This window comes from Gopherus evgoodei, chromosome 2 (assembly GCF_007399415.2).
Source record: "Gopherus evgoodei ecotype Sinaloan lineage chromosome 2, rGopEvg1_v1.p, whole genome shotgun sequence".
Taxonomy (NCBI): domain Eukaryota; kingdom Metazoa; phylum Chordata; order Testudines; family Testudinidae; genus Gopherus; species Gopherus evgoodei.
Window position 1 is genome coordinate 194,593,861 of NC_044323.1, and position 112,298 is coordinate 194,706,158.

The 112,298-nt window shown below is 43.8% G+C and overlaps 2 protein-coding genes and 1 long non-coding RNA gene across 5 annotated transcripts; 1 reads left to right on the forward strand and 2 right to left on the reverse strand.

The window, feature by feature from the left end:
* Positions 1-43,578: 43,578 nt before the first annotated feature.
* Positions 43,579-92,570, forward strand: LOC115646615 (lysine--tRNA ligase-like). 3 transcript variants are annotated; one of them, XM_030552642.1, is made up of 15 exons: positions 43,579-43,583; positions 54,183-54,230; positions 58,877-58,952; positions 64,956-65,121; positions 68,461-68,554; positions 71,011-71,197; positions 74,966-75,091; positions 79,254-79,373; positions 80,141-80,303; positions 80,723-80,896; positions 86,424-86,509; positions 87,465-87,550; positions 88,402-88,528; positions 90,021-90,164; positions 91,676-92,570. In XM_030552642.1, exons 2-15 carry the CDS (start codon positions 54,193-54,195, stop codon positions 91,742-91,744), a joined length of 1,656 nt encoding a protein of 551 aa, XP_030408502.1. In that variant the 5' UTR covers positions 43,579-43,583; positions 54,183-54,192; the 3' UTR covers positions 91,745-92,570. The 3 variants fall into 3 exon arrangements, with proteins under 3 accessions (XP_030408502.1, XP_030408501.1, XP_030408503.1); XM_030552641.1 differs by lacking the exon at positions 43,579-43,583 and adding an exon at positions 50,897-51,195; XM_030552643.1 differs by lacking the exon at positions 43,579-43,583 and adding an exon at positions 52,214-52,230.
* Positions 92,571-97,669: 5,099 nt separating this feature from the next.
* TIMM21 (translocase of inner mitochondrial membrane 21) lies at positions 97,670-105,947 on the reverse strand. Its single transcript, XM_030552644.1, has 6 exons — positions 105,359-105,947; positions 102,407-102,469; positions 102,209-102,306; positions 100,906-100,979; positions 98,288-98,393; positions 97,670-98,187 (listed from the first exon to the last, which is right to left on the reverse strand). The coding sequence occupies exons 1-6, from the start codon at positions 105,651-105,653 to the stop codon at positions 98,095-98,097; spliced, it is 729 nt and encodes a 242-aa protein (XP_030408504.1). The 5' UTR covers positions 105,654-105,947; the 3' UTR covers positions 97,670-98,094.
* On the reverse strand, positions 102,657-105,352 carry LOC115646617. The gene is made up of 2 exons (XR_003999077.1): positions 105,229-105,352; positions 102,657-103,664 (listed from the first exon to the last, which is right to left on the reverse strand). It is a non-coding gene; the product is annotated as an uncharacterized LOC115646617 (long non-coding RNA).
* Positions 105,948-112,298: the final 6,351 nt, after the last annotated feature.

A 112,298-nucleotide genomic window follows, 5' to 3' on the forward strand; every position in this document is an offset into this window, starting at 1 on the left:
CTAAATAGATGGAAGTTCAAGTAAGAAAGCATGGGTATGCTGGGATGATTAATGGTTTGCTGCATAATCAGTACTGTTTTAAAAAGATAAACAGGGAGAAATATATATAAGGTTCTTGAAAAATCTTGATTAGGTGACCTTCATAATTCTTCTTTCCAAAGCAAATATGTAAGGTAAGAAAATGAGATATAAATGGAGGTTTCATCCTGCAAAGGGCTGAATACCCTCAATTCTTTTTGGCTTCAGTGGGAATGGAGGGAGCTCAGCACCTCATTAGATTAATCTCTAACTGCTTACTATTCCCCATGACTATGTCCCAGACAGCAGTTGTGTTCACTCTAGTGCCCTGCCTACAAAGCTCTAGCCTGAGTGCTTTTCCAGAAAGCACAAGAGGAAGATGGAGATTAGCAGCAAAGTGGACTAGATCATGCCTCTTTGGATCTGTGCATGGTGATATCTTACACACACAGCTCTCCTTCTCACAAAAGAGGGACTCTGGTGGCATTGATCCCTTCCCAACACTCTGCAAAGTCCTGTCTGTATATGCTGGGATTCATGTGGAGGGGAGGAGGAGGTAAAACAAGTTGTTTTGGCTTTATGCCATCCTAGGATTCCCATACACAAGAGGAAACCTCTGTTCTTTTAGGACAGTTCCTGGCCGCTTTGCACTACCTGAGTGATGCAGAGGGGCCAGACAAGAGGCGATATGTACAAAATCTCCAGATTCATCACTTCAGATTAAAATTGCAAGCAGAGCAAATTGTGAGGAATAATGCACTTGATGAAAAAAATAATAATGGAGCTGTCAGGGCAGCAGGCCATTCCTGTAAACAAATGCAAAAAAAAGTTACCTTTGATTTTTAGCTGTGCACCACTGAAAAGTTCCTGCAAGCAAAAATTAGTACCAACTATTAACATCAAACTGTCAGAAGACTAGGGAAGGGATTTTCAGAAGGGCTTAAAGGGTTCAGATGCTCAACTCTGATTTCCTTTAAAGATCAGCTTCCCTTCATTCTCCTGCACTTTTTTTATGGATAGAATCATAGGACTGGAAGAGACCTTGAGAGGTCATCTAGTCCAGTCTACTGGTGTTTATCTAACCTACTCTTAAAAATCTCCAATGATGGAGATTCCACAACCTCCCTAGGCAATTTATTCCAGTGCTTAACCAGCCTGACAGGAAGTTTTTCCTAATTTCCAACCTAAACTTTGCTGTAATTTAAGCCCATTATTTTTTGTCCTATCCTCAGAGGTTAAGAAAAATGTTTCTCCCTCCTCCTTGTAACAACCTTTTACGTACTTGAAAACTGTTATGTCCTCCCTCAGTCTTCTCTTTTCCAGACTAAACAAACCCAGTTTTTTCAATCTTCCCTCATAGGTCATGTTTTTTAGACTTCTAATCATTTTTGTCACTCTTCTCTGGACTTGCTGCAATTTATCCACATCCTTCCTGAAACGTGGTGCCCGAAATGGACACAATACTCCAATTGAGGCTTAATCAGTGCCGACAGTCTAAAGATACAATAAACACTATCACATTTGCTCTTGATTCCAGACTGAACATGTCCTACTTTATTCACCTGCAATTTTACTTCCTTGGCTATTTCTATGATAGCAGAGTAGTCATTTCTTATCAGGCAGTTTCTAGAAGTCAGAATTTAATTAAGATTACCACTGTTTTTCTTCCATACATACTTTAAATATAGATTAAAAAAGAAAGACAGGTAAAAGTTCTGACACAATCTATACCAGGATACCCCAAAACACTTCTATTATTCTGTTTACTTTTTGCATCTCACCTTGTACAACAAAAAATATCAACTCTGCTTCTATAGAGGGACAATTTATACTCCATACCACAGATGTGGAATTTTCATAGAACAGTGCAAAGAAGAGTTAAAATGCATCAAAACTTAATGTCACCATTTCCATTTGTTCTAAGTTTTCTAAAATATTTAGTTTAGTGTGTGTAAAGTGTGACTTGTTCCCCCTAAATTTGCGCATAGAACTTAGCTCAGACACAGTAAATATTTGAGTCAGTAATATCTGGCACTTAAAAAATGTTGGTTGCCTAATTTCATAGCATTATCCCAATCAAGCTGAACTACCAGGGACACAGACTATAGGCCTAGGCTCCTGCGTATATGCGACAGTAGAGGGCAAGCACTGTAGCCCTTCCCCTGGCACCAATGAAACGGGGTAACTTACAGTAGCAGATCTCCAGATTTTTTTTCCCAAAGCCCTTTCATACAAGTGTCATAAACAGATAGATAAGGGTTGATAGAACAGGAGTGCTTCCTGTCTCTTTTGACTGTAAAGGGTTAACAAGTTCAGTGAGCCTGGCTGTCACCTGACCAGAGGACCAATCAGGGGACAGGATACTTTCAAATCTTGAGGGAGGGAAGGCTTTGTGTGTGCTGTTAGTTTTTGGTTGTTGTTCACTCTGGGGGCTCAGAGGAACCAGACGTGCAACCAGGTTTCTCTCCAATCTCTCTGATACAGGCTCTTATAAGTTCAGAATAGTGAGTACTAGGTAGATAAAGCGAGTTAGGTTATGTTTGTTTTCTTTATTTGCAAATGTGTATTTGGCTGGAAGGAGTTCAAATTTGTATTTTGCTAAAAGGATTTTAATTTGTACTTGTATACTTAGGCTGGGAGGGTATTCCCAGTGTCTATAGCTGAAAGACCCTGTAACATATTCCATCTTAAATTTACAAAGATAATTTTTACTGTTTTTTCTTTCTTTAATTAAAAGCTTTTTTTGTTTAAGAACCTGATTGTTTTCTTTATTCTGGTGAGACCCCAGGGGACTGGGTCTGGATTCACCAGGGAATTGGTGGGGAGGAAGGAGGGAAGGGGGAGAGAGAGGCTAATTTCTCTCTGTGTCAGGATTACTTTCTCTCTCAGGGAGAGTCTGGGAGGGAGGAGGAGGAGGGAAGGTGGATTTTCCTCTCTGTTTAAGATTCAAGGAGTTTGAATCACAGTGATCTTCCAGGGTAATCCAGAGAGGGGAAGCCTGGGAGAGGCAACAGTGAGGGAAAGGGTTTACTTTCCTTGTGTTAAGATCCAGAAGGTCTGGGTCTTGGGGGTCCCTGGGCAAGGTTTTGGGGGGACCAGAATGTACCAAGCACTGGAATTCCTGGTTGGTGGCAGCGCTTCAAGTACTAAGCTGGTAATTAAAGGAATTCATGCTGTGACCCCATCTTTTGGATGCTAAGGCTAAGAGTGGGGAATTATACCACGACAACAGGTTTTTCTGGCTGAGCAGGGGCATGGTGCAGGAATTTAAGTTCGACAGGTTTTGGAGAGGCACATTAAACACACAGATTATACAGGTTAAACCACACACACCCCTCACCATTTCAATGAAAACTCTGTGCACTGTGGAGCCACCTGACTAAATGTATCCACAACTTCTGGGATACATTTGGCAGGGTCACAGAGCTAGGGCCGTGGCAGTGAGAGCTCGATCCTCTGGCCCTAGGGCCACAGAAGTTCTGTGCCCCCACTACAGCCTCACTGTCCCTGCCACTGGGAGCTCACACACTCTATTATCTTTTAAAGACTTACTGTATGCCTACACAGCAACATAAGCCAGGCTCAAGCCTAACCCTTCCTGTGTTCACATACCAATTGTGCTAATTTAGGGCTCAGGCCCCTGCAGGGCTAGAGGGTCTCAACCTGTTAAGCTGTGATCTAGAGTCCAAGCCCTATTGCTTTCTTATATGCATGGTCTTGGCTTGACTTGGGTCCCAAAAATCCTCCTCCTCACTCTGGCACAGAGCTTGCCCAGAGCAGGGAGCAATGCTGACAGGAAGAAAGCAACTCCTGGCTACCAGGCCATTGGGGGTTGGGGGGATCATCCCTGCTCTGGCTGTGCTGAGCTGAGTTCTGTTGCTCCTCTCCTTCCTGCAGGGCAAACGCTTGGTCATGATCCACTCTCTGGCCATTGCTTCCAGGAGCTCATGTGCCTGCACAGCTGGGCAGCGTGGTAGAGGCAGTGTGAACTATCACCAAATAAACTTTTATCCTGAAAACCTAGGTGCCTACAGGGGTACTGTAGGAGATTTCTGGATCGTGGCAAAGCCAAAACTGGGACTTAGGTGCAGGGCCGGCCCTAGACTAAATGGCATCCCAGGCAAGGAGCATCGTCCATTTGTTAAAGTTTTGAATACCATACAGCACCCCAACCTGGGTCGCAGTGGTTAAAGTGCTCTTCTAAGAAGTGGGAGTCCCTGGTACAACTCCTTTCTCCTTCTCCAGCAGACAGAGAGGAATTGACCTGTCCCTGCATAGGTGTCTAAGTAGAGCTAGTTACTCTGTGAGCTTTTTCCACTCAGTTCTGCTAATGCCTCATTCTTGTCTTGCAACGTGCCTGCTATTCCTGTCCTGGGTTGCTCAGACGTAGACGCTGCCAAATATATGACATGGTTTAGTGTTCTTATGATGCTAGTGAATGTCCGTTGGAAACTAGACTGAGGGTTTGTCTACATGGGGTGTTTAAACCAGACTAAACTTAGTTAATACAGTTTGAAATGGTTGTGTACACACAGAACAATTCATTGTAGTGCACTGACTCTGGATCCTGTTTCAAATGAACTAACTTTGTTTTGAAGTAAGATAATCCAGTCTATTCTTCACGTGCATGCAATGCTGCTGAAAACTACTTTGGTACTCTTCCAATGGCTATCCCACAATGCTTTGCAGGCAACTGTTACTGACCTGTCTGTTGACCTGTGTATCCTCTCCTGCTCTGGGATCCAGTTGATGTCTCCTCCCCCATTTATAAAGTAGGTACATAGCCAGATTTTGTCCATATGCTCTTGAACTGCAGTTTATCACAGTAGCTGCAATAATACTGCGAAGTCTTTCAGTGTGCCTTGAGCAGCTGCTTGCAGCTGCTCTGAAACCCTGGAGCTGATCATCATCTGGGATGAAGCATTGGTGCAGTAAGTTTTTGTGGCCAGCCACTGGAATAAAGACCTTTTTGTGGACATTGGTAGGTAGATGTCCACAAGGGGCCATGACTGGGACACCAAATGGTGCTGGAAAAAGAGCAAACAGCTCAGGAGCACCTACATTAAAATGAGGGATAACAGGAAAAAATCTGGCAGGGGACATGTAACCTGCCATTTTTTGAGGATTTGGATAGGATTTTACATAACTACATGGTCGCTCAACCCAGGAAGCTTGTGGAGTCTGCTGGCTGCTCTTTGTTTCCTCTTCCCCCAGCCTCTGCCCAAGGATGACCAGCAAGACTCATTGGAGAAGAAACACAAGGAGGACACTGAAGAGAACTTCCTGGAAAGCCAGGATCTCTTTGGGACTGAGGACCCTGATGACAGCCAGGTAGAAGGCAAGCCTGATTTCTGCTCTGCAGTAACCAATGATGATTCCCAGTCAGCAGCCCAGTCCAGGACTGAGGAGACAGATCTTATGGAGGAAACCTCAGCATGCAAGTCTTTTTAAACATTTAAAAGAATTGAATATTTAAGTTTTAATGAATTGTTACTGTGCTTTACTGCCATGTTTCATGGCTGCAGCCATGGTAGGCAGAGGAAAGCTAGAAGTCCTTCCAAGTCCCAGGTCCCCGCTTCCCTCCCTTGGGTAGCCCATACTGTCCGTTTGGCCCCCTGGTATGCCTTTCCAAAATGGTGGCTGTTCTGGCTAGGCAATCAGCCTCCATCTCAGGCTAAAGCCCTGACTACTGACTGTTTTCAGGCCCATGGTATGGAAGACACATGCCCAAATACCCGTTTCCCTTTCCCCTTCCTTCAGCTATCTTGCCCATGAAGCACTATCCACTCCCCCTTCCCTCCCCAGTCCCCATTCACCACCTCAAAATGGCAGTCACAATTAGGGTTGCTAAGTGTCTGTTTTTTGACCGGAATGCCCAGTTGAAAAGGGACCCTGGCAGCTCTGGTTAGCACTGCTGACTGGGCCAGTAAAATTCCAGTCAGCAGCACAGCAGGGCTAAGGCAGGCTCCCTGCCTGCTGTGGCTCTGCGCAGCTCCTGGAAACAGCAGCATGTTCACCCTCTGGCTCCTACATGTAAGGGCAGCCAGGGGGTTCTGCATGCTGCCTCTGCCCCAAGTGCTGGCTCTGCAGCTCCCATTGGCCAGGAACCATGGCCAATGGGAGCTGCGGGGATGGTGCCTGCAGATGGGGATGTGCACAGAGCCACCTGGCTGCGCCTCCACATAGTAGCCAGAGGGGGACATGTCACTCCTTCCGGGAACTGCTTGAGGTAAGCACAGCCCAGAGCCTGCACCCTGATACCCACCTGTGCCCCAATCCCCTGCCCCAGCCCTGATCCCTATCCTACCCTCCAAACCCCTCAGTCCCAGCCCAGAGCATGCTTCTTCACCCCAAACCCTTCATCCCCACCCACACCCCAGAGCTCACACCCCCAGCCATAGCCCTCACCCCCCCAATGCCTCAACCCTCTTCCCCAGCCTGATCCCCCTCCCACCCTCCAAACTCCTCAGTCCCAGCCTCGAGCACCCTTCTGCACCCCAAACTCCTCATTCCCAGCCCTAGCCCAGAGTTTGCACCCCCAGCTGGAGCCCTCACACACACCCCAAGCCCCAGCCCAGAGCCCACTCTCACACTTTGAACCCATCAGTCCCATCCCAGAGCTCCATCCTGCACACCAAATCCCTCATGCCTGGCCCCACAGCATAGCTTACACCACCAGCATGAGCCGTCACTCCCTCCTGCACCCCAACCCCTTAAGCTAGCCTGGTGAAAATGAGCAAGTGAGTGTGGGGGGAGGAGAGTGAGCGATAGAGGGAAGGGGATGATGGAATGAGTGAGGGGTGGGGCCTTGAAGAAGGGGCAGGGCAGGAGCAGGGCCTTAGAGGGGAAGGAGGTGGGGCAAGGGTGTTCAGTTTTGTGTGAGTGGAAAGTTGGCAACCCTAGTTACAGCCTTTCTCCATCCCCCTTTCCACTGTAGATTTGAATGAAGAAACCATTCTTTTGTGTGAAATGCAATAGTTTATTGAGACTGTGATTACAGGCAGGGCCTGCTCCGAGGTTTTTGCCGCCTCAAGCAGAAAAAAAAAGCCGCAATCAGCTCTACTGCTGCCACTCCGGTCTTCTGTGGCAATTCGGCGGCTGGTCCTTCCCTCCGACAGGGAGTGAGGGACCAGCCACCGAATTGCCACCAAAGAGTCGAATGTGCTGCCTCTCTCCATTGGCTGCCCCAAGAACCTGCTTCCTGGACCGGTGCCTGGAGCCGGCCCTGATTACAGGAAAAGAAGTTTGGTTCGTGTTCTCACTTCATGTGAGGTAGACACATGGGCACTGCATGTCCATAAAGCTACAAAGAGTAAAGTTCCCCTTTAAATGCCCTGTAACATGCATTCTTGCAGGCTGGTAACAGTGAATGCTTCTGGTCATCATTTGAGAGCCATAGTTTTTTTCTGCAAGTGAGATAAAGCAAAAATCTAAGGCTGAGAAATTGATCAGTTTTTGTTTGGAGATTATGAGGAATAGCTTCACAGTCTTCCCCACTGCTATAGCTTGCAACCCCCTTCCACTCCTCAACACTTTTGGCAGAGCTATTTTGGTGAATAACTTCACAGTGTATCTTGCTGGTCTGCCCTTTGTCATTTTAAATAAGGTCATTCTCTGTCTCCTAATCCTCTACCTCATTTTAAGGTCATCCCAAATCAGGACAGCCTAAAAGGGATTACTATACAGTTTGCCTCCACATTCACCCCACTAAACCCTCTGACACCATGTAAGCACCTCCCAGGCACAGCAACACTGCAAAGCCAGACAACCTGGGCCTGAACATCTATGCTGCTATTTTAAGTCCTGCAACGTGAGCCCCACAAACCAGGGGCAGTTGATCTGGACTCTAAGACTTGCTGTCACAGGGATTTTTTTGGCTGAGTAGTCATACTCTAAGCAACTTCCCCAACAAAAGAGAGGAAGTTGGGTCAGAACAGGGAATTGAACCCTCTTTTGAGTCTTAACCTAGTGTCCTAACCACTGAACTATCCTGCCTTTTTAAGGCACCTAACCATTAACCAACAAGAGTGAATCTGACCTTAGGGGAACCCTTACATCACTGACTGCTTTTGTGATCCGTGCCTCTTTATAGCATGTTAGCTGAAATGAAAAATATCAGCCTATGCTAAAACAATAAAAAAACGAGCAATGGAACAAAAGGCAGCTCACCCTCAAGGTTTTAGAAACACATCGGAGATGATTTGTAAATCCAGCTGGTTTGGGAACTCATGACTAAATTGTGTTGTAGCTTTTTAAAAATATAATAAATCCAGAACAAAAAATAGATGAAGACACTGTCAGAAGGTTTTATAGATCCTTTCCCTGCCTTCAATCAGGTCTTTGCCAATAATTTATGCTATTGTGAATGCCATTGATATTATTAATAATACCATCCTCTTGAATAATGTGACTAATTCAGTTCCAGAACTTTTGAAGTCTTTAGCAATACACTGCACTATACATCCTGAATTCCAGGGCACCTATTATTTTGGTATCTAAGTATCAGAATCCATTAAAAAAATGTTACTTTTTTGTTTCCCCAAGTATGTGAGAGCTGTGGTTGATTTCTTTGTGTTTGGTTGATGTCAATTTCTTTAGGCACTGGTTCTCAAAAAGGCTTGTGTTCCACTATGACCGAAACACAGTCAGGCATGGGCTCATGTTGAGCACTCCTGGAAAAGAGTCCCATTGCTAAAGCATTGCCACATACCACATCCTGCCCCCCAGCACCTCAGCATCTAAACCTGGGCCTTTCCAGATGCTTTGTCCCAATATAGTCACAGAATCATAGAAATGTAGGGCTGGACGTGTATGCAATAGGTCATAAAGTCCAGTCCCTTGCACTGAGGCAGGACCAAGTATTATCTACACCATCCCTGATAGGTGTTTGTCTAGCTTGTTCTGAAAAACCTCCAATGACAGAGATTCCACAACCTCCCTAGGTAATTTGTTCCAGTGCTTAACTACCCTGACAGTTAGGAAGTTTTTCCTAATTTCTAACCTAAATCTCCCTTGTTGCAATTTAAGCCCATTGCTTCTTGTCCTGTCCTCAGTGGATAAGGAGAACAATTTATCACCCTTCTCTTTATAACAATCTTTAATGTACTTGAAGACTGTTATCACGTCCCCCCTCAGTCTTCTCCAGACTAAACAAACCAATTTTTTTCAATCTTTGCTCATAGGTCATATTTTCTATACATTTAATCTTTTTTTTTTTTTTGCTTTCCTCTGGACTTTCTCCAATTTATCACCATCTTTCCCAAAGTGTGGTGCCTAGCACTGGACACCGTACTCAAGCTGAGGCCTTATCAGTGCTGAGCAGAGTGGAAGAATTACTTCTCATGTCTTGCTTACAACATGCCTGCTAATATATCCCAGAATAATGTTTGCTTTTTTTTTGCAATAGTATTACATTGTTGACTCGTATTTAGTTTGTGATCTGCTATAACCCACAGTTCTTCTTCGAGTGCTTGCTCATATCCATTCCAATTAGGTGTGTGCGCGCCGCGTGCACGTTCGTTGGAGACTTTTTACCCTAGCAACACTCGGAGGGCCGGCAGGTCGCCCCCCGGAGTGGCGCCAGTATTGTGCCTGATATATATCCCTGCCAGCCCATCCGCTCCTCAGTTCCTTCTTACCGCCCATGTCGGTCGTTGGAACAGTGGAGCGTGGCTTAGCTGTTCTCCACCTCCCTAGTGATTCATTCGTTTGTATAGTATTGTGTATATAGTTCTTTTACTGTAGTTCTAGTTAGTATTTAAATTAATAGTTTTTATAGTTGTGTATATAGTTAAAGAGGATCAGAGGCTCACCCCTTCTCCTCCCCCGGTACTGGGGCCCATGCCCGGTTCACTGGGTTTCAAGCCTTGCGTGGCCTATCATCAGCCAATGCCCACAGGAGATCCGCACGACTCCTGTTTAAAGTGCCTAGGCGAATCCCACCTTGCGCACAAGTGCCACATCTGCAAGGCGTTCAAGCCCCGGACAAAGAGAGAACGGGACATTCGCCTGAAACAGCTTTTGATGGAGGCAGCTTTAACTCCTCCATCCTCGGCACCGACTCTGGCACCGGGACCAAGCGCCTCTTCCGCACCAGACAGCCCGGCACCGATAAAGGCTCCTCGTCCCCACCCTTCACCGGCCCAACCCTCCAGCCGGCACCGCTCCCTCTCCCCTAGGAACAAGAAGCACAAGGCTCCTGCGGCAACTACAGCTACACCGCAGTTGGAGCGTATCTCCAAGACGGACCGCCCGGCACCATCATCTGCCTTGGCACCGCTTGTCTCCGCACCGTCAATTCCGGCTTCACAGGAGCCGTTGAGTCCAGTGCCTACCAGCTCCCCAGCACGCGCTGTGGTTGAGCTCGTCGCGCCCTCCACGCCGGAGACCTCCGCGGCACGGGACCTAATCGCTCTAACAGAGCCCGAATTGCCCCAGCCCTCGGCACCGCCGGTGTGAGTTATTCAGTCGCTGGGCAAGCCCACCATGGTGCGACCACGTTCACCGGGCACCACTGAACACCATCGGTCCTGATCCAGATCCTGAGATCACTCTCTGCCTCGACATCGCTCAAGATCCCAGCGCCGCTCGCAGTCCCAGTACCGTTCTCCACAGAACCGGTCGTACTCGCGGCACCGCTCGAGATCCTGGTCGCCGTCATGGTAGTCTTGGCACCAGTCCAGATCGCGGCACCGACGTACTTATCGCAGCCGATCCTAGCACGACAATATAAGGCACCGGTTGACCTCCCGGCACCGTGCTGGTAGCAGGTCCCGGTCCCACTTCCGATACTGCCACGGTTCCCGGTACCGTTCGCCGGTACCACGCAGAGATGAGCTCTATGGGTGCAGAGACCTGGCCCAATCAACTTCAGCTCCTCCATGGCCACCTGTCCACCTCCTCACACGAGGACGGCGCCTCCTATGGGAGTTCAGATGCGCAGGCCCACCCGGATCATGGACCACCTCAATGGTCCTTTTGGACACCTTGGGCCTATCACCAAGCCCTGGGCGAGCCAATGGGTCCAGCACACTCCAGCCACTTGGAGCACCGTGCACCAGAGGCCACAGTCAGCCGACCTCCCCCCACTGGTACGGAGGAAGACTCTGCACATTCACTTGAGCAGCATGATGTTCCGGAAACGGAGGTCCCCCAGGATGAGGCATCAGTCCAGGACCCACTCATTCCTGGGTTGTCATCCTCCTCCTCCCCTGATGAGACGGTAGTGGGCACATCATCATCGGGGCCCCCGCCAATTGATCTCCGAGCACATCAGGATCTTCTGCTGCATGTTGCCCAGAATATAAATCTTCCCGTAGAGGAAGTTCCTGAGGTTGAGGACCCAGTGGTTAGCATACTATCAGCGGAAGCACTGACCGGGTGGCCCTCCCCTTCATCAAATCGATCCAAGCCAGAGCAGACACCATCTGGCAGTCCCCGGCTTCCATCCCACCCACAGCCAGGGGAGTAGAACAAAAATACATGGTGCCGTCCAAGCGGTATGAGTACCTCTACGTGCACCCCATCCCCTGCTCGTTGGTGGTACAATCAGTCAACGAACGGGAGCGCCACAGCCAACAAGCTCCCGCGCCAAAATCTAGGGAGGCCAGGTGCATGGATTTGCTGGGCCGGAAAATCTACTCTGCTGGAGGCCTTCAGTTCCGGGTGGCAAACCAACAGGCTCTCTTAAGCCAATACAGCTACAACACCTGGGAAGCTGTCGGCAAGTTTACCGAGTTGGTTCCCCAGGACTCCCGTCAGGAGTTTACAGCTCTCCTAGAGGAGGGGAAGAGGGTCGCGAGAACCTCACTACAAGCCTCATTAGATGCCGCCGACTCGGCAGCCAGAACGGTCGCCTCTGGCATAGCTATGTGCCTCATATCTTGGTTGCAAGCGTCCGGCCTACCGCCTGAGCTACAATACACCATTCAAGACTTGCCATTCGACAGACAAGGTCTATTCTCGCAAAAGACAGACCCCAGACTACAGAGTCTGAAGGACAACCGGGTTATTATGCGTTCTCTGGGAATGCATACACCTCAGACTCAGAGACCGTCCTTCCACTCCCAACCTCAGCGTCCTTACCCCCCGCCTCGGCCAAGACAGGATCTTGCCCGAAGACGAGGCTATACTACCCTTAGACGTCAGTCTGGACCTCAAGGGGGCAACAGTTCTGGTCCCACCAAATCACCACCGGGACCCAAAGCAAATTTTTGAGGGTGCGCCCGAGAGCAGTGTACCAATTCCCTCCCTGGATCCTCTTCACTTTTACAACTGCCTCTCCCCGTTCCTTCCGGCATGGTCCCAGCTGACCTCAGATTGTTGGGTCCTACGTACGGTGGAGCTTGGATACCGTCTTCAGTTTATTTCTCCTCCCCACCTCCCCTCCTCGTCCCTCTTCAGGGACCCCTCTCACGAGCAACTTCTCATTCAGGAGGTTTGCAAGCTCCTCTCGATCGGAGCTATAGAGCAGGTACCGGAGGAGTTAAGGGGCAAGGGGTTTTATTCCTGGTATTTCTTAATCCCCAAGTCAAAAGGGGGCCTCCGGCCCATCCTGGACCTGCGAGGACTGAACAAATTCATCAAAAAGTTCAAGTTCCGCATGGTATCCCTAGGAACTATCATTCCTTCCCTGGATCCCGGAGACTGGTACGCCGCTCTCGACATGAAGGACGCATATTTCCACATTGCAATTTATCCCCCGCACAGGAGGTATCTGCGCTTTGTGGTAAATCAGGGTCACTACCAGTTTACTGTCCTTCCCTTTGGTCTTTCCTCGGCCCCTCGGGTCTTCACGAAGTGTATGGCAGTCGTCGCTGCTTCCCTGTGCCGTCGTCGAATACACGTCTTCCCTTACCTCGATGACTGGCTTACCCGAGGGACTTTGGAGGCACAGGTGCTCAGCCATGTCACTATCGTCAGGGAGCTGTTTGTGCGTCTAGGCTTGATCATCAATTTGGACAAGTCCACCCTGGTGCCTACGCAGAGGATAGAATTTATCGGGGCAATGCTGGACTCCAATCTTGCAACGGCCAGTTTGCCCCTGCACCGGTTCCAAGCCATAGTCTCCCTTGTTGAAAGTCTTCAAAGCTTTCCAACCACTTCTGCTCATACTTACCCTGCTCTCCTGGGGCACATGGCTGCATGCACTTTCGTCACAAGGCATGCAAGACTGCGAATGCGCCCTCTGCAAACCTGGCTCGCGTCGGTCTATCGGCCGGGCAGGGACGCCATAGACACAATCCTGACAATTCTGCCGGATATTCTAGGCTCCCTTGACTGGTGGAAGACGTCATCCCAAGTGTGTGCAGGCCTGCCATTTCATCCTCCCCAGCCCTCCATGTCCCTAACAACAGACACGTACTCGCTGGGCTGGGGTGCCCACCTAGGGCTCCTGCGCACCCAAGGCCTTTGGTCACCTCAGGAGCTGACGCTCCGCATCAATGTGCGAGAGCTGAGAGCGGTCCGGCTGGCATGCCAAGCGTTTCAGCACCATCTACACGGCTGTTGTGTTGCGGTGTTCACGGACAACAAAATGGCCATGTATTACATCAACAAGCAGGGCGGGACCCGGTCCTCCCCTCTGTGTGAGGAAGTGATACACCTGTGGGACTTCTGCATAGCCCACTCCATACATCTAGTGGCCTCCTTTCTCCCAGGGGTACGGAACACCCTCGCAGATCACCTGAGCAGGTCCTTCCTATCTCACGAATGGTCCATCCGTCCGGACGTTCTCCATTCGATTTTCCGGAGGTGGGGCTTTCCCCACATAGACCTGTTTGCATCCAGAATGAACAGGAAATGCCAGGTGTTCTGCTCCCTACAGGGTCGCTCCCCGGGCTCCCTGTCGGATGCGTTCCTGATTCCATGGACGGGCCGCCTCTGTTACGCCTTTCCACCGTTCCCTCTTGTCCACCAAGTCCTGCTCAAGCACCGAAGGGACAGAGCTCGCCTCATCCTGATCACTCCGGCTTGGCCGAGGCAGCACTGGTACACCGTGCTGCTCGACCTGTCCCTGGCAGACCCAATTCCCCTGCCGCTCTGGCCGGACCTGATCACACAAGACTTCGGCAGGATGCACCATCCAGACCTGCAGTCCCTTCATCTGACTGCATGGCTCCTGTCTGGTTAAACCAGTCGGAGTTGCGCTGTTCCGCCGCAGTTCAGCAGGTGTTGCTGAGGAGCAGGAAGCCCTCCACGTGCTTGACATATCTCACAAAATGGAAGCGCTTCTGCCACTGGTGTAACCAGCACGGCCATTCTCCGCATTCTGCATTTGTCCCCACTATCCTGGACTACGTGTGGTCTCTCAAACAGCAGGGGTTGGCGAGCTCCTCTCTGTGAATACATCTTGCGGCTATAACCACCTTCCATCCGGGGGAAGCTGGCAGTTCCGTTTTTTCCCACCCTATAGTTTCCAGATTCCTCAAGGGCTTGGAGCGACTATACCCACAGGTCAAATGGCCTACCCCTATCTGGGACCTGAACCTCGTCTTAACCAGGCTCATGATGCCCCCTTTCGAGCCTTTGGCCACATGCTCACTGCTGTACCTGTCCTGGAAAACAGCTTTTCTAGTTGCTATCACCTCAGCTAGATGAGTCTCAGAGCTTCGTGCATTGACTGTGGATCCTCCATATACTGTGTTCCCTAAGGACAAGGTAAAGCTGCGACCGCACCCGGCATTCCTCTCTAAGGTCGTCTCTGCCTTTCACGTTAACCAGGACATCTTCCTGCCAGTCTTTTGTTCAAAGCCGCATTCATTGCGACGAGAGCAACAGCTCCATGCTTTGGATGTCTGAAGGGCTCTCGCCTTCTACATCGAGAGGACCAAGCCCTTCCGGCGCTCACCTCAGCTATTCGTGGCGGTGGCAGAACGTCTGAAGGGCATGGCAATCTCCTCCCAGCGTATTGCATCTTGGGTTACATCATGTATTCGGGCTTGCTATGACTTGGTTCATGCTCAGGCGGGCCATCTCACTGCCCACTCTGCTCGGGCTCAAGCCTAATCTGCCGCGTTCTTGGCCCATGTTCCCATACAGGACATCTGCCGCGCGGCCACCTGGTCTTCCATCCATACGTTTGCATCGCACTGTGCATTGGTCCAACAGTCTACAGATGATGCCGCCTTCGGCTCAGCGGTCTTACGTTCCACAACGTCTCGCTCCAACCCCACCGCCTAGGTAAGGCTTGGGAATCACCTAACTGGAATGGATATGAGCAAGCACTCGAAGAAGAAAAGATGGTTACTCACCTTTGTAACTGTTGTTCTTTGAGATGTGTTGCTCATATCCATTCCACACCCACCCTCCTTCCCCATTGTCGGAGTAGCTGGCAAGAAGGAACTGAGGAGCGGATGGGCCGGCAGGGGTATATTTCAGGCGCCATACCGGCGCCACTCCAGGCGGCGACCTGCCGGCCCACCAAGTGTTGCTAGGGTAAAAAGTCTTCGACGAACATGCAGGCAGCGCGCACACACCTAATTGGAATGGATATGAGCAACACATCTCGAAGAACAACAGTTACAAAGGTGAGTAACCATTTTATCCTTTTCTGCAGTATTCCTTCCTAGGCAGTCATTTCCTGTTTTGTATTTGTGTAAAATGATTGTTCCTTCCTAAGTGTAGTACTTTGCATTTCTCCTTATTGACTTTTATCCTATTTATTTCAGACCATTTCTCCAGTTTGATAAGATCATCTTGAATTCTAATCCTGTTCTCCAGAGAGCTTGCAATCCCTCTCAGGGTGTTATCATCACAAACTCTGTGCCTCTCTATGCCATTATCCAAATCATTTGTTAAGTATCGACCAGAACTGGACTCAGGACGGATCTTTGCAGGACTCCACTCGATATACTCTTCCAGCTTGACTGTGACCCATTGATAGCTATTCTTTGAGTACAGCTTTTCAATCAGTTGTGCACCTACCTTTTAGTAGGTTCATCTAAGCTATATTTCCCTAGTTTGCTCCTGAGACGGTTATGTGAGACAGTAGCAAAAGCCTTACTAAAGATATATCACATTTGTTGCTTCTCCCCAATCCACAAGGCTTGTTACCCTGTCAAAGAAGAATACTGGGTTGGTTTGAATTAATTTTTTTTTTGACAAATTCATGTTGACTATCACTTATCACCGTATCATCTTCTAGGTGCTTACAAATTATTTGATTATTTGTTCCATTATCTTTCCAGGTACTGAAGTTGAGATGAGTAGTCTATAATTCCCTGAGTTACGTTTATTCCCCTTTTTATAGATAGGTACTCTATTTGCCCTTTTCCAGTCCTCTGGGATTTCTCCTGTCCTGTCCTGAAGGATAATTGCTAATGGCTCAGGTCTTTTCAGCTAGTTTCTTAAGTATCTACAGTGTATTTCCATCAGGCCCTATTGACTTGAAAACAGCTAACTTGTTGACTATGTCTGCACTAGAGCGTTTACAGCTGTACTGATGCAGCTGCGCTGCTATAAGTTCATTCATACAGCCACTCTATGCTAACAAGAGAGAGCTCTCCCTTCGACATAATTAAACCACCTCCAATTAGTGGTGGTAGCTATGTCAGCAGGAGAAGCTCTCCCATCAGCATAGCACTGTCCACATCAGTCCTTATTTTGGTGTAACTTATGTTGTTTGGGGTGTGTGTTTTTCACACCCCTGAGCGACATAAGTTACACCGACATAAGTGGTAGTGTAGACATAACCTAAGTCATTCTTAACTTGCTGTTTCCCTATTTTAGACTCAGATCCTACCCCATTTATGCTGATGGTCACTATGTTAGTTATCTGATCACTGCTCACCTTTTTAGTGAAAACTGAAACAAAAAAGGTATATAACACTTTGACCATTGCTGCATTTTCTGTTGTTGTATTTCCCTCTTCATTGAGTAATGGGCCTTCTCTGTCTTTAGTTTTCCTCTTGCTTCTAACGTATTTGTAAAATGTTCTCTAGTTACCCTTTATGTCCCTAGCTATTGGACTTTGGCCTTTCTAGTTTTGTTCCTATATTTTTGTGTTGTGTGTTTTTTATAGTCATCCTTCATAATTTGACGTAGTTTCCACTTTTTGTATGCCTCTTTTTTGAGTTTCAGGTTGTTGAAGATCTCCTGGTTAAGCCAGCATGGTCTCTTGCCATATTTCCTATCTTTCCAACACGTTGGGATAGTTTGTACTTGTGCCCTTAGCAATGTCTCTTAAAAAAACTGCCAACTCTCCTGAATTCTCTTTTCTCCTTACACTTGCTTCCTGTGGAATCTTACCTACCAGTTCTCTGAGTTTGCTTCAGTCAGTATTCTTGAAATGCCTGATGGTGTCAGGACCAGACTTCAAAGAGAAACTGCTGAGCTTCAGTTCATCTGCAAATTTGACACCATCAGCTCAGGATTGAACAAAGACTGTGAATGGCTTGCCAATTACAGAACCAGTTTCTCCTCTCTTGGTTTTCACACCTCAACTGCTAGAACAGGGCCTCATCCTCCCTGATTGAACTGACCTCGTTATCTCTAGCTTGCTTGCTAGCACACATATATATACCTGCCCCTGGATATTTCCATTACATGCATCTGAGGAAGTGGGTATTCACCCACGAAAGCTCATGCTCCAAAACGTCTGTTAGTCTATAAGGTGCCACAGGATTCTTTGCTGCTTTTACAGATCCAGACTAACACAGCTACCCTCTAAATCTAGAACAAGCTGTCTCCTAGTTGCTTTCTCCACCTTCTGTGATAAAAAGTTGTTTCCAATGCATTCCAAGACCTTGTTGGATAATGTCTGCGTAGTTGAAGTCTCCCCACCCCCAAGTCATGTGCTTTGGATAATTTTGTTAGTTGTTTAAAAAAAGCTTCATCCATCTCTCTTTCCTGGGTCAGTGGTCTATATTAGTTTCCCACCACGACATCACCCTTGTTTTTTACCCCTTTCTATCCATATCAGAGACTTCCAACAGGTCTGCCTCTTGCAGCTTTCTTGGCAGTTAAGGCTGTCTCCACAGCAGCTGCATCCTAAAACTGCTAAGGATTTAAGGACAGGGCTTTAAATTCTGTTCTGAAGTTGATGTGATCCACTTTTATTGCTTTTATGCATGCTGTACCATCTGCAGCCTCTGTCATGGTTTCACTCTGCCTGATCTAGTGAGATTTGCAGTAACGTAACCTTGAAGTGATGAAAGAATGGATCCCAATGGCTACATCCATGCCTGAGAAGAGGGGGCGCCGTTTCCTGTAAAAGATATAACAAAGCAATGTATGGTTAATGTGTCAATCCGCATGGCCATGAACTAAGCATGGATGATTCCAGCACAATCTCTATGCTTTGAACCACCTGCTTGAACAAACTGCTGTTCATTCAGCTGCTGAATTGTACCAGGCAGCAAACATTTTAGTGATGGTGTTGCTAGAGAACATCACTCACATACTGACATTCACATATTGATGCCACATGACTGACTCCATGGCATCTCAGGGCCTCTATCTCCCTGAGTGTTCTCATGGAAGCGTCAGAATAGCTCTCACTGAATTTGGTGAATTCCTTTCTCCCTTAATTTTTCTCTCTGTCAGGCTGCCTTTTTCCTATGTGTTCTCTCTTCAGCTTTCCTCTGGTCCTTTCTTTGACTTACCATAACTTTCTAGGACGGAGATTAAGCCCACCGCTCCCTCACAGTTGGCACCAATGACATGATTTATTCTTACCAGTCACTGGTAATTATTAATTAGGCTTTATTATTACTATTATTTGTATTAATGTTGAGTGCCAATGCCCCTATTGTGCTAGGCACTATCCAAACACATAATAAGAGGTAGTTCCAGCCCACAAAGAGTTTGTAGTTTAAAGAGACAAGACAGACCAATGGTGGGAGGTGCAACAGAGGTTCAGAGAAGTGAAGTGACTACCTAACCTAAGGTCACACAGCAAGTTAGTGGAAGAGCTAGGAACATGTCACTTTTCTGTTATCTTTGGGATCTGGAGCTGATAAAAAGGGATTCTTTATACTAATTTAAAAAAATGATTTGAAGTAAACCACTTGTTTTTAAAATCAGTCCAATCACCTTGAATTCCTTATCCCAGTCAGTCACATCTGTTTTTCTCTTCCCATCTGTTAGAAGTGCTAATTATGGATACTGTGAACCAACAGTAACAATGACCTTAAACCCCACAGCAGTCACGGTTGCATGATGACTATAAATTAAGTAGCAAATCAAGGACAATTATCTAGACTAGTACATTACAAGTTGCCTTTCTGCATTCCATGAATCACAAATATTCTCTGTTAAAGAATTTTTTTCCTGAAAAATTCTTCATAATCTTGAATGTTTTCGTGAGTAATTTACTCTTTCAAAGTACTGCACTTTGGCATGGCCTCTAAAACAATTCCTGAACACACTCCAATTCATAACGTGTTGAAATTCCTCTCTCAATTAACATAGGTTTTCCCCCCACTTATTTTTTTAGCCTACTAGGTGCTATAACAGCACAAGAAAATGCTCTTTTTTCACCCTATTTACTAAGGAAATTAGAATTTAAATATAAATCACCTTTCCTCAAAATCCTTTTTTCCAAATTCATCAAAATAGAGCAAAAGTGTATTGTCACTGAAACTTTTAGATAGTTTATGAATACAGTACATCTGATAGCTAAATAGTTGTTAATCAGTACTGGAATATCCTCAAACTGTCAAAGATTCAGTACTTAAAAGGGAACATTAATATCTCTGAAATGTTACTGGATTAAAGCCCATTAAGCCACATTAGGTTGAGAAAATACCACATCAGAAACCTTTGAGGATTTTTGTTTTGTTTTGGTGGGATGTGGGGCGTTCTAGGGCTTTACCTCTTTAATCAATGAGTGTTGTATTGCCTGCTTCTCCACAGGCCCAGTCCAAACTAGTGAAGTCAACTGAAAGGCTTTTTGTGAAGTCAGTTGAATTTGGATCAGACTCAATACACAGAAAGCTTACTCAGCTAATTAGTTGCAAAATAGTGAGATGATGAATGTTGCAGAATACATCACATCTATGGGGAGTAAGTGTCTCCCTGTGATTTATAAACACACCTATAATATTCCCACAGCCAGATGAATGTGTCTTGGCATCCAGGAGCTGCAAAGTTAGGACTAGGAATTACTGTCACTGAGTAGGGTTTTCCTTGCTTGTGGCAGTGTGAGAGAAACTAGCAAACCAAAGCTTGCTAGGAATCCAGGCCTCCATGCTCTGGGCCCCTGGCTTCTTTCTGAAGCATAAGCAGCCATCAGTGCTGGTTCCTCCCTTGGCCTCTCTGGCATATTTCCTGGGCATTCACTCTCCGTTTGCTATCCCTTCTTGGAAATGGGACTTCTCAGTCCACCTGAAGACCACCACTGCTCCTTCAAGGTACCCTAGCTAAACACACCCCTCTCCCAGAACTTCACCCCTGGTTACACTATAACTGTTTCAGGGCACACAGTAGTTGTGAAGCAGTCACAGTATAACACCTTTATGCTCTTTTATATTTAATCATGCACAGGAGAGTACAGATCATGTCCCTGCCTCAGTTTCCTCATCATTCTGGGGTATTCTTTGGGCTGGGATTTGAGTCCCTTGCATTGTCCAGAGTCATTGGGGCCATCTGGCCTAGGAAAGTGAACAGATACCCCCCTTCTCATTAAGCTGTCACATGCTTGGTGACTTCTCCCTGGAACCCCTTATCCAGTTTCTGTGACCCTGCTATTTCCTTCTCCATGCTTCCTCTTCCTGTCTGGTCCTGTTCATCTGTGTTTCTTTAAACTCCACCTGTTCTCTTTTGTTCTCATACCAGTAAGTTTCCACTGCTCCAACCTTCCCCCCTCCCTCCTCAAGAGGAATAATCTAAACTGTTTTTTTCTAACGGTACAGCTGCTTTTTAAAAATGTGAGGGCTAAGTACCGTTATTAATCTTAAGTATTTCCCTTTGTATCAGCTTGTCTCCTTGTACATGTTACAGGCCTGTCAGCAATGGTGGATCCACATATGTATAGGCACTCATAATAGAGCAGTATTTCATAATACAACTTCACAATATCAAATAGAATTCATGAGTTGTACAGATATAGCCCCATTCATCACAAGTAGTAAACCTGATCTAATGTGCAAGATCTCTCTCTCCTCTCAGTCTCTTCCCCCTTCTCTCTCTCTCTCTATTTTTGTTTGAAAAAATGGAGTGCCAAATAGAGAGAGTGTGCACAATTATTAATGATTTGGAATGTGACAGATACCTGATTCAGAATTGTTTTGAACACAGTTCCAGCCTCCTTGATACTTTAAGTTTCTCAAATATTGGCCCTCAAAAAAAGAATTCATAATGAATTAAGTAGATTTAGGTAACTTAATGCAATTTATCTAAAAAATAAATGAAACCTTTTAAAATACAACATCATTAAATATAAACAAAGTAAATATTTACAGTTATTAAAATAAACCAAAAGCTTTCTCCTAAATTCCTTGTGTACTCAAATTTGTAGTGAAATCAGTGTGAGTATTTGGTTCACCGAGAATGCAGGATCTGGATTTTGAAATATGGCTACTGACTTGATACAAAGAAGGAAAGAGCTATTTATGAGACATGTAATAAACAGAAGTCATCACCATTGGTGATTCCTTGATTCAAGGATAATTTCTCCCATGGATTTACATATGGCCTCTGAGATGACTGAGGAGTCTAATCCTGGAACCACAGATCTGCCTGCAGTAGTAGTATTTCAAAATCTTCTAAAATAGTTTTCCATATATCTTTTCTGGTGTGTGGGAGTGTAGTGGGGCGGCTGCCCCACTCCTTGAGAGTGTGGGCTGTGGCAGGCCAGTGGGCCTAGGGCATAGAAAGACTGCTGATCACCCCTGCCCCTGAAGGGGGTGTGGATGGACTAAGGGGCACTGCTGGAGGGCAGTGGTCCAGAAGAGGACGCCATGCGCTGGGAAGTGAAGCGGGCTTAAATGCCAACCAAGGGTGAGACAATGGGTGTGACACCACCAGGAGAGGGTGCTCCACTGGACTAAGCTAATTTCTGGAGACAACCAGGAGGGGGCACTGTGTGGTGAGTCCCAGCCTTGTCACAGAGAGGGCAGGGCTGGTTTGCTGGCAAACACGCAGACGTTTCCTGGTGGCATAGGTGCTGGAACAATTTTTATAGAGGTGGTGCTGAAAGTCATTGAACAAAACTGTAAACAATATACAATAGAAACCAATCTGCTTCAACCCCCATGACCCCTAGATCTATGCCTGGTGGGTCAGCTGCCTGCTGAAAGAAAGTTCTGTCTTTTTCCTTTCTTCTCCCTCTCTTTTCAGCTTTGAGGGCAAGGCGCTTCTCCTCCAAGCAAGCCTGATGGAGGATGTGGCGCCATTGAGGTCGGTTGGTGGCTTGCTCCTCCCAGCTTGTATGTGTCAAGTGACCTATGTGTGCAAAAACAAAATAGGCATGGAGTACATGCATACCTTATGCATTCATATTTACATTAACATAATACAACTTCTGAAAAGTTATTCTAGGAATAACTTTCTGTCCCATCTGGGAATATATTCAGCTGGCTTCCAGTCAAGTATTCCCTGCCCTCTAAAATAGTTTGCAATATATTGTTTCTGGTGGGGGGCAGGGCTGGTTCCACTGTGGCCAGACATGCAGCTGAACCTGACCAGGGACTGCTTGAAATACTAGTGTGGTGGTTACTGTCCGTGCAGTTATGCCACATGGTATAGAGAATGAATTGTTTTGTGCTGAGAGTTCTGGAGTGATAACTTAAGCCCATCTGGATAATCAGAATATCTTTGTATCTCTTGTGGCCATCACACAAATGGTAAGTCCTACCCTCTTCCTGTATAACAGAAAAGCTCTATTCACTGTTTCTCTTTCACCACAGTCACTACTTGAACTGCTCCTAGTCAGTCATTCTCCAATTCATTCTTTACCCTATCCCTGAGTGACATTGGGAGGGGTTTGCACAAACAGTCATTCCCAACATATGAAAAGGAGGGTTAGAATCATAGAATCATAGAATATCAGGGTTGGAAGGGACCTCAGGAGATCATCTAGTCCAACCCCCTGCTCAAAGCAGGACCAATTCCCAAATAAATCATCCCAGCCAGAGCTTTGTCAAGCCTGACCTTAAAAACCTCTAAGGAAGGAGATTCCACCGCCTCCCTAGGTAACCCATTCCAGTACTTCACCACTCTCTGAGTGAAAAAGTTTTTTCCTAAAATCCAACCTAAACCTCCCCCACTGCAACTTGAGACCATTACTCCTTGTTCTGTCATCAGGTATCACTGAGAACAGTCTAGATCTATCCTCTTTGGAACCCCCTTTCAGGTAGCTGAAAGCAGCTATCAAATCCCCCCTCATTCTTCTCTTCTGCAGACTAAAGAATCCCAGTTCCCTCAGCCTCTCCTCATAAGTCATGTGCTCCAGCCTCCTAATCATTTTTCTTGCCTTCCACTGGACTCTCTCCAATTTTTCCACATCTTTCTTGTAGTGTGAGGCCCAAAACTGGACACAGTACTGCAGATGAGACCTTACCAATGTCGAATAGAGGGGAATGATCACATCCCTCAATCTGCTGGCAATGCCCCTATTTATACAGCCCAAGATGCCATTTGCCTTCTTGGCAACAAGGGCACACTGTTGACTCATATCCAGCTTCTTGTCCACTGTAACCCGTAGGTCCTTTTCTGCAGAACTGCTTCTTAGCCATTCGGTCCCTAGTCTGTAGCAGTGAACGGGATTCTTCCATCCTAAGTACAGGACTCTGCACTTGTCCTTGTTGAACCTCATCAGGTTTCTTTTGGCCCAGTCCTCTAATTTGTCTAGGTCTCTGTGTGTACTATCTCTACCTTCCAGCGTATCTACCACTCCTCCCAGTTTAGTGTCATCTGCAAACTTGCTGAGAGTGCAATCCACACCATCCTCCAGATCATTAATGAAGATATTGAACAAAACCGGCCCCAGGACCGACCCTTGGGGCACTCCACTTGAAACCAGCTGCCAACTAGACATGGAGCTGTTGATCACTACCTGCTGAGCCTGATGATCTAGCCAGCTTTCTATCCATCTTATAGTCCATTCATCCAGCCCATACTTCTTTAACTTGCTGGTAAGAATACTGTGGGACCGTATCAAAAGCTTTGCTAAAGTCAAGGAATAACACATTCACTGCTTTCCCCTCATCCACAGAGCCAGTTGTCTCGTCATAGAAGGCAATTAGGTTAGTCAGGCATGACTTGCCCTTGGTGAATCCAAGCACTTTCCTCTCTTCTAAGTGCTTCAGAATTGATTCCTTGAAGACCTGCTCCATGATTTTTCCAGGGTCTGAGCTGAGGCTGACTGGCCTGTAGTTCCCTGGATCCTCCTCCTTCCCTTTTTTAAAAATGGGCACTACAGTAGCCTTGTTCCAGTTATCTGGGACCTCGCCCGTTTGCCATGAGTTTTCACAGATAATGACCAATGGCTCTGCAGTCACATCCGCCAACTCCTTTAGCACCCTTGGATGCAGCGCATCCGGCCCCATGGACTTTTGCTCATCCAGTTTTCTAAATAGTCCCAAACCACTTCTTTCTCCACAGAGGGCTGGTCATCTTCTCCCCATACTGTGCTGCCCAGTGCAGCAGTCTGGAAGCTAACCTTGTTGTGAAGACAGAGACACAAAAATCATTGAGTACATTAGCTTTTCCCACATCCTCTGTCACTAGGTTGCCTCCCTCATTCAGTAAGGGGCCCACACTTTCCTTGACTTTCTTCTTGTTGCTAGCATACCTGCAGAAACCCTTCTTGTTACTCTTAACATCTCTTGCTAGCTGCAACTCCAAGTGTGATTTGGCCTTCCTGATTTTACTCCTGCATGCCAGAGCAATATTTTTATACTCCTCGCTGGTCACTTGTCCAATCTTCCACTTCTTGTAAGCTCTTTTTTGCATTTAAGATCAGCAAGGATTTCACTGTTAAGCCAAGCTGGTCGCCTGCCATATTTACTATTCTTCCTACACATTGGGATGGTTTTTTCTTGCAACCTCAATAAGGATTCTTTAAAATACAGCCAGCTCTCCTGGACTTCTTTCCCCCTCATGATATTTTCCCAGGGTATCTTGCCCATCAGCCCCTGAGGGAGTCAAAGTCTGCTTTTCTGAAATCCAGGGTCCGTATTCTGCTGCTGTCCTTGTGTCAGGATCCTGAACTTGACCATCTCATGGTCACTGCCTCCCAGGTTCCCATCCACTTTTGCTTCCCCTATCAGAGCACATTAACAGATCAGGGTGTCCACACTGGCGCTGTGGCACTCCAGCAGGGGTGCATCAAATGTCATTCCACTTGCTGAGGTTGAGTACCAGGAGCGCTCTAGCCATGGTGTCAGAGTGCTCTATGTGCCTTGTGTCATAAACAGATAGCTAAGGGTTAATGTCTCTTTCACCTGGAAAGGGGTAACAAACAACACCTGACCAGAGGACCAATCAGGAAACAAGACTTTTTCAAATCTGGGTGGAGGGAAGTTTTGGGTGTGAGTCCTTTGTTCTTGGTCTGTTCTCTGTCTCAGCTCTGAGAGTGACCACAGAAATCTCCAGGCTTTCTAATCTTCTGTTTCCAAGTTGTAAGTACAAGGATAGTAAGACAATAGGTTTATATTGTTTTTTTTTTGTATTTACATGTATATAGTTGCTGGAGTGTATTCTTTTTGGATAAGGCTGTTTATTCATTTTTCTTTTAAGCAATTGACCCTGTATATTGTCACCTTGATACAGAGACCCTTTTATGTCCTTTTTCATTCTTTTTATATAAAGCTTTCTTTTTAAGACCTGTTTGAGTGTTTTTCACTGGTTAAGGCTAAGAAACGAAGGGAGGGGGGAAATCTCTTTGTGTTAGATTTACTAAGCCTAACTTTGCATACCCTCTGGGTGAGGGGGGAGAGAGGTTAGATCTCTTGGTGCTTGTGTTTCAAGGACTTGAAACAGGGAGGGTGGAATCCCTTTGTTTAGATTCACGGAGCTTGCTTCTGTATATCTCTCCAGGAACCCAGGGAGGGAACACCTGGAGGGGAGGAGGGGGAAGGGAAATGGTTTATTCCCCTTTGTTGTGAGACTCAAGGAATCTGAGTCTTGGGGTCCCCCAGGGAAGGTTTTGGGGAGACCACAGTGAGCTAGGCACTGTATAATTCCTGGCTGGTGGCAGCAATTACCAGGTCCAAGCTGGTAACTAAACTTGGAGGTTTTCATGCTAACACCCATATTTTGGATGCTAAGGTCCAAATCTGGGAAGAAATGTTATGACACCTTGCCAGTGTGGACATGTCATGAGTTAGAGTGCACTGGGCTGCTTTAATGCTCTCTAACTCGCATGTGTAGCTCTGCCCTAAGACAGCCCTTGGGGGTGGGTGGGTGGGGTGTGTGTGAGATGTTTGACCTTTATCCTGAACTTGAGCCTTGTTTTGGGGATTGTATATATATATATATGCATGCTCTACCCTTCTACCTTCAACAGGGCCAGTTAAGGCAATCCGGAGCACTATGTACACCATGATGCTCTGTCCCTGTAGGCCTGCTTGCATGCTGGAATAAGTTTTAGCTCCATAGGATGAGTCCCACAAGCTTGCATCACTTGATACAGGCTCTGAGACTCTGCTGTGGGTTTTTTATTCCATTGTAGACATCCTTTAGCAAAACCAAACATTTTGTCAATGTATTAAACTTAGCATGGCACAGAGAACCTGGGGTAAGAGTAGAGTAATGGGGACATTACCGTGTGTGGACGTGAGGGTGACAATCCTACCCAAGTCTTCTAAAATGACCATTCGCCATTGGTCAGATTCTCGGCTATATCTGTCTCAGGTCAACGTGTCAGACAGGGTTGAGATGCAGAATATAAAGTTAGCTTAGGGCTTAAAATCCACTGCAACTGAATAGGAGATAAGTAATACACTGAGTTTTCAGCAGAGGGAGCCATTGGCACAATGTATAAACACTGAAATGGGAAATCCACACAGACTATTTGTTTTTTCAGTAGTATGCCATAATCAAGTGCTATTCCCAGTGTGTTCTCTTAGCCACCCACTACTTTTTCCACCCTCTCTTGCTGGGTGTTATGTAAAGCCTCCACTCAATCTACTAGTATGCAATTGTAAGATTTGTAACTTTTCATTCATTGCTAGTATGATCATTAAGTTCTGTAACCTTTTGCAAACTTTTTGTAACTTTAGTTATTGTTAGCATAGCCTTTTAAGTTTTGTAATTTTTGCAAACTTTGTAACCTTTTCAGTTACCACTTGTATAAACCTCCAAGCTTTGCAATATTCCATCACGCAATCAGAGAGAGTATGAACAAAGGAGTGTATGTGGGACTGAGCAGAAAAGAATTGCAAGGAGAATAGAGCCAGGAGCCAGGTGTCTGATGTAATCTGCCTTGAGAAGGCAATCATGGGGTGCTGTAAAGAGAAGAAGAACTTGGTATGCATGAAAGGAATGAGGGCTGGAAATGATTCTCGGTGACGGACACAGAAGGGAAACTCAGTGTACATGACAGGAACTGCCCAGTTCCATAAAAGGAAGAAGGCATGGACACAATCCTGCTGCTTCTTGACCAGCTTGCCAGTCCAGATCTGTGATGGCAGGCAGACACCAGATCTACTATGCTTCAGCTTCCCGGCTTCCTCTCCACCTGTATGAGTGTGTGGGTGCGTGAGGGTATGAATGCGATGAATGTGTGTGTGCGTGAATAAGCCCCATCCCTTTTCTGTTTGATCCAACAGCGGCATTTAATAAAAACAATGTAAGTGTTGGGTTGGTTACTAGGGAAACTGAGGTAACAGATGTGTCTCTGTGTGTTTGAGCTACATTATTCTTGCACAGAAATACACAAAAGTGAAAGACAGACAAATATTTAAAAAGCAAGCAATGCTTTTTTTTAAGAAAAACTCTAGATCCTTTCCAGAGTGCTTGTGAGTGTGATCATTAATCAGTGTTCATACTGAACAACATCAAAACAATGACAATAATATCTTGATAGTACCCCTTGTAACCACCTACACTAATTTCCATATGTTGTACTGCAGTCGTGAGGAAAAAAGAAAAGGTGATAGTTTTCATGTTCATTAAATGTTTGTGAAAATATAACATAATAAATACATCTATTAAAGATGAAAGCATTGAATCCTTGTGAATTTTTAATCTAAAAAATACTGAACATTATTTTAATATCTCATTCCACTACTAAATATTTAAACTCCTCTCTGGTAAATTGTAATTGTATGAAAGTGAATGTAAAAATGGCACCTTCTTACTCAACAAATCTGCTCCCAGGATGTATGCAGAATCAATTCTGCTTACTTTAGCAATCAAAATAGATTCTCACTGCTTTTTATTCCTGTCATAATCACACCACCAATATAACAAAGGTCCCATTTCAGTTAGGGAATCTTAGCAAAATATTCCCTCTGAGATCATTGGTTCAAATACTAACTCCTTCAGCCTTCACATAGAGTGCTTCAGGGCTCCTGCAGCTCATTCAAACACCATGTCACATAAACCTACTCTGAGCTGTTATGGTTAGTGTAACAATGGGTTTGGCTAAAATGCCTAGTGTGGTTACTATCTAAATGAAAGAGAGAACTTAAATTCTTGTTTATGTATTAACAGAATTGAGTGCTGAGGGCTTGACCCTGGACCACTGAAGTCAAGGGGAATTTTTTCCATTGAATTTGATGGGAACAGAATCAAGGCTTTAATTGCAATTATGGCACCAAGGAAATACATCCAAGCAGAGTTATGGTCTTTACTGGCATCAGAGGGCAGAATTTGGAGATAATAGGTTTACACAAATAAAAATTAGGCAATTTGCCCTGCAGAAATTAAGTATTGATGATGCAAGAGAAGGAAAGAACCCGCTATTATTTTCAGCTTCCTGGTTGAGTTGCAGGGCTGACAGTTGGGATAAAATATATTTGACCTTTTAAACTCAACAAATGTGCTAAGGCAATTGAGAGACAATCACAGATTTCCAGTGTAAAGTTCTATGGGTAATCTTGGTTCTCGCCCAAACATCAAGAGATATGGGGTGACCCCTGTAGCATCGTTCTTTGTGGCGTTGTAGGTGTGCACCAGAAATGCAACATGTTGGCTTCAGGTTGCCTTCTGCTCTGGCCGCAAAGTCCCTAACATATCTAATAGGGTTCGGCTGAACCTCTCTGGCTGAGGGTCACCTTGCAGGTGATAAGGCATTGTCCTCGACTTTTTAATTCCTGCTATCCTCAGCACCTCCTTCAGAAGGTGACTCTCAAAGTCTCGCCCCTGATCCGAGTGTATCCGGGCTGGGAATCCATAAACTGAGAAATATTTTTCCCACAGTACTCGAGCAACAGTGGTGGCCCTCTGATTACGTGTGGGATACGCCTGCGCATATCGCGTATAATGGTCAGTCACCACTAGAATGTTCCCAGTATTCCTCTTGTCCACTTCTAAAGATAAGAAATCAGTGCAAACCAGCTCCAGAGGTTTGTTGCTGGTGATGTTCTTCAGATATGCAGCCCTCGTGGGCAGAGTTTTCCTTTGAACACATCGCGCGCAGGTCTCACATTTCCTGTGAACATCTTCAGCCATCCGGGGCCAATAGAATCTACTGCGGATAAGTTCCAGGGTCCTCTCCATCCCTAAATGTCCAAAGTCATCATGCAGGGCCCTCATGGCCAGGGCTCTGTACTCTTTCAGCAGCACTAGTTGATTCCATTGCTTTTGTAGAGGGTCTGTGGTCGTGCAGTGTAGCACTCCCTGAATCAGTTTTAGTTTGGTCCATTCTCTCAATAGTAGTTTGCCTTCTGGGGTAGGTGTGACAACCGTAGCTGGGCCTCACCCCTCCCTTTTGGCAAGTAGTGTATCACGAATGTCAATATCTTGCAGCTGGGCTTCCTGCCAGTCAGCCACATTGAGCATGGGCAAGAGAGATTGGTCCAAAGCAATATAGTTCGCTGAAGCAGAAGGCACGCATTCAGGGGGTAGGCCCAAAGTTTCAGCAACATATCCATGAAGGCTCTCATGGGCCTCCGGCTCTCGGCGACTTACACTGCAAATAACTCTCACTCCATCCGTGGGTATCACAGCAAGTCCTGGTGCCTGTGGACGCCTGGACAATACATCTGCATCTACATTGCTTCTCCCTGATTAGTATTGAATGCTGAAGTTATAGCTAGCCAAAGCGGCCACCCATCTTTGCCCTGTAGCATCCAGTTTAGCACTTGTTAACACATAAGTCAGTGGGTTGTTGTCTGTCCACACCTGGAACTGAGCCCCATACAAGCAGTCTCAAAATTTCTCAGTGATGGCCCATTTCAAGGCCAAGAACTCCAGCTTGTGGGTGGGATAGCGGGTTTCACTATCAGACAGTCCTCGGCTGGCAAAGACTACAGGTTTACGCTTGCCTTCCACCTCCTGGTACAGTACTGTCCCCAGACCCTCCAAACTGGCATCAATATGCAGGATAAATGGCTTGCTTGGGTCAGCAAAGACTAGGACTGGGGCATGAGTTAGGCAAGTAATGATTTCTTGAAAAGCCCTTTCACATTTCTCATCCCACCGTGGCCCAAAGGGTTCGAAGGGGCCATAGTGTCTCTGCACGGAAGGCCCTTTATTCTTGGTCTTAGATTTGTTCTTACTGGACTGATATCCCCTGGTAAGATCATTGAGGGGTTTTACAACTGTATCATAGTTTTTCACAAATCTGCGGTAGTAGCCACTAAACCCAAGGAAGGTCTTGAGTTCTCTGTACTTGCTTGGACGTGGCCATGTAGTGAGTGCTTCTATTTTATCAGGATCAGTACTCACACCCTCTTGAGACACTATGTGCCCCACATACTTCACCGAGGTCCTGCAGAACTGGCATTTGTCAGTTGAAAGCTTCAAACCATAATCCTCCAACCTATCAAGCACTTTGGAGGAGCATGAAGAAAGACTTCTTAAAGTTCTTCCAAACACAATCAGGTCATCCAAATAAACTAACACCTGCAGTAAATTCATGTCTCCCACAACTTTCTCCATGAGACGTTGAAATGTGGCAGGTGCTCCAGAAATCCCTTGGGGCATACGTTCAAACTGATAAAACCCTAATGGACAGATGAAGGCTGTCTTCTCCTTATCTTCTTCACCCAGAGGGATCTGGTAGTATCCACTCTGAAGATCCAACACAGAGAACCACTGGCTTCTCAGCAAACAGTCTAAGGCATCTTGGACTCGAGACGTTGTGTACTGGTCAACCACAGTACGGCAGTTTAGGGTGCAGTAGTCAATACACATCTGAATTTTCCCATTCTTTTTATGGACCACCACAATGGGTGAGGCGTATGAGCTGCGGGACTCTGTAATGATGCCATTTGCATCCAGCTCTTGAAGATGTTGTCGCACATCTTCCATCTCAGAGAGAGCAAGCTTCCTAGATCTCTCTCTGAAAGGTCGAGAGTCATGTAGTCTGATGTTGTGCTCTACTCCTTTTGCACATCCCACATCGCACTCATGCAATGAGAACACCTTGGATCTTTCACAAAGTTTCCTCCTCAGGCGATCTTTCCACTCCTCAGATAATGGTGAATCTCCAAAGTCAAACTTTGCTGGGTCTATTGTCGGCACTTGAGTCTCACACTGGGGTTTTACAATTAATTCAGGCTCGAAGAGGTCTGCTATCTTTCGTCCTTGCCTCACAACAACATTTCTACTTGTTTCATTAGCAATCAGTATAGTCACCTTTTCCTGGGCTTCAGCAGGTAGGGTTATGACCCCACTGGGGACCAGCACTCCTTCCAGGAGCTCTCCTTCAACTGGCTGCTCTATCATTGCTAATGCCCCTTTATTGCCTTTCAGTCTGGTACTCATGACAAGTACCTCTTGCTCTGTCCTTGCAGGCACTACTAAGGGGGTTTTACCCATGTACTTCAGTGCCCCAATTGGTAGCTCAGATGTCTCCTTCTTGGCGCTCTCAATCTTCCTATAGGCTTCAGCACAAAGCATATGGATCATCAGGGTATTCAGGTACTGATCCCCAGCCCGTCATCTGCAGTAATCCGCGAGCACCTTGAAGAGACTGGAGTTGGTCCCTATCAGCACAGACACATCAGAGGTCCCTTTTGGGTCAGGGCATATTAAGGCAGCTGTGTCTACCTCTTGCTTTACCCCAGCAACCTCCTCTGGGAATTCCAGGTGCACTATGACATACCCTTGATAGGGGTATTCATCCATGCTGAGGCCACACAGACCAATGCCAGTCAGTGGCTGTATAGGCAGGTGCCTAAGCATCTGTTGGTAGAATGACTGAAATATAATAGTCACTTGAGATCCAGTGTCAAGCACGGCTTTACACTCCGCCCCTTCAATCCTCACCATGACCTCTGCTCGAGGCCATATCAGTCCTGCAGGGATCCCAGCTGGACGGTCTCTTCTGGGGGAATCTTCAAATCCTGTAGGCCTAGGTGATCTCTGTCCCCAGACCTCCTGGTAGCTACTGGATCTCTCCCAACTGATCCTCAGCTTTTCATGCACTAAGGAGGGGTTCTCTTCCTTATGGCAGTTAGCAGCACTGTGCCCATCCTGACCACACCAGTAGCAAAAGAATTGTCCTTTCCCCCTTCGCTGAGGTGGGACGGTGGCTCTAGATACTGACTTCTCCCTCATCACAGTCTGAGGCTCCTTATTCCTGGAAATCTTAGCTCAGTCAATGATGCTTTGCAGCTCAGCTATCCGTTCCGTCAGGACCTGCATTTGTTGGGCAAGTTCCTCTGTGGTGCTCACCATCAATACACTGGCCATTGGCAGTGGCGTTGTGCTGGCTGGTCCCAATGTTTGGGCTTCCCAACACTCGCTGGCCGCCTGCCTTTCTTCCTCTTCCCTGACCTCCTTTATCAGCTGGAGTAACTTGGGGGATGTTCCTGCCGTTCTCTTAGTCGGAGATGAAGTAGGATTGGGTTCTGATACTGAGTCCCTCTTACAACCTGAGCCAGTCTGGTCTGATCCATCTGCTCAGCAGTCACTGCTCCCCTCATAACAGCTCTCGGAAGCAGTCTCTCCAGCCTCTGTATATAGGCTGAAATTTTCTCACCCCTTTGTTGTCGGGAATTAAGGAATTTACAGTAATTGTCCTCAGGGCCCTCTACACTCCCAAAGGTATTATCAAGGGCCTCTAGGCAGTCCTTCACACTGACCCCAGGGTCAATGAGCTTTAGGGTGCGAATTACGTCTAATGCTGGGCCACTAAGGCTCTCTATTAGACATCGTCGCTTTTCTACATCGGGTACGGCGCACTCCCGCAGCATTTCAGTGGTATGCTCCAACCAGGGTTCAAACTCCTCTTCCCCAGCAAATAACCTTAACTTACGACAAGAGTTTGACGTAGCATAGGCCAACACAATCTTTTCCAATATATGCCCCAGTGCTTTTGCCCAATCATAGGCTGCATCTGCCGCCCCTGAGCTAGAGGCTGCAGGACTAGGGCTCAACAAACCCGACATATTAGCCATTGTACAAACAGTAATTTCCTCAAAATATAAACACAATTATTTCCCAATACAGTGGGACACTCAACAGGTGCTTGCGAGGGGTACTGACCCAGGGATCCCGGATGAGCCCCCCAAAATGTAACCCTTCTGCCCCTCTGGGTTCAGTATCCAGGGGTTCCGTTTTAATAACACAATGCATAACCGGCTCGAACCCCCACCCAGCGACCTGGGACACTTACATACCACACCCTCCTGGGCGCCTCTAGGAGGCAATACTTCCCCTCTCGCAAGCACGGAGTCTGAGTGTAGCAAAATCCTTTTAATACAGGAAGGAAACAATGCGGCATCCAATTGGAGAAACACCACAAACCATAAACAAAACCCACCTCCAAGTACATTTGGCAATGTCCTTTCCCCTTTAGGGTCTTAAGTCCAATTACCCCAAAGTCCAACAACTCAAAAGTCTCTGGTCAGTGCCACCCCAGAATTCAAGAGTTTATCTGCCAAGTTTTAACCCCCCCAGCCTGGGTGGAAAGGGTGTGGGGAGAGTCCACACAGGGTGTTAAGGGGCACCTTACGTGGGCCAGGGCCAACTGCTCCACCTCTCTGTGAAGTTCTGCTGCAGCCTTCACCACGACACGCTCCACCACACCAGCTGTGCCGCTCCTCCAGCTGTCCCTGCAAACCACTTTACTCTGCTTACTGCTCCATGGGCTGCTCCAACCACCTCTGCTCCAACATGCTGCAAACCGCTCTGCTCTGCCAGCCGCTTAACAATAGATCTTCAGGCTCCCCCACAGGTTAACACAGCACTCAGTGATCTCAGCCCAGCCCAGCCCCTTCAGTGATTTCAGCTCTTAGTAGGGGAGCCCTGGTGTTGGTGTACCATTGGCTCAACGTGAATTCAGCTCAGCAGTCTTTAGATGGACTCCTAATGGAATCAAAATTAGCTCTACTCTTTAACAGTGAAGAATGTGCAATTGGTGTTCCAGGCCCTCACAAAGGGCCCATACCATCAGGTACATAGGCCAGTCCCCAACCTCTCTCCCTCATGGGGTTTTGGAACCCATGTCCCATGTTTAGCAAGTACCACCCAACTGAGGTTGAGTCATCTCTATCACAAAGCGGTCCCACAGCTCCCCATTCACACAATCAGGGCGATAAACTTTTTTTTCCTCCTGCCCCAATAACAAAGAAATTGGGGATCCCAGAGCTGTTAAAATAACCATCCCAGTCTGCTGTGGGCTTATGCTAAGTGGGGGGTGGATGCCAATGCAAATCTTTCCCCATTCTTTGAAATTCTTGGAATTCTTTCCACATTCCCTACAATTCACCACCAGATGTCAGGGTAGCACTCATCCTGACTCTGCTAAGTGGGTATTCACCCACGAAAGCTCATGCTCCAAAACGTCTGTTTGGGCTTGTCTACATCACAAAGTTGCAGCGCTGGTGAGGGGGTTACAGCGCTGCAACTTAGGAGATGTACACATCTGCAGGGCATCACCAGCGCTGCAAACAGGGAGTTGCAGCGCTGGCCGTACTCCCGTTTTGTCTCGGGTGTAGAGGATCCAGCGCTGGTAATCAAGTATAGACACTTACCAGCGCTTTTCTTGACCTCCGTGGAATAAGCAGGTATCCCAGCATACCTGAGGAAGCCTCTGGTAATCAAGCTGGTCTCCTTCCCCGGCTTGCTCTTGCGTTCCCCGAACCCCCGAGCAAGCAGGTCTCCTTCCCTGCAGTTTGCAAGGTGGTTCGGGGAATGCGAGAGCAAACCGCAGCGAAGCTGGTCTCCTTTCCTGGTTTGCTCTCTCGTTCCCCGAGCCCCCGAGCAAGCAGGTCTCCTTCCCTGCGGTTTGCAGGGTGGTTCGGGGAACGCGAGAGCAAACCGGGGCGAAGCTGGTCTCCTTTCCCGGTTTGCTCTCGCGTTCCCCGAACCCCCCTTGAAGCCGCCCAACAGCGCTGCAGTGTGGCCACATCTAACACCACTTGCAGCGCTGGTTGCTGTAAGTGTGGCCACTCTGCAGCGCTGGCCCTATATAGCTGTACTAATACAGCTGTAACAACCAGCGCTGCAAAATTTTAGATGTAGACATGGCCTTATAGTCTATAAGGTGCCGCAGGATTCTTTGCTGCTTACACCAGTATATTTATCAAGGTCTCTTTTTAAAGAAGGTTGGCATTTTAACATATTTTCATATTTACATTATATTACAAATATAGTGCATGAGAGAGAGATACACGAACATTTGCAATGCTGTTATGATTTTAAAAAATACAAGAACTGTTCTATCAAAATTTTGCTTTAGGGCACACTCAAGCATTCCTTGCACAGGCAAACTCTCACTGACTTCAAAATCCTCAGTTCCTTCTCAGTTCAACTTTAAACTTTTAGATGCAAGAGGCCAAAGCATCTTTGCTTCTTTTGTCTGCCTATTGCTAGAAAAAAAATTGAACTAAAAATGGACCACAAAAACTTTTAAGTCTTTGTTAAATGGTCTGCCGATGGATAGTTGGTTGTTTAAGGTATCGTAGGGCATGTAAAACTGACTTAAGTAAACAACTCCAAAGATGAATGGGTCCTCCTCACAGCTCATTGCTGCATGTTTCTCTGAAAAGGAAGCAAAATGAAGCAAGGCAGAAAGAGGCAGGATTAATCATGACCAGTCCAACTGAGGAAGAGGATCCAGAAGCCCTGTCTGAACTCATTTCAGATGACAGTCTTGAGAAATATGATAGGCTATCTGACAATCTGACAATCGATCTGACAATCGATCACTGTGGGCCTTAAAGAAAACCAAAGTGGCTATAAACTTTGTGCTAGAAACATACAAAGAAGAGTGTTTCTCTGCCCAGATATATCATGTCAATCAAATGTAAAAAGATACAGCACATTTTTTTTCCATTCAAGATTTATTCTCTTTCCTCTCTGTAGCTGACTGCCTTCCTGAGTCTTGATGGAAGTTAGAAGTACTGGACCAAAGCAACTGCTTAACTCCAAGGGGCATAATGGAGTGAAGATTAAATGTTGCAGATTTTTCTTTGTTGTTTGGCAGCACTTACAACTGCAGTTCAGCTGCAGAGGGGGCCCATTTTTACAGCAGCTGGCCAATAGAAGTTCATGGTGAATTTGAAATAAACTGTTCACTGCACAGGAAAAAACCTCTCTTCCTGCAATTGACAATTATTTGGGGTATCAGAGCTATGAACTCAGTTCAGGGAGTTTGCAGCCAGGAGGCATAATTTCAGCTTCCCAGGAAGCATATTTTTGGTGGAACAGCAGTTGATGTCTATCCTTAGTTGGCATGAACGTTTAGTATGCAAAGTGAGTTTGTTCGCAGCTGAATAGCGCAAATTATACAATGTCTGCTGCAGAGTGTGTATTAGAGTGAGTCCCTCTGAAAAGCACCAAGGGTCCAATACTGCTAAATGCTGAACTCTTCCTTGCAAGGTGCTGAACATGACTTCAGTGGGATCTGAAGGATCTCCTTATACTACCTAATTTAGGCTGCAGCTTCGGACATGCTTATATACAAACCTGTGACTGGCCCATGCCAGCTGCCTCAGGCTCACAGGGCTCAGGTTATGGGGGTGAATTAGGCCAATTAACCTGGAGGAAAGCCAGTAAGTGCTAAGGCCTAATCTATGGATGAAGTCCAGCTGGGGGAAGAGATGGGCTGTGTTTGTAAAGCCAGGAAGCTGGCAAAAGAGGATGGATATAGGCTGTAGTCACTCCCTAGGAGTATGTTTGAGCTGATGGGGTTCAGTAGTTTGCAGTTACTCCCTGTGAGGAGGGAGTTTGAATGGTACATCTGGAGAGGGAGCAGGATAACTAACTATAGGAATGAGTCCAGGAAAGGAACAGTTGCTAGGTACAGAGTCCCTGGACTGGAACCTGGAGTAGTGGGTGGGCTTGGCTCCCTTACCAACTCCTGGGGAAATGCCAGAGAAGACTGCCTGAGACCAATTGTGTGGAAGAACTTTTGTATACCAGAAGAGGGATATGTGCTGAGTCACCTGGCTGAAGAACTGAGTCATGAAGAGGATGTGCTGGTTCCTGGAGCAAGAGAAGGGCCACAGACAGTGAAAGAGACAGTACGGTGGAGTACCCTACCAGCAGGGGGATCAGCTGCACAGAGCTCATCCCCAAACCCCCCAGGAGGGGGTGCTATCTGTGGTGAGTAGAGTGCCGTGTCATAGGGCTGTTTAACTGCAGTGTAGATGTTTGGGTTCAGGCTGCTGCCCAGGCTCTAGGACCCTGCAAAGTGGGAGGGTCCCAGAGCTTGGGCTGCAGCCTGAACATCTACACTTTTAAACACAATTAAACAGTGCCTGAGTTAGCTGACATGGGCCAGCCATGTGTGTCTAATCATAGTGCCTTCTGTTAATATCTGCTATACAGCACTAAGATATGCTAACAGCACCTCATGATCAACTGATAACTTCTGAAATAGCTGAAGTTTAAAAATAAACCTTCCCCTCTTCCCATGAATACAGCTATTTATTTTTCAAAACTGAAAGCAAATCAGCTGTTCAGTTTTATAGCTACTCTGTGCCATGAGTGTGTTTACAGCTGCAACCTTTTCCTATTTAAAGGAGTACAAATTGATTTTAAAGTAGCAGGCCTAGGAGTGGGGCACTTTAAGGTTGCTCTCCTTGCACCAGTTCCTCCCACCTCTGGATTGTCTAATGCTCACAGTCTGTGGTGAGATGTGCAGAGGGTCAGCTCACCACTTAGCAGCATCCTCTTTCTCAGGACAGCACCTGTGGTTTGGTATTTAGCTAAGTCACTTCCCCATATCTCCCCTCATGGCGAAATCCACAAACAAAACATAGGGAAACTAACACAAACTGAGCCTATGGGGGGGGGGGCACCATCTGAGGGTGTATCTGCAGCAGGTCCTCCCTTCCTTACAGAAGGACCTTTGGGTAGCTGTCCTTTAGTCCTTCTTTCCTGCTCTGTCCCCAAGTGGGCTGTTCTGCTCCCTTTTAACTCCTCCTCCAGCTGCTACATCTTTTGCAGGTGTAGCAGGTCATGGCTGGCTGAGTCCAGAGCAGCTTTTTAACCAGTCATTGCCTACTGTGGGGGTTTGTATACCCCATTGCAGCAAGTCACTTACTTCTCAGTGAAGAGGTGGTGAAGTCTTCCCAAAAGTGGGGGCCTGCCCCCTCTACTGCCCCAGGCCCTGCCTTCTCTTCCATCTGAGGCCCCACCTCTAGCCAAGCTAGAGCAGGCCAGGAGCTGCAGACCCTCCATCTTCCCAGGGTCAAGGAGCCAGGAGTAGCCCTGCGGACCCCCACAGCTGCCCATGTGTCTCTTACCTCAACCTGACTCCAGCTGGGAGAGCCACAGCCCAGCCATGGTAAGAACTGCACAGGCAGCTGTGGGGACCTGGTGCGGGAAGCCTGCAGTTGGGATGTGGGTTGCTCTCTCCCAGCCACCCTGGGCAGGTGGAGAGTCCACAGTGTGGTGCCCCACAGCTGCGTGGGCTCCAGCTGCTGACCTGGTCGGGGAAGCAGGGTCTCAGGAGGGAGAGGAGGGGTGAGGCCCCTTGGCAAAAGGTGAATGTGCCAAACCCATCCACTTTCAAAAAGTGGGAGGACCCTGCCTCAGTGCCTGTGTCCACCTACTGTGCTCATCACCATGGTATATGAGTGCCTTGCAAGAAAAGAAAGGAAGAAGTTCATCCTTTGCAATGTGTATTTTCTCATAGCTGCCCTGTGCCCAGCTGTGTTAGCTCTTGTGGGGGTGGTTTTGCTGTTGTTAATCACAGAAGGAAAGGTAGGATATAAAGATGATTCTTGTTCTGAATAGCAAAGCTTATGATCATCCTGCTCTCAGGAAGGAAGTTCCACAGCCATAGGCAGTTGCTGCAAAGCTTTGTGCTTGGCCATCATTAGTCATACTTTATGTGGCTAGCTCCATTGCTGAGGAGCAGAGTTGTTGTGGTTGATCCTGACCTGCTATAAACTAAGGATAATACTTTCTCTCTATATATGGTTTTATAAGGTTTCCCAGCACTGTGATATGAGTGCCTGCCTAATGGGTGTTAGAAAACTCTATAAACATTTGCAAGTACTGATTGAGCTTCATAGGAAAGGCACTGCATATTAATATCATGGGATTTTCAAAAGCCAATGTTGTCTTCAGAGTCCGTGTTAACTTCAGTGGGAGAAGTTAGGTTAATGGTAAATGCTTTTTAAACTCCCACTTGCAATATATTGTATCACTGCAAACCTCACTGAGCATAAATTATATGTTGCTGGTATTTTAACAAAGGCACTCACAAAAATATTACCTGTCCTCTTCTGATAAGCCCTGTGACCAGCAGGACATGTGCTGTAGTCAGGGGTATGAGGGACTTTGTTTCTGGAAAGTACATTGACAATATATATTCAGCCTGAAATGTAGGGGGCTGTAATGGGGCATGCTCTGTCCCCACCTTCTGATGCACAGAAACTTCTTAAACTCTCCAGTGAGTGGTACCCCCATGTTGTTAATTTACATTCCCATCATCAGCACCAATACAGTCTTACGCAGCTAAGTATTTACAATGATTTCTTGCCTTTTCCCATAGGGCTAAAGAAATCTCCCTCCCTTAAGATCTCAGAGCATATTGAGCTCAGCTAACCCAATCCTTTCTCCTTCACTGCCTTCCTATGTCTATTTATAGCCCTCAGCTGATGGCTAATTGATTCATCAGCCCCCAGACTGATCAGCTAATTAGCTGCATATTTCCCTATCAGCCTTCTCTAGGGGAACTAATCAGTGCCTAAGTGAGCAGAAGGTTGGCTTACTAATTAGCCTCCAGCACTCTGTCACAGGGGCTAAAGAATTATATGGGATCCAAGGATACTCCCATTATGTAATTTCAAAGGCAAAATATTTGCTCTTCAGTAGTACCTTTTGATTCCAGGGTTAAGTCCTTTCCAGCAGAGATGATTTAATATAATGCAGTGATAGAGTCAGCTTCTTGGAGGCAGGGAAAACATACCCACCTTCCTGTCACAGAGTAGACTGGACCTTCTAAGCCCTGGTCTACACTATGAGTTTAGGTCAAATTTAGCAGTGTTAGATCGATTTAACCCTGCACCTGTCCACATGATGAAGCCATTGTTGTCGACTTAAAGGGCTCTTAAAATCGATTTCTGTACTCCTCCCCAACAAGGGAATTAGCATTGAAATCAACATTGCCAGGTCAAATTTGGGGTAGTGTGGCTGCAATTCGACAGTATTGGCCTCCAGGAGCTATCCCAGAGTGCTCCATTGTGACTGCTCTGGACAGCACTTTGAACTCAGATGCACTAGCCAGGTACACGGGAAAAGCCCCAGGAATTTTTGAATTTCATTTCCTGTTTGGCCAGCATGGCAAACTCAGTAGCACTCAGCAGCACAGGTGACCATGTAGTCCCCCCAGAATGTTTCTACACTTGCCCTATCATCTTCATCCCTGAGGTTATCGCAGAGTAGAAGGCAAAAAAAAAAAGCACTCGCAATGACATGTTTTCTGAGCTCATGAAGTCCTCCCGCACTGAGAGGGCACAGCATAATGCATAGAGACATTCAGTGGCAGAGGCCAGGAAAGAATTGCTGTGTTGGCTTAACGGCAAAAGTATCATGCTTCGCGAGCGATCCTGCCGAGCCAGATTGCTGTGTCACATGCGCTCCACGCTGTGTCAGCCTTGGGTGGGGGCATGATCACTTTGTGAGCAGGAAGGCCATAGATATAAATATTGCATTAGGTAGCTTCTGTAGTGAGAGAAGACATTCCTGTGCATTCGGTAAAGTCTGGCAAAAAAAAAAAAAAATAAAGCCCTGTAGTGTAGTGGTTATCACGTTCACTTAACATGTCCCTGGTTTGAAACTGGGTGGAAACAGGTCACTGTTCCTTTTTCTGACTTCTCTCCTGCATTTTTAGTCTTAGAACAAACCATGCTGTGAAATTTTACTTTGAATTATATCAATTATGAGTTAAATAACATGGAAGCGTTCTCTAAGATATAGTCCCGAGTTCCTTACCCTTTCAGCTGCTCTGATAAATTAACATTTTTGTTAGGGAGGGGGGGAAATTTTCATGAAAGCATTTAGTCCCTATAAAAGGCATCCAGGACTCTGAAATAATCTTAACGTGGCCCACAGAGTGCAATCTTTCGTTCTGTATTTGTCATTCCAAAAGTTGAACTGCTCTTTACTACTGTCCAGGCTTCATGAGCCATGGGAGCATGGGTCAGGCTGGGGTAGGTGCAACTGTGTGGTGCTGCCAGCTGGGAGAGCAGCCTGAGGCAAAAGCCTCCGGCTCTCGTGATATTCCAGGCAGGACTGAATCTCCATAAGACGAAACTTGAAGAGAATGACCCGGACTCACTCCCATTCGGTGCTCTAAGAGGATGATAGCCGTGTCTGTCCAGGCATCCCTGATCGACTTCACCGAGGTCTACCAGCTGAGCAGGACTGAGTGGGATCCCGGCTGGCAGGAGCTGGCGGACGGAGCCCTAGACTGGCAGTGGACTGAGCCACTCAGCCCGCTGCTGGTCTGGGGCTCTGTCCACCAGCCCCGCTCATCCCACTGCCTGCCTGGGGTTCCAATCATCCAGGGAGGCAGAGGGCTGAGCAGGTCCGGTGGACGAGACCCCAGAAAAATGCGTGAAACGATTGTCTGCCGTTGCTTTCAAAGAAGGAAGGAGGGAGGGGAGCCTGACGACATGTACCCAAAACCACCTATGACAAAGTTTTTGCCCCATCAGGCATTGGGAGCTTAACCCAGAATTCCAATGGGCAACAGAGACTGCGGGGACTGTAGGACAACTACCCACAGTGCACCACTCTGTAAGTCGATGCTAGCCGCAGTAGTGAGGATGCACTCTGCTGATTTAATGTGCTTAGTGTGGACATACGCAATGGACTGTATAAAAAGTCGACTTCTATAAAATGGACTTAATTTCATAGTGTAGACATACTCAGAGAATTGCTCTAGCTTGTCTGTACTTCATTAGCTGCTTTGATGGGTCCTCAAGGGAACAGGTGTTTCTTATCAAGAGCCAGAGGGGAAAAGAAACAGGGAGAAGCTGTGGCTGAGAGGAGATGGGCAGGATTCCCAATCACCTGAAAATACTCTTGTGACTCAACCACCTTTCAGCTCACCTCTCACACAAGGAGAGATGCTGACCATCTTGGTCTTTTATCAATGAAAGAATAGACCCTCAATAGTGTTGCAAAACATCAGATAACCAGGCTCAATCATCTTAACCAAAAATAGAGCAGCATAATACAGAAAACCTTATACTTTGCAAATCTGGAGAACAAGCTTACAGCGATTACATTGTTACTCTGCTCCAAATCATGAGCTCAATTTTTCTCATTTATATTCATCTTGTTCACAACAGATAAACAGTTCTGTAGAACTTACACAGTTTTATTTAGGTTTTGTATGTAGCATTTTAGACGTTAGTAGACCATAGCATACAAGTAGCATTAGACCGTAGTGACATTTCCACTAACTGTATATAACACACAGTTCATATATGGTAAACCTTAACAGAGCACACCTCTTGCTTCTGACAGATTTTGTATGTACAAAGTTTACAACAATTTGACGGCTAGTAAAGTTCCACAATAAACTACAAGGTGTTCTGGGAATACACTTTATTGTTATACAGCTTAGCCTATGTACAAAGCATTCTGGAAAGAAAAACTCTACAGATGACCTTTTGACTGAAAATGGAAAAAGTAGCTTATATTCCATAAAGCCTTTAGAACAAGGCTATGCTTGTATGTTTGGGGAGGGCATTTCCAACTACAGACTGACGATGCTGCGCTAAAGTGGCTTCATACCACCAAGAAAAATAACCAACTTCTTTGTTGGAGTTTAGGTCTCCAAGATTTTGATTTTGAAATACAACACATTTCAGAAGCTTCTAACCAAGTAGCTGATGCACTCTCCCATGAAAGTTTCCCAAAATCAACTGGTTCAAATCGTCCTTGAAATGTGAAAAATATTGTTAGTTTTTACATAATCAGTAGTATATGTAAAGGTGCATGTGTTTTATTAATCTGTTTTTTCTTTTTAGGAAGAAATCACAGCCAGTGTGGTCCAGCACTGTCTATGATTTGGGGTGTGTGTCATAAACAGACAGGTAAGGATTAATTCCTCTTTTACCTCTTAAGGGTTAAGAAGCTCACATAACCTAGCTGACACCTGACCAGAAGGACCAATAAGAAGATAAGATACTTTCAAAGAGGGAGGAGGGAAAAAGTCTTTTTTTGTCTGTTCTGGGTGTGCTTTTGCTGGAGTCAGAGATCCAAAAACCAACCATCTAACCCTTATTTAAATTAGTGAGTATTTAGATAAGAATATGGTAGGTTTCTTTATTTTTCTCTTTGTCATTTCTTTTGCAAACATAGAGGGAGAATCAAATTGGGTTTTTGTGTAACTTTAAGGTTTTGCCCAGAGGGAAATCCTCTGTGTTTTGAATTTGTTGTCTGGGAGATCATCTTGCCTTCTAATCTTAGAGGTATTCCTTTACCCCTTTTTCTTTAATTAAAAGTCTTCTTTTAAGAACCTGATTGATTTTTTTCCTTGTTTTAAGATCCAAAGATTTTGGATCTGGGCTCACCAGGAATTGGTGGAGGGAATTTTCTTGAGTCGACCCAGGAAAAAGGGTATAGAGACTTGGGGGAGGGAAATTAGTCATATCCTGGCCGGAAATGTGGGATAAGGACTGGGGAAAATTGGGGGAAGGCAGAGTTCCCAAATGGCTCTCCCTCAAACGTTTTTTTTAAACATTTGGTGGTGGCAGTGACTGTTTTGCCTAAGCTGGTAAAAAATAAACCTAGGGTTTATTCATTCAGGTCCCTACATCTGTACCCTAAAGTTCATAGTTGGGGGTGAGGGGGGAGAAACATCTTGACATCACCTTTTGAGGTTGCAGAATTCTTTTCTCTTTGGATGCTGACTGTTTGAATAGAAGGTGCAGAATTGGTTCTGAGTAGGCAAAACAATGTTAGTGCTTTTGAGTTTTACTACTTTTAGGGAAAGTGTGACACAATTGATGCAACAGTTTGCAACTCACAGAAAATGAAGTCAAAAGTAAAATTAAAATATATGCATACATTTCATGCTCTGGCTTTTTGAGCTGGCTTTTTGTTGTTTTACAAATACAATGAAAAGGAAAGATATAGTTTTGAAAGGCCTTTAACAATCTCAGCATGTGTTTAAAACTTCCTGAAATAACCCCAGAGGCAAGGACTGGGAACTCTCCTTTGCAACAGCATGTCTGTGCTAACTAAAATAAGTACATGGATTAGTGAGCTGAGACAAAGTCTGAAATAGCTCAAGTAATAGGAGGGAACACCCAGGGAGCCATTAGGAATTAGATTAAACTAGCTAGAGACATAAAAGGTAACAAGAAAACATTCTACAAATACATGAGAAAAGAGGAAGACCAAGGACAGGGTAGGCTTATTGAATGGGTGTGTGGGGGAGCGGGATGGGGAGGGAGAAGTGACAAATGACTTTTTTGTTTCAGCTTTCACCAAAAAGGTTAGTAGCGATTAGACATCTAACATAGTGAACTCTTGTGAAAATGAGGTAGAATCTGAGGCTAAAATAGGAAGAGAACAAATTAAAAATTACTGAGACAGGTTAGATGTCTTCAAGTCACCAGGGCCTGATGAAATACATCTTAGAATACTCAAGGAATAGGGGCCACAGGTTTGTATAACTTTTGGTGGTGCCCAGAACAAGTCCAAGTCATAATGTGAGGGCTTTGGGGTGGGGTTGGTGATTAGGGGTTTGGGGTGTGGGAGGGGCTCAGGCAAAGGGTTGGGATGCAGGGGGGTGGGGTGGGGCGGGGCTGGGGATGAGGGGTTCATGATGCAGGAGGGGGCTCAGGACTGGGGCAGAGGGTTGGGGTGTGAGTGAAAGCTCTGGCTGGTGGTGCAACCTCTGGGGTGGGGCATGGCTGGGGATGAGGAGTTTGGGGTGCAGGCAGGCTGCCCCAGGGCTAGGGCCAAAGAAGATGACTCCCCCCCAGCCCTCTCCCTTACAGCAGCAATGAGCTCTAGGAGAGGGTACCCTCCTCCTCCCTGAATGCACACTCACCTTGCACCACTGTCCCTGCACATGCTCCTAGGGTCCCTCTCAGGTACAGGAAGCCCCCTCACCTCCTTGTGATGAGTGCTAGGGACGGGCTGCCATCACATGTGTACCTCCTCCCCTGCTGCTGCCCCTCACTGTAGCCTCAATGGGGGTTAGAGATGGGACTGCCCTTGCACAGCATGGGGCAGAAGTGGTGACTGGGGGGCCCTGTGATGGTGGAGGGTCCCACCAGAAAAGGGAAGGGCCGAGGCAGAAGGGCAGGGTCAGCCTGCTCTGGCACTAGTGGATGGGGAGCACTAGGACCCTGCGACAGCAGTTGATGCCAGGAGCCAGCAGAGCCAGAAGGATGTTCTGGGGACACTCAGGGGTGGTGCACAGAGGTGGCAGGCAGGGCCAGGGGAGAAACCCAGCCCCCAAACATTGATGGAGCTGGTCCCCTGGGCCCTGAATATTGCTGGAGCCTGGGCACCATGGGCCCATATTGTCATAAACAGATGGCTAAGGGTTAATGTCTCTTTCACCTGGAAAGGAGTAACCTGAAACACCTGACCAGAGGACCAATCAGGAAACAAGACTTTTTCAAATCTGGGTGGAGGGAAGTTTTGGGTGTGAGTTCTTTGTTCTTTGTCTTGGGTCTGTACCCTCTCGGCTCTGAGAGTGATCTTTCTGTCTCCTGGCTTTCTAATCTTCTGTTTCCAAGTTGTAAGTACAAAGATAGTAAGACAATAAGGTTTATATTGTTTTCTTCTGTATTTACATGTGTGTAGTTGCTGGAATGTGTTAAATTGTATTCATTTTGGATAAGGCTGTTTATTCATTTTTTTTTCTTTTAAGCAATTGACCCTGTGTATTTGTCACCTTAATACAGAGAGACCATTTTTATGTCCTTTTTCTCTCTTTTTATATAAAGCTTTCTTTTTAAGACCTGTTGGAGTTTTTCTTTAGTGGGGACTCCAGGGAATTGAGTCTGCAGCTCACCAGGGAATTGGTGGGAGGAAGAAGTCAAGAGGAAAATCTCTTTGTGTTAGATTTACTAAGCCTGACTTTGCATACCCTCTGGGTGAGGGGGGGAAGAGAGATTAGCTCTCTTGGTACTTGTGTTTTCCAGGACTGGAAACAGGGAGGGTGCAGTCCCTCTGTTTAGATTCACGGAGCTTGCTTCTGTATATCTCTCCAGGAACCCAGGGAGGGAACACCTGGAGGGGAGGAGGGGGAAGGGAAATGATTTATTCCCCTTTGTTGTGAGACTCAAGAAATCTGAGTCTTGGGGTCCCCCAGGGAAGGTTTTGGGGAGACCACAGTGAGCTAGGCACTGTGCCACCAGCCAGGGATTTATAGTGTTATCAGGTCCAAGCTGGTAACTAAGCTTGGAGGTTTTCATGCTAACACCCATATTTTGGACGCTAAGGTCCAGATCTGGGAAAAATGTTATGACACATATAACTTGCCGCCCCTGTCAAGGAGCTGATTGAGGAGATCTGAGCCATTGATCTCTTCAAAAACTCATGGAAGATGAGAGAGATTCCAAAGGAATGGAAAAGGGCAAATCTAGTGCCAATCAATAAAAAAGGAGAATAAGGACAACCCAGGGAATTACAGACCAACTCAACTTCAGTACCCCAAAAGATAATGGAGCAAAAAATTAAGCAATCACTTTGCAAACAACTAGAATATAATAAGGTGTAAGTAAGAGTCAGCATGGATTTGTCAAGAGGTTTGTTTGACACAATTTAATAGCTTTCTTTCCCCAGGAAAGAAGGGAAGTGGTAGATGTGGAATATCTTGACTTTAGTAAGGCTTGTGATATCTTGCATGACTTTCTCATGAAGAAACTAGGGAAATGCAGCCTAGATGGAGTTACTGTACTGTGAGTGCATAACTGGCTGGAAAAGCATTCCTAGAGAGTACTTATCAGTGGTTCACAGCCAAGTGGGAAGGGAATATCAAGTGGGGTGCCACAGGGATCAGTTCTGGGTCCAGTTCTGTTCAATATCTTAAATGATTTAGATAATGACAGAGAAAGCACAGTTATACAGTTTGCGGACAATACGAAGCTGAGTAGTTGCGAGTGCTTTGGAGGATCAGTTTAAAGTTCAAAATGATCTGGAGAAATGGTCTGAAGTTAATAGGATGAAATTTAGTAAGGACAAATGCAAAGTACTCCACTTAAGAAGGAATGAGCAGCGCCACCCAGAGAATTATGGGAGCCTGGGGTCTTTGGCAGTGTATCTATTGGGTGTCTGGGAAGTGGGTGGGCAAAACCCGCCCACTGCTAAAGGATCCCCCCCCAGCCTAAGGGGAGGACCCACCGGACCACAGAACCCACTGATTACGGGGGACAACTAATAAAAGAACAGGGACAGGAGTGAGGTTAAAGGGTCATAAGAAGGAAGTCTGATGGGGACACCGAGCAGAGAATCCTGGACAGCGCCCACTGCTCCTCGAAGGTGTCAAGGGAGCCAGTGGATGCTGCCCAGAGGAACTCTGCCCGGATACGTGAACGGACCATGGATCGGAAACAAGCCCCACAGTCACCAGAGTCTCCATCGGCCAACTTCCCCTCCCTGGTTGTGTAGATGGCCTTTTTAGCCAGGGCGAGGAGGAGGTTGACCAGCAGATCCCGGGACTTCATGGGGCCACGGATAGGGAGTGAGTAGAGATCCTTGGCAGTGTAGCAGGGTGGTCATCTGCTCCTGCCTGGGAAGGGTTAAAGCCAGCCCTGCAGAGGGCTGGGGCTGTGGAGGGAAAGAGCTGGGTTGATTGGGGGAAGCAGCTGCAGCTGGCCCACACCCCAATCAGAGCCCAGCTGGCCCTATAAAAAGGCCAGGGAAGCCAGGAGCAAGCAGCCTCCCTCTCCCTGTAGAGGGAGAAGGGCCTGGCTGTAGGGAGTTGGAGAGAGGGTATCTGAGTGGAGTAGGGCTGGGTGAAGGCAGAGGAGCTGGGGAGCTCCAGCCTGGAAAGCCCCAGGCTGCGGCCTAGCAGAAGGCAAACAAGTACTGGGTGTTGCAGGGGGCAGCCAAGGGGCAGGCCAAGGCAGCAGGTCTAAACCCAACCTTGCCAGTGATGAGTAGGCTGATATTGCAGTCTGCTCCAGCGTGTGGGGGCTAGACAATGACTGGCAGTAGCCATATACTGAGGCAAGGTGAGGATAGTGGGTGGGGGTTTCCTGAGGCGGGGAGACCCAAAGAGAAAGGGGTTACTGCCAGGTGGCAGCACCTCAGGTAAAAGGGTCCAGGGAGGGACACAAGGGCCAGAGGACAGGTGGATCACTGGCCTGCAGAGGGCGCTCCAGAGCTGGAAACCGAGCTAATTCCCTGAGAGACCAGCAGGAGGTGCTGCAGTAGGCACTAATAAGATGAATGTATGCCAGGATGGCACCAGAACGCCTGGTACGAACACATCCCACACAGATACCAAGGAACAGGCAGACCGAGCCTAAAGACAATATGATGGCTAGACAGTATGAAAGGACAATACGAGGGATATTCAGTATGATGGATAGACTTGTTGGTTCACACCAACCTGTACCAGGGGAAAGACAACACCATAATGCATAGAGGGGCAGTACCTCAGTGCATTCAATGATGCATAATCTCTTTGTATCTGTGTATAAGAATGCATCCCTGACTGGATGTCTTTGTCTGGCCTAGGGGCCAGTGGCAACTCCCACCACTGACTGAGCCAGTCCATTGTCAGGAAGCACATATTCGTAGTATGTCCTGTAGAGTCTGTGGGGAACTATTACTGTACTTTGTTTGACAATAAACCTGGCTGGGTGCCTTTGTACCTTTATTGGGGTTTGCTGTGTCAGCTATCTGTGCAGATCCAGGGCAGCACACAGAAGGAACACACGCACACAGCTGCCTGTTATCATCATTGAACAGAGCAGAGCATCATATTACAGTCCCATTTCAGGAAAGATGTGAACAAATTAGAGAAAGTCCAGAGAAGAGCAACAAAAATGATTAAAGGTCTAGAAAACATGACCTATTAATGAGGAAGATGGGGAAAAATTGGGTTGGTTTAGTCCAGGGAAGAGAAGACTGGGGGTAGGGGGGAAAATAACAGTTTTCAAGTACATAAAAGGTTGTTACAAGGAGGAGGGAGGGGAAAAATTGTTCTCTTTTAATCCCTGAGGCTAGGACAAGAAGCAGTGGGGCTACAAGAAGTAGGACTGAGTGAACTTGTAGGCTTCAAAGTTTTACATTGTTTTGATTTTGAATGCAGTTATGAAACAAAAAATCTACATTGTAAATTGCACTTTCACGACAAAGAGATTGTGCTACAGTATTTGTATGAGGTTGATTGAAAAACTTTCTTTTATTATTTTTATAGTGCAAATATTAATAAAATTTTGTATTCTGTGTTGTAATTTAAATCAATATATATGAATGTAGAAAAACATCTCAAATATTTAATAAATTTAAATTGGTATTCTATTTAACAGTGTGATTAAAACTGTGATTAATTGTGATTAATTTTTTGAGTTAATTGCATGAATTAACTGATTAATTGACAGCCCTAGTGTAAAGCAATGTAGAGTAGATGTGATGTGTAAATGTATATAAAGGAAGAGGGTTTCTGTGTAACATTGGATCTGTGATGTACTCTGCTTCCACACCTTGTGTTTGAATCTGATCAACTCAGAGTAGCCTTGGTGTATGCCAAATAAAATACATAAGTGACAAAATCTGGAGTCAAACTGAGTGTTTGGGAAGGAATCTCAACACCCTTTAGCACCTCTCCTTTTGAGGTTGATGGATTCTTTTCTTCTTGGACAGGGTGATTGTACTACCACCCAATAGTAGAATTCCTTAAAAGAAGGTTTTATTAAAAGTAGAGGGGAAAAAGGAACCAAGCCCAAAGAAATGGCTACTGTATACTCCTCATAAGCTAAACTAGAGAAGGGACTGTCAGCTCAGTTACAGGAAAGTTTGGGGTCTTAGAAAAGCTAGAACTTGCTCTTTAAATCTCCTGAGGAGAGTTACAACTTCATGCTATGTATGTAAAGAGATCTCTTATCTAATTTCTGCTGCTTGGTCAGCTTCTGCTTTGCACAGGCCCCTTGGTTTGTTTGGGGCAGTTACACAGAGCAGTTGTTTTTAGTAACTTGCACACATTAGAAAAGCCTAGGGACTCCTAGATACCTCTGAGAGTTCCTCTCCCCCTCCCCCTCGTCTTCCTGTCTCCATGTCTAGTATGTCAGAAGCCCTAATGACTTCCAAGTCTTTAGATTAATCACTCCTTTCTTACAGCTAGCTTTGGTGGCATACATCCTGTCCCTCCCCCTATCTTTATTTTATTTCCCTTCCCCTGAAACACATAATATTTGCCTCCTTCACCTTCCTCTCTTATGAATTGAGGACAGTGTTTCTACTTTCTGCAGATCAGAGCCACACTAAGGCATGGGGTAATCAGCCATCCCCCCAGAAGAGGGGAGGGTGGATCAGCTGGCTGCCCTCAGACAAGCTTAGGAAGGGGAAGTGGGGCAGTTGGTTGCTTCTTGAAGATATTGGAAGTAGTGGTAACAGGCAACTTTCCCCTCTGGAAGACACCTAAAGGTCTGTGTGGAGAAGATGGCTGTCCGGAGCACAGTTGGGTGGATTCCCTGGGTAGTCCAAGTTTTCTTCTATCTTGGAGAGTTTTGGGTATGTATCAAAATCTAAAACTGAGTGAATTTTGCCTAGTTTTGAGGCAAAAATATTGGACAGCCCTGAGCATGACACACTAAATTTATTTTTTTTTGGGTATACTTTCCCCCTTTTATGTTTGTTTTTCAGTGAGACATGAAATTTTAAACCTGCCTATTTCTATGATGGAAGGAAAGTTTAGCTGGGTGGAAGGCCCTGAAGGGATATTATTGATTACTGGTTAAATGGGTAGTTACAGATCAATCGCTGGTACAGGAAAGGAAATCTATGCCCAACTGATGATTGATCAGGCCCCACTTCTATTGAAAATTATCTGGAAACATGTCACCTTATTATAGGCAGTTTGTGCAGAAATGAGCCAACTCTTAAACTATAATGAATAATACCCCCAGCCCTTATCACCTTTGAGCACACAACCATGAACCTACATATAGGGGAGGGGGTCATTCAAAATGTATCTATATCTTGCCAGGAAATGTCATGGCTGGGCCCTGAGAAATTTAAATGGAAGCACTAGTATATGCTCTCACACTTCAGGCCTGGTTTTCAGCTCCTAGCAGAGAGGGGGATTAGAAATGGTATGATTCTTTCAACCACTTTACTAACTGTATTTACGAGTTTTCCTCTTGTACTTATAGCAACTTCAATAATTTGAAAATCTTTGACCAGCTGAGTTATTGATCAAGTGAACCTAGGTAGCCATTTTATACATATATTCCTATTATATGTGTAAGGGGACTGTTGCCCCCTTACTAACATTCAGGGGGTGTTTTGATTGGCTAGCTCCCAGCACTAAAAGATTGGGGAGAGGTCAGTACTCCAGGTCAGCCTCAGCCTCTGAGCCTGATTGACAGGGCAGGCAGGCTAATCAGGGAGTCAGGAGGCCAGGGATGTCCCATCCTCCATCTGAGCTGGAATTGCCTGAGTCAGACAGAGTGGGGCCGAGCTAAGGAGAAAGCAGGGGCCCAAGCTGAGCTGGAGAGCAGAGCCATGCCAGATCCAGAGGGGCCAGAAAAGCAGCTCACAAAGCAGGTCAGAGTTGGGAGCAGAGCCAGAGACAGCCCAGGGAGAGAGCAGATCCTGTGCTGGGAGCAGAGCTGCAGCCACCAAGCCAGGTGTGGTGAGCAACTGGGGGGACCTTGGGCAAAGGGCCCAGCACAGAAAGACACCACCAGCAAGGATCCTTGCAGGCCAGACTGGGAGGGGGATCTTAACCCGATGGGGGGCTAATGCTGGGAAGTAGGGTCCCACCACCCAAAGCCTGGAGGTGTGTGGTCACCACCATTGCAAGTGTCCAATCTGTAGTATCCCTGCAGCACAGCCAGAGCCTGAGAAGGAGACCTGGGACCCAGGACCAGCGCGAGTATTTTTAGCCTCCTAGGCGCATGGCCATTTCGCCGCCCCGCGTGCTGGTCCCGCAGCTCCAGTGGAGCTGCCACAGTCGTGCCTGCGGGAGGTCCACCGGAGCCGCGGGACCAGCTGACCGTCCGCAGGCACAACTGCGGCAGGTCAACCGGAGCTGCCTGCCGCCACCCCCCCGGCAAAATGCCGCCCCCCAATAATCCTGGCACCCTAGGCAATTGCCTAGGCCACCTAAATGGAAGCGCTATCCCTGCTGGCACCTACAAGGAACAGACTGTGAAGTGCCCTGATGTCCAGAGACACTGTTTGTAATGTTCCCTCCCACAGAGCCGAGTGATGTTTTCCTTTAACCTTTCTCATTTTTCCTTATTCTTTTTTTAAATTAATTGTTAATTAAACAACTTGTATTTGCTTTAAATTGTATGAAATGATCAGTGGGTCAGGGAGGTGCCCAGTGCAGAGAGAGTGCCCTGGAGTGGGGACACCCTAGCCCCTGTCCTAGGCAACCACAGCAGGATTGGGAGTTGAGCCCCCTAGGAATCCTGGGCCCAGCCTTGTTGGGGTTACGAGGACTTTGCCAGACAGGAGAGTGGAAGGGGAGCCCTCAAGGGCAGGGAGGCATCTAGGTAAAGGAAGTGGGAACGAGGACTCAGATCCTTTCACTAGCCCACTTCACCGGGGTAGTGCAGAAGCCAGGAAAGTCCCCCATAATAGTGAAACCATACCCCTGCCTATATATGTCTTTCTTTAACATTCTCTGTTGTATGATTTGCTCTGCACGTTGCTTGTGAATACTATAACTTAAGTACTCCGATATTTTAGTCTCAGATGCTTTCCTGGAGATGTTACCCTTAAGTAAAACAATTGCTCATGGGGAAGATCTTTCTGATCCCCTTGACTTGGATAGAATCGAGTCTGTTTGACCATGCTGGTTTAATGTGTTTCAGTGGATTTATGCTGACTTATGCCAGCTGAGGATCTTCACTCCTTCTCCTCCCCGCCCACCCCAGGGTATTGTGATGTGAATACTTGTCTAATTCCAGAACAAGCTGGGGAAACTGCTTGAAGAGTGCAATGCACAGGGGTGCACCTCTAAGAGTCAGAGTAAAACATAATTCCTGTAAGCATTTAACAATGGGAAGTACTGTATGTTTCTTCCTGGTCCTCTGGGCTGAATACATGAAGAAACTGGCACTGTGACACCACATTGTATTGAATTAAAGGAATAAGACTCTTTTCCAGTAAATGGGTGGTGACTCCAAGTCTGTAGATAATGGTGTTTATATTTTGATAGGGAAAGTGAAAGAGGAGATGTCTTTAATCTTTAACCATTTGGACCCCAGTTAAAATCCCCATATGTTATATGTGTTATCCCCTCATTTTCAATTTCTTAATCTTTATAGGTGCCCATAAAAATAAGAGAAGTCACACATTTCAGCATCTAAACTTTTGGCTTTGGTTTATATATCACTCTTTAGGGCAGAGCATGAAGTTTAACTTTCACTTTTTAAATCTCTGTGATACTCACATGACTGCCTCCAAGTGTTCATATAAAGCAAAGTGGGGGGATAGATCAAGCATTCTAGGCAGAATTCTTATGCTGTAACTTCATCTATTCTCAGCTTTGCAAAGATGACAGATAAAGGAAAGACTTCAGCTGCCTCTTCAGGGTAAGTTATTGTTGTCAGATATGCCATCATTATGTGAAGTGTTGTAAAAAAAATTGAAATTCAGCTTTTTTTCAAATTTTGATTTTTTTTTTTAGTGAAAATATTCCAGTTCTAATTTATTTGTTGTTTTGAAACTAATTATTAAATGTCAGTTCATTAACATATAAAGCACTCTAATAAATGCTAGGTGCTATTATGATTACAACCAGGGCTGGCTCTACCATTTTTGCTGCCCCAACAAAGGGGGAAAAAAAAAAGTCGCTCGTACTCCCAACCTAACTGGCGAAGCAAAAGTCACCCGGACTATGCCGCCCCAAGAATGGATGGAATGCCACCCCTTAGCATGTACCGCTCCAGGCACGTGCTTCCTCTGCTATGGACTTGCAAACTGGAAAATAGAAAATCTACTTTCTCTTTAATTTTGGTAGTAGAAAATCTAGTAAATATGCTTTTCACACTTTGATATTTTCAACTACTCTGGACAGAAAATACATGTTTTGAGACTAATGGGCTGTTTCTTCTTTAGTGGGTGGGATAGATATGATTCAGCTCTACTTACTATATTTCTATGATTCGTGGCCACCTCTTTGTGATGCAGCACATTAATTGCTATGGTTGTGTCTCTATTTCTACTTTTAAATGTCTTCTTTCTCTTGAGATAAGAATAGAGTCTGTCTACTGACTTTCAGGGATGAATTACAGGCAATTCTGCAATTTTACATAATATCATGGAATGAGTCACCCAACTGCAGACCGAGGTGAAAGTCACTCACTGAAGGCACTGGAAGTTTTTTCCATTATGGGGCCAGGACACTATAATAATCAAAGTAGTGATGACTCCAAAGAATCCATCCCAGGTTTTACACAGGACCCAGTTCTTGAAGGAATAGACCAATATGGGAAATAGTTTCAAGCTGGTTCCTAACAATGTCAGGTGTATCCAGTGAAGCAGCTTCTTCTTTCCCCTGATAGTACATCTTAGAGTATTAAAAGGTCCTTTTAGATACACCAGTAAAAATATCAATGGTTTGCCCAAATCAGCTGCTTTGATTGTCATACTTCCATACTTATGATAGTAATCAATCTTAGACGGAACCCATTTTCCCGGTTTTATACGTCGCTATAGTCAATAAGAAAAACTGTATATGATGATGGAAGAACTATAATTTTGTTATAACACTTTTTTTGTAAAGATTAGCTGGGCTACAAGTAGTTAACTTTTGGATTGAAGATGTTTCTGGTTTAGGAAGACTGAGAAAACAAATCCACGGATATCTTTCATCTGTTTTTCCTTTGCCATAATTTTGGGATAAAGTGCCTATGTGTGCAATACTGTAACATAGTGTGAAGACACTAGACAGTTAGAAAACAATTTCAGGGGCCAAAGGAGCAAATCACAATGTAGTGATGCATTTTTGAAGAGAGTGGAGCAACATCAGATTTCAAGTGTTAGGTTTTATGGTTGTGAATGGCAATGGACACACATACTTCAAGCAGTTTTGGATTGTTTTTTTACAATATTTGATTTCTGGAAGAATCATCAAAGAGGAGGAAAGTTTCCTTTCCTAGTGAAGGAATGAATTTAGAACAGTGTCCAAGATTATCTCTTGGCAGATAAGAATGTGTCCATTCCTTACATGTAACCTGTTGGTTCTGGGCAGCAGTGCATAGGTGCAGGATGTTGTGTACATTCAGTGGATTGTGAGGAAATCATAGTTTTATATGATTGCTTTGTTAAGAAATTTCTTCCCCATGTATCTGATTTCTAGTTATGGGTCTCTATTGTGGCAGTTAAGAATTCACAGGGCCAGATCTTCATCTGATGTCAATCAACATAACGCCATCAAAATAGATGGAGATACACTGATTTATACCAGCTGAATATCTAACCAGCATAGCTTTTTTTAGCTGATCTTCAGAAGCTGAGGATCTGGTCCCTATATACCAGTGGTTAATCATAGGTCATTGCTCCAAAACCACATCCAAGACTTGTTGTTGTCACTTATCACAAATAGTTCCTCAGGGTATAGGATGTTGTTGGGGGCAGTGAACAAGTGTTTCACTAGCCTCTCTGCATTCCTGTTCGGACGTGTTCCTCATCTTCCACCTGATCATGTTGTCATAGGTCTTTGCCACCCCAGCTCTCCCTCGATTTAGAATACACCAGTGTTTTTTTCCTTTGAGGTCAGTGCCTGGAGGGAGTTGTCCTGAATGAAGCAGATTCTCTGGGATCACTGGCATTTCTTGTAACTCTGTAGCCTTCCATGATGGTATTTTGGGGTAAGGATTTTCAGAGGCAAAGCTCTTTCTGGACTTCTGCCTCTTGGGTGGTAGAATGTATCCATGCAATGGATGTCTTAGATCATGCACCTGTTTTTTGTGTCGTTTTTTATTGATGGTATGCTGTCTCACTAATGGTGATACAATCCCTGTGAGGCAGTCCACTGACAGTGTGGGAGTCCGTTTCAAAGTCCCTGTGATGATCCTACAGGATTGAGTTTAATATCAATGTTGTCTGCATGGCTCCGTTAAGCAGAAAACTGGAGAGTAAATCCGCTTTAGATTCAGATGCAAAGAATACTCCAACATAATAGCACCATCTAGCTGTTATATAGTGCTATTATGTTGGAGTATTCTTTGCATCTGAAACTAAAGTGGATTTACCCTCCAGTTTTCTATTCACAGTCAAACTGATTCAAGGATCCTTAGGATCAAGGATCAGATAAGGCTGCTGATGTGAAGACTCTATCTGTGGTTGAGACACTGCAAAGTTCTGAGCCAATGTCAGTGCCATAGGTAGCTGATTTATTGTCAGTACAGGCAGAAATCTGCAGCTGATACTGATGGAAATTCTGCTTTGAGTCCTGCAGGACAAGGAAGGTACCCCTGGCAATAGTGGCTGGCAATCAATTGGGGATGAATCCTCCAGAAAACTCAACACTTAAAACATTTTAGGCAATCAGCCCACTTGTTGATCGTTAGTGAACAGTACTGGATGTTGCAACCTGAAGTCACTAGCCCCGCACAGGGCCAGATCCATCCCTGCACAGGCACAGTGCAATCAACAGTGCTACTGTAACTTGCACCCCTTTTGCAAAGGCCCTTGTGAGGCTTTGCAGGGACATAGAATTGCCAGTGGACTACATCTTCTCCAGCAACACCTTCCCACCCCCAATCTGCCTCTTCCACCTGTACCCTACACCAACTGGGCCCAGGTTTGGAATAGAGATGACACAGCATTAGTAGAGCTTTTCTGCGCCAGGAGTATTGCCCAAAGGTGGGGGCCTTGCACCTGCCCTAGGTTTCCTTTTTGCTAGCCTCGCTGGAGTAAAAGGGCTGCAGGGCAATAATAAATCAGGGCCCATTTTGTATTAATAATTTTTTAAACATTAAGGGGCCTGAATCCTGAGATTTGATAAGAGCAACCCAGCTCCCACTGACTCCTGGCTCTCAGGATCAGGCCCATTGTTACTAAACATAATCATGATGACTGATCTTTCTGAAGGCAGCCATTATACAGTGAACAACAACATTTAAAACAATCCCTGTTTCCTCCCACTCTCAGGAATAAAGCAACCAACAGTTCAGGACATAAATGCCTGGCCAGGAAAAATAACTTTTTTCCACTTAAAACTTCAGGGGAAATTTAGGTTAATGGAATGTAACTATCTGATCTGAATTTGGCCAGAACCCTGTAGTTAACACCTGAATTTCTATAGCAGTTGTCATGGGATCTTTAAAGATCACAAATGGCAGGACCTCAGATTTATGTCTGAAATATATCACCTCTAGAGGCATACTAGGGCATTGGTTCACTTGCTATGTAGTCTTTGTGTAGCCTCTCAGATACATAGCATGATCAATAACAAATTTGATTAAATTCCCTCAATATGACTAAAAACAAAAGCTTGATTTTAAGTCACACTATTACATTAAGATTTCATATATAAAAAGCCTCACTTGTTACTAATAACTAGATATTTAAAATGTTTTCATCTTAATATAATGAATATACTAGTCCCTACCTCAACTTTTTGGTTCACTTCTTGCATTTCATTAGGCTTGGTCAATGGTAATTTACTTTTGTTTATAGTTCTATTCTTTTCAGTTTCACTTCGATCCTCATGGGTTTGGAACAATGCTGCTGCGTTTGACCCTAAATAAAAGACACTTATTTTTCTCACTGTTGCCAGCTCTCATGATTTTTATCATGAGGCTTTATTCTTCATAAAGCCTCAGCTTCTGGAGTCAGGGGATTATCTAAGAATCTCAGCTTTGATTTAAACAAAAACAAATTTCTAACCCTCGCTGCTGTGGAGGAAAGTTTGCAAGCATGAAACATAAATGCTCAAAACCAAGAAGGCAAATAAAAAAAATCCTAAATGTATTATTTTTTAAATCTTATGAGTTTTGGGAGCTTGAATCATGATTTTTGAAAGCTTAGAGTTGGCATTGCTGTTTCATTGACAAAAAGAAATTGTGTGTGTGTGGGGGAAATCATTCATATTAGGGTTTATAACCAACCCCCTTAAAAATATATTTAACTTTTTTGGGGTGTGTGTGTGTGCAGAATACTGGACTACAAGAACTGGCAGTGCCCTCTGAAAGTTCAATGTGAATTCACTGTGGAGATTCTTCTTTTGCAGGGATTTTCAAACAACTAAGCCCAAGACTGTGTCTGACCAGGGAAAAGAAGAACCTGAAGAGGAATATGGGCCCCAGGTGGGTATTCCCTGCTGAACTATAACTGAGTATAAGGAGAACCAGACTTAAAACTGTTTTGAATCTTTCAAGATGTGCTGCTAATGGCCCCTCAAAGAAGATTTTGTCTATTGCTCCTGGGCAAATTGTGCCACTGCATAATGCAGAATTAATGTTCTGCACCGAGTTTAATTTTTCCCGCAGAATTGGCTCTGCAGAGCTGCTGGCTGCTGCTAGGGGGCTGCTGGACCTAGCAGAGGACAGCCCCACGTGGTCACACATGCGACCAGGCCAGAGCCAGTGAGCTGTGTCCCACAGGAAGAGGCAGCAAAACCTGGAAGCAGAAGGGAGAGGGCTGCTGCTTTCTGGGATGGGAGACAGGGTAAGGGCGGGGAGGACAGCTGGGAGGGCGAGGCATGATTCAAGCTATTCTGCAGGTGGGCTTTCAACAGGTATAGGTCATCTCTGGCCAGCAGGGCAATACTGTTTACATTTTTTTTTGTTTTTGTTTTTTGTTTTTAAACTTAATTCAGTAAGAAATTGACTTAAAATTTCTTAAAGATTGTAGCAGTAATTTTGTTCCTCCTGCATGCTGGGAGTTCCAGGAAGAAGTCTGTCTCAGGAAATAGCTCCTGAAGCTGTGCAATATTGTGTACAATTTTTTCAATCTAACCCTAACACTATAAGCTCTTTAGGGTAGGATCTGTTTCTTTTTTTCTTTAGGTCTGTAAAGTGACAGGTAAATTATGGTACCGTATACAAACTTATTTCACAATATGATGCAGAGGCAACTTTTGATTATTCATTTATGATATTAATTGTTTTTTAATTGAATCCCACAAGATGTTTATCTCTATCTCCAGTATATTAACATCAGAATTGGTCAAAATCACCACAGCACCAACTCTGACTCCTGTTCCTATTACTTTGTTCTGCTGTCCTGGTACAAAGCAGGAAGAAAGCTGGCTATCCTGAGACCACTAATAATTTATTTCAAATAGATTCTGTAGTACACTACCAATTCACCTGACCCATATTTGAAAATGTTGGCCAACATTTTATATAGTAAAATTGATTGTATGTAACCCACAGACCTTCTGGGTGTGATGTTCTGTCCCATCTAGTGGCACCGAGACCACTTAGAGAGTTAAATGAGTCTGCTCTACAGTCTTCACGAACAACTAGTTGGCTTCTACCACATGAGCTTCTACCACATGAGCTAAGCTCCAAAGGTGCCCGATATGATCCCAGCCGCCAACAACTGGGGTCTGTTGGCATTACATTTACACATTATTATAAGCTGCTATACAAATTGTAGCATAGCAAGGCAGCAGCGGCAGGATTACTGAGACATACAGCTTCACTTTCCTAATGATGAGACTCCACATCAGTGAAGAGAACAAGTCCTGAATACTCTGCTCCTTATTTAGCCTCCAATAGTATTAAATGTAACCTTGAATACATCACTTTCAGTTTAGCTGTTTGGGTTGCAGGAGGGAGCTGAGAAGGGAGGAGCAGCCAGTTTTTCCACGCCAGCACATGGGTGTGTGTGAAGGAGGTGATAGTATAAATGATTACTCTGTATTTACATTGGAAAAAAATGCCCTTGGTTCATTCAGTAAAGCCAATTGCCTTGCAGAGGTGAAGGAATTAGTAACGTCACAAGGTAGAATATTGCTGCTCGTGAGCAATATGTGTAGATAAGGAGCAGATATGTATGTAGTAAAATATTTTCTTTGTTCCTCTTTTCCTCCTCACTTGATTATATATTGGCTTCAAAAGGACACAGTGTTTGATGGGATATCAAGTTTGGAATGTCAGCTCAGAGTTCTTATTCATATGTTACAGAAGGTATTTGTGTCCCATTGTGATTTACTCTGCTATGGTGACCATCCTATTCTGATGTTTGCCTTTTAGCTCTTCAACACTTCAGCTGTTTGGAACAGATGATAGAACAAAGATTTATGTTCAAATGAAATTTTTCTTCCATTGGTCTAGAATAGACATCCACCTCCAAATATTTCAGACTTCCCCGTGTATGCTTGTGAATCATCTGGAATTCATGCCAGTTAGTGCTCAGGCTAGTTAGAACTCTACTAGAAGGTGAATACAGCCCAATGTAAAATAACAGTGAGGGATATAATTTCAGGAAGATTTGTACCTGAATTACATAAACAAAATGTACTGTTGCGTGGTGAGTGGTTTTTTTGGTTGAAGAACAAGGGATACAGCTGTGTTAGAAGAAATCTGTAAGAATCTGCTCAGCAACTGAGGCCCATTGCTCAAGCTCGATATTATAGCTCCACTTTAAGCCAAAATGGCATCTGTGTGGCCTCACAGATGTATGTAACCTCTTCCTATGGTGGTGTGAGTCCTTACCCCCAAGAGCAACATATGGCTCTTCAGTTTTATAGAGGCTAGCCTGGAACAAAGCAGTGGTTTTTTGGTTTGGTTTGGTTTGGTTATTTTTTTTTACCATCAATGTTTTCTCTGAGGCTGAGGCTGGATTTTATAGTAACATAACTGAAGTTAATGGCAAAAGCTGATTTATTGTGGTCAGTTGCTCAGCTGACTTCACAGTTTGAACATCGTGGGTGTGTTGATTTTTGGATTGCAGAAGAGTTTAGAATCATGAACGGGAGTTAAATTAAAATCTTAACAACCATTACATTAAAGCACTGTAAAGAGCAGCTACTCTCCATTATCTTTTTTTGGACTGACTTCTGTTGGTGAGAGAGAGAAGCTTTTCAGCTACACAGAGAGGAGCTCAGTGTAAAAGCTCAAAACCTTTTGTCTCACAAACAGTAGTCCAAGAAAATATTAACTCACCCACCTAGTCTGTCTAATAGCCTGGGACCAACACAGTTACAGCAACATTGCATACCTATGTTGTTTTTTCAACTGGTTTTTAGGAAAGGCATGGAGTTTCAATGGTAAAACCTTCAAAAGGGTTCTTATCCTTTCCTCTGAATCACACTGCCGTTTAATAAATTGTCCAGTGTTACTTACTGCCAAACAGATGGTTGATGTTACCTAACGGTTGCTGCTTAAATGTCTCCTGTGACATCAAACAGTAGGCCAGCTGAATGATTGCAATTATCCTAGTATTTTGACTTTAATATGTGAACTCCCTTTTTGCAGAGGCCTTAATAATAAAGGCTTTTACTTCCATTTCCACTGCTGTAGATTCTTAGCAATCGATTGTATAAGCTGTAATGTTGTGATTCCACATATAATTTATAGCTGGGAATCAAGTCAATAGCCATCAAAGGGGAAAAGTTTAATCCAGCCTATAAATCAATACCAAAGTCCTCTATTGAAGTAAAACTGCCTGTGCTTTATTCTGATGAATTGAAACTGCTGGAAACAGCTCAGTGTGTCAGAGAAAATAGTTTCTGGCGTATGCTAGCTCAGGTATATTACAGGAATGGGAAGCCTGGCAACTGTTGCAAATATGAAAAAACAGCATATTGCAAGTGTAATCCTGTGTATTTCTAAACTCAAAATGGTATGCTCAGTTATGTGTATATAAAGCACAGACATCTGAGCTACCTCTCTTAAACCAGATCCTTGACAGATTTAAATCAGTGTTGCTCCATTGATTTACACCTGCTGAGGAGTTGGCCCTTTATTATTAAAATAAGTAAGAAGCAGGAATAGGCTATAATATACATGTTTAATGATGATGATCAAAGGATAAATACCTATCAGAGGAAAGTGATTCTATGATACAGCTTGCTTAAGAGACCAGTAGATGGCAATCTCTCGTCTTTACCAGAATTAAGAATACCTTGAAATCAGTATATGCCAAGGAGTTTCTCAGTGGTATGGAGACCCTATTATCTAGCAAACTGTGCCTCAAAATATTGTCTCACTTCAAATTCCAGTTAGCATGAGGCTAGAGAAGCAGGGTGGCTAGATCTAGACAGAATGTCAAGATAAATGATTCAATTGCTCCCAAACTGAAACTACCATTTGAGAAACTATGAGCCAGATTCTCAGCTGGTGTAAATTGACATAGCTCAGTTGAGGTCAATGGACTGTCAGTTTACACCTGCTGAGGATTTGGCTCAATGTTGGGTGCATGTACTAGAACAAATGCCTAGCAGCACCCCCTAGTGTTAAGTTTGCCAAGATTAGCTCCTTATGGCTTCTGAAATGTTTGCAGTTTGTCACATGAGAAGTGGTTGTTTTTAGGACCCAGATTTATCTCTGATTGTGCTGCTTTGGAAACCGCTGTGTGAACTGGGACTGGTCATGGAATCGTCTAGTGTAAACACCTGTATCAGAAAGATGTGGAGTTAACACGTTGCTATCATTCTTCTTGTTTGGTATTAGATCAAGGAGGGTGAGGATGATGGTTGAAAGCTCCTGTTTTTGGTAGCATATGCAGGAGGAATGCATGTGGTGACCAGTTCTCCTTGTTGCCATATAATTCTCAATTTCCTATAACAGGTTTTATTATTGTTTTTGTCTTACAGTAGCACTGACCGACCTCAGTCAGGGATTGGAGCCCCATTGTTTTGGGCCCTGTACCCACACACACACGATAAAATGCCATCCTGCCCTGAAGAGCTTACCTTTCTCTTCACGTGTCAAGCTTTAGTTGACCCGCCAAAAATTTTTTTGCTCCTTGTTGTTTAGCTGCTTTTTGTTGGGTAGGGTCTCTTAAGAATTTCTGATTTAGAGAAAGTTTGGCTTAAGTGATTCACCCAGCATCACACAGGTACTTTGTGGCAGAGGCAGGGATAGAATCCAGTCTTCCAGGGCAGCATTCAGCTGCCTTAACCATGAGACTGTCCTTTCTCTTCCTGAAGTCTCCTGCCTCATTCACTAAACACCTTCCAATGTCCGCAACAAATGAGGCACGGATCCTATAGCCAGCCTTCTTCACTATCCATTCTTGATTTCATTTCCTGATTCAACCAGGCCCAGTTCTCCCTGTCTGCTCTGGCTCCTCATCAGTTCTGTCTTCTCTCACCTCTTTCCCACTGGTTCTGAGTCTCTGGCCTAGTCTATACTAGGTAAGTAAGTTGGCATAACTACCTCGCTCAGGGGTGTGAAAAATCCATAGCCCTGAATGGCAAAATTAAGCTAACTAAGTGTATAGACAGTGCTAGGTTGATGGAAGAATCCTCCCATCAGCATAGATAGTGTTTAAACTGAAGTGCTGTGTGGCATTTTAAGTGTAGACAAGCCCTCAGTCTACTTACACAGCTAATCCCAATCTCTCCTCCCTGCCATCCCACTCTGCACTTCCCTCTACTCCCTGCAGGTTCAGCTTTTCTCCTCTGTGTATTCAACTCTGATGGCTTCCTCCGCTATGCTGCCTGGGCCATGCAGGGGGGTCACTGAGAGCACAGGAGAGACAGGTTCCTTGTTCTCAGTTCAGGTGTCTGGAACTAGAAATGCAGCACAGTCCACGGCAGCCTAGAGAAAGTCCTGCTCAGTGCCAGGCTGCAGCATGCCAAGCGTAGACAGCATCTGCAGGGAATTTTAGCTGCAAAAATCTAAGAAGCATGCACAAATACAATAGTTTTCAAGGGCTTATAAATTGATCACACTTTGGCAGATTTTTGTGGGGATGGCAAATAGCATATACCTACCACAAAAGCCTCCCCCTGCCAGATTTCTAGTTCCCTGCTCCCAAGCATGGGGGCATTATGGCTTTTCAAAGAAAAGGTCATCCAAATTTTTTAACGTGTTTTCGCAAAACAACATTTAGTCTTGTTCTCAGAAACAGCCAAACTGTTTTGTCTGAAAATTTTTAAAACAAGTCAGCCTGAGGCAGACACTTGGCGTGGGAAAACTGCAGCCACCGTTAACGTGTGGCAAAGTTATAAGTAACTGAAAACCTAGTCTTATAAAGAGAAGTATCATGGAACTTTAATAATAGGAGGTGCTACCAGCCCCACTCATAATAATAGTTCATATTGCAGCACATAATATAAAATAATAATACTATAGACACTGGACTATGTATCATTTGTAAGTCCTTCACTCTGCTCCAAATCTTCATTACAGCAATACCATCTGATTCGAAGTGATTTTGTCCAGAAGCTGAAAGAAAAAGAGGAACAGCCCTACCCACACAAATTCCATACAAATACTACACTTGTTGAATTCCTTGCCAAATTCAGCTACCTTAGAAATGAAGAGCAACTTCCTGACAAACAGTTATCTCTGGCAGGTTAGTACATGACAGGGTAGTAATTTCTAATTGCTCCCAAAGCCTCCATCTTATTTATTAGTTATTCATATGGAAGGGTGGGTTGCAGTAGAGCATACATTTGAGTGAGATCCAGTTACCCTGTCATATTGTGTCTCTTTTCAGATTATGTACTACTATACAACAAAAGTAAAACAAAATGTCATCTGTTCTGATTTCAGAGAGGACCACCTGCTTTTTACTCTTATTTCTCTAATGCTAATGTCCATTAAGCTATCTGGCTCTGGGCATCAAGTAGTCTCTAAGATAGCCTGGACTTAGCCTGTAAAAAGCCGCATCTGAAAACATCTGCAAATGGATAGAGGGCCAGTGAACAACATAAACTTGACATAGTGTTCCTTCCTTTTAAATAGAAGTTCAATTTACTCAAAGTCTTTCATCCTTAGAGACCCACTGTTACTGTTGCGTGTGACATCACATATATTCAGAAGGACTCTCTTTCTGTATTATTAATGTTCTCCTGCACTATTTAGGTGATACTGCAAACTGCAGATAAAGTAAAATCCTATTTGAATTTGACAAGAGGTCTCTGGCTTATGCTACAACAGGTTTTTGTCAAAATACATTTAAATGAGCCTTTGTACATTGGATAAAGCTGAGTAAAAGGTGTTCTTTGACAATGTCTGCAGAAATTTTAAACTAGGGTTGCCAACTTCCTTCTTGCACAAAATTGAACAGCCCTGCCCTGCCCCTTCTCCGAGTCCCTGCCCATGCTTACTCCATCCCCCCCCGCCATTGCTCGCACTCCCCACCTTCCCTCACTCACTCATTTTCACAATGCTGGGGCAGGGGGTTGGGGTATGGGGGGTTGAGGGTTCTGGCTGGGGGGTACGGGCTCTGGGGTGGGGTCAGGGATGAGGGTCTTGAGGTACAGGAGGGGGCTCCAGGCTGGGGGGTGGAGCTGATGGGTTCAAAATATGGGAGGGGGTTCAAGGCTGAGCAAGAGATTGGGGTGTGGAGGAAGTACAGGCTCTGGGTGGGGGGTATGGGTTCCAGGGTGGGGCCAGAAATGAGGGGTTCAGGGTACGGGAGGGGATCCTGGACTGGGGAAGGGGGTTAGAGTGTGAGGTGAAGTGAGGGCTCTGGCTGAAGGTGCAGGCTCTGGTGTGGAGCTGGGGATGAGGGATTTGGAGTGCGAGTATGGGCTCTGGGCTGGGGCAGGGGGTTAGGGTGCGGAGAGGGGTATTAGGGCAGGGGTAGCTCTATGTTTTTTGCTGCCCCAAACACGGCAGTCAGGCGGTCTTCGGTGGCACGCCTGCAGGTGGTCTGCTGGTCATGCAGATTTGGCGGTGTTTCTGCTGGTCATGTGCTGGTTCTGCGCCTTCAGCATACCCACTGCCGAATTGCTGCCGAAGCCACAGGACCGGTGGACTTCCTGCAGGCATGCTGCCAAAGGCTGCCTGAATGCCACTCCCACAGCGACCGGCAGGCCACCCCCCGCAGCTTGCCGCCCCAGGCACCTGCTTGCTGCACTGGTACCTGGAGCCGCTCCTGGTTTCCAGCTGGAGGTATGGGCTCCGGGGTGGAGCTGGGGATGAGGGGTGTGGGGTGCAGGAGAGGGCACCAGGATGGGGGAGGTGGGACTGAGGGATTCAGAGTGTGGGAGGGGGCTGCAGGTTGGGGTGCAGGAGGAGGTATGGGCTCTGGGGTGGAGGTGTGGGCTCTGGGGTGGGGCCAGGGATGAGGGATTCAGGGTGTGGGAGGGGGTGCTGGGCTGGGGCAGGGAGTTGAGCTTTGGAGGGGGGTGAGGTATCCAGCTGGGGTTCAGGCCCTGGCCTGGAGATGAGGGGTTTGGGTGCAGGAAGAGGCTCTGGATTTGGGGGGGCTCAGGGCTGGGGCAGGGGCTCAGTGTTGGGGCACAGTCTTACCTCAGGCCACTCCTGGTCAGCAGTGCAGTGGGGCCAAGGCAGGCTCCCTACCTCTCCTGGCACCATGCTGCACCCCGGAAGCAGCCAGCAGCAGGTCCAGCTCCTAGGCAGGGGGCCAGGGGCTCCATGTGGTGCTCTCACCCACAGGCATCGCCCCCCAGCTCCCATTGGCTGTGGTTCCCAGCCAGTGGGAGTGCAGAGCCTGTGCTCGGGGCAGGGGCAACTCACAGAACCCCATGCTTCCCCCGCACCTAGGAGCCGGATCTGCTGGCCGCTTCCAGGGCACAGCCGAGTGCCAGGATAGTAACAGCTGCTTCACAGGAAGGTGCAAAAAATGGTAGCGAAAATGGTTACAGAATAATTCACCACAGGGAAAGTTCCTTCATGGTCAACTTTAGTTAGGGCTTGCCTTATGTCCCGAGGCAGGAGGATTTATAACTCCTTTCAAACTTGGGCTTCCAAGTTGAAGCTGAGGTGTGAGTCATACCTAGTAACCTGATCCCCTCCCTGGATTTATGGGCCCAGATTCTGAACTGTGACTGAGGAGTGCTCAGCATAGCAGTGGCAAGGGTGTGCCAAAGTGAGTTTAAACCACCTTTGTCCTCCACTCAATCCCTGGTAGTGTTATGCTGACTGGTCCCTCCCTGCAACTGACAGCAGCCTGCAGGAAGTGCAGGGGTACAAAAAAGAAAGATAATTCATTAAACAAATAAGACCCACCCCAAAACAAAGCAAAACAAAAACTTGTCTTCAGTTTTGTTTGAAGGTTTGGGTTAGTCGTTGTATCTGAAGCAGATCAGTTATTCCTGCATTCATCACCTGCACCAATTCTAGTATCGCCTCCTTTGTATTGTGCGGAACAGTGTATTTGTTCTAAATCATGAGCCTCCCAGTGTGTCACTGATATCAATAATCTTCATTTTTTGAGAAATCTCTGAAACTCTCTATCAGCATGCAGGTGTCCTCTCATAGAAGGCTGCTAACCACTGTAATTGTCTCTTGCTTTGAAGTTATCAGAAAAAGAGATCAAGCCCTATATTATAACAGAGAATTTCAAAATTCTGCACCTCGATTGGAAAGTGCACTTAGTCTGCTCTGTGATTATAAATAATCCTAATGTCTAATAGAATGTGGCACTAGAGATGCACTTCTCTTGATTATTTTCGGGCTTTGCAACTCTACATCATAGGTTCTCATAGGTTTATCGCCAGTGCTCAGCAGAGCCCTTCCTAGTGGTCCAAACTGAGGTTCTGGGAGGAAAGGTGGGTCAATGAGATGGTCTCTCTCTTATTAAGTAGTCCAAAGAAAGAAAAGGCTGGATAACTCCAGCTCATCCATACAGCAGTCAGGTTAGTCACTAGACATGGAATTCTCCCCCCATGTTGTTTTCTTGTCATCTATCTACAAACAACCTCCCCTTTTTTTTTCCCAGGACGAATTCATGCCAAGAGATCTGCTGGTGCGAAGCTCTACTTCTATGATCTCCGGGGAAATGGACTTAAATTACAAGTTATGGCCAATGCTAAGTGAGTAAACTTTACTTCTGAATAATGTGGAGCCCCCCCCCACTCACACTCTCTCTCTCTTTCTCTCTCTCTGCTTCTTTAAATTTGTTGCAGGGAGCCTGGGAAGGCTGCTGGCAGAAGCTGTGCAGTGAAACAGAAAGAGAGATGGAGTACCTTTAGGAATAAAGCCGTTTACCTAATGGAGTTCCTTGTTCAGTGTTAGAAGGAAGCAAACCTTTCTGTGGTCCAAACCTAAAATTCAGATCCAGATCCAAACTGCTCTAAACTTTGTGGTTTTAACCCCTTATTGATGGTGCTCTTCCAAACAGCTGCTCAATAGCTCCGGAAGCTTAATTAGTTAATATTTGCACAATGCTCTGAACCGAATAAAGCTCTATAGGGGTGACCCAAAGCCCATTGATGAGATGAGTCTCCCCACTCACTTCAGTGGGGTTCTAACCATCACCTAATTAAAGGCTAAGTGTTTTTTACTTTTTGGCTGGGCAAACTATTTGTTGTTAATAATTGTTAGTCAGATTTGGCTGTGTTCTGCTCATGAATTATACTGCAACAGATTCGCTTCTATACCTTTGTTCACATTTAGAAATTATTTGCTGAATGTTTGCATGCTAACGGATTTCAACTTGTTTATTGTTCTTGAACTGTTTGCTGTGGTGTTCTATTTTGATGGGACACATAGAGAAGAGGTAGCACTCCTTAGCTGGAGTAAATCAGCCCTTGGATGTCAAAGGAGCTATGCTGGTTTACCCCAGCTGAGGATGTTTCCTGAATGTGTGAGTGTGACTCTTATGAAATCCAGTTTTCTGGTGTGTGCTTGAGAATAGGAATTTGAAATTTGCTTTCTGCAATATTCACTTAAAATGTGCTATTTGGGCAAATATTCCTGCTAGTAAATATGTTAAACTATTGGCAGAAAGCAAATACAAAAGGGATGTGAACATAGTCAAAGTGAATGCGTGTGAAAATCTGAAAGAATCTTTGTGTCTATTTGCTGTATTTATCTATTTATTTTTGAGGATTGCATACATTCCGAAAATGAAGAGATTTTAATTTCTATTAACCAATCCAGTGGTTTAGTGGAGAAAGTCTTTTTTGAATAGTTATAATATCAAGGTGCAAAAAATGGAATATAACTTGAATTTGGGTAGTGTAGTTAAAGTTGACCGATCTTTTCAATCACATGTATGCAGTTAGTTACTAATGTAAATTCATAGTGCTTTTCATTTAGGTTAATTTTAATTTAAATTATTATTTGTAATCTATTATATTCTACCCACAATAACCATAAATAACTATATTTCAATCAAGAAAGAAATATCTTAGGATAATTCTTTACAAGGATGGTTTTAGTTTAACTGTGCTAAAAGTTATTTTCTACCTGTCATAAACAGATAAGTAAGAGTTAATAGAATAGAAGTACTTCATATCTCTTTTGCCTATAAAGGCTTAACAAGATCAGTGAGCCTGGCTGTCACCTGACCAGAGGACCAATCAGGGGACAGGATACTTTCAAATTTTGAGGGAGGGAAGTTTTTTGTGTGTGCTGTTAGATTTTGGTTGTTGTTCTCTCTGGGTTCTGAGAGCGACCAGACGTGCAACCAGGTTTCTCTCCAATTTCCCTGATACAGGTTCTTATAGATTCAAAATAGTAAGTACTAGGTGATAAGGCGAGTTAGGCTTATGTTTGTTTTCTTTATTTGCAAATGTGTATTTGGCTAGAAGGAGTTCAAATTTGTATTTTGCTGAAAGGATTTTAATTTGTACTTGTATACTTAGGCTGGGAGGGTATTCCCAGTGTCTATAGCTGAAAGACCCTGTAACATATTTCATCTCAAATTTACAAAGATAATTTTTACTGTTTTTTTCTTTCTTTAATTAAAAGCTTTTCTTGTTTAAGAACCTGATTGTTTTTTTATTCTGGTGAGACCCCAGGGGACTAGGTCTGGATCCACCAGGGAATTGGTCGGGAGAAAAAGGGAAGGGGGAGAGAGAGGTTAATTTTCTTTCTGTGTCAGGATTACTTTCTCTCTCAGGGAGAGTCTGGGAGGGGGAGAGAGAAGGAGGGGGGAAGGTGAATTTTCCTCTCTGTTTTAAGATTCAAGGAGTTTGAATCACAGTGATCTTCCAGGGTAACCCAGGGAGGGGAAGCCTGGGAGAGGCAATGGTGAGGGAAAAGGTTTACTTTCCTTGTGTTAAGATCCAGAGGGACTGGGTCTTGGGGGTCCCCAGGCAAGGTTTTGGGGGAACCAGAATGTACCAGGCACTGGGATTCCTGGTTGGTGGCAGTGCTACAGGTACTAATCTGGTAATTGAGCTTAGAGGAATTCATGCTGGTACCCCATCTTTTGGACGCTAAGATTCAGAGTGGGGAATTATACCATGACACTACCTTTGACAGAAAGAGAATGGTTGGGAAAGGAATCTGCATTTCTAAGTCAGCTGCTTCTTTTTGTCAGATTTTTTAAGTCTGAAGACCTTTTCACCAAGACCATAGATAAGCTGCGGCGAGGAGACATCATAGGAGTTTTGGGATATCCTGGAAGAACCAAGCATGGAGAACTTAGCATCATAGCTACAGAAATAACTCTGCTGTCACCATGCTTGCATATGCTGCCTCATCTTCATTATGGATTCAAAGATCAGGTAACTTCAATCAGGGACAATGGTTGGGGAGCCCATCGCTGGCTGCCTAGAAGCAATTGTTCTATGGGATTTACTTTTGATTTTTTTATACAAGTAAATTCATGTTGGCCTTTTTTTGTCTGTACAGTTTGAACACAAAGCTATAGATCTCATATAATATCTTGAATTAATATAACACTTTTCAGCTCAAACTGCCACAAAGTGCTTTATGAAGAATATGCATGCAAACACCATTACTGAATTTCAGCCACTGCCGGGGTGTGGGAGGGCCGAAGTCAGCTTGCACAGAGAGGGATGGGGAAATTTTGTACTAGGTTATTCGGGCAGTGATTTCCAAACAAAGCTGATAGAGAGAGAGAGAGTGTGAGTGTGTGTTTGTGCGTAAGGGTGGGGCAGGGGGCAGCCTGAAGGAAGGCAGGCAGACTGTATCCACTGAGGCAGAGCAATCGACAGAGGTAGGACCAAACTGTGAGTGAGACTTGGCTGGAAGCCTAACACCCACTTCCCACCTTTCCCACCCTTTCCTTGACTAGGGGCAACAACTGGACTCTGAGTGAGTTGGGAAGCCCCCATCTCCCACCAGCTGAGGCTCTGAATTCCTGAGACTTTGTTTTCCCTTCAGTTTGGGGCATGGCCCCAGCTTTTTGCTTGTAGAGAAGGTAGAAAGCAGCCCAGGGGAGGCAAATCTGGAGTGGTAGCCAGAAGTGACAGAGCCACCCCATCCTCTCTCCCCTTGAGCCCCCAGAGGGGACCTGGTGGAGAACGAGGGCCTAGGTCCTCCTATGCTTCCTTTCCGGGCTGGCTCTAGGTTTTTTGCCGCCCTAAGCAAAAAAATTTTGGTGCCCTGCTGCCCCAGCGCTGGGCTCCCTCCTTTCCTCCCCACCAGTGCCCTCCCCCCACCCACACTCCCCTGTCGCCCCAGCCCTGGGCTCTCCCACCAACCTGCAGACTCCTGCTGTCCCAGCCCTGGGTCACTGTTAACTCGCTCCCAAGGCGGGTCATTCAGCAGGAATTTTGGATGTGCACAGAACACAGACAGGATTGGTTCCCATATGGTTAGAGAATGGCAGTAAAGTGGAACAATTTTCAGCTTGTGTGATTGGTGGATATCTGGATGCATATTATAAGACTGTCCTACATAAATGAGGAAAAGTTGAGATGCCTTTATTATTCTTTTGTTCCACTCTTTGTTTCTATGGGGAATTTGCCAATGCAATATCACTGTCTTCCTTTTAAACAAATAAAACTTAAAAATAAAAAAAAAGGCAATAGCTGTTGATAATAGCAATTCCAGTCCTAAAAACCACTGGGAAGCATTTCTTGCTTCTTCATTTCTTATCCAACTTTTTCTACAGCAAGTTACAGTGGATCAGTATATTTGATTTGGGAGAAATGAAGTAACAGTTGCCCAAATTGAGCTTGAGCACTCCTGAATTTTGAGGTGTTCAAATCTGGAAGGCAGGTGCTAGATTCCCTTTCTGAATATTAGCTAAATCTGGAAAGGAAAAGTCAATTTCCGCTTCCATGGCTCAGACATGCAAATTCTCCTACGTGCCTGGTACAGTATCTATAGCTGCCGAAGTCCCCTAGCAGAGCCTCCCCTCCCTTACTTTTCATTTTAAATTCTAGTGGGATCCACGTACCTCCCTTGCTAGGCTTCAGATGGAGAGGGGCACTGTCCATTTAGTCCACCCAATTCCTTCTTTGTGGGCTGCAAGGTGAGGTCACACCAGTATCCATAATACAGTCTGGGGAAGTCTTCTGAAGGGGACATCTGGGGCAAACCCTTCTACTACTTGGGCACACTTATTTCCCATTCGCAGTGCCACCTCTTTCGACTCACAGCATGGCTCAGCTACCTCACTCCCTACCCCTCCCTTTCCTGTTGATAGTGGCCAAGAGATTGCTGGGAAATGTAGTTCTTTCCCTGCTCCAGGGCTGGCTCTATAGGCAGGGAGCTAGGAAAGGAACTACAGCTCCCAGGGTCCCATGGGTTCTCTGCTCCCATTGTGGATCCCCAGCTGCTCCATGGCTCCACTTCTGCAGGGTTGTGAGAGGGGAGGAAGTGAGTTTAAAAAAAAAAAAAGGATGACCAAAATGATGCCACCTGGAAATGTGCTGCCCCAAGTACCTGCTTGTTTTGCTTGTGCCTAGAGCCAGCCCTGCTTCCCTTCTTCCCCAGCCACCTGAGAGGTCGCAGAGGACTTCAGGGGACAACGAACTGTGACTTGGCTGCTGGGCCCTCTGGACTGCCCAGAAGAGCAGTCCCAAAACCAGAGAGAGAGAGTTTGGCCATGGCCTGACCACTAGGCCTGATGGCCCCTGTCATAACATTTTTCCCAGATCTGGACCTTAGTGTCCAAAATATGGGTGTTAGCATGAAAACCTCCAAGCTTAGTTACCAGCTTGGACCTGGTAAAGCTGCCATCAGCCAGGAATTATACAGTGCCTAGCTCACTGTGGTCTCCTCAAAACCTTCCCTGGGGGACCCCCAGACTCAGATGCCTTGAGTCCTACAAAAAAGGGAAATAAACCATCTCCCTTCCCCCTCCTCCCCCCTCCAGGTGTTCCCTCCCTGGGTTCCTGGAGAGATATACAGAAGCAAGCTCCCTGAATCTAAACAGAGGGACTCCACCCTCCCTGTTTCCAGTCCTGGAAAACACAAGTACCGAGAGAGCTAATCTCTCCTCCTCCTCCCCCCCTCACCCAGAGGGTATGCAAAGTCAGGCTTAGTAAATCTAACACAAAGAGATTTTCCCCCTGACTTCTTCCTCCCACCAATTCCCTGGTGAGCTGCAGACTCAATTCCCTGGAGTCCCTGCTAAAGAAAAACTCCAACAGGTCTTAAAAAGAAAGCTTTATAAAAAGAAAGAAAAGTACATTAAAAATAGTCTCTGTATAAGGTGACAATCTACAGGGTCAATTGCTTAAGAAAAAAAAGTGAATAAACGCCTTATTCGAAAAGAATACAATTTAACACATTCCAGCAGCTACACACATGTAAATACAAAAGAAAACAATATAAACCTTATTGTCTTACTATCTTTCTACTTATAACTTGGAAACAGGAGATTAGAAATCCAGGAGATAGAAAATCACTCTTATAGCTGAGAGGGCACAGACACAAGACAAAGAACAAAGAACTCACACACCAAAACTTCCCTCCACCCAGATTTGAAAAAGTCTTGTTTCTTGATTGGTCCTCTGGTCAGAGGTTTCAGGTTACTCCTTTCCAGGTGAAAGAGACATTAACCCTTAGCTATCTGTTTATGACAGCCCCCAAATGAAGCCTGCTACAGTACCCTACAAAAGACCCCATCTCAGAGTTCTTCATGGCACTCAATATACTTACTGTGAAGACTGAGTAGGACTTGCTTAATTTGAATTCAGTTCAAGGGAGTCTACGTATTCCAAGGCTGATGCTTAGAGCACAGATACATCCCTGTGTTGTTTTTTAACACTTGGATAATGTTATGTTTCAAAAGGAAGGAATTTGGGACAGTTAAACTGAAACATAAACTTAATTTTTAAAAAATGGTGGGGTTTTATTTTTTAATTTGGATTTCTGTTTGGCAGGTCATAACATATCTGTTTTCTTGCTTCTTTCTGGAATAGGAATGCAGGTTATTCTTCCTATTGAGGGAAATATCTGAGTCAAAAGAAATTACATACTTGAGTAGTAACTCGATTAATTTTGAATGTTGATTTAATAGCTGGATATTGTGCTTCATCAGTATCTATATTATCATTTTTTGTGATTCTTTGTAGGAAACCAGATATCGTCAACGTTACCTAGATTTGATCATGAATGAGAATGTGAGGCAGAAGTTTATTACGAGGAGTAAAATTATCACTTTCTTACGAAACTTCCTGGATAACCTTGGATTTCTTGAGGTATGGCCTGAGAAGATGATTGACATGATGGTTGCATTATGTCACGACATACTTCGTAATCATTCAGATACATAATATTTTAATGGCCAAGACTTTCAAAAGTAACACACAATTTTGAGTGCCCACCCAACCTGAGACAAGTTTACAGGGTCAAGTTTTCAGCTGAAGGATGGTCAATACTTTCTGAAAATCAATCTCTCTTAAGGTGTGTCAAGTTGGGCACCAAAAATCATTAGTTGCTTTTGAAGACTTTGGCATATGTGTTCAAAGCACTGTAGAGACATTAATTCTCACAACACTCCTCAGAGGTAGGTGGGTAACTATTCTCCATGCTTTAGCGGGTGAAACTGAGAGAAAATGGTTAAATGACTCGCCTAAGGCCAGTATCTCCTGACTCCATTTCTGTCCTCATTCCTCTAGATCACACCATCTTACATGGTATAAAAAGTATCCTGTTCATTACTGGAAAAGGCTTGATTTGCACTGATCAGAATAACTGAAAGAAATTCACATGCTGGATTAATCTAAGTATGTTTCATTGGTAATTCATAGTCAATTATAGCCTCCATAAAGATACATGTTATTCCTGGTGTTTAAAATTCTAAGGCAGGTTATACAGTATCATATACAGCAAGGATGCCTAAAGTGTGGCCTGAAGGCTATGCGTGGCCTGCAGAGTTCTAAAATGCAGCCTGCAGCTGCCCTCCAACTCGCTATGTCTTGCGCATAGAAGAGAGGTCCATGAAAAGGAATGATTCCCCAGCCAGATGCAAATTCCTTTCAAATAGTTCTGCTTTCTTTGGTGGCGAAACAAAAAAGACTAATAAACAATATCTAACCATATGTCAAGGAAGATTGAAGTGCAAGTTACTGTTATGATAATGTAGGTATGTTTGGTTTCTAAAGTATTGATATGTAATTCATGTCCTTTACCAGGCAAAGCTCACATTGAAATCAATAAAGACGGCAGGGGCAGGCCTGGATGTAGTCTTCAGCCTGCCATCAAATTGCCAGTGTGGCCCTCGGGGTTTAGGGCCCCTCAACTGACTGTGTGTGCGCGTGCGTGGGTGCGTGCATCCATGTTTAAAAACTCAACACACACTTAGCTAAGAAGTCACAACAAGTACCTCCATTGTGTATATGATTACATACTCAAACAATACGGACATGGAGTCTTGTCAGTGTTGTCTTGCAGCATTCTCATTCAAATGAACATACCACAATAGAATATACAGAGATATTAGTTGCTGGAAAGTTATTGTACATGTTACTTTATGCTGAATTCACATCTAGTTACTGTGCCAATTCTGAGGTCTTCTGTAATCTGTGCTAGTGGGAGTCAGAAGAAGGACCTGTTTCAATGTGATATGTTGGAGTCCTTCAGCAAACTGGGTGTCAAAAGACCCAGGGGCCACTTGGGTCATCTGAATGTTTAGTGTTTCCAATGCAGTGGCTGATTATTTTATGAGACTGGGTACTGGGATACTCTCTGTGGGTGGAGCCCACTTCACAGGCAGTGTTTCAAACATTCTGGCACCTGCTGAGTGCACTAGTCTTAGTTTGATTTTTGCTTTTTTAAGAGGTCTTTATGTAGCTTTTGTATCTCCTAGTTGACAGTATTCTAGGAGAAGCTGGTCGTGACCTCTCTGCTTGGGTTGCCCAACACTTTTCTATGGTAAAGGATACTTGTGACTTTTTTGAGATAGTCTAAGATCTCCATTGTTTGCAGCAGGCCTTTGAAATTCACCAGGTAGAAACCCCTTAGGTTAGAAAAGTGCCTTTTTTTGCCCCATAAAATTCTGTTAAGGTTTGCTGAGATTGCAAGTATTAAATCACAACTACCCTTTCATGCCTCGGGAAAATTGTGGCACCAGGCCCTATGTACACAGCGGCAGCACATGGTGCATTGGGAATGCCTGGGAGCTGCTGCAGAGGCCGGTTAGGAAGAAGAGAACTGGGCTGGGCTTCCTCCCATTCCAGAAGATGGTCACAGTTCTGACAGAACCCTTGGTACCATTGCTGCTTCATCAAAATCAAACTTTCTCTGTTAAATCTTTTCATTTTGATGAATCTACATTCTCCAATTGCAACAATGTTCTGTTAGAAACTTTCCAACGTGCTCTACTCCTAACTCAGCTAGCATATGTCTACACTGGAGCTGGGAGGTGTGATTCCTAGTGTAAAAGTCACACTAGTTTGGTTCAAGCTAGCACACTAAAAATAGGAGTGTGGAAGTTGCGGCATGGACTTGGGCTAGACACCTGAGTCCAAGCCTTCCCAACCCCTGGCCTAAGCTTGGCTAGCTAACACACGTCACTGCCTGTGCTGCAACATCCACATTGCCATTTTTGGGGCTCTAGTGTGAGTCTGTCTACTCGTGCTAGGAATCACGCCTCCCAGATGCAATGTAGACATATCTTTAAGCACTTCTGAAAATGTTACCCCAAGACAAGTTTGTATCTTTTTCTAGCTTTAATCACCAAGATCAGGGGTGGGCAAACTACAGCTCGGGGGCCACATCCAGCCCTCCAGACATTTTAATCTGGCCCTCGAGCTGCTGCAGGGGAATGGGGTCTGGGGCTTCCTCTGCTCCGGCACTCCAGACAGGGAGCAGGATCAGGGGCTTGCCCCACTCCCTGAAGCTCCTGGAAGCAGCAGCACATCCTCCCTCTGGCTCCGATATGTAGGGGCAGCCAGGGGGTTTGCACGCTGCCCCCTCCCAAAGCACCTGCAGACAGGGCAGTGTGCAGAGCCGCCTGGCTGCGTCTTCACATAGGAGCCAGAGAGGGGACATGCCGCTGCTTCTAGGAGCTGCTTGAGGTAAGCACTGCCCAGAGCCTGCACTCCTGATCCCTCTCCTGCATCCCAACCCCCTGCCCCAGCCTAGAGCATCCTCCCACTCTCCGAACTCCTCGGTCCCAGCCCGGAGCAACCTCCTGCACCCCCAACCCCTTATCCCCAGCCCAACCCCAGAGCCTGCACCCCCAGCTGGAGCCCGCGCCCCCTTGCACCCCAACCTGGAGCCCCCTCACACATCCTTGCCCCAGCCTGGAGCCCCCTCACACACCCTGAACTCCTAATTTCTGTCCCCACCCCACAGCCTGCGCGCCCAGCCGGAGCCCACTCCCCAACCCCTAATTTCATGAGCATTCATGGCCCACCATACAATTTCTATACCTAGATGTGGCCCTCGGCCAAAAAGTTTGCCCACTCCTGACCAAGAGGATAGTTCTGAGTGTGCCACTGAATTTTCTTCCATTCTGATTCTTTTTGGTTTGTTATAACAAAAAAGATGCATCTTATAGTGCCACCTGAATATAGGGCCTTATCCAGCAAAGACTTAAGCACATGTGTAAGTTCGAACTTGTGAGTAGTCCCTCTGAAGCCAATACTTCTACTTGAGTGCTTAGTTACACACGCACTTAAGAATGTACTGGATCAGAGCAAGAGTGAAGTTGGGACTTGTCTGTCCTCTTCTGTGACAGTGTTCTAGAATATTGAGCTTGCAACTGAAAAGTCTCTACCTCCCGCCCCCTTACATCTTGGCCTCCAACATCATTTTTTTAGTGCAAAATTCAAAAATGTGTATTTGTGCTGTCAGAAACGTGACACATTTACAGAAAAAACACAAACAGTTTCTTTCTGCAGGTGAGAAACTCACCTTTTAGTTTTGTGAATAAAAAAGTCATGATTAGGACAAATAATTATTTTGGGGGAGGGTTGCTTTTTATTGCAAACTAGGAACAATATTGGTGAGAATCTTTTTGTACAGCTGATGTTACTGAACTTTTTCTCCCTTTACAGAGTATGGTTTAGAAGTGTTTATCTATTTCTTGACTATAATAGGCTGAACTCATCCTTTACTCAAATTCTCATTAAAGCATCCATGTGGAAAAACGTAATGTGTTTCCAGTCTAAATGGCTGTCTGTGTCTAGCTCATCCTTCTGCTTCTTATCTGCCAAACTTGGTTTGTTGTAGGGGAATTGCTCTTTCATAGGTCTTTAAGGCGAGAAGGGACCATTATGGTCATTTAGTGCGACTCCCTGAATATATCACAGACCATAGAACATCACCCAATATTTCCTGCATCAAGCCAGTAACTTCTGTTTGAGCTACAGAATATCTTTTAGAAAGACATCCAAGCTCTTTCTTCTTTTAAAGGTGGAGACTCCCATGATGAACATGATAGCAGGTGGTGCAGCAGCCAAACCTTTTATCACACATCACAATGACCTCAACATGGACTTGTACATGAGGATAGCTCCTGAACTATACCACAAGGTGCAGCTTACATGCCTAACAATGATATGCAATGCTCTCACTTTCCCACAGAACAAGATTGTGCATATATTTTTGCATTATAGTGTTGTCCGTATAATACTATAAACAGGTTAAGCCCAAAAACTTGGACTCTGCTATATGAATTAAAAATTGTACTGCTGGCAATGACTAATTGTTTTGGAAATGTTCTGTGGTGACTAAGTATATCTATTTGACTTAGGAATCAGTGTCATTCCTCTGTGGACAGGTAGGAGTTATTGAATCACATCTCTCACACTGGTGCTGCAGCATGATTTAAAGCTACCTAAGTCTTCACGGATCTACCGTTAACATGTGCAGTTCATTTACACTTAGGAAAAGCAAATACCTGCCAATTGTAAAACATCTCTTTAAAAAAGTGGCTTTAGACTTTGTGTTTTATATATTGGTTCTCAGTCCCAAATACTAAGGACTCCCCTTCTGTAAGTCGCCTCCCACAGCAAACCAGCCATTGGAAAGCAACAGGCAGTCACTGGGAGTTGTATATACAGAGGGCTTACAAGACTGGATTCTAATTTTAGACTGGCTCTTATTATTTCAATGAAGGGCTGCCATACAGAATTGGCAGGAAAAACTGGCAAAGATCACATACCCTTATATACTGCTTCACCTAACATATGGTGAATAGTATGGCTAATCATCCTTAGACAGACACTTGTAATATAGAATTATTCTATAGAATAGAATAGAAGAAAGTCACTAGGGAATAATCTGGATCTTCTTCCCAGATGCTAGTAGTTGGAGGTCTGGAGAGGGTGTATGAAGTTGGACGTCAGTTCAGAAATGAAGGAATTGATCAAACCCACAATCCAGAATTTACTACGTGTGAGTTCTACATGGCTTATGCAGATTACAATGATCTCATGGACATCACTGAACAGCTGCTATCAGGTATGTCCTTAGGTGATGATTGTATACATTCATTAATGAGTAACTTCAGTGGTTTGGGTTGGGTGAGAGTCACTCAAAGACCATAAAGTTGTGGAAATAGGTTCATAACTTATATTTCCCAAATAAAAATGCAACCAATTAAGAAATATAAAGGGGAGGAAGGGGGATAATACTTTCTTGCTTGGATAATATTGAATAATTAGATCCAGGGAACAAGATATGAGGGGACAGGAGAGAAATTTCCCTGACTTCCCTCTTGCAAATAAATTGCTGTATATGATTATCAGGTAATGTTTGGTATCTCTTGATCAGAACAGACAATATGTTGCAAGTTATACTGCAGCTGCTTATATAAAAGTCCAGGAATTCAGTCAGGTTAAGATGACTTCTCTGACACCTCACATTTTACTTACCCTAAGGCATGGTGAAGCATGTGACAGGTGGCTACAAGATCACTTACCATCCAGATGGCCCTGAGGGAAAGGCAGTAGAAATTGACTTCACTCCTCCTTTTAAACGAGTCAGAATGATGGAAGAATTGGAGAAAGTCACGGGAGAAAAAATGCCAGCACCAGAAAGTCTGGAAACTGAGGGTACATTAAACCTGTTAGGGCTTGTCTCTGGGTTTTGAATGGTGTAAAGAATTAAATAGTAAGACATTTTTATTTTAAAGTTATTTGACATTTCAATGATCACTAAAGAAATGTTTGTCTCACAGGATTGCAACTGCATGATAGTCTCTCGCTTCTTGTAACAGTGTGTTTCACACCGTGGTTAAGTTTCACCTCTTTGGTGAGGGAAGAAGTCTGTGTGTGTCTCTACCATAATATCAATATTTATCATAAAGTGTATGGTTATCCATTTAGTCACTTTCCCCCACTTATTTATGCCTTTCTCTTGAATATTCCTTTGAGACAGAAATGTTCTATTCTCTGCTTTCAGCCCAGAGGTGATTTCTTTCTTTCTTTCTTTCTTTTATTTTTTAAAGTTCAGGAAAAATTGGGTCCACTGTGTTTGAATGATGGAAATCTGAGAAGACACTTTTGTATTGCAGTGAAAAATTACTGACTACAAAAATGCTAGGCCTGGCATATGAATAGGTCTCAGTGAGGGATGAGTTGCTATTCTGGTGTTAAAGAAAAGTGATTTAGTAATGTAAAAAGGGTTTTATATGGTTGCACAAATGCACAAGTTTAATTTGCATGATTGTATTAGCATGAATTACTTCCTACCCAGGTCCAGGGTGTAGCATCAGGAATACATACCAGTGTATGTTATGTGAAGTAACCTATATCTATGTGAGGACTCAGATTAGGGGGCTCTTTATTCCAGCCCTGTGGAAGAGGAACCTCAAGGCTGGAATGAAGTAGCTGGCTTCCTGCCAGGGAAGCCCAATTCCTGGGTAGGAGTGAGGTAGACTCATATACTTTAAGGTCAGAAGGGACCATTATGATCATCTAGTCTGACCTCCTGCACAACGTAGGCCACAGAATCTCATCCATCCACTTCTATAACAAACCCCTAACCTATGTCTGAGTTATTGAAGTCCTCAAATTGTGGTTTGAAGACCTCAAGCTGCAGAGAATCCTTCAGCAAGTGACCCGTGCCCCATGCTGCAGAGAAAGGCGAAAAATCTCCAGGGCCTCTGCCAATCTGCCCTGGAGGAAAATTCCTTTCCGACCCCAAATATGGCAACCGGTTAAACCCTGAGCATGAGGGCAAGACTCACCAGCCAGCACCCAGGAAAGAATTCTCTATAGTAACTCAGACCCCAACCCATCTAACATCCCATCACAGACCACTAGGCATACTTACTTGCTGATAACCAATGATCAATTGCTAAATTAATTGCCAAAATTAGGCTATTCCATCATACCATCCCCTCCATAAAATTATCAAGCTTAGTTTTAAAGCTAGATATGTCTTTTGCCCCCACTACTTCCCTTGGAAGGCTGTTCCAGAACTTCACTCCTCTAATGGTTAGAAACCTTTGTCTTAGGCAGGGATCCCATTCCCCAATAAAGGGGGAAGGAAGAGGAGCTGCCTCAGTGCATCCTATTTGACACATGCTTCTAGCTCTAAAGGGAATAGCAATTCTTTTTGGAACTTGTCCTGTAAAATAAATTTTGAGATGCTGGTGAAAACTGCTAAGAGTTCACAACTGATCAGGGTTGGAAAGGACCTTAGGAGATCATCTAGTCCAACCCCCTGCTTAAAGCCAATCCCCAGGCAGATTTTTACCCCAGTTCCCTAAATGGCCCCCTCACGGATTGAACTCACAACCCTGGGTTTAGCAGGCCAATGCTCAAACCATTGAGCTATCCCTCCCTGCAAGACTTTAGCCAGTGGAGGTTGTGTTAATAGTTTCTGCTGTTTGCTCACACTGTTTTCCTCATTCTATTACAATCATTTGGTGGATAGATTTCTCTGTTCAGAGCTATCTCTTAAAGCAAAAAAAAAAGAGTGGTGGTTCATGTGAAATAACATGAATAGAAACACACGTGCAATGAGATTTAATTGGGGGGGGGATAAAAGCTTATGCATATAAGAGGAGTGAGCCAAGGATGAAGGAAAAGATCAACAATGGGTGGAACACTGGATGAGGGGGGAGAGAGAGAAGAAATACAGGTGTGGCTGTTAGAGGAAAGGGTGGGAAAAAATGGGGAATGATGGGAGGTGGCAGAAATCCTGGAGTAGTGGGAAGAGGTGAACTTCAGGCAAAAGAAGGGATGGTTGGGAAGAGTATAAGGAACATGAGAGAAGTGTCTTTGTAGGATACCTTACATAGGTACACGGGGGGAGAGGAATAGTCATGGCTTATACAGATGGTTCTTGTAAGTGGACAGGAAGGTGGCTGACAGAAGAGCTCCTTTCTAGTTGGGAAGCTCCTCTTCCACAGGGTTGGAATAGAGAGCCCCCTAATCCGAGTCCTCACATTCTCAGTCATTTCTTCCTATCCCTTTTAGCTTTTGTTCTCCCACATTCTGACCTAGCAGTGGTGTAAAAGGAAACGAGTTGTACACAGCCCTTGATCTAAATGTCCATTGTTATGCAAGGAAAGCAACTGGCCATGTCTGGAGGATAGATATATTTCTCTGTTTGCAACTGGGGCCTGGTCTACACTATGCGTTTAAACCAATTTTAGCAGCGTTAAACCGATTTAACGCTGCACCCGTCCACACAACGAGGCCCTTTATATCGATATAAAGGGCTCTTTAAACCAGTTTCTGTACTCCTCCCCGACGAGGGAGTAGCGCTGAAATCGGTATTACCATATCGGATTAGGGTTAGTGTGGCCGCAAATCGGCGGTATTGGCCTCCGGGCGGTATCCCACAGTGCACCATCGTGACCGCTCTGGACAGCAATCCGAACTCGGATGCACTGGCCAGGTAGACAGGAAAAGCCCTGTGAACTTTTGAATTTCATTTCCTGTTTGCCCAACGTGGAGCTCTGATCAGCACGGGTGGCGATGCAGTCCCAAATCCAAAAAGAGCTCCAGTATGGAACGTACGGGAGATACTGGATCTGACCGCTGTATGGGGAGACAAATCTGTTCTATCACAGCTCCGTTACAGAAGACGAAATGAGGAAGCATTTGAAAAAATCTCCAGACTATGATACAGAGTCCACAGCACAGTGCTGTGTGACAAGCGTAACGGAAAGCCAAAGAATCAAATGGACGCTCATGGAGGGAGGGAGGGGGTACTGAGGACTCCAGCTATCCCACAGTCCCTGCAGTCTCTGAAAAGTATTTGCATTCTTGGCTGAGCTCCCAATGCCGGTAGGGTCAAACACATTGTCCAGGGTGGTTCAGGGTATATGTCGTCAATTTACCACCACCACCGCCCCCCATGAAAGAAGAGGGGAAAAAATCATTTCTTGACTTTTTTATATGTCACCCTATGTCTACTGCATGCTGCTGGTAGACACGGTGTTGCGGCAATGAATAGTAGCATCCTCTCCCTTCCCCTCCCCGGTAGCAGATGGTACTCAGGGAGTCATTCCCATTTTTGTCTTTGCGCCCCCTGCCAACCTCAGCGAAGGCCAGCCAGGAGCACCCATAACAGCAGCAGATGGTACAGAATGACTGATAACCGTCATCTCATCGCCAATTTACAGTGGCACAGCAGACAGTACAGAATGACTGGTAACCGTCTCTGCTACCTTACAATGGCAAATGAATGCTGCTGTGTAGCACTGCAGTACCGCCTCTGTCAGCGGCATCCAGTACATATGTGGTGACTGTGACAAAAGGCAAAACGGGCTCCATGGTTGCTATGCTATGGCGTCTGCCAGGGCAATCCAAGGGAAAAGGGCCCAAAATGATTGTCTGCCATTGCTTTCACGGAGGAAGGAATGAGTGATGACATTTACCCAGAATCACCTGCGACACTGTTTTTGCACCATCATGCATTGGGATCTGAACCCAGAATTCCAATGGGCGGGGGAGACTGTGGGAACTATGGGATAGCTACCCACAGTGCAACGCTGCGGAAATCGACTCTAGCCTCGGTACATGGATGCACACCGCCAAATTAATGTGCTTAGTGTGGCTGCGTGCACTTGATTTTATACAATCTGTTTTACAAAACCGGTTTATGTAAAATTGGAATAACCCTGTAGTGTAGACGTACCCTGGCTTGTGGTATGAAATGCAGACTAATGGACAGATTGAATATAAAGCTACAATTCTCTCAAGCTCCTCTCCTGACGTAACGCTAATGAAGCACAGCGGAACTTTGAGGATGAATTCAGCCATGTGTTCCACGTCTATGCATGGGAGCTATTAGAACACATCAGTATGGCTGAAATTACAGAGTTTTCAATGGAACACAGAGCTATCACTGTACAATTAAGATTGCAAATGCAGTACAACCTAGTTTATATCCAAAAAAGTGCAAGGAAAACACATTTGGATAAATGGAGGTCAAGTAAATTAGAGGGAGCAACTTAAGAAAGCAATTCTTGCTGGGGAACGTAATTGTGATTCAAATAAAAAGGAGTTGTGATTAAATGGAAGTTGGATGAACATGATTATTCTGTAAAGGTTTTCAAGAATGTTAGCAAACGGGGTGATTTAAGATGAGGGAGCAGAAACATGAGCGTGTTCTGGAACTAGAGGAGAATTGGAATTAACTCGTGCAAGGACAGTTCAACTTATCTACACTTGTGTTAACACCTCTCCAGTTAGCCTAGCTCTAGTGAGAGTGGTCTCACTGTGAAATAACATATGGATTGCATAGCTGGTATTAGCAGCACAGAGTAGCTGTTCCCTGCCTGCCCACCTTCCAGCATTACTTGCCCCAGCATCAGCAGCACTCAGACTTCAACCTACCCTCATTGTTGGGCCAGCAAGAACAGGAGTTTAAGATTTTTTTTGGTAGGCAGGAGTCAGATTAGGGGCAACACTCACATTATAGCTCGAGCTAACACTGCAGGGAAGACCAACCATTGAAATTCAGTTGTCTCAGGGAACTAGTGATATAGTATAGAGTCATTCAGCTCAGTCAGAGATTCAAATGGAGCCTGGAATCCAAGTGACAGAAGAGAGTTGTCTCTGTATCGGATGACAGTGGTGCAGTGGCCTATCTGAATAAATTGGAGTCTTTTTGGATAGGCTATGGTATTGCAGAAACTGCTGTCTTAATCAGCACCTTTGCCCTTTCAGCTGAGATTCTCAACAAAGAGTGCATAGGAGTGGAGATTGCCCTACACAGTCTCCCCTGACCTCCACGCTGGGGCAGAGTTCCACTGGCGGATGCGGGGGGAATTGGAGGAAGCTGTTGCCCATGATGTACTTGGTCTGTGGATAGATAGATAAATGTTTGTACATGACAGATCTGGCCTGAAAAGCTGACACTTTTCACTAACTTTAAATTCCCTGACACTTTCCTTTTCTAGCTCCTGCTCCTATCTCCTTTATGGAAACAATTACAAGCTTATTTATTGGGCAGTTTCCAGAGCTTGTATTTTTCTGTTATGTCAAAATTTAAATTGTAAACAACAGTTGATACTGAATGTTGAGAGGAAATGTACCTTTCTTTTGTTCCATTGCAAACAAAATCATTCGTAATTGAGCTCCTTTATTGACACACAGTTATAATTATTTTCATTTACAGAAGCCCAAAAGTTCCTTGACAAGCTATGTGTGAAGAAAGGAATCCAATGTTCTCCGCCTCGGACTACAGCAAGACTTCTAGATAAGGTTTTCTTGGATTTGGTTTTTTTCCAGCTTATGTATCATTTTTGCTACTTTTTCCAACTTTTGGTTACATAATACTTAAAAAAATCTTAATATGCTGTGTGTATTGGGGTGACATCAATTCATATTTCTGTATGGTTCTTTATATACTGTACATATAAATGTCAGCTCTACGTATTATATATACATATATTAAAACTTGGTGAGATTTTACTGAAACTTGATCAAAGATATTTTCATCATATGGTTCTTTTAGAAGATCTTTTAGAGTTGTTTTAGTTAGCTTAGAATGGTTGTCAATAATTTCAGAATTATTCTGGTGTACTCAACTGTATGTTTGACAACATTGCAAGTAGCCTAGACAGGGTGTACACTGTGGTTCTACCATAGTGCATATAATATACTAGTAACTAAGGAGAGTGATTAGAGCTGGGGTTTTTAAAGATGAGGTTTTTCAAATGTGAGTTGTGTGCTTAATTGCCTGAGATATCTTTGAAAATTTCAGAATATTAGAATGGATTATAGATTCCCTTTGTTCCCACTATTGAGGAGAAATAGTGACATCTCTTCTGAAGCTTAGCTTCTCCCCAACTCCACTCACAGTGATCAAATTGTGAGATCCCTACTCCAGTTTCATCCTCTGAAGACCTTATTGCTATCTTTGATGCAGTCAAGTGACCCTTATCTTTGAGTCTTTCTACCCAGTAGTCTTTGAACTCTGTGTTTTCCTGGTTCTACTACTGCTTTAATGTATTTTCAGTGTTAACTTTCCTGCCTCCAAAGTGATTTTAGGGCCTATCAATATCCCTGAAACTAGTTGGTCCTGATAAAATTGGAATAATCTCTTAAATACTGGGATGAATGGAAATCATACTGGTGCCATCTGGGATAATAAGATGACAGAGAACAAAATGAAATGCAAATAAAAGGGAAAAACAGAAGTCTTGTCTCTTTGCAGTTGGTAGGGGAGTTTATTGAAGTTTCCTGCATCAACCCCACATTCATTTGTGACCATCCCCAGATCATGAGTCCTCTGGCTAAATGGTAGGTATCTTCAGTGCAGGTGGTGGATTTTTAGACTTCAGCTAACCATATATTCATTTCAGGGTTTAGTAAATTGTGATTTCTGTTCACGTTGTTGTTTTATTATATTATGGTATAAAAGTTAGTCAGCTGCTGATGCTGTAGTTAAGGTTTTTGAGTTCCAGCAACATGAATCCCCTCCAGATACATTACTTTCATGGACCCACACTCAGTGACAATTACGGTACGTAAGGACATACGACTCAGATTTTCAAACAATTGTTTACATGCATGCAATTTAGGTCATTAATATGTCAAAGTAACATGATTGTTCCCAGAACCAGCTACATAGATGTCTGCTACCTGTACTATGCTCACACTTATTTGCACCTACAAAACTGAGGGCACAAAAGTGGAAGTCTGGTTAAGGCCAGGATGCAAATATGCCTCGAAGTCCATTTTAAATAATCCATAATACATTTTTCTGGAGAAACAGTCATTTTCATAGGCACTCTTTCATCCCCTGAAAGAGAGAGAAGTGGTTGTTGCAGGGAAGAAAAAAAATCAAAACTAACTCTAGAAAATGTTTAATTTCCATGACAATTTCACGGTTTTGGATCTGATTTGCTGGTAGTGAGTTTTTTTCTTTTCACAGCTCTAATAAGTATGAAATAGTTTTTCTTCAGAAAATAAGTGGCAAATGGTAAAATTAAGTGGCTTTCTAAAGAACTACGGGAAAGATGTTTGAAAACAAAGTCAAAACCCTAAATTGTTTGTATGGGTTGAACTCTTAATTGGAATTTTTTATCCCAATCTGCAGCAGGACACCAAAATGTTAAATTGTGCCTCATAATCTGTCTTTTTCTAACTAGGCATCGTTCAAAGAAAGGCCTGAGTGAACGTTTTGAACTCTTTGTGATGGAGAAGGAGATTTGCAATGCTTACACTGAACTCAATGATCCAATGAGGCAGAGAGAGCTTTTTATGGACCAATTGAAGGTAACATCTTTCAAAATTACAACAGTATGAACTAAAATATTACATTTAAGAGCAATGACTGCAAGCTCTTGCCTTGAAAATTAACAGCCACAAGACAATATGTTGTTGAGCCCAATGCTGAATTGTTCTATATTCTCTGCACTGCACCTCAATTATTGGTTGGGCTAAATTTGCTATGCTTAACTCAGGGGAGGTTTTCTTCTAAATGTTCATCTACTTTCAATTGGGTTTAGGTAAGATATAATTTTTAAAAAATCCTTTGAATCTCTTATTTGTCGTCTGTCTGATTTAAAAACCCTGTGGTATTACGAAAGCCTGGTTAAAGATGGATTTTCTTTTCACATCCACAGACATTTTTGTCTACATTTATGTTGCATGTTATGAGCTTTTTCAGAAGGCAGGAAAAAGTGGTTCTCTCTAAAAACCCAAATTATAAAGAAAAATGTTATTCAATTTCAATTTTTTTCTTTCTCTTGCTAGTGCCAATGCTTCTAGGTAGTGATTGGCTGCAGAAGGGAAGGTTTAAATGTAGTGCTTATTCAGTTCTTCAAAATGTTTTGAGCCCATGACATTCGTTACCAGTTACTTTTTTTTTTAAAAGGGGTCCACAGCAGAAATCATATTGAGCTTTTTGACTCCCTAGCCATATTGTATTTGTGTGACCCGCCCACATGATGCTGCACTTGGCTAACATTTCCATTCCGAGACATAGAGGTGAAGTGTGCTGAGCATACCACATTTAGATGCCTTCTCTGTTCCCCAGTAAAGTCTGCTCTATGGAAGTACCTGAAGTATCTGACAACTTTACATCCGGGGGTTAAGAATCTTCCCTGCTTCAAGAGGACACTTTAGCCAGCTGGAAAGTAACTAGTATTACATGGTGAATTGTCTAGCTTTCCTCCGGGATTAAATTATCAAGAGTATTTCCTGGAGCCATGGGGTTTGGGGTTTCTGCCCCACAGGTTTGAAAATGTTTATCAGTGCTCTGCTCCGGACAGCTCCAGCTGAATTTAAGCCCAGGTTTTCCTATAGTGAATGACAGTCCTGTATCCTGCCATCATCAGCCTAAGGAGTAATTCACTCTTAGTCACAACCAAAGCTCTGCCCTTCTGAACTGCAGCTAACGTGATATTATATATTTTTAAGAATTTTTTTTTATCTTGGGGAGAAGCTAAATGTAGGTCTTACAGCTCTGTTTGAAGAACATGTTTATATAGATCTATAAAGACTGCTACTCAACTGCATCTCAGGCAAGGAGAGATACAGACAACAGCTTCCTAGACTGAATCAATAAACACCAGCCTCTTCCCTGCTGACAGAAAATGCTGCAGCTTCAGCAGCATGTGTCAGTAGAATGTCAGGGTGTTACTTGGGACATTCAGCAGCACTAAATATAGCTGGCACTGCATATCTTTTATCATTGAGTTACAAGTGCCTAGAGGCTTGCCAGATACTTGAAATACTGTATGTTCATATTGTTTTGGGGCCTTAGGCTAAAGCAGCAGGTGATGAAGAAGCCATGAGTATTGATGAAAACTTCTGCACAGCATTGGAATATGGACTTCCTCCTACTGCTGGCTGGGGGATAGGAATTGACCGTCTTGCCATGTTCCTCACAGACTCCAACAACATTAAGGTGGGTTAGGCTGTAATTAGAAAAAAGCAAAAGGTAGATAAATAGTTTTTATGCCTACGGTTACTGTTCTGCTATTTTTTTCCATAAAAGGTAAAATATTATTTTGCTTCCCTGCAGCTCTTTGCTGTTTGTAAAGCAGGCAGAAACGAGGATGGAGAATAGGTTTAAAATGTCCTGTACTGCAACTTTCCCCAACCTGTGAGGGGTGTCCTACACCCAGGGTTGCATATGCATCCTTACTGCAAGTGTTGCTGCTTAGGGCATGTTTGTATATGCCTCAGCTTTCCCCTTCATAATGAGTGATGTGGTGGAAAGAGCAGCCACACTGCTGTGAAGCCTAATCTCACTCTGACAGCCACCTACCAACTTCCAAGTATCTCTGCCCAGGAAAAAGGTGAGATGTAGCAGTTGCAACAGAGTACAGCTCGATCATGTTGGGGGTGGATCGAACCAAAACAAGTTGGGAACCTCTGCCCCATCTCTTTCTTTGTGTATTCTACAGCTCCCTGAAAAGCAGTACAGTACGTAAAGCTCCGTACTTCAGTATTAGACACCTACAGCTTCTTGCAGTAAATTACAAAAGGTCACTAGCATTAAGGGTCAAATTCAAAAAGCACTTATCCATATATTTTAGAAGTGTCTCTCTCTCCCCCCAGTACCTAAGAAACCAGGTATGGTCTGTCTCTGTACCCTCATCTGGGTCAAATGTGGCTGCCCTTTGAAGGGTCATACAAAACAACTATATTACTTTGCAGTGCCTCTTTTGACAACTGTATTTGTAGCACTCATCCTTAACTAGGGGGCACGTGACTGGGCACTGAGGCAAATACCAATGCCAGTCCAGACTATGAATTAGGAGAGCAGGAGTTGTCAGTGTAACTATAACTTAATGTAGGTGCCTTAACTCTGCATTTCCAGCCAATGGTGCTGAGATGCTTAGAGAATTTAAAGGGCCATCAATTCCAATGTACAATGTCCAGCATTCAGAAGACCCAGGGCCTGATTCTCACTTACACAAAGGCTCTCTTACATTGATCTGTAAGTAAATGACATTTACTCCCTCTTTAGGACTCCTTTACTACTAGAACAGAATAAAAGGGCTTTGATTGTGAATAAGAATAAGGTTGAGAGTTTGCTTTATCAAATTAACTGAAGTGAATCTAAAGCCAATAATTAGTGTTGCCAATTCTTGCAATCTTATTGCAAGTCTTGTGAGAGTTGATGTTTAACTTCCCTAAACAGACGAGCATTTAGGTGAGAATCTCAGCTTTCTTCTTTTTCCTTCCCTCAAGTTTCTAGCCCTTATAGCTGCAGAGAGAAACTTGAAAAAGTGACCCAAGTGCACTGAAAAGGCTCAAAAATGGAAAGACTAATAAGAACCCAACATTTTTTTAATCTCATTTTTAATCTAGTTTCATTACTTTTTGGGACCTTACTCAAGATTTTTTTCAAAGTTTTAGGTTTGGCAACACTGACTTGTGGTGTATGTGTTTTTCCCCGCCCTGCTTTAGGAAGTGCTATTCTTCCCAGCGATGAAGCCCATTGAAAACAAACCTCAGTCAGAGAAACAAGAGAACTGAAGTGCAGTTTAGAGGTAAAGGGCGAAGAACTAACCTAATGGCAGAATTTCACATGGAAATTTACAAGAACGTTGAGACAACTTGTTAAAGAAAAATATATTAATACAGAGTTACTCTACCGTAAAAATGTGGCATTTTACTAGCTAGACTAACAACATTGACACATTTTGTAAACAGAAAGTACTGTTTAGGGGAAAACCCTTTTTCAGGGTAGAATGCACGGTCATGCCAGCTGCATGTGCCTAATGTTTTTCCTTTGCTGTGGCTATTTGCTCTGTCCTAGTACATACAATAAAATCCTTGGAGAGCAAGTCTCTTGTAAATGTCAATACTGTGCCTACTCATATGAATGGAACAGATAGGCACAAGCAGTGAAACATTATATGCAACACTGAAGCTTGCACATGAATATTATGTCTTAATAGTTTACTTTTTATTGCTGTCGTGATAATTTAAGAGTGATTTGAAGATTCTGAAATAAAGCAGAATGTTAAAAGTTGGGGATATGGCGTGAAAGATGCTGACTGCATTACTTTCAGTGAAGTGACGTGAGAGATTAATTTGGACCATTGCCTTTATTCTTGAAAGTGACCCTTACCTACCATAGCAGTCATTAAAGTTACCACATGGTGGAATCTCAATTTCCATAATTATCACCTATACTTGGAATAGGAAAGCTGTAGAAACAGTTGGCAAAAGTTCAATTTAATGGCTTCTGCTATAGGTAAAATTGAATTGTGGGGTTCTTAGCCTTGATGAGCTTCCTTTAAGGAACAAAGGAAATGAGTCCAACTTCTAAAGATAAGTCCAATAAAGGAGATTACTTCATACTTAATATTGTAGGAGCAATATGGTTACAACAATCCTGCAAACAACTTATTCTTTGTCATTCCACAGAAGTTCACTGATGTGAATTTGGTTTGGTCAGTCTTGGTTGATATTACTAACCTTGTAATCTGCCTCGTCTTCAACATAATCAAACTCTATTTCATATAACTAAGTAAAGACTAAAATGCTTTAGTATTAATCAGATTTGTATCAATAGCTGCACATCTATGATTTGTGACCATTATTTTCTATTAGCAGTTGTGACAAAGTTCCTCCTCTACCTTGGTGGGTCCTGTGCTTATTTGGCAGATTTGCTCACCTCAGTGATCTTCCCCACAGTCTGGGTCAACTTCTCCTGTGTCTGATCAGGATTTGGGAGGTTTGGGGGGAACCTAGGCCTGCCCTCTACTCCGGGTTCCAGCCCAGGGCCCTGTGGATTGCAGCTGTCTATAGTGCCTCCTGTAACAGCTGCATGACAGCTACAACTCCCTGGGCTACTTCCCCATGGTGTCCTCCAAACACCTTCTTTATCCTCACCACAGGACCTTCCTCTGATGTCTGATAATGCTTGTACTCCTTAGTCCTCCAGCAGCACACCCTGTCACTCTCCGCTCCTTGTGACTCTTGCTCCCAGCTCCTTACACGTACTTCCTCTCCTCTGGCTCTCCCCTCCCTGACTGGAGTGAGCTCCTTTTTAAACCCAGGCACCCTGATTAGCCTGCCTTGATTGGCTGCAGGTGTTCTAATCAGTCTGTCTGCCTTAATTGGTTCTAGCAGGTTCCTGATTACTCTACTGCAGCCCCTGCTCTGGTCACTCAGGGAACAGAAAACTACTCACTCAGTGACCAGTATATTTGCCCTTAACCAGACTCCTGTACCCCACTGGTCTGGGTCTGTCACCAATATACAATATATATAATTGTTGTGATGAATGTGAGTTGCTATGTATTAATTCATGAATGCTATATGGTTGTACAATTGCTGTAAGTGTAAGGGATGTTTTCTGACTAGTGTTAAATCAAAAGGGGCTGTTAAATTTCATTTCCTGCTTGTTTTTGCTATGACTAGACATAAGATACTTTCCAGTAAACCACTTCAGGGTTGTTAAGAGAACAGGGACTGGGCTAACAACTGGGAAGACCTACCTGCTTTGGCTCTATGTTAAGAGACTTATCATGCCTAATCTTAAGGACTAGAAGGACTCTAAACAATTGGGATTTGCTAAGGTATTTAGCTACTTGACTTCCATTTGGTATTATCTAAATACCTTTTTGAATTCCACCCTTAGTCACTCTCTAGAAAGAGAAGTGCGGGTGGAGTCAGTTTTGGGGGAATGGCTACCAAAGACACTTTATAGAGGGAATCTGAAGAAGTTGGGCTTACTTGGCTACCAATATAGGAATAGTAAGCTCGAGGTACATAATCAATTTAAAAATCCATGTTCAAAGATTGTATGGTCACTGTATATGTACCACTGGTCACAGCTCCCAGAGTGCATAACTGCAGGAACTGAATTTAAGCTGGGTTTGCTGAGCTAATCCTGGTTAGCAAACAAGGATCCCTAACACAGGTCCTGGTCTAGAAGGAGGTGAAAGTTTGAGGCTTGTCACCTTTGGGGTGCCCTGAGACCCAGAGAGGGATGGGGATACATCTAACCCTGTAACTGTGACAAGTGTATATATTTCAATAAATAGATACAAACCTGGGGATACTTTTTTAGTCCTGTATGGGGAGATTTTGGCAAACCAGTAAAGTGCCTGAAACCACTATGGCTTATTGCTAAAAGCAGCCTAGTCAGCAGTCTCAGCTTGACCAAGGCAGGAGGGGGTTTTGGATGCCACAGAAAGGGCAGCTTGACCCCATGTCCTTCCTGATAAGAATTGTGTTGAGGTTGCTGATACATGCATTTTAAAAGAGCAGGATGTGCCACAGGAAAGTCTATGGGGGTCTCAAGGCTGCAAACTCTGAAAAAATCCACACCTGATTAATCAATCAGAAGGAACCTCTTACTTGACCTTTGAAACTGCTTACTTAACAAGTTTTCTTTAAGGGACATGTCATTCTATTACTAATGTATAAATAAGGGGGAAAAGTTTGAGGTAGTTGGACTCGTTTCGGACTCTTTTTGGACTCTCTCCCTCTGGATACATCTTGCGGTCCCCATCGGCAGACGGATTTGGCCACTGGAAGCCTGCCGCTGTGTCACTCGAGAACCACACTCAGCTTTGGTAATTATCAAGGGTTGGGGGTGTTTTACTAACCTGTTGAGGACGTGTGTTAAGTGGTTGTGACTAAGTGAAGTTTAGCTTTAAGTGAAAGCACCTTGTATTGTCCTGTATGTGCCAGCCATCTATTGATCAGACAGCTGTGTCTCCCCTGATTTATTTGCTGACACCACCTCGCACACAGGAAAAGTACCAAGAGCTTTGGGTTGAAAGAACCCTGGGTAACAGTCCTGCCTGAGGTTTTGTTTTGCTGTGGAGTTTATATATCATGACTATTAAATATTCCTTTTCTGTTAGCTGTGGACTTTATAAAAATAGCCACATGAGTCAGTATATTTGCTCAGTATCGCTTTCTCTTAATTTTCTTACCTGAGACTTTCAACCTGTATTGTCATGCCAAACGGAATATATATACAACTTCCGTAGGAAAGAACTAAGGACATCAGAGGTTGAGGTATAACCATTGATTTAACTTTTAATTTGTTAAAATAAATCGTAAGAAAATAGCACACCGCTTAGTAAATTCTGATTTTTTTTCGCCATTAAACTATTTTGGACTTCATCTTTAAATCTGTTATTACATGATTTTTTAAAGTCGTGCACACCTCATGGGATGCATTATTGGCTTCCTTTGCAAAAGCATGGAATCCCTGAGAGCCTCTCTTTATGTTCTAGTTTTTAAATTATACTTTGGTAACAAATTTTTAAACTGGACAAAATGGACACGTTTTCCAGCACTGGAATTCAACAAACTGGCATTTATGGAGTATATTTGGGGCAGTAAGTTGTTTCATTGGAATTATTTCCCTATGTTTTCCCAAGGGACCATCAACCTAGTCAGCTCATGGTACTGTTTACATGCACAAACTGCCCTATTCCCTTTTGTGCACTTGGTTTGGACTCTGTAATATGATGTGGATACACCTATACCCCGATATAATGTGACCCGATATAACACGAATTTGGATATAACACAGTAAAGCAATGCTCTGGGGGGCAGGGCTTCATGCTATGGTGGATCGAAGCAAGTTCAATATAACACGGTTTCACCTATAATGCGGTAAGATTTTTTGGCTCCTGAGGACAGTGTTATATTGGGGTAGAGATGTGTAACATTTATACTTTGTCTCAGTCACTTTGTGTGTTTCTAATTATGGGATGGTATATGCTCCTTCAACTAGTAAAATCAACCATGAAAAAATTCAGTATGAATTTTATACAATCCTCTAATATACTTACAGTGTTGCGGGGACAATACTCCAGACTGCTGCCCAGTGGCAAGCGTTTGTGGCCACTATGCCTAGTGGCTAGAGCCAGTGATGTCATCCAATGGCAAGAGTTTTGGCTGCCTGGCTTAGCAGCTAGAGCCAGTGGCGGTGTTACTCAAGGGCGAGAGCCGATGGTTGGGGTAGGGGAACCTGAGTCCATCCTGCTGCATCAGGTTCCAACCCAGGACCCTTCAAAACAATGGTCCAGATACATGGCCTAAGGGTGGATGCCCTTATGCCTGTTCCCTGGGTCACTTCCTACCTGATTCTGTTTGTTCATCTGTGCGACAGGTCTGTCTTGGCGTTCCCCTCACTGTCTTTTCAGGTCATGCTCCAAAGCATCTTCCCTTATCTGCAGAAATGCGTCGCCCTCGGCCTCCACTGTTGAAAGGCTTGCGGCAGCTTGACTGTGAGGCCTGGGCCTGGTTTTTTGGAGTCCTCGTGGCTTTTCTGCTGGAGGCTGTAGCAACAAACTGCTCTCTTGTTCAGTCGGTCTAGACTGAGCTGCTCCCTTTTGAACTCTTCCCTCCATTGGGATCAGGCCCAGCAGGGGTAAAGGGGTGTGACTTCCTGTGGCCAGAGCAACTCCGTAACCCTCACCTTTGTGGGGTTTGTGCCATCATACACAGGATCCCATTTTAAAAAACAAACCCTTTTCCTTGGCCTGCAACACATTCTGTGGCACAGAGGATTGTACAGAAGTGAAGCAAAGGGTGGAGGAATCAATTTGGCTTTTTTTTTTTTTTGTCATTTAAACAACAAGTGTCTCTTAAGCCTCCTCTGAAGAGCAGAGATATTTGCCTCATCAGTTAGGGGAAAGAGATTCAGAACTAAGGGCACCACAACTAAAGCATGAAGACCTGCAGCTCTAAAGGTTTGTTACAAGTCATTTCGGCCTGGTCTCTAAAGTGCCTGACGATCAAGGAGATACCTGGTACCAAACTGGCATTGTTTTCCATCAAGGGGCTGGTCTACAGTACGGAGGGAAATCGATCTTAGATACGCAACTTCAGCTACGTGAATAATGTAGCTGAAGTCAAATATCTAAGATTGGATTACGCACCCATCCTCACCACGCGGGATCGATGTCCGCAGCTCCCCCTGTCGATTCCGCAACTCCGTTGGGGTTGGTGGAGTTCCGGAATCAATATAAGCGTGCTCAGGGATTGATATATCGCGTATAAATGAGATGCGATATATCAATCCCCGAGCAATCGATTTTAACCCGCCGATACGGCGGGTAGTCTAGACGTAGCCTAATAGACAGTGGCCACAATATGAAGTTCTGCCATCCAACTACTCCCTATAGTTATGTAGGGACTGCTTTGCAGCCCAAAATCCCCACAGTACTGAGTACTACAATCAAGTCCCCGGTCCTATATGTCTGAGTAGCTCAGAAGTTTGTACCTTCCTCATTCTATTGACACTTCTTAGAAGCTACTAAATTTTGTTGCCTTTCATCCTAATTCATCTTGTCAGGCCACGCAATACTGTGATGCATATTCATAGCTGCATCTGCAATAAAGTCTCCTTGTATTGCTGATATCTTCTCATTTTATCTCACTATCAAACACTGGCTGCACATAAATAAGTATTTTTCTACATTTTGTATGTCATTCTTTATTGAAGTGCTGTTGTGAAATATAAACAAAAGAAAAATAATTTTGAAATGTTGGAAGACAATATTAGGGGTTTGTGTAGAAATACTATCCAGTATTAAATTCATTGTATAACCATTCTTTCCTATCTCATGCCTTTTTGCCATAAAGGATGACACTATTTTAAAATTTGGTTCACTTCAAATCCTATTATACTTCCATTATAAATACACTGATAGTGACCAACTCTCTACTGGCTCCAGATACACCTGTGCAATCCCAGTGCCTTTGATGAGATTCCATGGATGTAAGTAAGGGAGTAAGATTGTGAAATTGTAGATGGTATGCTGCATCACTCCGCGTTCATTTGTACACTGACTACGCATCATTCAGCACTCTTCAAGAACTGTCACAGTGAAAGAACCAAGTTACTATCTATTATCTTCAATTACAATGGTTCTTCTAGGGTAGGCCTCAATGTCCACAAATATGTAACGGTACTCATATCTTCTGCTTTCAGGATTCTGTAATAAGGAAAAATATGCAAGGGTTATTTTCTTCCCTTCAGTAGTTTAAGCATCAGGTGATGCTTGTGTACTGTATAACTCATTGAGACAATTTTACCTCTTTCACTTCCACATGGACTGTCCCTTGCTTTCCCCGTTCTGAGCCCTCAATGTAGAACTTCAAGCGCATGTATTTCAACCCATTTTTTACATACTCAGTGCGACTAAGAAAAAGGAACAAGGAAACATGTTACACATTCTGTGTATTGCAGTTTGAGAAACCATGAACAATGCAGGCACAATTATGTGAAGTGAAACATCTGTACTGACAGCAATTTTGTCTCAATGTATGATCTTACCTACATCTCAATGCCAGATTGTAATTGTATAGACAGAAGGTCTTAACTCTCACTTATTAGACATAAGATAATTTAAGGAAAAGGTGCCAGACTGCACTTTAAAAAAAAAAACTGTGGCCTTCTTGCTATTTTAATGAATTGTATTTGAGTTAACACTCTTACCTAGAGAAGTTGCTTAGCTATGTTGGGAGGGAATGTAGTCCAGTGCTTCCAAGAGACACTGGCATGATTTTTTAGACAGCAAAGTTGTTTAACTTAGAACCATTTTAGGTATCTGAGGAACTACTGTGTAGGTCCCATTTTCAGAAAAAATTCTGTGGATTCCAGCCATACACGTGCATTCAATATCAGTCATCCGTTAGGAGTTAAAATCAAGAGCAAGAATGCTGAAGTAGATTACATTACTCTACTATTAAAGATTGGAAAACAAAACAAATTAATGCTTATGTATAATGGTTGCTGACTGTGGTTTTATTCAACTTCAGGAAGCCGGTACATGGTTGGAAAAGAAAAAACAAAACACAAAAGCCAGTGGTTTTATTGGCTTTGAAGTTTAATTTTGATAGACTTGGTGGCTGACTAAAGATTATTTGCTTGTAGATGTCTAATCTTAAAAGTTTCATTTTGCTGGACTCTTACTACTCAACAGCCAACCAGGAGTGTGGAGTAAGTCAAAATGTTTTGTCAGGCATGGTTGCACTACATAGCTAGTTCCTCCTGCTTGGAGCTACTTCTCTTGAGGTCACTAGCATCTTGCAATGGGATATAATTAATTACCTTTATGCTAATGAAGGAGCTCCCCATTCTGGTAACTTGCAGTTCAGAAACTCCAGAGATCCAAAAATACACCCAATGAGCAAGCCCATGGTATTCTGAGACACGTGAGATCATGGGGCAGGCCACAGACTTGACTGCCACCTTCCTCAAAGTCCTGACTCAAAAATAACTTTAAAAAATGCACAGCTAGCAAAAAGTTGGAACTGAAATCATAGGAACCAATAACCTCTTCATTCAGCTATAGCCCGAGAAAGACAGTTCCTGTTTTTATGGACAGATGCTTAAAACTTCCCTTTTACATTTTAGTATTCAGCAGATCAACTGTGAGCAGCATTTTTTACACACAATCTGGTAAAAGAATTCTTTTCCTTTAAAAAAAAAAAAAACCTCTCAATTTTGGGGTTGAGTTTTTCTATGCAGGCCCATCAATCTGCCTCACACTAAATCCATTTTGGTAAACTGAAGCCCAAAGATCCAAGTGGGGATAGAGATCTAATCGTGTTGGGCACTGTACTAAGCCATAGGAAGTCCATGCCCCCAAAGTGCTTCTAATTTAATTTAAGAAGAGCTAGAGCAAGTGAATATGACAAATAGGAGAGAAGTGGGAATGTAATAAATTTCCACACTTTCAGAGGACTACATCCATTTCAAAGGTGTTGTGTGAGATCAAAATGATTAGTGTATAATATATGCGTAGTGTCAAATGTAAGGAACTATATGACTGAAAAGTGGTCAGTGTTGGATATAAACAGACATTCTGCTGTATCATATTAAAGCAGTGATTCTCAAACTTTTGTACTGGTGACCCCTTTCACATAACAAGACACTGATTGCGATCCCCCTTATAAATTAAAAACACTTTTAAATATATTTAACACCATTATAAATGGTGAATGCAAAGTGGGGTGGGGGCTAACAGCATGTAACCTCACGACCCTCTGAAAGGTCCCAACCCGCAGTATTAAAAGCTTTTACAAAGCATGTTCATTTTAGTATTCTACCACTAAGGTGTTTCTTTAGTTTCCTGCCAGTCTTACAACAGAAGGAATTAGACCAATTGGAATAGAGGACCTTTGTGCATCTTTATATTCAGGACAAGGAAAATAAACCTGTCCTTGACTGACCTTTTTTTAAAAAGATCTTTTTCCAGCCTTCTCTCTTCCTTTAAAAATAAAAGGCTCTTTTAGGTGGCAGTTCAGAAAACAGGGTCGAACTACTCTTTAAGCAAAATAGACCCCACCATAATACTTTTCAATCTATACAAATAATTCTGCAGGTTAAATGATCAGCATAACTACAAATAGAATATGAAAAATATTGCCTCTGTGTTTGCAATCCTAATAACTCAAATTCTGTGCCCTCAGAAAGATGAACTTGGAAAAAATCTTCCACCTAAATTTGTTCTCAAATATTCTTTAACCCTAGCAAACACTTGCGACCTATGTGCCATGTAAGTAGCCCTGCAAAAAAGGTTGCTCAGCTCCTTTTATAAATGACAGATCAAATATATCCTATGCAGCTAAATTAGTCTAGATATAACCTTGGCCCAAAGCGTCTTTGCAGAAATTGGTGTTTGTACAGAACAAATGCAAACAAGTACCTGACAAGCTGTCGTCTTCCTCGTCGCGTTGGCTCACCATAACCTTTAATGGGTTCTCCAAAAACACCTATTACCTACGAAAAAGAACAGAGATGAGGTATAGCATGTCTAAAGGGTTACATTCAAACAGATACTCCAGTGTCATCCCACCTCTTCATCTGAAATCATTTTCATTTCACCAAATGTTTCTAGTATACTACTGATAGTGACAACCCAAGAATTTAGGAAACAAACTAGAAGAGAGCAGCAGATTCATATCAAATAGTATTTCTATATTTCAATGGATTTCTTTATAAACTAGATTATTCAATTATCCTTAAAATCCTGTAAAGACCCGCATTATGAGCATCTATCTTAGCTGACACAATTCTAACTTTTACTTGTACTGTATGTATATTATTGACTTTAGTCTTCCCAGGTTTACTATATAAAGAAAAAAAAAAGCAAAATCCACTCCCATCTCATCAGAAACATTGTCTTGGCGTATTTCAAAGTTGTAGTTTAAAAAGTAATCTGATAATCTAATAAAACAGCAATGATTTCTTTTATTAAAAACTAAAAACAAAAGGTTTTGTCATTTCTATAAATCTGGTTCCAAAGCACAGCAAACAATCAGCCAGGTTTCCAAACTTAAGTTTAGTCAGATCAGAGAGGAAGCATGATTTTGCGGTATGGCACCAGAATGAGGTTATTTTTATAAGCCTAGTTCCAAAGTATAGATCTCTATTTTTATCTAATATTTTTTATATTTCTAGATGAATCCCACTTACACCTTAGTAATCTTGTCTGGAGGCTATTACACACATTTATGGCTTTATCTGAAAATGTGATTTTTAAGGTCTAGCTCTGAGTTAATTTTTATTTGTATTTAGCTAACCTACACAACCGAATGGTCTTATTACTGTTAACTTCATCCTTCCGTCTCTTCTACTATTTGTTAAAGACACTTTGTTTCAAATTACATTAAGTTTTTTGGGTGAGGGGGGCCATGTCTTCCTGCAGATTTGTATAGCACCTAGCACAACGGTGTTCTGATCTTCATGAGACTCTTGTTTAGTACCACAGAATAAATAAGAAGAGTATATCATTCAGTGAAGAAAGCAGTCAGAAACTACATGGTGTATTTTAGTGGGCACCAATTCCCACTGTATTGAGTGGAATTATGTGCGTGACTAAGTCAACTGGAATTTTCTTTGGAGCTTAATGGTACATGCTCTTTGAATGGAAGATCTAAAAAAGACAGCAATTAATAAGAAATCCTTTTGTTCAACTATGAAACTGTAATTTAGGTTTGAAAAACAACCTCTGGGTGAGATTTGCATTTCTCCAAGGCATCGCCATAGATCTTACTGGGACTGGAGGAAGAGAATAGTTCTTTAAAAATCACATAGAACAATCCACCTGAAATAGAGGGAAACGAAAGCAAATAAAATGAGAATTAATCTAATCTGATGAACAATAAATAAAGAATATTTATAGGGCATACAGCTTTTTATATAACCTGTAACACCAATCCCAACGAGCACCACTATTAAGTAGGTAAAATCCCTTCCAGCTTCTTTCACTGTAATAGAGAGAAAAAATACACTAGTTAAAACATCAGTTAATAAGATTAGAATAAGTGTATCATATAAATATCTTCTCTTTTATGTGCTAGTCTAAGATTCAATTAGCATTTTGGTTAGTAGGTCTCATAGTGATAAGGGGGGAAAAGTTAGCTTTTAGTCCATTCCTTCTGTTATATCTCAGCAGTAAAATAAAAAGACCATTAAAAGTTTTTGTTAGTTCTAGCAGAATTTTTTATTAAACTTTTCAATTAGTTTAAACCCAGAACAACCTGTGCTATTGCTCTCATGTTGACATACAAAGTCATTTTCTTTTAAGTTTTAGTAACACATTTTCAGCTGCAAAGTATTCAAGGTACAATATAACATTCATTTATAGCAATTTTTTAACAAAAGTATGGGAGAAAGAGTCAACACTACTGACAAAGACTGTGAATGAGGAATTACCAAGTATGTGAACAATAAAAAGCAAGGATGCCACAAAAGCATATACTTTATTTAGTCAATTGTAATTTATTTATAATATTTCATCATGTACAAGAGTAAGAAGTTATTATGAGACCTCATTACAGCCTCTGCTATAAAGTCTTTCTTGAGAAGTGGGAAGAGATCACCAATTTGTGTGGATTATAAATTGTGCTTTTTAGCAAGTTCCAAATTAGTGGGGAAACTTAATAACCTCTTTTCCTTCCACTTTTCACAGCTGAGAAGGTTTTATCCAAAGAAAAGTCCTTTCACTTTCTGAAGCTGTGTAACAATCACTTCTTCCTCAAAGGAATGAATGGGAGGAACTAGGGGTCATATGATGGAACTGTCATCACACATTACATAATTACAAACATAATGAATAGAAGATAACTAACTTACTATAATTTTAAGAAAAGCCCTCTCATCTTACTCTACCTCTAAGCAAAGTATTTCATTTTATTTCACTAGTAGTGGAACTAAATAGAAAAAACTACTAGAGCCTTTAAGGAACTAAATTGCTTACTGTAACAAAAGCTACATATTGTAACTGCTTGACAGATGCTCAAAGCATTCAAGATCAATTAAGACATTACATTCTGATATTCACTTATGTCTATCAATGAAGTGGAACCTCCTTGGCCTCAGAGAAATAAAATTACATGGTTTAGCATTGTCTTTATTCTATTGAAGGTTTAAGCAAAGAATTATGAATGTCCAAGGCAGTTCCTGGGGATTAATACCTAGTTGAGACACCTCAAACTTGGGATCTCCAAACATGGACCACATCAAAGTCTCTTATGGACCATCTTCCTTCCCATTTGGAACAACATGGACTGCCTCCCCTTCCACTGGTGATCAAATGACAACGTCAATGACAACTACAGTATATTAATTATGTACATGGAAATGCACTATGAGGTTCACTATTTTTAAGATGTACCAGTTGCAAAGAAGGATGCAATACCATGTGATCAGCCAACTCTGCTGGCAACCAGCAAATGGACCACTGTTTGGAAACTGCTCTCTTACGTCATTAAACCCAGTCAGTCTTAATCTTCAGGAAATGACATGGACATAGAATTTATATGGGCACTTATAAAGAATGAATTGCAATAGTGATAAAAGTCTGAGTCACCTCTATATTCCATTCAGTTTTTTCTGTTTGAACTGATGGATGATGTTCAATCTAAGACCATCGTTGTGGCCATAAGGAAGAAAACCACAAAAGTGAGTTACAATTTCCATATTAAATAGGAATTGATGAAACTGATATCAAATATCAGTCTAATATACAGATGTGGAAATTATTAGATACAAAGCCCTTCCTTCCCACCCAAACTAAAAGAAAAAGTATTTTGTTATGATGTCAATAAGAAAATTTGATGTGTGCGTTGGAGGAAGAAAATGATTTTAGAAGAGTTAATTAACAGTCTATTTGAATTTGTATTAGCCTTCAACCGAAGCGTTGCTGCAATTTTTTTCCAGGGGCTCTGAACCCAGTATCTTCCTTGTTTCCCCATCTATGATCCCATCTGACTTGGGTGGCACTTTGCAGAAGCAGAGGTTTATCCCTGAGAGTCTTTGTGTGGACTCTCTGCTTGGAAAATGTACTTTTACTTAATTTCTTGGCTTCCTGTTCCATGGGGAAGTGGGGGCAGCAGGGCTGGTGTAATACAAAAAGCTGATGGCAGGCAGGCAAAACGCAAGGGAATGGGAATATAGTGGTAAACCTATGCATGTCCAGGGGAGTGTTCAGCCATAACTGAGGAGATAGATGGAGAGGCACCGTGTATTACTTAAAAGGATCCTACAAAATATATTAGGCTTACTCCAATTAGTCTAAATATAAGAGGCCTGCCACTTAGCTGTTTAGTATGCATTAGAAAGTGTGTGATGGCATGCAAAATACAAGCCTAAACTTGCACAACTAGAGCAGTACTGTCCAGTTTGTCAAGCATTTACAACAGGAAAGTTTTCCAAAAACCAAAGTCCCTATTGCTAACAACATCATTAAAGTTGAACTTGAATTAGCAACACGTGAACTTTATTTTTTCCTCTAATGTAGACATATATTCAGAGTCCTCCTCACACCCTCAAACACTTGATGCATCAGATTCTTCCCTCATATATAAAAATACCACTCCCAATAAAGTCAAGAAGAGCTGTAACTGGGAATCCAAACAAAATTTTACCCTCTGTGTGTAATATACACATACAACTTAACACTATATGAAGTCATGCAAAACAATGCAATGTGTACACCAGGGAACGAGTTGCAGCTGTGGGAAACACAAATTTTTAATTCATCAGTTCTGGGTGCCTAAAATCTCAATTGCAAGGCTGCAGCTAGTTCCTGCAGCAACAATCTCTAAAAACAATACATGTTGCTCCTAATTAATAACGGCCATAGGCCCACTTACCTTTCTGAGCAGCTGACACTGGGGCTCCTCCTTTTTGACTTTTTTGTACAGACACTTGTTTACTTTCATTCCCAGCTCTCAGCGACCCCTCCTGGGTCCAGATATTTTGTTTAGCAACTTGGAAAAACATACGAGGACGCAACACAGATTCTCTGTGGGCAAATTCCTGCCCCCACCTAAAACACCGCCAAGTCCTTAGGAACACCTTCCCATGGGGTGCAAGCAACCACTTTCCTGGCGAGCCTTGTAACTTCTCACTGCATTGAATAACTCGCATAAACGAAGCAGAAAACATGATGAGGAAAAACAAGTCTTAATATGTTACCAACAAACTAAGATCTAGATTAGCTGAACTAAAACATCCCTTGACTGCTGCATAGATCTATCCTACGGTAGTCTGCACCTAAGCAATACATGCACAGTATGTGCACGGAAGGTGCAGCCCTTACACTGAAACAGAATTAAAGCAATCTCTGACTTTGAATTTTGCTTTTACCTTGTTGATTTACTTTAATTGAGAAACCTACATTACCCTTCGCTCGCTGACATTTGCAACTTCTTCGCCATTGCGTTTGCAAAGTTCCCTGGAAAAAAATACCAGGAAGCTCTGGGAATTGTAGTTCACAGAAATTATCTTCACGTCCACAGTTAATAGCTTAAAGGGAAAAAAGACTACAACTACCACAATGCAAAGCGCCACCCCCTGCTGTTGAGATCAAATTACAGATAGACACGAAACTACAGTAATTTCAATTCACTGGTTCTGGTACAGATAGCACATAACGAAACGGTAGGGGAGGCTGGACCTTTTTGACCTCCTTTAACTTGTAATTAAAATTAGCGTGTGTTTTGTAGTGTTTTTTCTATTTTGATTTTTTTTAAAGTTTCCGATCATCTTATCTTTAGGAAAACATTATGACCATGCAATAATGCAAACTGTCTGTTTTCTTTTCTTTTTTTTTTTAAATAAAGTGGTAGAACTACAAATTGGAAGTACACCTCCACCTCAATATAACGCCGTCCTCGGGAGCCAAAAAAATCTTACCGCGTTATACGTTACATCGAAGTTGCTTTACTCCACCAGAGTGCGCAGCCTCACCCTCCTGGAGCACTGCTTTACTGCGTTATATCTGAATTCGTGTTATATTGGGTCGCATTATATTGGGGTAGAGGTGTATTTCTTCCTTTTCCAGGGTGAATAAAATTAATCACATTAAGACCTCAATCCAACAAAGATTTAGGTACACGGCTAGTCTCATTGTCTTTGGAGGATCTAAGGTTGTAGTTTTTGTTACGGAAACTAATGGATGCAAAATCTATTTTAAAAGCCCCTGATCCAGCAACTGGGTCAGCATAGATGTAACTCTATCCGTATGGTTCAAATTCTATTTATTATTTTTCCTCAGTTTAATAATTCCTTTGTGGTCAGCATGTACATAAAACTCATATACAATCATATATATACTTATTAATTCAACTCAGTAAATTAATTCAACTCAGTAATTGTAGAAAGCCATCACTCAAAAACAGCTGTAAAGATTTTACTCAAACTTTACAGGAAAATTCACACCCAAAAGGAATTTGTTTAAGGAAGTTCTGAGCAATGAAAAAGCAGTGGTTATAATAACAGTTGGAATTCAATCACAACTTTAGACTTTGCTACCTCTACCATGGATGCTATAATATTGATAATAACAGAAATAATAGAATTTTACTTTAAAACATCTTTAAGAATCTATGATATGCCATTCCATAAACAGAGTTGCAGTTCTTTATGTCCTAACCTACATCAATGCACTATTGAGATGGTGGTTCATTGTTTATAAATTCTTTGTAATATTAGATGTATTTTAATATTTTCTTTAGGCCCTATCTACATAAAACTTTCATTGGAGTTTAAATACAGTGCTTAATAACTCTTAATACCTACCATCTCTGTAGTACTTTACATTTTCAAAGCACCTTACCGCCTTTCTGTTAAACTCAGATGAAAGTCCCATGTAATATATAATTAGAAGTGGACTTTTGGCGCAAAATTTGAATCCAAACGTCTCCAAAATTTGGGGGTTGTGACAAAGTCAGTCTTGAGGGACATAAGAGAGCAGTCCATTTGGGTTCCAGAAAGTGGGCGGGCACAAGCCTACCCATGGCTAAGGGACCTTCCCCTTCCCACAGGATGAGATGAAGCAGGTACACTGCCAGAGGGTGTTCAGATGCTGAGTTTTGGTTTACTTCAATATAGTGATGTGGGGACATCTCTACATTTGGATTCTGGGCTTTCAGTGAGTCTAGCTCTAGTTAGGTGTAGCAATAAGAACTACATTTCACCTCACATAATAATATATTGGCTTATAATTATGTCTCCTTCTAGTGGGTGAGTGCAATGACTATACCAACCTATTATCCCTAATACTTCTACTTCTGCCATATAACCTCACACTGAATTTACTCCCTGCTGGTGACTGTAGTAGTGCCTGTCTGAATATTACCATAGTTACCCTGAAATTCCTATTTATTTATGTATACAACTCCATAGGTTCCCTTCTCTGTTACGTATGTAATGGTTTTCTTTGGTCCAGTCTATATCATTTACCTAGCACACTTTAGGTATAAATAAGTTAAAAAGATCACCAAAACCAATAATAAAAATACTTTGGCGAAGTGGCCACAAAACCACAGCCCCCAGTAAGGTTATTATGAAAGTACCAATTGCAGCTCCATTGCTTAGAAGTTTTGCACTTAAAGCTGAGATTCAACTCTTTTGTACTGTATAAAAATCATACACTACTCTTTTACACAATTACTCTTTGAAAATAGGTTAAATTTTCTGAGAATTTACAAGTAAACCCATTAATTAGTTTAGGAATTCAAATTAATAATAAGTTAGGTCTTTTAAAAATGTAGTATGTGTCAAACTGATTTTTTGTCCCAAATTAGCTCAATAACAATACACAGACGCTTCAACCTCCCCACATAGTTTAAATTCACAGAAATCTTGTGCACAGGCCTCTTTTGGTGGGTTTTAAAGGACTGATAATTTTCTTCCAATTAGCCTTCATAACTGCAAGTTTCTCCTTCAGCAGAGGCTGAACAATAAAGTTCTGCTACAGAAAATTCCAACCAGAGCTGCCCTCTTTCAAAACAACTGCCATCTCCCACTGTTCTCAACAAGCCTGAAGCCATTGGTTGTCCTCAGGTGGCCATTCTCAATAGCACTGGGCTCTATGCCTCATAAAAAGTGTGGGGAAAACAATCTTTCTTGGTTTTACTCTCATCAGAACAAATGGCCAGTTTGAAAGAGGGCACTTCTTTGAGGGTTTCTCTGAAGACGTTTAAGAACATAAGAACGCAGGAACGGCCATACTGAGTTAGACCAAAGGTCCATCCAGCCCAGTATCCTGTGTACCAACAGTGGCCAATGCCAGGTGCCCCAGAGGGAGTGACTCTAACAGGTAATGATCAAGTGACCTCTCTTCTGCCATCCATCACCACCCTCTGACAAACGGAGGCTAGGGACACCATTCCTTACCCATCCTCGCTAATAGCCGTTAATAGACTTAACCTCCATGAATTTATCTAGTTCTCTTTTAAACCCTGTTATAGTCCTAGCCTTCACAACCTCCTCAGGCAAGGAGTTCCACAGGTTGACTGTGCGCTGTGTGAAGAACTTCCTTTTATTTGTTTTAAACCTGCTGTCCATTAATTTCATTTGGTGGCCCCTAGTTCTTATATTATGAGAACAAGTAAATAACTTTTCCTTATTCACTTTTCCACACCATTCATGATTTTATATATCTTTATCATATTCCCCCCTTAGTCTCCTCTTTTCCAAGCTGAAAAGTCCTAGCCTCTTTAATTTCTCCTCATATGGGACCTGTTCCAAACCCCTAATCATTTTAGTTGTCCTTTTCTGAACTTTTTCTAATGCCAGTATATCTTTTTTGAGATGAGGAGACCACATCTGTACGCAGTATTCAAGATATGGGCATACCATGGATTTTTATAAGGGTAATAAGATATTCTCCATCTTATTCTCTATCCCTTTAAAAATGATTCCTAACATCCTGTTTGCTTTTTTGACTGCCACTGCACACTGCGTGGACATCTTCAGAGAACTATCCACGATGACTCCAAGATCTTTTTCCTGACTCGTAGCTAAATTAGCCCCCATCATATTGTATATATAGTTGGGATTGTTTTTTCCAATGTGCATTACTTTACATTTATCCACATTAAATTTCATTTGCCATTTTGTTGCCCAATCACTTAGTTTTGTGAGATCTTTTTGAAGTTTTTCACAGTCTGCTTTGGTCTTAACTATCTTGAGCAGTTTAGTATCATCTGCAAACTTTGCCACTTCACTGTTTACCCCTTTCTCCAGATCATTTATGAATAAGTTGAATAGGATTGGTCCTAGGACTGACCCTTGGGGAACACCACTAGTTACCCCTCTCCATTCTGAAAATCCACCATTTATTCCTACCCTTTGTTCCCTGTCTTTTAACCAGTTCTCAATCCATGAAAGGATCTTCCCTCTTATCTCATGACAACTTAATTTACTTAAGAGCCTTTGGTGAGGGATCTGGAAATCTAAGTACACTATGTCCTTTGGATCCCCCTTGTCCACATGTTTGTTAACCCCTTCAAAGAACACTAATAGATTAGTAAGACATGATTTCCCTTTACAGAAACCATGTTGACTTTTGCCCAACAAGTTATGTTCTTTTATGTGTCTGACAATTTTATTCTTTACTATTGTTTCAACTAATTTGCCCGGTACTGACATTAGACTTACTGGTCTGTAATTGCTGGGATCACCACTCAGGACTAAATCGAGAATTGCCTCTCCCCTTGTGGGTTCCTGTACCAGCTGCTCCAAGAAGCAGTCATTTAAAATATCAAGAAATTTTGTCTCTGCATTTCATCCTGAGGTGACATGTACCCAGTCAATATGGGGATAATTGAAATCCCCCACTATTATCAAGTTATTTTGATAGCCTCTCTAATCTCCTTTAGCATTTCATCATCACTATCACTGTCCTGGTCAGGTGGTCGATAACAGATCCCTACAGTTATATTCTTATTAGAGCATGGAATTACTATCCATAGAGATTCTACGGAACATGCGGATTCATTTAAGATTTTTCCTTAATTTCATTCTACATTTTCTTTCACATATAGTGCCACTTCTCCCCCTCCCATCCCCCCAACCGGTTCAGTCCTTCCGATATATTTTGTTCCCTGGAATGATTGTGTCCCATTGATTGTCCCCACTCCACCAGGTTTCTGTGATGCCTATTATATCAATATCCTCCTTTAAAACAAGGCACTCTAGTTCACCCATCTTATTATTTAGACTTCTAGCATTTGTGTACAAGTACTTTAAAAACTTGTCATTGTTTATTTGTCTGCTCTTCTCTGATGTGTCAGATTCTTTTTTCTGTAAATGTTTCTCATCTGATCTGGCTCATACTTTATCCTCTTCCATCCTCTCCTCTTGACTAGAACCTAGAGAATCTCTAGACTCTCCTCTAAGAGAAGTCTCTGTCTGAGCCACGTGCTCTGCTGCAGCAATTGGCTATCCCCCATCTCTTAGTTTAAAAACTGCTCTGTAACCTTTTCAATGTTAAGTGCCAGCAGTCTGTATCCACTCTGGTTTAAGTGGAGCCCATCCTTCCTGTATAGGCTCCCCCAATCCCAAAAGTTTCCCCAGTTCCTAATAAACCGAACCCCCTCCTCTCTACACTATCGTCTCATCCACACTTTGAGACTCTGAAGCTCTGCCTGCCTACCTGGCCCAGCCCATGGAAGTCGAAGCATTTCTGAGAATGCCACCATAGAGGTCCTGGATTTCAGACTCTTTCCTAGCAGCCTAAATTTAATCAGGACGTCTCTCCTACCCTTCCCTATGTCATGGGTACCTACATGTACCACGACTACCAGCTCCACCCCAGCACTACACATAAGTCTATCTAGATGCCTTGAGAGATCTGCAACCTTCGCACCTGGCAGGCAAGTCACCCAGCTGTTTCTAATGATTGAATCTCCCATTACTAACACCTGCCTTTTCCTAATGACTGGAGTTCCCTCCCCCAGAGAGGTAACCTCAGTGCAAGAGGATACCCCAACATCATCTAGAAGGAGGGTTCCAACTATGGGAAGGTTTTCCTCTGCTCCCATTGACTGCTCTCCTTCCCTGAGCCTTTCATCCTACTTAACAGCACAGGGGCTGTCTGACCGGAGGTGGGACAAATCTACAGTGTCCTGGAAAGCCTCATCAACATACCTCTCTGCCTCCCTTAGCTCCTCCAGTTCTGCCACCCGGGCCTCCAAAGCCCATACTCAGTCTCTGAGGGCCAGGAGTTCCTTGCACTGAATGCACACATATGCCACCCGCCCACAGGGCAGGTAATCATAAATGCGACACTGAGCGCAATCAACTGGATAGCCCCCAGTCTGCTGCTGGGCTTCTGTCTGCATTCGCTCCTACAGCTACCTAGGTTAATGAAAGGATTTTTGTCTAAATCAAGATTTGATTATATAGTTTAGGCTAAAAGTTTTTAAAAATGGCAAGTGTACCTTACCCCCTTCCCACTCCCCTTCCAAACTCCCTCTCGAAACTCCCTGTTAGTGGCCCCTGGTTTGGTGCAGCAACCTCTGCAAACAAGCTTTCAGTGATGAAAATGGCAAAAAGGAGTCAACCATTATTAATCCTATAGTCTTCTTTCCAAAAATCTATCCATTGCACCAAATCCGCTCCAAAGGGATAACAGGAAAGAGGGGGAAACTGGTATGTGTCTAGAACAAAGTGAAGCGTTGTAGGGAGATGGAGCTGGGCTGTCCGGGTGTATGCAGGCAAATATGAGTTGCAGATGGGAAACTGGTGGTTATGCCTGCAGTGGAAATGGAGGATAGGAAGGAGAAGGAAATGAGACAGCAT

Excerpts from the sequence above, each read along its gene's own strand:
- LOC115646615 (XM_030552642.1), top strand. The coding sequence starts at position 54,193 with ATGACAGATAAAGGAAAGACTTCAGCTGCCTCTTCAGG. Across the intron at positions 86,510-87,464 it reads CAGCAAGACTTCTAGATAAG|TTGGTAGGGGAGTTTATTGA; the intron begins GTTTTCTTGGAT and ends GTCTCTTTGCAG. Across the intron at positions 90,165-91,675 it reads CAGACTCCAACAACATTAAG|GAAGTGCTATTCTTCCCAGC; the intron begins GTGGGTTAGGCT and ends GCCCTGCTTTAG.
- TIMM21 (XM_030552644.1), bottom strand. The coding sequence starts at position 105,653 with ATGTTTTCTGCTTCGTTTATGCGAGTTATTCAATGCAGTGAGAAGTTA. Across the intron at positions 102,307-102,406 it reads CGTTGGGATTGGTGTTACAG|GTGGATTGTTCTATGTGATT; the intron begins GTTATATAAAAA and ends CCTCTATTTCAG. Across the intron at positions 100,980-102,208 it reads AATGCAAATCTCACCCAGAG|GTAATAGGTGTTTTTGGAGA; the intron begins GTTGTTTTTCAA and ends TCTTTTTCGTAG.